Source organism: Sarcophilus harrisii, chromosome 3, assembly GCF_902635505.1.
Source record: "Sarcophilus harrisii chromosome 3, mSarHar1.11, whole genome shotgun sequence".
NCBI classification, from domain to species: Eukaryota; Metazoa; Chordata; class Mammalia; order Dasyuromorphia; family Dasyuridae; genus Sarcophilus; species Sarcophilus harrisii.
In genome coordinates this window covers 556,662,600-556,783,909 of record NC_045428.1, presented here as the reverse complement: position 1 = coordinate 556,783,909, position 121,310 = coordinate 556,662,600, and the positions used below count along the sequence as shown (strand labels likewise).

Below are 121,310 nucleotides of genomic sequence, written 5' to 3'. Positions count from 1 at the left end.
TTTACCATGAGGAAGCACCTCCTAACAAGTCAAATAATCTGAATGTAGAATGGGATCCATTGGGAAGTGGTGGGTTCCCCCCTCACCGGAAGTTTATAAATAGTGGCCAGATGACCACTTGTCAGGGGTGTTGTCTTGGGATTTTCTGCCAGGCTGCTGAAATCCCTTACAATTCTGAAATTCTGTGACATTGCTAAAGAAACTGAAAGCTCTGCAGTATCACAAGGACATATTGCCCTCGCCACATGTACTTTCTTTCTCATGGTATACTCCATAGGTACCCACAGAATGGCTCAATGTGGAAAAACTTTTCTGGGAAGTATGTGTGTAGTAGGCCCAAGTAATATCATTCTAATTGGTAAACCTATTCCCAGCTCCAGCAGTTTATGTTCTAAGGGCCCTCCCAGCTCTGACCTCCTGGGTTCTAAGAGCCCTCCCAGCTCTGACCTCCTGGGTTCTAAGGGACCTCCCAGCTCTGACATCCTGGGTTCTAAGGGCCCTCCCAGCTCTGACCTCCTGGGTTCTAAGGGCCCCTCCCTCCCAGCTTTGTACTCTAATGTCCTTCTCAGATTTGATATTCACTGTTACAAGGTTCTAATACTTTTTTTTCCTGAGTCATTTGGGGTTAAGTGACTTGCCCAGGGTCACACAGCCAGGAAGTGTTAAGTGTCTAAGGTCAGGTTTGAACTGGGTCCTCCTGACTTCAGGGCTGATGCTCTATCCACTGCGCCTCTAGCTGCCCCAGGGCTCTACTACCTTTAACATGTCATGAGTGATTACAGAACTTACAGCCTGTGACAGACTTACATTTCTTCTCACCTATATCAAGCCTCTTGCCTGCCCAAATGTAAGTAAGTAAGATAAAGGCAGTGAGTCAGTGAACATGGGGAGTTGTCCTTCTCCTTTGAGATCTGGAAGCAGTATTACTCTTTTCTCCCCTTTTATTCTTCCCTCATCCTCCAGGGATGTCATCTGAAATATCATTATCCTCAACATTTAGCAGTTGCTTCTTGTAATTTCTTGATAGAAAGGATTCTTGTAGACAGGGCTAGGTCTGCAAATCTCTAAGGCCAGGGTCAGCATGGTTTCCTGCTTGCACCTTCCTTGATGAGACAGAGAATATTAATGTATTGGAGGAAGGGGTTGATTTAAAGTAAAGAACTTTATTTTTTTTATTAAAACTTTTCATTCTCAAAATACATGCATAGATAATTTTCAGTATTTACCCTTGCAAAACCTTGTGTTTCAATTTTTTTCTCCCTTCTCCTCCCCCCACCCAAAAAGCAAGCAATCCAATATATGTTATTTCCAGAATTATCATGCTGCACAAGAAAAATCAGATCAAAAAGGAAAAAAATGAGAAAGAAAACAAAACGTAAGCAAACAACAACAAAAAAGAGTAAAATTACTAAATTGTGTTCCATACTCAGTTCCCACAAGCCTCTTTCTGGGTATAAGATGGCTCTCTTCATCACAAGATTATTGGAACTGATCTGAATCATCTCATTGTTGGAAAGAGCCACATCCATCAGAAATGATCATCACATAATCTTGTTGTTGCCATGTATGATGATCTCCTGATTCTGCTCATTTCACTCAGCATCAGTTCATGTGAGTCTCTCCAGACCTTTTTGAAATCATCCTGCTGATTGTTTCTTCGAGATCAATTATGTTCCATAATATTCATATACCATAACTTATTCAGCCATTCCCCAATTGATGGGCATCCACTAGTTTCCAGTTTCTGGCCACTACAAAGAGGGCTGCCACAAACATTTGTGCACATACAGGTCCCTTTCCCTTCTTTATAACCTCTTTGGGATACAGGCCCAGTAGTAACACTGCTGGATTAAAAGGTATGAACAATTTGATAGCACTTTGGGCGTAGTTCTAAATTGCTCTCCAGAATGATTGGATCAGTTCACAATTCTACCAACAATGTATTAGTATCCCAGTTTTCTCACATCCCCTCCAACATTCATCATTATCTTTTCCTGTCATTTTAGCCAGTTTGAGAATTATGTAGTGGTACCTTAGTGTTGTCAGAATGTGCATTTCTCTGATCAATAGAGATTTAGAGCCTCTTTTCATATTATTACAAATGGCTTCAGTTTTTTCATCTGAAAATTGTTTGTTCTTATCCTTTGACTATTTATCAATTGGAGAATGGCTTGAATTCTTATAAGTTTGAGTCAATTCTCTATATATTTCAGAAATGAGGCCTTTATCAGAAACCTTGCATGTAAAAAATTTTCCCCCAGTTTATTGCTTCCCTTTTAATCTTCTCTGCATTGATTTTGTTTGTATAAAACCTTTTTAACTTAATATAATCAAAATTATCCATTTTGTATTCAATAGTGTACTCCAGTTCTTTTTTGGCCATAAATAAAGAACTTTAAAACTCAGTTCTTTTCCAAGCATACAATAAGGGGAAAGGAACAAATTAAGTAAAATAAATAAGGGAATAAATTAAGTGCTTAGCAAATATTATCTCATTTGCTCCATCATCACTGGAAAAAACAAATAAACAAAACTCAAAACTATTGTAAGAAATGCACATCATTCTGCATTTTTAGCTCCTCACACGTCTGTTGGGAGGTAGATATCTTGATACCATGGAATCATCAGTGGATCATTGCATTGATCAGAATTCTTAAGTCTTTCAAATTGTTCATTTTAGCAATTTTTTAAAAATATAAATTGACCTACTTTTCGCATTTTCCTCAACATCAGTTCATAAAAGTCCTCACAGATTTTTCTGAAACTGTCCCCTTCATCTTTTCGTATGGCACAATAATACTCTATTATATACTATAATTTATTCAGCTCTTCCTCAATTGATGAACACCTTTGTTTATTGAAAATATTTTTTAAATTAAAAAACTAAATAACTGTTAAAACAAATTGCTTCCCTACACCTAAGAACACTCTCCCATAGATCCTCATCCCATTGGAGGTAGGCAGAACATGCATAAGGAACTAAAATGACCAGGGAGCAATTGAGGGATAGGACATGTATGTAAGCAGCATACTCTGTCAAGGCAACTTATGTTTTGAAAGTCATGTCCCAGATGGAACCTACCTCTTCACCTCTGCTTATTGCTGCTCAAACTACTGGCTGGAAGAGATACTGGAGCTGCCCAATAGGGGAAAAGGAGCTACTCTGCTCTCTGCTGGTTGCTCTTGATCTTCAGTGTTCTTTTTCCATGGCTGGAGGTGTCTAATAGATCTTTTTTGCCAATGGATCAAGTGGCTAATCTTAGCAATGTTCAGTATCACATAATAGGCCCTAATAAAAGGTTATTGATTAACTGACTTTTTATTATTCAGACTCAAGCTATAGTGAATCAGAGAAGCTCTTGGACAATAAGTCATTTTTGGAACGAGTGTTTTTATTTGACGTCAGTTTATTTTCTGATTTGGGATCAGAAAATTCCCTTCAATTCCAACAGGAATCCAAAGTCTTCCTGCTAAAATGGCCTCCTGGAGACGTGACAGACCAGCCGTCTCCCATATACCCACTTCATTAAAACTCTTAAGTTTGCACTAGACTGAATAACCATCAAGAAATCCAATGAGAAATTAGAGTGACTTCTTCTCCAGAACTGACCCAGCCAAAAGCTGACAGGCAATAAAAAGGGGACCCTTCCATCCACGAACAGCCATTGTGACCAAAGATGAGTCATGTGTGGTCTGTAAGTGGTCCGTCCAGAGGCCTCAAGAGTGGGGATTTTCCCCAAGAAAGCCCCAGAGTAATCAGAAAAGAAGCTGGAAGTGCTTTTGCAGTCAGGCCCAGTGCCACAAATAAGCCAGGCCCAGGGACCACTCTGTCCTAAGATGCCAGAGATAGCTCTGGAGATTCAGAGCAAGGATGTGAGCTAAAAGGGATAGGACCTAGAAAAAGGTCAAGAAAGACAGCAACCAGACCAATAGGGAACCAGCTTTTGAGATGGGGAGGAGGGGATAATTCGAAGAGGCAGGGCTGGGTTCAAGGGGTTATGGCCAAAACTGGTAATGGGACTAAGGAAACGAGAATCGTGGAATCTCAGCCTTGAGAAGGACCTCAGAAGCCATCGAGTCTGTCCAACACATTGCAAGAATCCCCTCAATGACATTTCTAACAAATGTACATCCCTGTCCTCTGCTTGGAGACTTCCAGCAGGGAGGGGGCAGAGGAGAAGAGGTTCCACCACCAGCAAATATAGCACTTTCCACTTTGAAATAGCTCCCATTGTTAGGAAGTTTTTCCTCCAAACCAACTTGCTTCTACACCCAGAATTCCTAGCTCTGGCCGTGGGGGCCAAGAAAACAGGGCCAGGCTCTCTCCCCCCTGACAGTCCTTCAGATGCTAAAAATATAGCTGGCAAGAGCTAATTCCCTAGTGCAGGAACTGTCCAGCTCCTTTCCTCCTCACCTTACCCCCTCTGCTTCTGCCCGCTCCCCCCCAGCCTCCTCCACTTCCCCCTTATGCAGACAGAGTTCCTCCACCAGCTCTCTCTCCCACTGGGCTCAAGGCACCTCCACAAAGAAGCACCAGAAAGACGTGTTTACTAACGAAAGCCCCAAGGCTCCTGGGGGAGGCTAAATCTAGCTGCTCTTGCTTTGGAAAACAGGCTTTTAATTACCTGTGGTTCACTACCCGCCAGCAGGGAAAACTTTTTATGGAGCCGACTTAACTGGTTAACCCTCTATCTCCCATGTCTTCCTAGGCAAGTGGAGAGCACCAATTGGTCCCTTTGTGTAATGTGCTTGAAGATCCCAGAAGTCCACAGGAGTCTCTGGGAGGGGAAAATGAGGTTTGGGAAAGGACTGGATTGTAAAATGCATCAGACCGGCTAAGAGTTGGGAAATTCGCTTTCTGGGAAGCAAATTCTGGCTTTTCTACTTACTACTTGGGTGATCTTGAGCAAATCAAACCCTCTCCCTGGGCCCTGTATAATGACGGGGTTGAAGTCCTTTCCAGCTCCAAATCCTATGGAATTTGTGTTCTATAAACCCTTCATAAGCATCAGTGGGTCATGGAAGCAGGAGACAAGGAGCCAGGAAATGCTGGCCAGAGTGCCTTCCTCCGGGAGGCCTCCTGGATGTCACTCATTCCCTCCCGCAGAACTGTGGGTCACACCGGGGGAGCTGGGCAGGGAGGAGCTGGGGCTAGGAGGGCCCATCCAGGCTTCCCAGGTTGGCTGCCCCATTTGTGAATGGGCTGCCTGTGTTCAGGAGCTGGCAAGAGACTCCAGCCTGTGGACTCAGACTCCAGCTACTGTGCTGAACCCAGCTCTCAGACTGCCTGGCACCTCTGGGTCTGCTTCTCCCCTGCTTCCAGGGAGCAGAAGGAGGCCCTAAAATGAGGGCAGTTGGATGGGATGGCCTTTGAGGTACTTTCCTGTTTTAGGGCTAGGATCTTAGGGACCCTCTGACTTAGAGATCCCCTGCCCCTGTCCCTCTCCAATCAGAGGTTTGAGATGCACTGAGACTGACCCCCCCAATACAGGCAGCACCCCCCCACCCACAACCAAGCGCTACCCCCCACACACATAAAACCAAGCATTGCCAAAGATCCAGGAGAGGGAGAGGGGATGGTGGGCCCCAGGGACCATACCAAAGGTGTGTCAACTGTGGCCACAACTGAATGATGTGGGAGGGAGATAAACTTTTGAAAACTGTAAAAAAAAAATTCTTCTAGATAGGATTTTCCTCCTCCTTCTCTGAAAGCGTCCATGAGGGAGGGAACAGTCATATTTATTTGTCTGGCATTTTAGAGCTCACAGAGTCCTTTGATCAGAGCAAAGCAATTCTATAAGGCTGGAAGACCAGTCTCTGGACAGGTACATTTAAAGAATCAATCCAGGAAAGAGGGAGGTGGAAACTCAGAGCTGGGAACTTTCGAATCGGGAGGAAATCAGTGGAATTTTAGATCCTAGAATGCCAGTTTTAGAAAAGGCCTGAAAACATAGAATAAAAGAGCTGGAAAGAATATTAAAACTTGGAATATCAGAGCTGGAAGATGCCTTAGAACTCATAGTTTAGAATTTGGAGGGACCTTAAGACACAGAATCTAGAACTCAAAAGGAACAAAGATTGTCAGAGATAGACGGGAAATTCAACGTAAAAGAGAATCTTAGTAGACAGAATGTCAAAGTTGGATGGACCTTAGTACACTAAAAGCACGAGCTGGAAGAAATTGCAGAATATAGAATACAGACTATCAGAGCATGAAAGTATAAGGAACGTTCGGACCATATTCCTGAAGAGTTGTTGAATTCCTGTAGAGAAGGATGTTTCTTTTCTAATGCTTTGGTCCATGAGCCCCGACTAGTGTGTTTCCCCTCATATCAAACTAGTCAGCCAGCTCTGATTGGATTTTACTAAAGTATTTGCTAAGATGGTATAAAGAGAATAGTTGTCAAAAGCATCTCTGGGAACATCTGTGACATAGTCTTTCATAAGTACATACAGAATCCAGAATAAATTGACTCAAGCTTAGAACAAATGTAGCAAAAAAGAGGTAACTCCTAAAAATTATTTTCTCAAAAATTTCCTATAGGTATAATGTAGTTGTTCCCCTAAACCCTCAAGCCATTCTCTGAAAATGTTGGTCTTTTAACCCTCAAAACTGCATTCAATATATCCCTAATTCCCTGTACAGACCCAGCTGCAGCTATTCCAGGAACAATGCTAGGATACCAGTGAGAAGATGTAAAGTTTAAAATCTTCTCAATATTCAGTCCTGCTCTGACCAAGGGAAGATGGGGAAGAGGCTGGGACTAAGCCTAAAGTACTCTTCTTTCCACTCCCCAGTGGTTCTTGCTTAGGGAGCTGGCTGGAACAATCTGTCCTGCCTCGATACCCACAATTGCCTCTTCCCATGAGCAGCCTAGTTTTAGGCCCAGCAGGGTGATGATCAAGTTCCCCAGTGGATCCAAATGGACTTTCTGTCATACCTGAGGAGATTTCCAGGTTTTTCTTCATATCTTGTGAAAGCCTGATATGTTTTTACCTGATAAATGTGTTAGGGTTAAGTGGAGTGAGCTGATTTTGACCTCACCTTTACAGATAAAATACCTGAGTTTTCTCTAAATAACCCTTTGGGCAGCCCAACAACCTGTGTATATAGACAAAGAACAAAATGGAGAGGACATCATGCATACTTGGTGCGGTAGAACGATCGCTGGAGCTTGGATCGGGACTGATAGAGGGTTGCTTTGTAAAACCAGGAAGGAACACAAAGAGAGGAAAAGAACTGCACAAGGTCAGAATAAGAGGAGAGAGAGAAAAAAAGAGGCTTCCATAACTCTGGCATCAGAAAGCAAGAGAACCAAATTTCCTTGTAGTGACCTTGGGACTGAAAGGAAAAGCATTGTGGTGTAGTAGAAAGGGAGCTAGATTTAGAATCAGAGGAACAGGGCTCAAAACTCAGCTCTGATTATTTATTACCTATGTGACTTTAGGGAAATAACTGGTTTTCTAGGCCTTGATTTTCTAATCTAGACTTGATATATTCAGTATGAACTATTTGCTGGGGATCCAAGATAAAAATGAAACATTACCTGGGCTTAAGGAACTTATGTTCTACTAGAAAATGGAAAATTGGACTGTATCTCTGAGCTCCTTCTAGATTTAAATCTATGATCCATGGCTTTCCGTTAGGTTCATCAGAGCCGAGTAAATGAATCCACTTATATGTTTGCTTCTTAGGATCAAATCTGTTACATTCTTTTCTCCTCTTTCCCCCATTTCCATGAGAAAAAGAATCAGAGAAGAAAGGAGAGAAGCACTGATGGATCTTTACAAGATAACCAAGCCTTTTTCTTAAACCTTGAAGCTATCAAAGGAAGAAAAAAGAAATTCAAAGTACAAAAATATGTATAGAAGCTATTTTTTGTGGCAAAGAAATGGAAGCTAAGGGGAATGGCTGACCAAATTATGACATAGGAATGTGATGGAATACTCTTATTCTATAAAAAGGAATGATTCCAATGAAACTTGAGAAGACTTGGATGCAGAGTGAAATTAGCCAAACCAGGAGAATAATATACACAACTATAATATAAAGAAAAACCCTTTTGAGAGATTTAGAGACTCTTTGATCAATGTAATGAACATCTCTGATTCTAGAGGACAGAAGGTGAAGCACACTACCCACCTGACAGAGAGGTCATGCTGAATGAGTTTTGGACACAGACAGTATAGAAATTTGCTTTGCTTGATTGTTCATATTTATTGCACAAATTTTATTTTTTAAATGGCAAGTAGCAGTTGAGAGGAAGAGGAGAAGCAGGGATGAAGTTAGGGAGAGAGAGAGACAAAGACAGAGACAGAGACACACAGAGAGAGACAAAGAGACAGAGAAAGAGAGAGAGACAGACAAAGAAAGAGAGAGACAGAGAGAGAGAGAATAGAAGGCCAAAAGGAAGCACAGACAAACAGGATAGCTTTGAAGGTTATGTGCTGAATATATTAAAATAAAAATCAATGAAGTAAAGTGAGAAGAGTAACTTGTATGAGAAGGAAGAAGATCTGAATTGGAAGATGGAGAGGAAGAAAAGAAATAAGCATTTATTAAATAACTAGAATGTGTCAGGCCTGATATTAAGTGTTTTATTTGTAATATCTCATTTATTTCTCACAGCTCCCTTATAGGTGGGTATTAGTTTGATCCCCATTTTGCAGGTAAGGAAGCTGAGACATACAACTAATAAGTATCTGAGGCTGGATTTGAATTCATATCTTCTTGACTTAAGGTCCAGTGCTCTCTGTACTATGGCATCACCTAACAGCCTTGGCAAAAATAAAAGAAGTACCCAGGAGAGGTTGAGCTGGTCTGTTAGCTCTTTTATTTCTACCACTCATTGATTGTGTGACTTTAATCAAGTCACTCAATCTCTTAGTGCCTTAGTTTCCTCATCTGTAAACTAAGGGAGTTGAAAGGAATATTTCTTCTAAATCTAAGCCTATGAGTGATCCATGATCAACAATAAAATCAAATTCTTGTAGAGATTTAAAGTCTATAAACTTTGTTTCTTACAATAGTCTTAGGAGGCAGAGATTAAGTGACTTGTCCAGGATCTCACAGGTATTGAGTCTCAAAAATAGGCTGTCTGAATTTGGGTGAGAGGTAATATTGAATAGTGCATGGAGTCCTGGACTCAGAACCCAGAAGACCTGGATTCAAATTTTACCATAAACAGCTATGTGCTCCTAGGCAAGTCACTTACCCTCTTCCCAAGCCTCAGCTTCCTCTTCTGTAGAATGGGGATAATTCCACCTGAATCACAGTGTTGTTCTGAAAGATCAAATGAAAATACACATAAAGTGCTTTATAAACCTTAAAGCACTATATAAATTCTAACCATAATTACTATAGAATACTGAAGCCAGTAAAATCTGAGTTCAAATCTTACTTTAGACTTTTCCTAGCTAAGTAACCTTGAACAAATCTCTGACCATCTTCCCTAGTCTCAATTTCCTCATCTATAAAATGGGGAAATAATATCACCTCACCACTTCCATCCCTAGGTTATTGCGAGGATTAAGTGAGATGAAATTTGTAATGTGTTTTGCAAAACTTTAAAGAACAATATAAATGGCTGGTTATGGTTATTATTATAGAGGTAGCCTGGCAGGGTAGATAGAATTCTAGACTTGGAGCTTGGAAAACCCACAGTCAAATTCTGCCACAGATGTTTACTAGGTATGTCACCCTGAGCAAAACATGTCACCTCTTTCAGTCTTAGTTTTATCATCTGTGGAATGGGGATAATAATATCAATTACCCCACAATGATTGTGATGAGGGTCAAATGAGTTATCATGTGTAAGCTGTCTTGAAAATCTTAAAAAGATATATTCAGATTCACAGCTTCCAATCTGTGCAAAGGATGTCAAAGATATGCTATCCAATTCCCTCATTTCATGGGTGAGGATGCTGAGGGCCACAGAGATTTGGTGATTTGCTTAGATAGTAAATGGCAGAGACCAGTTGAACTCAGGATCTTCCCTGAACTATATTTCCTCCACACTACATGTCAATTATTATTAATAAATTTTGGCTTCCTTCCCCTAAACATCAGTCACAGATGAGTTCAAGGAAGACAGATTCTTTTGAACATCAGCAGGAGCTAGATAGGATCAGAGAGGTAAATGTTGAATCTCTAAATTGAACTCAGGATCTCCCCTTCATTATACTTCCTCTGTACTACATGTCAACTATTATTAATCAATTTTGGCTTTCTTCCCCTGACACCACCCAGAGACAAATGAGTTCATGGAAGGCAGATTCTTTTGAATCAGCAGGAGCTAGATAGGATTAGAGAGGTAAGTGCTGAATCTATAAACAATGCCTTCCAAACCTAATGAGGAATGATTTCAATATTAGCCCACAAGAATAATTTGGAGATTAAAATGATCAGAGTTCTGGGATTATCCTTCCACAGAGTTCTTTGGGGCAGAAAATCGGGCACTGTCTATATTTCTGTCTGGAACTCCAAGGCTCTCTTTCTCCTGATGAAAAACTGTGTTTCCGCTGCTCCCTACATGTGTAAGTGTTTATTTTGTGGTGGAGGATGTGGGGAGACACCCAGACGCTCAGTGGTCAAAAGAGAAAACATCAACAGCCAAAGGGTGGCTTAACAGCCAGCCTGTGTATTTCCATGGTGATCATCTTTGGAACCCAAAGCACCTTCTCCCTTCCTCATGGTGGTGATCACATCACATCCTTTTCTTCCAACCCTCACCCCGAACCCAGATTATCAGGGTCTATTTCAAAACTTCTTTGATTTCATGTTGAGGAAGTTCTTTTTGTGCGTTAACCAGGATTCTTCTCGCTATAATAGAAATCTTGGGCATTTTGTTACATTTCCTACCACTGATCAATGTGTTTTAAAGTGGATAAAAAGCTATTCTAAGCACCGAACTTGTGGAAAAGGGATTAAATGTGTTCTGCCTTGTCCCAGAGGGAAGAATGAAGGAAGAAGAGCAGAGTTAGGTTTTGTGTCAGGAAAATTTCCTAACAGTTATAGCTAGAATAGATTATGTGTGAAGTTATAGGCTTTCTCCATACTAAGAGGTCTTCAAGCAGATGCTGGATGACCAGTAGTTAGGAATATTGTAAACACCACTCTTGTCCAGATAGGGGTTGGACTAGATAGTGTTTCACGTTCCTTCCACTTCTGAGGTCCCATGTTTTTCTTTTGGGTTTTTCTGGTCACACTATAGGAGTCTGAAAATTAACTATTTGTTATACTTGCATGCCATAGGAAAGGTTTTTTAAATTTGGCATTTATAAATTTTATATATATATGTATATATATTTCCATTGGTAGGAAGCTTTTTTACTGATACCAACCCTAAATTTGTCTTGATCTTAAGATTATTCTATTCATACAATGAACAGCAGCACAATTTTTCCATCTTCCTTATTATATCACCAAGTTTTCTATTAAAGAAGTTATGGATACAATTACAGAGTAGGAGTATAGCTTTCTTTTTATTTTTTTAAGATCTATTGGGCTTATTTAAAATTTTGAGTTCCAAATTCTATCCCTCTTTCCCCTCTCTCCTCACTGAGACAGCAATCAGATATAAGTTGTACATGTGCAATTATGTAAAACATTTTCGTATTAGTCATTTTGTACAAAAAGATGAATAAAAGAAAAGAGTGAAAAATAGCATAGTTCAGTTTGTATTAAATAAATATCAGTTCATTCTCTGTAGGCAGATAATATGTTTCATCCTTAGTCCTTGGGAGTTGACTTGAATCACTGTATTGCTGAGAATAGCGAAGTCATTTACAATTCCTCATCATAGAACGTTGCTGATATTGTATATGTTCTCTTGGTTCTGTTCACTTCACTATGCATCAATTCATGTAAATCTTTCCAGGTTTTTATGAAATTACCCTGCTTGTCATTTCTTATATACGATAATATCCCACTATGGGGTCTGTAATTATTTTTTAATTATTGAATTTTAATGTGATTTCCTTTGTAATCATATGCATTTGATTTTATGAAATTTAAAATCTTATTCTTAGAAGGGCTCCATAAGCTTTACCAGACTCCACACCACAACAAAAATTTAAGAATCTCTATCAGGGGTCCTCAAACTTTTTAAATAGGGGCCAGTTCACTGTCCCTCAGACTGTTGGAGGGCCGGACTATAGTAAAAACAAAAACTTTGTTTTGTGGGCCTTTAAATAAAGAAACTTCATAGCCCTGGGTGAGGGGGATAAACATCCTCAGCTGCTGCATCTGGCCCGCGGGCCGTAGTTTGAGGACCCCTGCTCCTAGATAGAGGAAAAGGTATGGAATGTAGAGTCAGAAGATCTGAGTCCCTACCTTGACAATACTTCCTACTAGCTGTGTGACTTTGTGTGAGACATTTCCTCTTATTTCCTCTATAAAATGAAAGACCTAGACTAGATGATTTTTAAAGACCCATCTCTAAATCAATCAATAAGCATTTATTAAATTCTGACTATATGCCAAGCACTGTGCTAAGATACTGAAGATATAGGGACAAAAATGAACCAAAGCCTACCTTCATGAAGTTTATATTCTATAAAAGGGAAATGTATATTATAAACACATATAAAATAAGGGGCTAGATCAGACTTGTGATTCCATTGGCATTGGGAACTTCAGGATAAGAAAATTCCCTCTACCAGTCCAATTCCCTGCATCCTGCTATTTAGCTCTCTTCCATCCAGAGGGTGCTAGTTACCTCCTCTCCAAGTACAATGGACCAATTATACAGAAGCTCAGTTGACAGGACTATAGTTTTTTCCTTTCTCTTGTTCCACGTGCTTATTTAAAAGCAATCAGATCCTTCTGCCCCACCCTCAATACAAAGCGCTTCTTCAGGTAACTGTGGGGATTCATCTTTCTAGGGATGTTCACCCAAGTTAGCTCAGGTCAAGCTCTTTACAGCTCACCTCCTTATCTCCCAGGAATTTGCATCAGACTTCCCAGGAGACTCTTGGTCCCATTATTTTATCTTTCCATCTCCTGCATTCCTCTGGGGCAGCTAGACCTGGTCATGCAAATCACTCCAAAGTGATTTTAGAGTCCAAAAGGGAGGGGCATAGCCAGCTATTTACTCTCAGAACAGACTCTTAGGGAAGGTAGCAACCTCTCACCACATCTCTAAAGAAGTTGCACTCTCATAATGTGTATGAAAGCTATCTGTGCCATTTCCCTAATTAGAGTATAAGTTCCACGAAGGTTCTAATTCTCTTCTGGAAAGAAGAAAATAAGCATTTATTAAGCGTTTACTATTGCCAGGCTTTTATAAAAATTACCTCATTTGCTCCTTACAACAATCTTGGGTGCTAATTATTAATCTAAATTAACAGTGGTTCAATGACATGCCCAGGGTTACACAGCTAAAAAATGTCTAAGGCAAGATTTAAACTCAAGTCTAAGTAGGTGCTTAATAAATGCTATTATATTATGTAGGAACTATGTCTCTTCCATCAAAACAAAGATTTGTCAAAGGTGGAAATATGCCTACTGCAATGTGTTGTAACAACACAAACACACACACACACACACACACACACACACACACACACACAGAGAGAGAGACAGAGAGAGAGAGAGAGAGAGAGAGAGAGAGAGAGACAGAGAGAGAGAGACAGAGAGACAGAGAGAGACAGAGAGACAGAGAGAAAACTGGGAATTGGAAGATCTGATTTTAATCCTGGCTTTATTATTTACTTATGATTGTGACTTTGGGCATCTTTTGATGCTTCTTTATAAATGAGAGAGTTGGATTAGACATAGTTCTGAGGCCCTTCCCAGATCAAACATTCTGGTCAAAAGGTCCTCCCAGTTCTAAGGACACTTTCTCCTCGAACATTTTTGGTTGTTGTTCTGGATTCCCTTTCAACTCTACTGCTCCAAGAACCTAAACTTCTCTCAGAAGTCCCCCATTTTTTTCTGGTCTCTAGAACTCTTGGGCCCCAGCCCAGTAGTAAAATTCTGAATGAATAGCTGAATACAAATGGATCAATAAAATGAGGGACATGAGTCACCCCCTCCAAGTTTGTCATTTATGAAATGGAAAGCTTGGAGCAGCTACATTTACACCTGAAAGAGCATCACCCTTTGATGTCATTGTCTCTGCTTTTTTCCTTTTATGACCTTCAACTTCGCTGAAGTCTAAATAGGGCACATCCTTACAAGGACAGGAGGTGGGAGGAAAGGATGGAGGTTCACTAGGTGAGCTCTAAGATCTCTTTGGCTCTAAATCTATATTTAAAAAAAAAAGAAATTTGCATTCTCTTTAAACATTTTTAAAAAGTGATCTTTTATTTTTAGGATATATTTTTCCAGATATACATTTTTGTTTCCATATATATCTTTGTACCTATACACACATATAAATGTATATAATATATACATTATATTTTTATTTACATATATTTAGATATGTATAAATATATATATGTTTAGTTATAGATAGATATCTAGGTGTATGTACCTATGTATAAATATAGGTATAAGTATATATTTCCATTCCAGTGGTCTGAAAGCTATCCCTTGCAAATAATAACCAAAAAAAAAAAAAAAAAAAAAGGAGGAAAAAGCATGCAATTCAGCAAAACTAACAAACACATCAACCAATTCTGACAGTATGTGCAAAGTAAGGAACTTTTCTCCTCCTGCGTAAGCTGGAGTGGAATCCCTAAAGTGCAACTGAGCTTATTTGAGGAGGAGCCTCTCAAAGCTGCTCCTTCTACTTTTCCAGTCTTCTCACACTTTTCTCCTCTTCACTCCCCTGCTTTCCAGTGACACTGACTGGCCTCTTGTCTCTTCCTGAGGCATCTCTTTACTCAGGTACTTTCACTAGTTACCTCCCACACCTGGAATTAGTTCTGACTTCTGGCTTTCTTTAAGTCTCAGCTCAAATCTCACCTTCCACAAGAAGCCTTTCCCACTCCCCCTTAATGGTAGTGTCTTTCCTCTGATGATTGTCTCCAATTTATCCTGCCAATTGCCAAAACATGGCTGTTTGCCCCTCATCTCTCCCTTTAAACTGTAAGTTCCCTGAGGACAGGGACTGCCTTTTGTCTTTCTTTGTCTCTCCAGAGTTTAGAACAGTGCTGGGCACACAATAGGTACCTAATAAATGTTTGCTGTTGTGTTACTGAAGGAGAGATCCCAAACAACCAGGAGGATAAGGAAAAGCTTCTGGGTGTGTATTCTGCGGACTCTAAAATGAGGCAAAGGTGCTCAGGCCTGGGAGGCAAGAGTATGGTAGAGAGGGTCCTGATGAAATCAGCCCATCAGCTGTCAACAGCTGTTTTTAGGAGGGGTCTGGGCGCTGCCCAAATCAGCACCATCTCCTGATGGCATCTCATATTCCCCATTCAGGCCCCAAGGGAAACACTTTCCAACTCAGTTCTAACAAGTCAAGGTATCAGCTAGACTGGGAGACACCCAGGCTCCTCATGGGAGTGGGGCCTGGAGGCAGGTGACGATGTGGAGTGAGATTAGACAGGAAGGCAGGACCGGACATAACCCAGAGAGAGAAAACGTTGTTGGGGAAGGGGAGAGGGACTGTTCCGGAACTGGCCAGGAGAGTGCAGGGAACTAGAATTTAGGATCATTTAGGGCTCTGGCTTCTCCAGTGACTATGGCATATATTGGATAGAGCATTGAACTTGAAGTCAGGAAAACTTTGGTTTGAATTTCACCTTGGGTATTTATTAGCAGTGTGACCCTGAGCAACCTCTCTGTATCTGTTTTCTATTCTGCAAAAAGGAAGTTGTGTCTTCTGGCTTTGAATCAGTAATCCTAAATCACTTAGTCTCTGAGTCTCAATTTACCCTTCTGCAAAACGAGGAAAATGCCTTCCTGTGGGATATTGTGAGGTTTTGCAAGCCTTAAATTGATGTGGAAATGGGAGGCCATCCAGGGTCTCTCTCATCTTTCTCTTCTTTTTTTGGTCCTTGACCACACTCCTTTTATAACTTTGACTAAGCTAGCCTACTCTTATCTCCCCACATTCCTGCAGTGTTAATGGATTTTCTTGGCCCTAAATTTATTCATGTTGGTTGAGACTTGCTTTTTATGAGAGTTCTTGGGTTTGACTCCTTTGTCCTGCCCATGTATCTCTTATCCCCCAGTAATACCTTGGGCTCCTGGAGGCCAGGAAATGTGTCTCCATATCCAAGATTCTTAACCTGAGCTTTGTGAAGTTATTGGGTCTTCTTTAGGGCTTTTCCCCCCTTAATTTTGTTAGTTGAATTTCCATATAATTAATTTCCTTTGTAATTCTATGTTTTGAATTTTATGCATTTTATAATATACAGTAATAAGGAGTCTGTTCCATTACATACACATTGAGGAGCAGGGGTTCCCTGAGAGCAAGGGTGCTGTCGCCCTCCTCAAAATCTGAGGTTTGAGAAAGAAGACCTAAAGAGAACTCTCGTATATTGATAGCAGACTGAGCAAAGACTAGAAACCAGGGTTTCTGACTCCCAGACCAGGGCCCCCACCACCAATACCATGATGCTTTCCTGTTCCCCAGCCAGCTGAATGATAAGGACCTACTTCCCTTTTAGCTGATCTGAGCATTGGGAAGTGAGAAGACCATCTTATGTGATGATCGGGCCAACCACTCAACCAGCCTTTATTTATTAAATACATTTCAGGCAATGGGTTTACAATGATAAAAATGAAAAAGTCCCTGCTCTCAAAGACAGAAGGGAAAAGGAAACATCAATAAACATTTATTAAGAGCTAACTCTGTGCCAGTGCTGTGGATTCAAAGAAGCAAAAGACAACCTCTCTCCCCAAGAAGCTCATAGTTTAATGGAAGAGATAATGTGCCCAAACAAGCTATATTCAGGAAAATAGGAAACAACAGAGGGAAGGCACCAGTATTTAGAGAAGTTGGGGAAAGCTTCCTACAGATAGTTGTGACTTAGAGGAAACCAGGGAATGTCAGTGGCCAGAGTGGAAGAGAGTGTTTCAGGCTGGGAGTCAGCCAGAGAAAATGCTCCAAGCTGAGGGATATGGCGTGTCTTTTGTTCTGGAACATCCAGGAGGCCAAAGTCACTGGAATGAAGAATATAGTAGGAAGTATAAGGTGTGAGAAGACTGGCAGTGTAGGAGTGGCTAGTGATGAAGAGCTTCGGAGGCTAAGTAGTTTTGTTTTGCAAGAAGGAGCCACGGGAGTTTAATTGGGGGTTGGAGGAAGGCGGGAATACCATAAAATGACAGGATCGACCCTGGGCGTTATCCCTGATGGAGGATGGATTGGAGTGGAGGAGGGAGATTCGAGGCAGGCAAATCTACCCGCAGTTTAGTGCAATAGTAACTTGGGTTTTGAGCCTGAGGAACTGGGAGGATGGTATTGCCCTTTAGTGTAATAGGGAAGGTGGGTTTAAGGGGAAGGTAATAATTTCCATTTTGGATATGTTTCTGCCCGGTGGGAGTGTGTGTGTGTGTGTGTGTGTGTGTGTGAAAACAGTGATTTGGAGGACACTAACAGCTGGCAAGAGGGGAAATCAGAGGAGAAACCTATTGGCCCTGAGCCTGAGCTCGGTATTTGAGAGACATAAGAATTCCAACCAGGGGCAGAGGGGATGGGCTGCGCGGGGTCTCGAGGAAGACGCGCGGCAAAGACTGTTAAACTCATTGAACCCCAGTTTCCTCCTTCACAAAATGAGCATCTGATGTCATCCCTAAAGTCTCTTCCACTCTGGGTTCTTTGCTCGTACGAGCAGGAAGGCTGAGACCGGGAGGATCGGGGGCGAGGACGAGGGCAGCGCAGGCCGTCTGTGGGCAGCGCGGGCAGTCCGTGGGGAGCACAGGCCGTCCGTGGGCAGCCCGGGCCGTCCGTGGGCATCCCGGGCCGTCTGTGGGCAGCGCAGGCCGTCCGTGGGCAGCCCGGGCCGTCCGTGGGCATCCCGGGCCGTCCGTGGGCAGCGCGGGCCGTCCGTGGGCAGCCCGGGGCGGACAGCGCTCTCCGCCGGGGGTCAGGGACTGGGTGGGAAGGGGTTACTCAGAGGCTCCGCCTCTCTGGATGCAGACCCAATCAGGGCAGCGCAGGAGGAGCTGGGTGGGCGCTCCGAGAGGGGTGCGTTTTAGACGGAAGCGCAGCTGCCCGGCGGTCGGAGGGGCTGGGAGCCGGAGCAGACGTCCGAGCAGCGGCCGGAGCCGGGGAGCAGCGGGCGGGCAGCTGGACGCGGGCAGGCGGCGGCAGCGGCTCCGGAGGGTTCTAGCGCGAGCATCTGGCGGCCCTGGGAGCCCGAGATTCCGGCAGCCTGCGGAGGGACAGCGGAGGTGGTGACCGACCTGCCGGGAGAGAACCGGGGCGGCGGAGGCGAACTCCGGCGGCGGGAGGCAGCCCGCTGCCGCGAGAGAAGGCGCTCCCTGTAGACAGGGAGAAGAAGAAGAAGGGCCCGGGCCCGGGCTGGAGGGCAGGGGTACGAGCAGTCGGGCGGAGGGGGCCACTGACACTCACCCTCCCCCCCGGGAGATAGTTTCTTTGTGGCGGGGCCGTGGCCAGAGGGTCATCCCTAAGCGGGGCATTCCCGGAATCGCGGGGAAGCGAGAGCATCGCTCCTGCTGGGGCAGGTCCCCGTGGACCCGACGGTCACGGAGGTGACAGGGCCTGCCTAGAGTGGAAGGAGAAAGTCAGAAACTTCCCCGATGGGAGTCCCGGGGCTCTTCCCCCCACTTAGAGCCCTGGACTTGGGAGTCCCGGGTAGAGCCTGTTCTGGAAGGGGGTTCTGCTCCCTGGTGCGGAGACTTCCAGTTCTCCACGGGATAGAAGGAAACCTCTCTAAGTGAAGGAAATCAAAGGGTTAAAGTCCCAGCTCAGTCAGGAAGTTACTGCTTGACCCTAGGCAAGCCGCTGAATCTCTCTCTTTGCCCCCTCGTCTTCACCTTGAGGAGGCTGGGTCAGATCGCTGAGTCTTTCGTTTATTTGGATTCTCTGAGAGTGGAGAACTGTGGCAGTTGCCCTTGTATACTCACTCATGAAGTGAAGACTTGTTGACCTGCTCTCTGCCCATCCCGGTAATTCTCCCCGGCACTGACCTGGTTCCTGCTAACAGTTGAGCTGCATCAGATGGAGCAGGAGCCCTGGGACCTGGGAGGTAGATGAGACAAAAGGCATTTGGCTCAATCCCTGTGACCAAGGCAGCAGAGTGCTGTGCCATAGGGACCAGGGAGAGAAAGATGGAGGACTGGATTGGAGCAGGCCCTTTCAGGTAGAGGAAGGGAACTAAATGGACATTGCTTTTTTTTTTTTTTTCTTTCCACCTTTTCGCCTCTGTGAAACCCCCTTACTGCACAGCGTCCCTCCCTCTTGCATACCTTCCCACCTGATCTCAGGTAATCTAATGGACATATGCAGTCCAGGAGGAGGAAATATCTTTGGCTGATACTTTCAGCCTCCTGGCTCCTCCTTCTCCTCTTAGGGGCTCCTCGATTCCGAAAGCTTGCCATCCTCCCTGGCCTCAGACCCAGGACGCTGACCAACTGGCCCCAGTGGCTAGATCAGGGACTTCTACCGAGTTTTGTGGGGCCTGAGGAGCTGAGCAAAGAACCCTGCCCACCTTCCTGTAGCACCCATCGATGGCGGAGCCAGAAGCTTGGCTGCCTAATGGAGACATGTTTTGATACTTCCAGGTGCCAGAGTCAAGACTTCAAGGTGTTTGTGTACCCCATTGGGCTGACCCAGCCCATCTCCGAACTTCATCATAAAGTTCTGGCTTCCATTGAGGGCTCCCACTACCACACAGCCAACCCTGAGGAAGCTTGCCTTTTTGTCCTCCCAGGGGATGCCCTGGATCCCCAGCTGCTCCCGCTGTGGAATGGAGGGCGGAATCATCTCATTTTTCAGCTCCACCCTGACTCTTGGCCTGGTCTGGACTTTGATCCCGGGCAGGCCATGGTGGCCAGAGCCAGCCCCACACCAGAGACCTTCAGGCTTGGCTTTGATGTCTCCCTCCCCTTCCTCCCCCAGAGCTACCCACAGAGGGGTGGGAGTCGAAGCCAACTGGTCCATCTTATTCCCCCTCCTGGAGAGGACCTTTTGGCCTTTGAAGGCCAGTTAGACATGTGGGGCACTGGCTTTTCCATCCAACAGGACCAGAATTCTATCTTGAACCCCAGTGATCACCATGGCGAGACCATCAAAAGCTACAGGGACGGGCCATGTAAGCAGGACCACACCATTGAGCAGTAAGTCCTGCCTCTCCTTTTATCTCCCACATACTTCTTGAAGACGCTGAGTAGCCAGACAAAAAAGGGAAGATTGAAGGGAGGCAGGGAGATGGGACTAGGAGAAGAGGATCTTAGAAGAGAAACTAATCCGAACACAGTACTGAAGGATATAAGGGAGTAATGGGGGGGGGGGTAGAGGGGAACACCAAAATCTGTATTTGTCAAGGAACCAGTGGTGGAATCCCAAATTGGTAACTTTTTAGGTGTGTGACTTTGGGCAAATCAGTTTCCTCTCTGGGCTTAAATTTTCTCAGCTATAAAATAACTGAATTAGGGGTTCTTCAAAATCTTTTTCCCATTCTCAATTCTATGATCTTATGATTTGTAGAGTTTAGGGAAAATTTCAGTCCAGGCAGTGAGACCTCAAAAGGTGTGGCCAAAAGAACAGATTGTAGACTCTCCGTCAATTCGATTCAACAAATATTTAATAAGGCACCACTGTTTATGGCCCGCAGGGCTAAAAACTAGGGGAGATACAAAGATGAATAGTTCTCTCAGAGAGAACTTATAAAGCTTACAGTTTTTCCTCCCTGAACTTTAAAAACAAGGGAAATGATTGCTTTATTCCTACTTTAGATTCCTACTCCTCTTCTCTGCCGCCAATACCTCAATTCCTCATGATTCACATATAAAATAGGCAAAGGAATGTGTGGGGTGGCCTCTGAAAACTCAGATTAAAATGTTTAGTCTTGAACTCTTTTAGGCATCAAAAGCTGTGACATTCAGATCCTGTCCCCACTCCTCCCTACTGAGGAATGGGGGACTGCAAGCAGACCTCTTCCTCCTCCAAGGGGTATAAGAATGACCACAGGGATCATCTTCCTTCACCAGAGGAAAGTGAAGTATGAAAAGCAAAAGTAACATGCTTGGGAATGAAAATATCCCCAAGCATTTTAAGGAAGGAATAGTGTTTCCTTCTAACTGGAAAGAATATTAATCTAAATTAAGTTCTCTCATTTTATATATTAGGAAACTAAGGCCCAGATGTGGCAGAGTAAGAATTTGAACCCAAGGCCTTTGGAATTCTTTCATCCCAAGCCTAGTGTCCTTTCCTTCATCAAATTCTCCACTAGAACTGACCCTTAGTCCAACTTTGGGGGTAGATAAGGATGAGGGGAGGGAAAGGTCTTCCCAATCCAGTCCATTCCTGTCCCAGCTGTCAGAGAAGGACCTGAATAACTCTCCAGAGAGGATTCTTTGATTTCACTGATCTCCACGTGCCAATTGGAAGATGTTCTCATTGAAGGAATGAATGAATGGCTTTGGAAAGTGCTAAAGTAGTCTTTCCTTCCATTGGAGGTCTCCAAGCAGTGACTGGATGATGACTTATTATAGACAGTATTCTTTTTTTTTCAGGTATAGATTGGACCAGAGGGTCACTTCCAATTCCTAAAGTTTTTTTTTTAATTCTATGAGCCTCAGAATCACTTGGCAACCAGTCAGAAATCAACAACTGGTCAACAAGTGTGGACTGGTGTCATGGGAAGAGTAGAAAATTTGGAATCAGGAGATCTAGGCTTGAATTTCTGTCCTAACACTTTCTAGCTGTGTGATCCTGGACAAGAAACTTTACTTTCAGTTGTCTCATTTGTAAAATGGGCATGATAATAATATTTGTGTTATTCGATAGGATCACCGATAGGAAGGTGAGAAAAAATGTTTTGTAAGTTACAGATGGCTATAAAAATGTGGAGTTGTTGATTTGACCTAGCACATATTATGTACCGGGCTCTTTGCCAGCCTCTAGGGGATGCAGAAAAGTATAAGACATGAAAAATTAAATAGATCTGGGAGTTTTAATGGAGTGCAAGCTCTATACTAGTCAGCAGTATGATGAGGTGTCAAAAAAAAAAGTTATTTGAATTTTGGACTTTGTAAGGAGAAGTAGGGTTTCCAGGAATAGGAAGATGATGGTCTCTCTGTTCTCTGTCCTCATCAAACAACATCTGGAGTACTGTGTTCAGTTTTTGACACAGTTTAAGAAGGACAATGATAACCTAAAGAGTGTTCAAAGCAAGGCAACTTTGATGGTGAGAGGCTGTGAGTTCAGGCGATTTAAAGATCAGTTTAATGAATTGGGAATGCTTAGTTTGGAGAAGGGAAGATTCAGATAAGGGCTGAAGAGGAAGCAAAAGCGATCAAAGATGACAGGGTGAGAGCCTGGGAGAATGGCCAGAGTAGCAAAGCTAGGAGGAGGAAGTTATTTTGGGGAATGAAAGATAATTTAGTCCAGTTTAGGACATATTGAATTTAATGTGCCCAAGGGATATCTAGGTGGAGCTGTCCAGTAGGCAGCTGAACATGAGGATCTGGAATAATAGTAATGATAATAATTTGCCCTTTTATAGCTAAATGAGAGAGGTCAGGGCTGGAAGTCAGCTTTATTCATGGTGGAGCTCAATTAAAATGAAAATAATCTGTGTTGGAAAAACTATTGAGTAGGACCATCATATGGGGGATTGGATTTGTTCAAGGGCAGAACTAGAACTAAGGAAAAGAAATTATAGAAAGGCAGATTTTGATCTTAATGTGTGGAAGAAAACTTTTTTTATAAAGATTTTTATTTTCAAAATATACATATAAATAGTTTTCAACATTTACCCTTGCAACACCGTGTGTTCCAAAATTTTTTTTCTCCCTCTATTTCCCTCACCACCTCCCCTAAACACTAAGTAGTTCAATAGATGTTAAGTTCTAGAAGAAAACTTTCTAACAATTAAAACTTTCTCAGAGGGGTATGGCCTGCCTCAAGAAGGCAATTAGGCTCCAAGGAGAAGTTGAAGGAGCATTTTTCTGAATGTGTTTTAAATAGGGACTCCTGTTGGGGTGCTTTCTAAAGGGGCACCATCCAGCTCTGAGGTTGTATGAGATCGAAAGACAGAGAGTTCAAGGACAGACAGATTCTTAGGAATATTCACATTTATGATGTTCCTCCCAGTGAAAGGCCAAGAAGGGATGGTCAGAAAAGTTGGAGGAAAACAAAATGGTTTGTTATTAGAGAAGTCAAGAAAAGAGCGAAATCAGGCCTCAAGTATTAGATAAAATGCTCTATTTAAAGTCAGGAAGGGATTCAGATTCTACTTCTGACTCCTAAGTGTGAAATGATGGGTGAATCACTTAATTTCCCTGGAACTCTGCTATAAAATGAAAAGTTTGGATTGGAATTCAGGAGTTCTCAATTTGGAATGTAAACTTTAAAAATGGTTTTGGGATTTCAAAATAATTCTTGTCATCCCATGCATCTTATTTATTGGAGGCAATCCGGATCACACCACTAGTGTCTGAAGTCAGATTTGAACTCAGAATTTCCTGACTCAGCTTGGTGCTCCATCTGATATGCTTTCTAGTTCCTCAACAACATTCTTGTTTAGTCCTTTGCATTGTATCCAACTCTTTGTGACCCCATTTGGGGGTTTTCTTGGCAGAAATACTGGAGTGGTTTGCCATTTCTTTTTCCAGCTCATTTTACAGATGGGGAAACTGAGGCAAACAGGGTGAAGTGACTTGTTCAGGGCCATCCATCTGGTAAATGTCTGAGGCTGGATTTGAAATCAGGCCCTCCTGACCCTAGCTCTGTTCTCTATTCACTGTGCCACCTAGATGTTCCTTGTATTTTATTTTAAACATTTAAACATTTAAAAGCATCATGCTGAGAAGGAGTCTATAACCTTCACTGGATTGCTGAAAGGGGTCTGTGAAACACAAAGAGTTAAGACCCTCAGGGTTAGACTTGAAAGAATTCCTTCCTTGAGGAGCTTTGCAGACTGGTAATTTTTGCAGAAAAGAGAGAAGCCTCCACTTTACTTGGGAGGAGAGAGATGACCATTCCTGGCTGGGGCAGGAGGAGGCTGACTGGTCAGTCCTTGGAGCTTCCTAAAGGCTGACTTGTAAGGGAAGGGTTAAATTCATGCCTCCCTGGGGTCACTCAAGGACTCTGGGGATAGTGGCTTTCCCCCAGGACTAGGCCAGCTGGAACCTGGCAAACCTCAAGTACTCCCTCTCTCCTCCCTCCCTTGTCCTCCCTACCCCTCTCTCTGTCAAAGTAATGGAGCCTAGCTATTCTGGGCTCCCCATCTCTCTCCCAGGAATTCGCCATGGGGCCAAGTACCCACAGGGCTCTGGGGCTATTTAGGATCAGATTCTGTTAAAGGGCCCTGATCCCCTCTAGATGGAGGAAAGGGGAGTTCGTGGTTCCTGAAATCCCACCTCCTCCAGAAAGTCTGCCCAACTCATTCCAAAGAACAGTCAGGGTCATTGTCCTGGGGCACGTATCTGCCTGTCTCAGATGGGGTTATGGGGGAGAGTTCAGGTACAAAATGTGGTTATCATGTTTAGTGGTTAGGACACTCCCAAAGAGCTTCAGCTGTGTTTACTAACCTGTTATAGTTCTGTCCACAAATTTAACTTAGCTGTTATTGAAGTGTCCGTGGGTAAGAAGTTAGATCAGTTTGTTCCCCTCTGGGTAAAGTCAACAACATAGGCTTAGGACATAGAATGTTAGAGTTGAGAAGGAAATAAGCATTTACTAGTCACCTACCATGTGGCAAGCACTAAGTGCTTTATAAGTTTTATTTCATTTGATCCCCACAACCTTGGGGGTAAGGGCTATTATTATTCCTTTTTTCACAGTTGAGGAAACTGAGGCAGACAGTGGTTGGGTGCCTTGGCCAACTCCTGAATTCCTGAAGCTGGATTTGAACTCAGATTTTCTTGACTCCAAGCCCAGATCTCTATTAATTTTGCCACCTAGTGGGCCCCTAGAAGTCACAATGTCAGAACTGAAAGGTATCCCAGAATCTAGAGTCCAGAACTGGGAGGGGCTTCAGAACATAGAACCATAGGTCTAGAGCTGACAAGGATATTCAAGGCCATTTAGTCTCCTCCTTTCCTTTTAGAGATCAGGAAACTGAGACCCAGGGAGGTTAAATGACCTCCCAAACAAGTAGAAACTGTTTAAAAATGGGATTTGAACTCGGATCTTTTAATGCCAAAGGCATCAAGCAGTATATCCTGCTTACAAGAATATCAAAGGGAAAGATGTCAGAGCTGGGAGGGCCCTTAGAACCCAGGAGGTCAGAGCTGGGAGGGCCCTTAGAACCCAGGAGGTCAGAGCTGGGAGGGCTCTTAGAACACAGAATATCAGAGTTGGGAGGGCCCTTAGAACACAATATCAGAGCTGGGAGGGTCCTTAGAACCCGGGAGATCAGACCTGGGAAGGTTATAGATTTATTTCAAGTATGACACTATAATAGAGTAATTGAAGGCCAGCATTGGAATGAGGTAGAATTGAATTCAAGATCCATCTCTTACATATTGACTGTATGATCTTAGACAGGTCCCCTTTCAATGCCCCAGATAATTCTCTCAAACTCAAAGTGACAGAGGAGTTGTTCTCTACTAGGAATTCAGTGATGCAGCCTTTGGCCAGGACCCTTTTATTTCCCTCCAAATTTCAAGTGAAACCTCCCAGTTTAGTTTTGCTTTGGATTAGCTTTATGATGACATGGGTGGTCTTTGCCTCAGTTTCCCTCAAGCCAGAGGCAACAGAGATCAACAGAGAAGATCATATACTCTGAACGGAACTCTTCTGAGCTCCAGGTAAATAAGCTTAGGCAGAGAAAGAGCCAATTCCCAGTCCCCTTCTCCTTCCTCTTCCCCCAGCCCAGCCCAAGCACTCAGCCGTAGGCTTAGTGGGTCATAGAGCTCTTGGGAGGAGCTGGTAGCAAGCTCCCGTTCCTGTTACCCAGCCTCCGAAGGGACCGAGTCAAGGCTGCCAAAACAGGTTTTTCTCCAGAGGGTGGGGCTGGAAGACCAGATTCTTTCCCTGAGGCCCCCCACTCCCCTCACAAATCTCCTTCCCCTCCCCTCCCCTGCTCATTGCTGGTTGGGCTAGAACTGTTGGTAGCCATGGGGCCAGAAGTTGGGTGACCCATTTTTTCCACCTCTCACACGCCCTGTTCTCTTTGATGTGAGGGCTCTGTACCGTCCCTCTCTCTTCCTGCTGTAGCATAAGAACACTGGCTTTAGTTAGAGAATCTGGGTTCAAATCCTAGGCAATGTGCCAGCAAGTGAACCTCTGGTACTGCATCTACTTCCCTATAAGATGAAAAATATATAAATATAGTTATATAATATATATATAAATATAAATAAATAAAAATATGCTTTAAAAAAGTGAAAAAAGAAGATAATCTCCAAGATCCCTCCCAACCCCCAATTCTCTGATCTGGCATTTACCAGCTGTGTGATTTTGAACTACTTCTCTCTGAACCTCAGTTTCCTCATCTATAAAACGAGAATAACGGTTCTTGAAATACCAGCTTCACAGTGGTATTGAGAAAATATCATGCTCTAGGCCTTAAAGAGCTGTATAAAAACAGTCACTTTCTATCATTATTGGAAAATTGGGAGAGAAGGTAGAAGCTTGGAGTTCATGGTTGATTTCCACCCTCAGCTGTGCAGGGGAAGGTTGGAGAACGCGACTCTCCCAAAGGAATTCAGTCGGCAGGACCCGGGTCTTTGGGGACGGCTGAACCCAAGGCGGGCCCCTCCATTCTGAGGTTCCCATGGCCAGAGGGGGTCCGGTGCCTCTGGGACTTTCCTGTGTCCTTATCGAAGTGCTCATCTCAGACGTCCTAGGTTGGGGATGCTGAGCCCAGGGGAGAGCAGGCTCTGGGTGGGGCTGCTTGCCCCTTAACAGACGCACGAGCCCCCCTCACACACACATGTACCTTGTGGCCCAGGGAACAGAGTGGGCCTGTGTAGGCAACACAGGCTTCCTGTGTGGTTGCTGAGCCGGGGGAGGGGGGAGTTAGGGATAGTCGAGGGCTGAGGGGAGTGTGTCCTCCACCTGCACACAGAAAGGCCTTTCATAGTGTGGGCCCCTGAGGAGTGAGGGAGTCTCAGGCTGGACTTGGGGATCACGACTGATTACTCAGGTGGGGGGCCTGTGTGAGGAGGGGGGTGAGGAGTAGAGTTCAGAGGTCAAGTCAACAAGCTCTTTCCCAAGCTTCAGGGAGACAGAGGGTCCTCTGTGTGTGGCTCTGCTGGGGTCTCCCCAGGGCTGGGGAGAGGGGGAGGAGAAGGATCACCTCAGCAAGGCCCAATGTCTGTCCCTTAGGTCTGAGATGCAAAACGGCCTGCACAACTCTACCTTCTGTTTCATCCCCTCGAGCTGCCACGCGGGCTCCTTCCGTCTCCTGCAGGCCCTGAAGGTACCACAGTGTTCCCTTTGCCCAGCTTGGCTGCTTCTCTTCCCATCCCTGGCCCCAGCCAGAGATGGAGGCTTTAGTGCATCACGTGCTCAGTAGGAACTAGCGTGTGACCGGTATCTCCCAAAGCTGTGGTGCTATGGGCTAAAAAAGCGGCGTCCGGTCTCAGGGACTCGATCCCGCTTCGGCCAGAGCACGTCCAGAGCGCTGGGTTCCGAGGGGAGGGTTTCAGGCTGCACAGAGGAGAGGATGGCAAATATGCTGTGTGAGGGTAGCACGAGGGGACTTGGGAAGTTCAGCCAAAGAAAGGCCTCAAGGAGTTGAAGGGGAAGGGGAGGAGGGCTGTTTTGTCCAGCCCCGGTGGGCCAGAGACAGGGAGGGGATGCTGGGGTGGAAGATTCCGAGCTCACTCCATCAACAGAAAAAGATGGCTGACAGCTAGGGCTGCCTTCGCCGGGGCATCGAGTTCCCCGTCATCTGAGATCTCCAAGCACGGACTAGGTCATGACTTAGAGATATACAGGCCAACCCGGGCCTTTAACAAATGGGGAACGGAGACCCCAGACTTAGTGGCCAGGCTAGAATACAGATGCCAGACTCTCTGTTCTTTCCCCTTCCCTAGACTGTGTAGAGTAGTCTTATTCCTAGAAGGGGGCCCACTAAGTGCCTCTTAATCTGTATTTTGCATGTCTGGCTGAGGCTATACCTGGGAAGAACTGGCCTCCTGTAGGCACTGACCACCCTCCCTCTTGTCTCGGGGCATTAGAACTACAGGAGACCACAGGAATCTCAGTACCCACTTGTCCTCCAATCAATGAACTCTGCATGAGCTGCCCCATCCCACCCACAGTGACAGAAGGAGAGTCTGGTGCAAGAATCGGGGGCCTCCTCTGATGACCTCCCCCTTTCCTGCTCTCCTTTCCAGGCAGGATGTGTCCCTGTGCTGCTGAGTAGGGGCTGGGAGCTCCCCTTCGCTGAGGTCATTGACTGGGGTACCGCAGCCGTCATCATTGATGAGAGGCACCTGCTTCAGGTAAGGACGGACTAGGGCTAGGAGAGGCTGCTTTCCCAGAGACACGGGAGACCGATGACCCATAATTACCTTTTAAGGACAGCAGTTATTGGAGTTCCCTCCTTTTCACAGAGCACCGCTGGGATCAAACGCTTGGACATGAAAGGACAGAGACAGAGTCAGTTAGCCCAGGGGCGAAGCCAAATAAAAATGGGGTCAATCTGCCTGCTGCAGATTGATTTAGAAAATCAATGTTCTATTGTGTTTTATTAATTACTTCATTCAATATTTATTAGACAAGTTAAATCTTTTACTTAACATTATTCAATATTGTATTAAATTATTATTTTATTGAATATTTCTCAGTTACAGTTTAATCTGGCCCAGGCTGCTTAGGAGTGCTACTTGTGGGATATCTTGAATCCTGAGGGCATAAAGAAGCCAAAAGGAGGCCTGACCTGGAATCAGAACACCTGGGTTCTTGTACTGACTCTGCCTCTACTTAAGAATTAGAGGGAATGTGCTAGATGACAGAGACAGGCTAAAATATGGGGTCAGATATGATACGATTAAATTTAATTAGGATAATAGCTAGCATTTATATGGTATTTTAAGGTTTCCAAAGAACCTTACAAATAGTATCTCATTTTATCCTCACAATAACCCTGGGAGGTAGTAGGTGCTATTACTATCCTCACTTTACAGTTTCGGTGGAAACTGAGGCTGAAAGCATCTAAGTGATTTGCCCAGTGACTGAAGCTGCATTTGAACTTAGGAGCTCCTGATTCCAGTTCTATTCACCTAGCTGGGATAAACGTGAAACAAAACAAAATTCGTAAATGTTAATTAAATGGCAGATGTATAACTAGGGAGCAATTAAAAAAGATCTAGGGGGCTGAGTGGGTGGTAGGGTTAATATAAATCAGCTGCTGAGGGATATAGCAGCCAATAAAAGCTAATGTGAGGTTGGACTTTGTTGTTGTTCAGTCCTGTCCGACTCTTTGTGACCTCATTTGGGGTTTTCTTGGCAGAGATACTAGAATGGTTGCCATTTCCTTCTCCACTTCATTTTACAGATGAGAAAACTGAGGCAAACAAGATAAAGTGACTTGACCAAACTCATACAGTTAATAAATGTGAGAGGCTGGAGTTGAATTCAGGTATTCCTAACTCCAGTTCTTCAGTTCGACTGCCCCCCAAGACTTCATGAGAGAGACATAAAGTGCAGAGCTACAGTGGCCCTGGTCCAATGGCCCATTGCATCAGGCTGTGCTGTGTTTAGTTCTGGGCAATACATTTTAGGAAGGGTGATGATCAGCTAGAGAATTTCTAGAAAAGGAAAGAGCCACAAGATCAAGCCAGTTGAGGATGGGTGGAAGGACTAGATCATGCTCAGCCCAGACTTACAGATTAGAGAAACCTTAGCAGGAGACATGAGATTTAAAGGGTCATGATATGGAAAAGGAGCCCCGAGCAAGGGGCAGAAGGGACAGAGAGGTAATCTGAAACATTTCTCAAATTCAGAGCAGCCCCAAAGTAGGATGGAGGTCTTTCCAAGGCAGTCCCTTCTCTCCTCACTGACAGTCTTCATGCCAAAGTGGAAGGGCATCCATAAGGGATGTTGTAGGAGGGATTCTCTGGTTAGACTGGCCACCTGTTAGGGACTGGGAATGTGTTTGACTCTGGACAGGTCATTTTCCTTCCCCTTATCGACAGTTTCCTCATCTCTGAAGTGAGACAATTGGAGTAAATGAGAGCCAAGGTTCCAAGTCTAAGCTAATGTGGTAAGTTACTTCTCAGTGGTGTGTGCCAGAGGAAGAACATGAAGGAATGGATAAGAGGGAATCCTAGATGATCATTATTTTGAAGATTGAATTGGAAATGGAACCATTTAGATAGCAGATCATTCCTACTAATTCTGTCTAGACCTGAGTGTCATAGAACACAGTATTAGAGCTAGGAGAGACCTTAGAACCCGGGTTGTCAGAGCTGGGAGGGCCCTTAGAACCCAGGAGGTCAGAGCCGGGAGGGCCCTTAGAACCCAGGAGGTCAGAGCCGGGAGGGCCCTTAGAACCCAGGAGGTCAGAGCCGGGAGGGCCCTTAGAACTCAGGAGGTCAGAGCCGGGAGGGCCCTTAGAACCCGGGAGGTCAGAGCCGGGAGGGCCCTTAGAACCCGGGAGGTCAGAGCTGGGAGGGCCCTTAGAATAAGAATGTCAGAGCTGGGAGGACCTTTAGAACACAGCTTGTCTGAACTAGAGAATACAGACCTGGAATCAGGAACTTTGGGGTTCTACTTCTGACATTCACTAGCTGTGTGATCTTAGGAAAATCACTTAGCTCTTTGGCTCTCAGTTTTCTCATTTGTAAAATGGGAATAATAATATTTGTCTTCCCTATGTCCAGAGGCATTTTAAGGAAACTACTTTACATACCTTAAGCTTATATAGAAAAGGGAACCATTGTTATTGTTTATAATATTACAGATTTTTACAGCTGGAAAGAACCTTTAAAATTATTAGTAAATTTCGTGCTTATGGAAACTGAAGGCCATTTATATAATGTGCTGGTTTTTCCCAGTTCTGGCTGAGACGATGCACAGGAGTCGGAAGGAATCTAAGAATGGGCTGGAGAAAGTTGGGAGGGCAGAGTCTCGGAGTTGGCCCATGGGGTGTGGAGACAAGTGAGCACTAGTCCCCAGATGCTTCATTCCCCCTACCAGAGAGCAGGGAACTGTGACAATGTGCCATTGATGGAGCTGGGCCTAGATTCCAACCTAGATCACGGCCTGTCCTTCCTTGAATTTATCTGTGTGATCCCTCAGATCAAGTCAGTCCTCCAGGGGCTGCCCCCGGCCCGGGTCCTTGCCCTCCGCCAGCAGACCCAGTTCTTGTGGGATGCCTACTTCTCTTCGGTGGAGAAGATTGTCCACAGCACACTCGAGGTGAGGCCGGGCCCCTGAAGGGGATGGAGCAGACTGGGGGAGATTCCTGTCCTGTAGCCCTCCCTGTTTTAGCCTGACAGTGGTTTGGGGGAACGCAGATTTCACCCCCTTCTTAGGCTGCAGGGGCACCAATGGGATTATTCAAAAATGTTCAGCTTTAGGTTATTATAAGAAGTTATCATTTAAACATGATCATAACAAATGAATGACCTGTTCTTTTAGATCAATTTTTTTCCTCTGATGTCTCTCCTTTTTAAAAAAAATAATAGTAGCTTTTTATTTTTCAAAATACATGCAAAGATAATTTTCAGCATTCACCCTTGCAAAACCTTTTGTTCCAAAATTTTCTCCCTCCTTTCCCTCTCCCCTCTCCCCTAGAAGGAAATAATCAATATATTAAATGTATAATTTTTCTAAACATTTCCACATTTATCATGCTGCATAAGAAAAATCAGATCAAAAGGGGAAAAAATGAGAAAAAAAGAAAGCAAATAAAAGCAATAACAACAACAACAAAAAAAAAAAGGTGAAAATAAGATGTTGCGATCCACATTCAGTCTTCTGGATGCAGATGGCTCTCTCCATCAGAAGTCTATTAGAATTGCCTTGAATCTGTTATCTCTTCTTAGGGAAAAGAGCAATGGGACTCTGACACGTGGCAAGTCTTATAGCTTCTTGGTGCCCTGAGATTATCCAGCCTATGTAGCGTTCATCTGTACTGGGCCTGAGAGTTTTCTCACTAGCCAATTCCTTTACTGATAAAATCACAGATCTAGTTAAAAATAAAAAATGGAACCCAAAACCCCATGGGTGGTCAGCAGCAAAGCCAGAATTTAAAATCCTTTCTCAGGCAGACTCTGACAATTGCTAGCTGCATTACTTTGGGAAAATTACTCAAGCTTTCTGAAGTTCCAGTTTCTTGTGTTTAAAAGGAGGGGTCTGGTGCTCACCACCTGCCTCTCAGAGGGTGGTCTAGAAGGGGGCACTTTGGAAGCTTAATGGTTCTAAAGAGATGAACGTACTCATGATTTCCTCCACAGATCATCAGAGACCGGATCTTTAGAGCAGCCTCCCGGCCCTGGCTGTTATGGAACGCTCCTCCTGGGGGGCTCCTGGCCCTGCCTACCTTCTCCACACATTTGGGAGACTTCCCCTTCTACTATTTACAACATGGTATGTTGCCCCTGGCACTAGACCCTTGTCAACCCTCCCTGCCCCAATCAGAAACTTAGACCCAAATGTAAGGACTCCACAGTTCCCCTGTCCCAACAACTTTCACAAACCCCAAAACCATGGTGGGAAAAGGGAAAGCATAGAGGCTAATGAGTCAGATTACTTACATCAAAATCCCGACTCTTCCAATTACTCTATAGGGGATCTTGGCCAAGACACTTTTCTGTAGCTCAGTTTTCTCATCTAAAATTTTTTTGGGGGAGGTTGGACTAGATCAGGGCTTCTTAAGCTTTTTTCTACTCTTAACCCCTTTTCTTCCAGGAAATTTTTCTGTGATCCAGGGAATATAGATATATAAAATAGGTAAACAAATCAAACATTTATGGATAATAAATTATAATTTCCTCAATCCCCATATTCAGTTATAAGATCCCATAGCGGGTTGCAAACTATAGTTAAAGAAGCTGGGGACCAGACGATCTCTAAAATGATTTCCAATTCTAATTCTAAAATTCCATGATTCTTTCTACCTCAGGAATCACCTTCCTAGAAATAGCAATAATAATAATAATAATAAAGATTTCTATCTAAATGAATATACTTGGAGTCAGGGATACCTTAGTTTGGATCCTGCTTCAGACACTTACTAGCACTTACAGATCAGTCCCCTCCCTGAACTGGTTTCCTCATCTATCAAATGAGGTTAATCCTGGCTCTCACCTCACAGGCTGGTTATGAAACTCAAATACCATGATTTTACAAAAACCTTAGAGTGCTGTGTAAATGTGGAATATTTATTATTATTCTATAGGACCCCGAGATTATAGAAAATGCTTTCCTCACCAAGACAGACCTCATATGATTATTATTTTTATGCTGATCTGTATGTTATAGAGGAAACCTTGTAGAAACCCAGAATCCCAGAAAAACCATTCCTGTGGGGACAGCCAGTCACCTGGTGTCAAATCCCCAGGACTCACACACACACACACACACACACACACACACACACAATCACACTTACAATCACACTCACAATCACATACACATTCCATCACCCCCCCCCCACAAAGACCATCTAATCTGGGTGACCTTATACAAGTCATTTCATAATAATAATAGCTGACATTTATGAAATTTAAGACTTTCAAAATGCTTACATTCTATCTACTTGATTCTCATAACCCCATCAGTAGTTACAGCTCATTTCACTGATAAAGAGGCTGAGGAGCAGAGAAGGGAAGCAGTTAGTTCATGACGATAGCCAGTAAGTTTCTGGAGCAGGATTTAGCCCTGGTCTCTCCCTCTGTTCTCCCAGGGCTTTTTAGAGTATGTTATGGGGTTAGATTTGACTTTTTCTGAGCTCTGAACCCTTTCTTCCCTCCCCCCTCTCCACATCGAGACTGAGGACTCTGCCTCCAAATTAATCTACTGATTCAATGCCCCAATGTTTCCTTAGGGAGCTGCCTCCCAAATCCCTCTGAGACTTTTTCAGCTGATCAGAGACATCAGCTTCTCTGCTCATTGCCATGAAAACCGCCTCTGCCTTTCTGGTCCCTCATCTGCTCCCCGCCAGCCCTGCCATCCCTTCCCCTAACAACATGTCTCCATCTCCATTCCACTCCACAGGCTCCCGGCCCTCTGGCAGATTCAGTGCCCTGATCTGGGTGGGGCCCCTAGACCAGCCCCCCCTGAAGCTGATCCAGGAGGTGGCAGGCTCCCAGCGTTGTGCTCAGGTCTGCCTCTGCCCTAGCCGGGCCCTTGGAGGGGAGAGGGAGGCTGGAAGGAGGCAGGTGGTTTCCTCAGCTTAGAGGAGCCCAGACGTAACCCCCAAGGAGGTCCTGACTCCTTCTGGGTGGGGGAGGAAGGTGAAACTTTAAAGCTCCAAGCAGCCCTTGCCCCTGAGTATTTCACCCACTCCTAACTTCCAGAATGTCAGAGTTGGAAAGGACTTGGAGGGCATCTTGCCTTCACCTGGACCCGAGCAGGAGTTCCTTCTTTGTCATCCCCCACAATTGGTCTTCAGTTGCCATTCCCAGAGGGCAGTGACAGGGAACTCACTTCCTCTCATCCTTCCCAGAGACAACTCTAAGTGTCAGGAAGTGTTTCTTTTTTAAAGAAACAACCTCTCTTTCTTCTAAGTATTCCAGTTTGTCAACTTCTAAAACGTGTCACAACTTAATCTAACAAAATACAGTGGAGTCATTGGGGTATCTCGATATCTCATCATGCTTCTCACTAAAGGAGAAAAGATAGGGAATTAATTTAGACTAAATGGTTCCTTCTAGCCCTGAAAAGGGATGTTCTTTGTTGTAAGATCCCTCTCAGCTCTCATTCTTATTAATATTTCATTGGCTATCATGTCACCTTGTTTGGTCATTAATCATGAAGTCCACTAAGAACCCAAGATCTTTTTTAATAATTACAAAAAAACCTTGTCACCAAGTTCTTCCCCTTATGCAGGAATTAGCTTGGCAACTTTGGAAAGGGATATCCCACTCAGGAGTTTTAGGAGGGAAAGGACAGATGAGACTGGAATGACTGGAGTAAGAAACCTGATGGAGAGAAGGCAATTATAGAGACCCACCTTCCCCAATGGCTATGGAGCAAATACTATGTCTGGTTTAGGAATATAGATTCAGGTTTTGGCACATACATATTATGTCCAGGGCCAGAGATGAATCAGGTACTTTTCTCCTAGAGCTCATGATCTATTAGAAAGAATACATGTTTATAAAACAGTATAAATGCAAAATTGTTTCTTAATTTATTTACTATGTGCTAATCACTGGAGAAACAAATAGAAAAAAAAAAGAATCTTTCTTCTCTAGAGACTTAGGTTTTAATTAGGAGAGAGGGCTCTTTAGGATGCGAAATACAGTTGATCAGACAAGGGTCCAGAGGATATGGCAACAGGGCAGATGATAAAGCCTGAAAGGATTATTGTTGGTAACTCCCCATAGAATCAGTGTGATTGGCCATACCTGCATTAAAGCCAGTGGGCTAAATGGGGGCTGAGACCTACTATCTGGGGAAGCAGGGAATAAACTCAAGAGTAAGAGTAGAATGGGGACTCTGGGGTATCCCAAGGCTTGGGTAGGTACAGTAAAGGCATTCAGAAGAAGGAGGGATCACATGACTGGTGAGAAAGGCTCCAGAGATATGTCTTCTTGGAAGACATATTTGAATTGGGCCTTGAAGGCCAAGTAGGATTTGTCTGTTTTTGAGGCAGTTTGGGGTAAATGATTTGCCCAGGGTCACACAGTGTTTGAGATCAGATTTGAATCAGATCCTCTTGACTCCAGAACCAGTGTTTTATTCACAGCACCACCTCGCTAACCCACTAAAATTGGATTTTAATAAGTAAAAGCAGCGTGGCTACTTTGTGATGCTAAGATTCAGGATATCCCAGTTCTGTTCTCAATTTCAACTCTTATTCAGTGGAGTAGGGCCTCTCCTTTCCTCCACCCTTCCTTCTGGGGAAAAAGAAAAAACCTCTGCTTTTCATCATGGGAGAAGAGATAGGGAAACAATTTGGATTAAATGGTTCCTTCCACTCTGAAAATCAATGTCCTTTGTTGTAAATTCCCTCTCAACTCCACTATTATCTAATTTCGGTCCTTATCAGTGCCAATAATCCATAGTCTAGATCTGTTATAGCATCAGAATTTTATCATTGAGGTCCTCTCATCCCCAACAGTCCATGTCCTAGATGCATTCTCACAAAGGTGTTTCATGATCTAAGGTCCTCTTTGATGACAGTATTCCATGTCCTAGATCTGTTCTAGTACTAGTGTTTTATTGTTGAGGTTCTGCTAACCCCAATATTCCATGTTCTAGATTTAGTCTAGCTATAGTGTTTTATAGCCTAAAGCCTTCTCAGTGCCATGTTTTAGATCTGTTATAGAGTCAGAATATTATCGATGAGATCCTTCCAGCTCCAGCACTCCAGTGTTCCAGGTCTTTAGCACTAATACTTTATCTAGGTCCCTCTCAACTCCAACATTTCATGTTCTGGGATTTCTTCTGGAAATTAATATTTTGCATTCCAAGATCCCTCCAGCTCTGACATCCGTGTTTCTGCAACTGTGGAAGAAAATGATGATGTAAAAAGTTAAATTGTTAATAGCAAGTGGGGGAAATAAGGTTGAAAACAGAAATGGGGCAACTGGTGGAAATAAGAGTAGTTTATTCGTATCAGTTGCTTCCAGATATCATATCATCAAATTTCAAATCCATTTCTAGTTAGCTGCAGACTTGGCCAGTGGGCAAAGAACTGCTCTTGTGAGTCAACTAACCAGCAAGCTCACTCATTCTATAATAATAATAATAATAATGATGATTATTATTATAATTCAATAATAATAATAATAACAGATGGGAACATCTGCCTTCCGTATCTCTTAGAGGCTCCAAACTCCTCCTGCCCCACTCTCAGTTCCTTTTCTCCCCCTCACCATCCTTCTTTCTCTCATAGATTCTGGTCCTCTGGAACAATGACAGTCCTCCTCCAGCCCAGGGGAAGTGGCCTCAGACTACAGTGCCCTTGATGGTCATTGAAGGGAGGACGAAGGTAAAAGGGGGATAGAAGACAAAGGAATTAGAAGGGGGACTCTCCTTCTAACTCCTGCCTTTTATCAGTTTGTTTATTTATTGATTCAATACCTATTAATGCCCAGGGAAGGGAAAAAGCATTTAGATAGCACCTACTGTGTGCCAAGTAATAATTATGCTAAGTGCTTTGCAAATATCTCATTTGATTCGCACAACAACCCTGGGAAGGAGGTGCTCCTATTATCCCTCATTTTATACTTTAGGAAAGTGAGGCAACAGAGGAAGTAAATTACCCAGGATCACCCAACTAATAAGTGTCTGAGGCTGGATTTGAATTCAGGTCTTCCTGACTCTGGTCTGGGGTTCTGTTCCATGACACCTAGATGCCTACTTTTGTAGTTTAGTCGTTACAGTCATGTTTGACTCTTCCTGACCCCATTTGGAGTTTTTCTGGCAGAGATACTGGAACAGTTTGTCATTTCCTTTTCCATTCCATTTTATAGGTGGGGAAATTGAGACAAACAGGGTGAAATGACTTGCCCAGTGTCACACAGCTAGTAAGTGTCTGAGGCTGCATTAGAACTCAGGAAGATGAGTCTCCCTGACTGCAGGCTGGACATCCATTATGTCAACTAGCTGTCTAGGTACCTACTAAGTATATTCATTCATTCAGCATCTCTTAAGCATCAGGGGCTTAGTGGGCCTGTAACTAGCCCTTAAGGGAATAAATAAATAAGAAAGTTTCCCTGCCTTATTGGAGCTCAGTCTCCATACAACATACAAACAACTATAGCATAAATGGGGAGGGGGCATTTGCAGAGGGAAGGCACCAGCACTGAGAGGCACTAGGAGAACTTCCTGTAGAAGGCGGCATTTGAGTTGAAACTTGAAAGAAGTATGGAATCCAGGAGGCTAAAATGAGGAGGGAAAGCGTTTCAGGCAAGGAAACAGTGAAGTTAAAAGATCCAGTCAGGAGATAGGTTTGCCAAGAGCCACCAGAAGCTGCCAGGAGCCCCCAGAAGTCATCAAGAGCCACCAGGAACCCTTAGAAGTTATCAGGAGTCACCAGGACCCATCAGAAGTTTCCAGGAACTATTAGGAACCATAAGGAGTCACCAGTACTCATCAGAAGATGGTTCCACCAGGAGTTACCAGGAGCTGTTGGGAACCATAGGAGCCACCAAGAGCTAGATGGAAATATCAGGAGCTAACAGGAGCTAATAGGGCCCATCAGGAGTCACCAGGAGCCCTCAGAAGCCATCAGGACCCATCAGAAGCCACCAGAAGCTTTCAGGAACCATCAGGAGCCACCAGGAGCCATTGGGAACCATAGGAGCCACAAGGAGCCATTAGGCACCATCAGAAGCCACCAGGAGCTCAGTATCCCCGGATCACAGAGGCCATGAAGGAGAGGAAGGTGTAGGAAGACTGGAAAGGCAGGGAGGAGCCAGGTTGGCTAAAAGCCAAACCAAAAGGACTTTGTATTGATCTTGGAGGCAATGTTTACTTTGAGCGCCCAGCTCAAGTTTACCGTTAGGAGTGGGCGGTCAGATCTTTGATCGAGACCTTTGACAGTTGAGTGAAGGATGGGCTGGAGTGGGGAGAAGCACGAGGCAGGGAGTGTCACTAGCAGGAGATTATTTGTAGGGCCCACCTGGTGTTCCCTGGCACCTGAACGGAGCACACTTGGGCCTAAAGAAATCTAGGGTGGAGGAGTTAGTGAAGTCCAAGGTGTTGGGAATAACAGATTGTATGAATTCTGGGAAGAGAGATGGCAAAGCATTCTGGGAGATATGTACAGCACGGCCTCATGGGAAAAGCGCTGCTCTGGCAGGGGATACCTGGGGTCCGGGACCAGCTCTGATATTAGTTGTGTGACTTCAAGCAAGTCCTTAGCCAGCCTGGGCATTTTCTACGTGAAAAATGGAGGAGATGGCCTATGTATGAGGCATTATGGTACCGTGAAAAGAATACTGGATTTGGAATCAGAAGAATTCCACCTCTGAGGCTTACTTCCTATTCCATCTTGGGAAAATCTATTAACTTCCCCAGGCCTCAGTTTCCCTAGCTGTCAAATGAGGGGATTGGAGTTGATGACCCCTGAGGTCCCTCCCAGCTCTGAATCCATAATCTATTGCTCTGTGATCCCATAAAGTATCTTTCAGAAATTGTTCAAATCACGTTGGAGGGAAGGAAGGGGATCAGAAAGGGGCTGGGACAGAGAGGAATCAGTTTTGCTAAGGGAGCTTCCCACTCCTGCCTCTACTCACAGGGTAGTAACTGCTGTTCTCTTCCTGCTGCAGAAGAGTGACCGCTTCTTCCCTTATGGCACCATCAGCACTGATGCCGTCCTCAGTCTGGATGCCCACAGCAGCCTTTCAACCAGTGAGGTAATGTCCAGGAGAGGCTGGTGGGCCCCAGGTCATACTTACCAACCCCATCGTGCTCAGTGGCCCTGGGGAGCAAGGGGATGCTAGAGAGGGGAGGCAGTGGGATGGAGAAGGGAAAACATTGGACAGGAAATCTGGGGATCTGCTCCTAGTCTTAGCTCAGTCCCTGGTCACTGAGAGATTGGATTTACTTCTCTGCTCCTCAGCTTGTTATCTGTGTAAGAGGGACTGGATTGGGGGAGGTGGATGAAGGGGAGAGACTAGATGAGGAGCTCCTAAGTCCCTTCAAGATCCAGTGTTCTGATATTCCATATTCTAAGGACCCTCCCAGCTCTGACCTCCTGGATTCTAAGGGCCCTCCCAGCTCTGACCTCCTGGGTTCTAAGGGCTCTCCTGGCTCTGACAGTCTCAGTTGTAAGAATCCTTCTGCTTTGCAGTTCTGTGTTTAAGATCCCTTCTAGGTCTCACAAACAGCACCTAGTTCTAAAGGACCTGAAGAAGTCATATAATCTACTCCCTTGCCTCCAACACTGTTTCTGATTTATCAGCTTCTTCAGTTTAAAATTGCGAGAAAAGGAGACGTTGGACTCTCTATAAAACATTCTGCTTCTAGATTGCACATAATTGCCTGGGTGCTGGCTCCTCCATTAGACTGTGAGCTCCTTGAGAGAAGAGATTATTTGGGCGTTTTGTTTGTTTTTTGCCTTTCTTTCTTTTTGCCTGATCCCCAGAGCTTAGCATAGTGCCAGGCATATAATAGTCGCTTTAATAAATATTTGATGACTTGACTTGATATTAACGGCTCTGAAAGTTCTTTGGGAATTTACTTTTCTTGCTGCCTGCCTTGGTACCTCCCAGGGAGCTCCCGTTGGGGAAGTCCTTCCGAGAGTCTCACTGTAATTCCTCCCCTAGGTGGACTTTGCCTTTGTGGTGTGGAAGAGCTTCCCAGAGCGAATTGTGGGTTTCCAGACCTGGAGCCACTTCTGGGATGAAACCAAGGGCTCCTGGGGCTACACAGACCAGAGGCCCAATGAGTTCTCGGTGGTCCTCACCACGGCTGCTTTCTACCACAGGTACTGCCCCAGGAGGCACCAGGGCTCTGGAGCTGCCTCCCAGGAGGCACCAGGGCGTCCACGTGAGACCTGATAAAGTCTAAGGGATCCCAGGCTCATGGCATTTGGAGCCACAAAGGACCGTGGAGTATTGGGTGCAACAGAATGGCAGAACTGAAAGGGAGAGGTCATTTTATAGATGAGCAAACTGAGGCTAGTGAGATTAAGGAATTTGTCCAAGATCCCAGGGGTTGGAAGGGGCAGTGCTTGTATTTGAAGCCAGAAGCTCTGACCTGAGAGGCAAAACTAATGGAGATGAAAATCTCTTGGTGAATGGGGGAAAAAAAGAGAGAGAGAGGAGAGAGAAATAGAGAGATAAAGACAAAGACAGAGGCAGACAAGGAGAGAGAAAAAGGAAGAGAGGGAAGTAGGGAGAGAGAGACAGAGAGAGACAGAGAGACAGAGAGAGACAGAGACAGAGACAGAGAGAGACAGAGACAGAGACAGAGAAACAGAGGCAGAGAGAGATACAAAGAGAGAGAGACAGAGAGACACAGAGAGAGAGAGAGACAGACAGAGATAGAGAAACAGAGGCAGAGAAAGAAAAGGAGGAGGAGAAAGAGGGAGCAAGAGAGACAATTCTGTTCTTATGATAAATATAGAGTGTTGGCTTTGGCTCCAGTGCTGATGGATTCGAATCCTGTCACTGATATTTACTAAATTGTGACCTTGGACAAATAGCTCTCCATTCTGGGCCTCAGTTTCCTCCTCTGCACAATGAGCGGGTTGGGCTGCTTGCTCTAAGGTGGCTTCCAGCTCTCATTCTTTCGACCTGTTTTTCAGAGGATTCAGACTGTCTGCTGCCTCAGTTGCTATGGAGACACTCAGCTAGGAAGGTTTTGTTTTTTGGACTATTGGGTTTTTCTCAGGAATGGATTACGAAGGAATGGGGAGGAGGAGGAAGAGGACGGTGCAGAGGGCACGACTAGTGTGACCCCAGCCCCAGGCTAAGTGACCGACCGAAAGGGTGCCAGAGGTGAACCCGGGAGAGTTCTTTGGGGCTCTTTTAGGGGGCAGAAAGATATTTCCAGCAGCTGCAGCTGCTCCCCGTAGGCCACAGTTATTTGATGCAGGAGGGAGTGCTCAGAGAGCTCTGTGTGCAAACTGAACGCTGTTTTCAATGTCTAAGTGAGTTCTGTGGTGAATCACAGAGGGAAGAGGTGCCCCCAGTTTCCCTTTTGTATAAATCTGGAGTTTTACATACCAGGTTTGCATAGAGTGAGGCACTCCCTGAGAGTCACATCCCATTAGCTTACCTAATGAAGCAGCGAGCTGGAAGGCTTCCAGGCCCTGCCCCAGCTACAGCCCAGTTATGTGGCTGCAGAGATGGTCCTCAGAGGCGACATCTTCTGGAGACTGCTGGGGAAGCACTGGGAACGATGCTCAAAGGGCTGGGGCTTCAGAATCCAGAAATTCGGCTTATAGCCCACTTGGGAAGTTTAGGAGGATGGACTGAGAATCTCTAAGGGCCTCTAAGGTTCTCTAAGAACCAGAGCCGAGTTCTAAGGGCCCTCCCAGCTCTGACATCCCGGGTTCTAAGGGCCCTCCCAGCTCTGACCTCCTGGGTTCTAAGGGCCCTCCCAGCTCTGACCTCCTGGGTTCTAAGGGCCCTCCCAGCTCTGACCTCCTGGGTTCTAAGGTCCCTCCCAGCTCTGACCTCCTGGCTCCTAAGGGGCCCTCCCAGCTCTGACCTCCTGGGTCCTAAGGGCCCTCCCAGCTCTGACCTCCTGGGTTCTAAGGGCCTCCCAGCTCTGACCTCCCTGGTTCTAAGGGCCCTCCCAGCTCTGACCTCCTGGTTCTAAGGGCCCTCCCAGCTCTGACATCCCGGGTTCTAAGGGCCCTCCCAGCTCTGACCTCCTGGGTTCTAAGGGCCCTCCCAGCTCTGACCTCCTGGGTTCTAAGGGCCCTCCCAGCTCTGACCTCCTGGGTTCTAAGGTCCCTCCCAGCTCTGACCTCCTGGGCTCTAAGGGCCCTCCCAGTTATAACATCCTATATTCCATCCTTCCTTTCAGCTTTGACATCCCATGTTCTAAGAATCCTCATGGTTCTGAAACTATGGCTTTGGTCTCTTCTTCTCAGGTATTACCATAACCTCTTCACCCACTCTCTGCCTGCCCCACTAAGGGACCTTGTGGATGAGCTCTCAGCCTGTGAAGACATCTTGATGAATTTCCTTGTGGCTGAAGTCACCAAGCTTCCCCCCATCAAAGTACCACAGAGGAAGCAGCTCCAGGAGGTCCCCTCTCCAAAGGTGGGGAACAGAGGAGGATACTGTTGAGGGCCCTGATGGTGGGAGAGAAAACTGTGGAAGGGGAAAAATTGGGGAAACCTAAAAAAGGGAATTAGAGATTAGACCAGGGGTCCTCAAATTTTTAAAATAGGGGCCAGTTCACTGTCCCTCAGACTGTTGGAGGGCCGGACTATAGTAAAAACAAAAACTTTGTTTTGTGGGTCTTTAAATAAACTTCATAGCCCTGGGGGAGGGGGATAAATGCCTCAGCTGCCATATCTGGCCCGTGGGCCGTAGTTTGAGGATCCTTAGACTAGACTATAAAAGGAATATCCTAGCTTAAAAGTCAGGAAACCCAAGTAAGAGAGGGTAATTATGGCCTTCCCTTTAGAAAGGTTTGGAAAAGCAGGAGAGGTACACATTCATTAAAAGAAGCTGTACAGGAGGGGCAGCTGGGGGTCTTGCTTCACCAGAATTCTCTGGACTTGGGAAGATTATCTCCTGTTTCTAGGCACTGGAATATGTGTGAATCAGCCTTTTGCTCTGATAACATTTTAATCAATGACTTGGTATGTTTACTAAATTTAGGGGTGACACAAAGCTGGATGGCTAGCTAAAGCACTAGATGATACCATTCAGGTTAGAGTATTAGCTTGAATTTAATTAGATGAAGTGTAATAACAATACATGGAAAGGCTTATGAGGCTCCAAAAAAATCAATTTCCCAAGTACAGAATGGAGGGAGACATGGTTAAAGGAGACTGTTGGATTTTGGTAATCCATAAACTCCATGTGAGCCAGGGGCAAGATTGTAAGAGCATAGATTTGTAGGTCAAATAGTGAAAGTCACTAATTATATAGCTAGGGATAATTTTAATTAAATTAATTAATTATACAGAGGCTCGATTAAGTGACTTGCCAAGGCCACACAAGCAATTCGATCCCGGGTCTTCTGGCTCCACATGTCATTGAGCTGCATTAAGAGAAGACCAAAAAATGGATAGTCCAACTGCATCCCACAATGATTGGCCACTCCTGGAGTATTATGTTCAGTTCCCAGACAAACTGGGAAGGCCCAAGAACAATACAATGGGGGAAAGTCATAAACTTATTAAATTAAGTTAATTAATCAAATTAAACTTTCTAATGATGAGAGCTACCCATAGGGGAAATGGGCTGCCTATGGATGGGAGTAGAATCCCCCCCGTGGGAGGCAGGGGTTTCAGACAGAGCTAGGAGACCCCTTGTCCTGCATGTTATGGTAAACCTTCACTTTTTTGATGAGAGTTGGACTAGAGATCTCTTCCAACTATGAAATTGTGTGATTCTGTTTAAACGGCCCCCCCTCAGGAAGACATCTCTACCCCCTGCCACCTGTCTACCTTTTTCCAAGAAAAGTTTGATATTCAGTAGAAATCCCTTCTGTTAAAGGGTTGGTTGGGAGGAAAGTGTGGGAGACAGGGACCCCATTATTGTGTTTTAACCCTGCCCTTTCCCTAGTCGTTCCAGAGTCCCCAAGCTGAGCAGCGATCCAGGGGCTGCGTCAACAGGTTTGCCTCCTGGTTTGGCCACATGCCTCTGGTGCATTCACAGCTCCGCCTGGACCCCGTGCTCTTCAAAGACCAGGTGTCTGTGCTCCGGAAGAAGTACCGACAGTTGGAGCGGCTTTAGGACCTGGGACAGCACCCAAAGCAGGGTGGAAAACCGGCCGCTTCTGACAGGGCTGCCAAGGTCATGGTATGGATGAGACGCTGGCGTTTAAAGCTATTCCTCTTCTGCTTGCTGCCGGGCAAATCGCTGACCCTCTCTGGGTCCGTTTCTGGACAGGAAAATAAAATAAGGGGGGCGGACTAGAAACGATTTAAGACCTTTGTGCTTCCAGGACAGCTGCTTATATTGTTTAGCCTGTGCCGGCTGAGCTCCCAGCTCCAGAGACACCTGACCCTTGCTTGGGGAGACTCCCAGGGTCTCCTGCGCCGATACCCGGCTCACAGAGGCTGATCTCTGGCTCAGAGGACCCTCATCGGAGCAGGAGCTCCCCAGGCTAACACCCTCCCTACAGTCCTTCCTGGAACCATTAGAGGGCAGCACCAAGCCAGCTGTGAACAGCCTCTTTCTGTGGCCCGGGCTCCTGGTTTAGTTGGGATAGCTGGAGTGGGAGACAATCAGGAGGGTGGGGTTTTCCCCCCTTCCCCACCAGGAATGGGACCAGCTAAATCAGAGCTGGGAGAGGATTCGGGACACACGAGCAGTCTGCCCGGGCCAGAGAGTATCAGGGTGCCCCTTAAGAAACTCAGTCTGTATTATTTATATGCTCAAACTTCCTGGGGCAAATTCAGAGGGGTGTGGGGATGTGTATATGGGTGAGAGAGAGAGAGACAGAGAGAGAGCGAGAGAGAGATGGAGGTAGGTATGGAGGGAATACCCAGAAGCACTGAGGACAGCCCCAATGGGGTCTTGGTCTCTTTGGGAGATGAGCCCTGGGCGGGGGGGCTCCTTAGAGATGGTTGTTGAGAACCTTTGCACCCCATGCCATTGGAGTATTATGAAGCAGATTGTGGGAAAATGGTCACTCTGAGGCAAAGTCCCATTTGCCTTGATGGTGACCACTCGGCATTCCTGTCTCCAGTTTGCAAAACCCTTCCCTTACGACTCTAAGGCAGATAGTGGGTGAATTCTCCCATTTTGCATGGTAGAACCTGAAGCTTCGAGAGGTGTAGTGACTTCGACCTATAGCTGAAGACCTTCCTATTTCTTCTATTACAGACCTGCTCTCCCCCAGATCTGGGAAAAACTTTGGATCATCTGACTCAATCCTCTCATTTTAATTTATGAGGAAACTGAGTCCAGGGAAGGAGAGAGGTAGCAAAGTCAGAAGAAGTGGATTCGAATTCAGACCCACTAATTGCCTCCAAGACACAACCCTTTACTTCCTGGGCTTACATTTCCTCATCTGTTAAACACGAGTGGGGAAGGGGAGTGCAGAGGGAAGACAGACTCATGTGTCTCTGAGTCCTAAACAGTTCTAGATCCTAAGATGCTAAAAGTGATCTCATAAAGGAGCCACAGAAGTCTTCCCGTTCAGGACTCCCATCTTCCTGTCTGGTGACATTTAAGCGAGCTAGAAGGACGCTCTTGTTTGGGTCAGCCATCGGCGTCCGATTAATGTCTCCCTGACCCCAATCAGCTGCTGGTCCCCAAGGCCTGAGCCCCGGCCTATTCGGTCTAGCCTTGACCTAGTCCAGGGAGGGATGAGTTTAAACTTCCTCCTCGAATTTCACATCCTGGGACACCTCATCACAGCAGGGGTGGGGCTGCTGCAGTCGCTTTGGAAATCCAGGCTCTGCCTCTTCTTGCCCAGCTATAAATATCTGCCTCTAGCAGCTGCACTTGCTACCAGAAGCCCAAGAACTCAGAGGAGGGGGTTGCAGGGGGGCAAGCCTGGCCAGTCCTCTGGGGGTGCTGGGGGGGAAACGGAGGAAGAGAGCAGCCCTTTCTCAAAGCCCAGGGCACCAGGTGTTTGGATGGAATCGGGGCTTTGGAAACCCCCATGACCCACTCTAGAAGAACGCGCTGTCCCCTCAGCTGCCTCCTGATTCACTTGGGACAGGATGACTGGTGTCTCTCCCCAGAGCGGGGGAGTTAGCAGCCGCTGGGGACACTCAGGCAGGAATCCCTCCCCCCACCCAGAAAAAGGTCCCAAGCTCGAGAGCTCTGGCTCAGGTAGCCTGGATGAAAGTCAAGGACAATTCTGAGCTGGCGAGTGTAACCCAGGAAAAGGTTTACTTGGCAATTCTACAGGACCACTTTGGGCAAAAAGCACCTGGCCAGCGAGAGGGAACAGGGGGATAGAAGCAGAGGTAGAACATTACAGGGCAGAGAAGCTTCAAGATCTGAATTCGAATCCTGCCTCTGCCACGCTGGGAAAGTCACTCAGCCTATTTCCTCATCTGTAAAATGGAGTAAATAATAATAATGTCTATCTCACAGAGCACTGTTATGATGATCACATGAAATTATATATATAAAGCATCTTGCAAACCGCTTTCTAAACATTGGCTTTTATCTAGAGGCAGCTAGGGAAAAGTGATGGAGAGCTAGACCTGGAGTTGGGAAAACAAATTCAAATCTGGCTTTGGACACATTAGCTATGTGTCCCTGAATAAATGTTTTAATCCCTGCCTCAGTTTCCTCATGTATAAAATGGGACAATAATAATATCTACCACCGAGGGTAGTTCCAAGGCTCAATTTAATAGTAACAATAATAACAATAGGATGAGCAGCAATAGTAGTAGTAACAGTAACTGTGGTGGTACTAGTGGTACAGGTGATTGTGGCTGTAGTAACAATGTTAGTAGTTACCTAAATGAAAGATCAGCCTAGAAGGGTTCTTGGACATTATTCATTCCCAGCCTTTTACTTTATGAGTAAGGAAACTAAGGTTTAGAAATAAGTGTCTTTAACACTTCCCAGCTGGGTGACCCTGGGCAAGTCTTAACCCCAACTGCCTCAGCAAAATAAGTGTCTTGGTCAAGGTCACAAGGCTAGAGTGTGATAGAAAGCTCTCCAGAGTTAGGCTCCTCCAAACTACAATTTCCTGCCCTGCTTCCTTCCACCATCATACCAAGAACCTGTATAACATATCTGGATTTATCGTTTCTCAGCCTGCTTCCTGACTCCATCTGGGGTTTTCTTGGCAGAGACACTGGAACAGTCTGGCCATTTCCTTCTCCAGTTCATTTTGCAGATGAGGAAACTGAGGCAACCAAGTTTAAGTGACTTTAAGCCCCTCCTATGGCCAGCTTTGGATTCAGGCCTTTGACTCCGGGCCTAGAGCTCTATCCACTTTGGGCTCACAAACCATTACGTGTTCTAGAACAACAGGGGCTAGTGTCCTATGGCCACTTTAGGGACATCACATGTCCACACTGAAATAGAATCTAGCACGAGAGCCGCCTGGCAGGTGGCCCCAGTTGGCCCAGAACACAAGGGTTGATCTCCCTCTCTGTGCTTTCCCTGCTCCATGGCTGTCGGGAGCATGGCACGGTGGGGAGAACACCACATTCAGGGCCTGATATCCTGAGTCTGGACACCAACCTTACCCACCTTCCCATGCGACCTTAAAAAATCAAATTATAACCGTACTCCCAAGTGCCAAGCCCTCCACAAATAACAGCTGACCCTCATGACAATCCTGAGAGTAAGGGCCATTATTACCCTCCCCTTTCACAACTGGGGAAACTGAGGCAAACAGCAGTGTCCGAAGCCGGATTTACGCTCGACTTCCTTGACTTGGGCCTGGCAGGAGTGATGCAGCTGACCCCAAAGTCTCCAAAGGAAGGCAATGGTGGCTGTAAAAGGGTTGGGCCACATCCTGGGCAGAGCTGTTGGAAGAGCTGGGCCGGCTGAGCTTCTGGACACTCTCCCCTCCAGGACTGGACGGGTCTCGGGTGCCCCAGGCCTTGCCCTCCCTCTGGGGAGGTAGAGTTCTCCTGGCAGGGGCGAGCGGGCACACAGTCCCTCGGGGTGGGCCTGCAGGAGCTGGGTCTGTGTCCCACCGCAAGCTTGATCCCATGCCTTGTTTATGAAATGCTCTGGGACTGTTTACAGAGTTCTCCTTGGCCGATGTCTGTGGACAACAACTGACCACACAGGACAGTGGTACTGCTGGGGGAGGGTCTGGCTTGGGCGGCTCCAAAGCCTGGGAGCCTCCATGCTTTGATTTGGGGGGTTTTGTGGGGGTTTTTTTGGAGGGCACGTGTTGCATGGGCTTGCAGCATTAGACAAGAAGTTCCAAAAACGTGGGTTCAAAGCCCACTTTGGAGACCAGCCATGTGACTGTGAGCAAATCACAACTTCCCTGAGTCTCAGTTTTCTCATCTGTAAAATGGAGAGATGCTCTTTGGCTACAATGAGATAATGTAAGGAAGGTGCTTTGCAAAATTTAAAACGCTTCCTTGATGCCAATTGTGTGTAAAGAACATTAGCCTAGGAGTCAGAGCCCTGAAAAATGCTCTGGTCCTAGGCTGGGTCCCCCTCAACTGTTCTTCACTCTAGGACCACTCCACTGGGGCTGTTGTCAAGGGGGACTTCCTAGTTATTGACACAAATACTAAGGTTAATTAATAATAATAATTTGTTATTCAGTCGTTCTAGTTATAGCCTATTCTTTATGACCCCATTGGGTTTTTCTTGGCAAAAATACTGGAGCGGTTTGTCATTTCCTGCTCTGACTCATTTTACAGATGAGGAAACCAAGGCAAACAAGGTAAAGGGACTTTCCCAGAGTCACCCAGGTTAGGAATCATCTGAGGTTGAATTTGAAATCAGGTCTTCCTAACCCAGGCCTAGAGCTCTCTATCTGCTGTGCTACTTAGCTGCCCTTAATGACTAGCATTTCAAGGTTCACAAAATACTTTAGAAATACATCTCCCTTGATCCTTACAAATAACCCTGGGAAGGAGGTGCCATTATTATCCTACTTTACAGATGAGTTCCCTGAGGCAGAGGTTAGATGACCTGTCCAAGGAGGGGCGGGGGAAGTTTAGTGACTGGGGGAGGGGGGGGAGGCCTGGTGCGCTATTCAGGGCCACCTGCATACTTTCCTAAAGAGGGAAGTGTGCAGAAAGGGAGGAAGGAGGAAAACCCCAGGAGACTTCCCTTCTCAGAAGTGACCCCCCCCCTCACCAAAAGAAGTGCCCAGAAATGGCCTCAGTCGGAGCCCCAGTTCTGCCCCTGGAGGCAGCTTATGTGTTCTGGGCAGGTCCCTGCTCTGGCCTGTGGCTCCCCTGCCTGTAACTGGGTCTGGACCAGATGGCCCCTGAGGGCCTTACAACTCACATATATGGGTGACTCTGAGAGTGTCTCTTCTGAGCTCTGGGCTTCCTGTCAGGTGAAAGGGTTGGATTACTTAGTCTCTTAGGTGGTCTTCAGTTCTAAAAGTCTAATTCAATGAATAGGTCTACAGCTGGGGAAACTGAGGCACAGGAAGGCTCCTTGAGCTGCCCTCAGAGGCTCAAAAATCTGAAGGCTCGGACCTAAATAAGCTTCTTTGGCTGTCCCTCCAGGTTCTGTGGATGGGTGGATTGCCCAAGTTCATCATTCCCCATTGAAAGTGAAATAAAGAAAAGGAAAAAACAAGAAATTGAGGAAAATCATGACAGGAATGGCTTCAGACAGAAAATTATGAGATACCCCTGGGACTCGGCAGCAGGTGGGTGAGAGAAGCTGGGGGCAAGCTCCTTCCCTCCCCTCCCCTTTCCTCACTTCAGCCTCAGCCCTAACAGCCAAGTCAGACTGTTAGTACAGAGCCTCAGCTCTATTCTAGGAACATCTGACTAATTCCTTCCACCTGAGAGAAGAGAAGGGACCCTCCCCCTCATGCCAGTCTGGGGGCACAAACAGATCTGCAGCCCGTCTCGGTCACAGGGTCATCAGCACATATATGGGGCCCAGGTATATTCACCCTGCCCTACTTGGCAACATGAAGAATCTGAAGCATCATGGGTGGAAGAAAGAAGTCATCATATATTATAAATTAACCAGAGTCCCACGCCGGTACTTAGAGTGAGCCAAGGGGAGCCAACTGGGAGCACTGTTGGCAGAGGGGGTCCTGAGGGAGGAGCTGGGTTGGCTCAGCTTGGACAATCAATCCAATATGGTCCAAAGGCCCAAAAAGGGGTCCAGGATGGTGAATTTATATATAAAAAGGGAAGGTGGGAAGGTGGGAGTGGGCCAAGTCTTGATGGGGGACCCTGGGAGGTCTGAAAAAGCACAAGACATGTTCCCCTCCTCCTCCCCATCCCCAGTCCCACACACTTCTCATCACTGAGTCCCAGGGACGGGCAGCAGCAGCTCAGGGGAGGGAGGAGCTCAGTCAGAGGGGCCTTGGCACTCCTGGCAGTCTCTCATATCCTCCGAATAATCCTCTATCTGGATGGTGGTGGTGTGGAAATGGAACATCCCCTGCAGCCGGGACCTGGCCTCCTTCAGCACAGCCTGGGCATCTGCCTCCTGGGCTACGGAGCCATGGAGAGAAGATGGGTCATTTACTAGCCTTTAATACCATCCCTACCCCCAAGGCCTCACATTAGTGAGGGAGCTATCCTTTCATCTGAACTCCCACCCCCACTGTGCCCCTTTCTAGCCACGGCCCCCAGCCCCCAGCTCGAGCCCTGCCTCCACCTCCAGGACTACTCAGCTGGACCCCAGACTCTGTCCCTACAGCCATGCCATGCCCGTTTCCCCTCACCCCTACCCGGGTTACAGGATGAAAAGTCCCATTTCTCGCTAAGGTGGCTTCTCACCAATGGCGATGTGGACGGAGAGCACCGGCTGGGCTACCGTCAGAGCCCAGATGTGCAGGCTGTGTAGGCTGGCCACTCCTTCCACGGAGAGCAGCAGGTCTCGGACGGCAGTGAAATCCACTCCCTTGGGGGTTGCTGAGGACATAGGGCAAAGAGGTGGAGAAAAGACTTATTTCTCTCCTATCCCACCCCAGCCTTCTGGAAAGGGGAGCATGATTCAAGAGAGGAGGACCTGACAGGTCTGAGAATTCACTTCCCACTGGGCCATCTGGGAGAGGGTCCATGTCTGGGTGACTAGGAAGGAGGGTCCAGTGGTTAAAGCACAACATGCCTGGGGCCAGGGCTCAAGGCTGCTTCCAGACTAGGGCACATGGATTGTCTCTGAGTCCCTGGGGCTCTCCTTCCACCATGTCAAGTATGCAGAATCTAGGGGCACCTGGGTCTGGAAGCGGGTAGTTTGTCAGTAAGGACTCAGGAAGATTCAGAGTTCAAATCTGGCCACAGATCCTTCCTTCCATCTGCTTGCCTCAGTTTCTGCATATGTAAAATGAGCTGGAGGAGGAAATGGCCAACACCCTCCCCAAGTATCTCTGCCAAGAAAACTCCAAATGGGGTCATAAAAGTCAGACAGAACTGAAAACAAGTGAACAGGGCCCAGAAGGAGGAAGTCATTTGTTCAAAGTACTCTTTGGTCCTCTGCCCGTTCATTGCTTCAGTCAGTTAACTTCGTTCAAACAAAAATGCTTTACAGGCAATCACTTCTCATCTCTGGAAAAACAGCTCAGTGTCAGTGACCCACTGACAGGGAGCGAGGCTGGCATGTCACCTGTAACGCGGGAGGAAGGGCACGGGGCAGGGAGAGACGCCCAGATTCGTCCCCTGAATTTTGCCCAACTTGCTGTGTGGTCTCTGCCCATTTATACAATGGGAACTATAACACTTGCCCTTCTCTCTCCCAGGAGGGGAGGTGAAAGCGGGGGAGGGAGTTTCTGAAGCCAGCCTGACCCTCCCCCAGCTCAGAATAAGGGAGGAACTCTTCCTCTGGAAGGGAAGAGAACAGCACAGTGAGAGTGGAGGGTGGGGGGGTGGCGGGCAGACACCAGTTCCAGGAACTCCCCTTGCTGGCTGGTACTCAGCAGGGCTGGGGCTTGGGGATTAGAAAAAGGACAGAGCCAGGGCCTCCAAGGTCAGCCCAACCAGGGCCCTGGGCACTCCACCCCCACCCCAACTCTGGCCACCAGCACAAGTTGGCATGAAGTCCAATCTCCCCTGGCTCTTAGCCGAAGACCCCTCCTCTTTGGGTGAACACAAGCGACCCATAGAGGTGTTAAAAGGGACCTTAACACAATTATCAGCTGGAAGAAACTTTTTATCTCACAAAATCCAGTTTCTTCAAAGTGCAGATAAGGCATCTGAGGCTCAAAACCCAGGGCACAAAGTGAATTTGTGGCCGAGCTAAGCCTCCATGTGGTAGCTGGGTAGCTCAAAGGATATAGCAATGAGCCTGAAGTCAGGAAAATCTGAGTTCAAATGAGTCCTCAGATACTTATTTGCCTTAATCCACAAGAGAAGAAAATGGTAAGCCAATATCTTTGCCAAGAAAACTCCATGGAAAATAATAGCCCGGGATGGCCTGCAGGGTCACAAAGAGCCAGACCTGACTGAGTGATGAGTCCCCTTATAGAATGGGGAGTCTCCAGCCTGCTTAAACAAGGGCTCCTACCAGGCCATGGGCCCTGACGCTGGCTTCTTGTTCAGAGCCATCATGGCAGCTCCTTCCCTGCTCTCACTTCCCCGTGACCTCAGGTTGTGACGCAAGGGGCCCCGCTCTCCGGGTTAGGGAAAAGGACTTTACCTTCCATCAGCACGAGAATCACATCCCTCAAGATGGTCAGAGTGGTACCCAGCACTAAGATGGAGAAGAGGAAGGTACAGATGGGATCCACATACTTGTACTCGGGCTGGTAGAGAAAAAAGATCATAGATTTAAAGGGACTTCAGTGGCCATCTAATCAATCTTCTCCTGTGATAGGCAACTGAAGTCTATGGAGGGTCACAGAGAATAGATCTGAACTTAGCTCTTGTGGCTCCTGAGCCAGCATCTTATCTTTAGGGGAGCTGAGGCTAGCTAAGGCGTCACCTTCAACTAGCCTTGTAAATACATATTCTGGCTATCTGCCCCACTTGCTCCAATCCTTGCAGCCCTCCCTGTGGCCAAGGGACAGACAAAAAGGACTATTTTGAAGAGCCTTTCCCCCTGGCTAGCCCAAGGTCCGGCTCACCTCAGCTTAGGACTATTTTTGGCCTAGAAGAGAAAGGTCTCAGGCCCCTCCTACCTCCACCTGTTTCCAAGCATTTGGAAAGGATGTCACCCGGAAGACACTCCTGCTCTGTTCTATCTCCCTCACCCCAGGGCTGAGCTAGCTATTAGAAAAATACTCCAGTAGTTTTATAGCACTTTAAGGCAGTCAAAATACTTTTATGGCAATTGGCCTAGAAAACAGGTCCTTGATGAACAGAACCAGCTACACCCAGTGAAAGAACATTGGGAAATGAGTGTTGACCACAACATAGCATTTACACTCTGTTGTTGTTTGCTAGCATTTTTGTTTTTCTTCCCAGGTTATTTTTACCTTTCTAAATCCGATTTTTCTTGTGCAACAAGAGAACTCTGTAAATATGTACACATATATTGTATTTAACATATACTTTAACATGTTTAACATGTATAAGACTGTCTGCCATCTAGGGGAAGGGGTGGAGGGAAGGAGGGGAAAAGTTGGAACAGAAGTTTTTGCAAGAGTCAATGTTGAAAAATTACCTGTGCATATGTTCTGTCAATAAAAAGCTATAATAATAAAAAAGGAAAGAGAGAAAGAAAGAAGAAAGAGAGAGAAAGAAAGAAAGAGAGAGAGAGAGACAAAGAGAGAGAGAGAGAGAGAGAGAGAGAGAGAGAGAGAAAGAGAGAAAGAGAGAAAGAGAGAAAGAGAGAAAGAGAGAAAGAAAGAAAGAAAGAAAGAAAGAAAGAAAGAAAGAAAGAAAGAAAGAAAGAGAGAGAGAAAGAGAGAAAGAAAGAGAGAAAGAAAGAGAGAAAGAAAGAGAGAAAGAAAGAGAGAAAGAAATCAGGTCCTTCCTGGAGTAAGGTCTGGTTAAAGCTGATACTAATCTAGGCCAAGATTGAGACTTCCAGGCTCTTTTGGATAGAGCCTGAGGCCTGGAGTCAAGAAGATAGGGATTCAGATCCAGTCTCAAACTCAAACTGGCTGTGTGACCCTGGCAAGTCCCTGAACCTTTACCTGCCTCATGGAGATAACGGCTGTGTGATAAAATCAATCAACCTTTACCTGCCTCATGGAGATAACGGCTGTGTGATAAAATCAATCAACCTTTACCTGCCTCAGTTTCCTCAGCTGTAAAATAGGGATAATAGCTGTGTGATTGTGGGTAAACCAACCAATCTTTACCTGCCTCAATTTCCTCAGCTGTAAAGTGGGGATAATAACAGCAGCGACCTCTCAGGATTGTTGTTAAGATCAAATAAGACCGTGTTTTTAAAGCACTGGCACTTGACACATGCTTCTTTCTTTCCTTCTTTCATTTGAAGAAATTTCATTTTGCTTTGACATAGAAACCAGATTCTTTTGAGGATGCAGACTAGGAAATAGACTCCAAATCTGGTACAAGGGTCCCAGCGAAATAATAAGATACCAGAGGTGAAGTCACTCAATCAAGAGACATTTATTAAGTGCCTACTTTGTGCTGGCAATAACTTAAGTGTGGGAATACCAAGAAAGAACAAAATGAGGTCCCGCCCTCAAGGAAGTTACATTTTATTGGGAGAGACAACATGGACACCTCTATATAAATTACATACCAAGTTACCTTAGAGCAAGGATTCAGCCTTTTGGGGAGTGTCAGGGGCCCTTTGGGTTGAATAGTGGAGTCTATGAACTCCTCCTCTAAGTAATTTTTTAAAATATACAAAATAAACCGTGTAGGATTAGCAAAAAAAAAAAATTATATTGAAATACAGCTATCTAAATTTAAAAAAAAAAGTTCATGGACACGATTAGGAGGAAAGGTTCAAGGAACTGGTGGGAGGGAGACTAGGAAAGTTAAGCCAAGTAAAGAAGCATTTTTTAAGCGCTGGTTATGTGCCAGACACTGTACCAAACATTAAAAAGAGACAAAGGCAGTCCCTGCTCTCCTGAAGCTCACCATCCAATAGAGGAAATAATGTGCAAATAACTCTGCACAGTCAACTGTGGACAAAACCAACTGGAGACCCCCAAGCTGGAGGGTCTCTAGTATTAGGAGGGACTGATAAAGGTTCTTGTAAGAGGGATTTTAGCAGGGATTTGGAGGAAGCCAGGAGATGGAGATGAGGATTGAGGGAATTTCAGAGATAAAGGATAGCCAATGTAAAGAGAGACAGGATGTGAGGCATCATGCGCAAGATACAGTGACTGGATCAGTGTGATTGGATGACAGAGTTGGAGAGAGGAATAAGGGGTAAGAAGGCGAAAAAGGTAGAAAAGTTAAATAATGTAAACACCAAACGGGATTTATATATTTGATACCAGAGGTAACAGGAAGCCACTAGAGTTTATTGTGGGGAAGAGAGCGAGATTGACATAGATCTACACTTGGGAACCATTTTGGCAGCACCATAGAAAAGGGGTTGGAGTGGGGAGAGACCTGAGGAGATCAATCAGGACACTAGTTCAGTAGTCCAGGCGTGAGGAGATACAGGTAAAATCAATCAACCTTTACCTGCCTCATTTTCCTCAGGGATAACAGGTGTGTGATTGTGGGTAGTTATAGCACCAGGCCTGAAGTCAGAAAGTCTCATCTTACCAAGTTCAAATCCGCCATCAGACCCTGGGCAAGCCCCTTAACCCTTTTTGCCTCAATTTTCTCATCCGTAAAATGAGCTGGAGAAGAAAATGCTAGTTCTCAGCCAAGAAAACTTTAAATAGGGCCATGAAGAATCAGACGTGATTAAACAACTACAGCAATATTACCTCCCAGAGTGGTTGTGATAATAATTGTAACTATTTGTAATATAATTATAATGTCAAGATTATAATTGTAAGGTATTTAACTTAATGACTGGCACATGGTAAATACTATTTAAATGTTATAAATCATTATCATGGGACTGCACTGGGGTGATAGTAGTGTGATTTCAGTGGGAGGGACTTATCTAAGAGATGTTGAAGGGATAGAAATGTCAAGATTTGGCAACTGATTAACTTTGTGGGCTGACTGAAAAGGAGGATGCGTCCATGGCTATGGACATGGGTAACTATTGGCAGGAGGATGGGATGATTGAAAGGGGGTTCGGGGGGGGGGCAGCTAGAGCACCAGCCCTGATCAAAAGGACCTCAGTTCAAATCTGACCTCAGACACTTAACAAACATTTCCTAGCTGTGTGACCCTGGGCAAGTCACAACCCCAATTGCCTCAGGGGAAAAAAAGAAAAGGAAAAAAAGAGAGAGAGGTTTGGGGGACAGAAGAGATAACCAAATTCTACTAAAGATGTTCTGAATGTGAAATGCCATTTAGACATTTTAGAAGGACCAGAGCTTAGGGCTGGGTAAATAGATCTAGGAATCAGTTACATAAGAGATGATTATTGAACCTGAAGAGCTAATATGATCACCAAGATCATATAGAGAGAAAAGACAAAGAGGCCTGGGAAAGAATTCAGGCATATCCCACATATTGGGGGTATGACAGGATGATCCAGTGGTCAGAGAGGAGCCCAGAGTCAGAGAACCACTTTTTTTTTTTTTGCTGCTATTTGACACCTACCTATGTGACCATGGACAAGAGGAAAGACAATGGAAGAGTATAAGCATTTATCTAACATTACTATGTGCCAGGCATTGTGTGAAGTGCTTTTTTAAAAGGCCAAATATAATCGAGTCATTTAATTTGGAACAAATGGCTTCTGAGGCCCTTTCAACTCTAAATCTATGCTCTTAATCGAGTAAGGACATTACAATTCAAAGAAATCAAGTGAATTGTCCATACTACAAGCTAATAACTGTTTAAAGTAGAATTTGAACCAGTTTCTGAGCCAATCTAGGTCACTTAACCCTAGGACCAGCATTCTTTCTACCATAGTAGCTGCAGTCTAAGAGAGTTAGGAGTGGAGTTACCTCTAGAATAGAGGCAAGAAATCTTTTTTCTACCAAGGGCCACTTGGATGTTTATAACATCACTTGCAAACCGTACAAAATTACCAACTTATAGAATTCAAACAGTGGGAAATTATTGTACCTAGCTTTTAACTCACCATTGCCTGCTATTGTCTTAGCAAAAGATTTCACAGGCCTTATTTAGCTTGCAGGCCAGATGTTCCTCACCCTTGTTCTACAGAAATAGATTTCAGCTTCTGATAAAGGGGAAACTTTCTGTGAATTTGATCTTCTCCAAAATGAAAAGGGCTGCCTCAGGAAATATTCTTTATCACTGGAAGAAGGGAATGGGTAATCGCTTGTCTATTATATGAGTAAGAGCTCTGATGTGGGTTGTCTAAGGTGATCCCTGGGGTCCCTCTCAAGTTTGAGATCCCAGAGTTCTATTAGGAGCTCATTCCCAACTTCAATTCCCAAACACTGGCCCTCCTCACTGAACCAGCATATGAATGAACGAATTTTGAATAAGCAGACATAATCAGTCACTATTGATCAGGGCCAGAGTCAATGAGTCCAAACTTTGGAAGAGCAATCTTATACATATAACAGTAATTATGGAGCCATTCATATCTTCTTCTACTCTGGGATGTGTCTATAGGAATATCTAAAGAATCCATGACTTCATTAGTATTAGAAAGTAGAGGTGGACATGTCTTGAACCCAAGTCCCATCAGTCCTAATTCAGGGCTCTTCACCCTCTTCCACATAGGTCATGAACACATCTGTGCCAAATATGCCTTAGTTTCCTTAAGATCACTTTCTCAGACTGCAGCCGTAAAGGGAGGCCATGGAGGCGGAGGAAACAAGAATATTGGGATTTGTCAGGAAGATTCAAGTTCTAATTTCATCTCTGGCATTTGATGAGCTAAGTGTCCCTGGACACCACCAAACCTTCCTGATCTCCTACAGCTGCTAGACCCTCTCTACTCCCATCTTCTCACTAATTCATCACACACATATGTATATATAATATATTGCATACACTTCCACACATTATATGTATATATATATACATATATATAATGTGTTATATGTGTATGTGTGTATACTTACATGTGTTGTTCCCCTCCTATAGAATGAAAGCTGCTTGAGAGCAGAGACTGTTTTATTTTTGTCTATCAACAGTACCACAGATAGTGCCTGACATACAACAATTTTAAAAACTGCTTATTGAATCAAATGACTGCTACTTTTCTAGCTTTATAAAATATTTTTTTTGGCCAATAAAAACTGGCACTGAACTGAACAAGTAGACCAATTTAGGCAGAATTGTCATTTTTATTAAGTTCAACCTCCCCATGAGCAATTGATATTCTTCCAGTTGTTTAGATCTGATTTTATTTGTGTGAGAAGTGTTTCGTAAAATGATTGCTAATTTTCAAGCAATTTCCTAGGACTTATTTATTGAGTCAGAGATGGGTTATGAACTGCAGACCTATCATCATACCACATGGACTCTATTTTGGGCCATATACCCTGAGGAAGTGATTTTAAGGAGAATAAAAAGTTACTTGGCACAGAAATGTCAGGAACAATGGGACGGGGGTGGGGAGGAGGGGAGGAAAAGACCTCTGGATTAGAAGGTAGGAAATCAGGGTTCAAATGCTGGTTCTATTATTTACTAGACCTTAGATAGGTCACTTCCGCCCCTGCTTTTCTCAATTCAGCTCACAATGTATTCAATTCTTCCTCTGTGTAAGGCGCAGTGCTGAGTCCCTGCCCTCAAATCGCTTACCTTCTACTGGATGATACAGAATATGCCCTATTCCCAGGTAAATAAAACAAAAGAGAGTCATGCACGGAATAAAAAGATCCCAAGTTCTTTTGGGGCAGCTAGGGGGCACCATCGGGTACAGAGCACAGAGCCTGGAGTCTGAAAAACTTGCTCTGACTTCTAATGTGGTCATCACTTATTACTGTTAGCTAGTTGTGTGATCCTGGACAAATCACCTAACCCTGTCTGCCTCAGTTTCCTCATCTGTAAAATAAGCTGCAGAAGAAAATAGCAAACCACTTCAGTATCTCTGCTAAAAACAAACAAAAAAACTCAGATGGGGTCATGAAGAGTCAGACGTGACTGAAAACCTGGGGGGGGGGGGGGGGGGGGAATGGAGGAAAATTATTTATAGTAATTGCCACTTACAGTCTTCAAAGTCAGCAAAGCATTTTATAAATATCATCTAAGACTCACCCACACTCCTGTGCACTTAGTGCAGACACTGTGCCCAGCTAATAAGTATCCAAGACAGGATACTTAGAATACAGGTCTTGTTCTGTTCAAGTTCAGTATGCTGTTTAATACTGAGAAACAGAGAAGGCTTCATGAAGGAGGTGGCAACTGAAATAAGCCTTAAAGAAAGATTAGGATTTTGTAAGGCACCAACAGGTGAAATCCTTCCCAGTCTTGAAACTCTGCAAACTTACAGACATGGATTACATGGCTTGTAAGGACCTCTCTTGCCCTGGTATTTTATGGGTACATTCATAATTTGAAAATCATTTGACCTTGGACAAGTCACTTTCCTCTCTCTGGGCATAGTATGCCCATTTTGTGTATCACCTATGATATTTTTTTTCACTCCTCTCCAGAAGTTAATGGGTGCCTTAATTCGGGGCAGGGTCTTAATTCTAACTTTCTGGAGCTGAGAAATAGCAGTATATTGGGAAATCCAGTCAACACCTCTTCTCAAAGCTTTATTCCTGAAGAATAATCTTTTCACAGAGACAGCTCTTTAAAGAACTTTCCCTGCCTGTGATCTCCCTTGGCCTGGCCTGCCCATATCCCTAAGAGGAAGATAGGGTAATTATTGTTGTGCCCATTTTACAGAAGAGGAAACTAAGTGCAGAGAAGTTAAGGAACTTGGTTAGGCTCACAGCTAGTTAAACAGTAGAGCTGGAGCTTCTACCCCCATCTTCTATTTTCAGCTCAGACAAGGCATCCCTTCCCATCATGGGCTACCTTACCTTGTAGTAGAGGACATAGGCAGCCACTAAGACCCCAAGGCTCTGCAACAGATCCCCAACCACATGGATAAAAGCTGCTCGGACACTGGGGTTCTGCTCCTCCTTTTTCACATTGGTCCCATGGCTGTGTCCATGGCTGTGCCCGTGACCATGGTCAGACTGGTGAAGAGTAAATCCCATTCTAGCAAAGAGAAGAGAGAATCAGGCAGAGCCCTGGGAACCAGCATTAGCATCCTTATCTTCAGAATTGTCTTAGACCTCTACACTCTGTAGAAACCTCTGAGAAAGGTAGAGTGGGAACTTGAGGTGATTGTGGCTCAAAAGCCCAGGAGAAATGATTTCTCAAGCACAACCTGTATCAAATTAGACCTGGAGAACTAATTCAATAGTTTGGTAGAACAAAGAAGATACCAGGTTCATTGCCCTCGCCTGCTCTACCACCGGGATTTCCCTTTCAGGGAACCGAGAATCAAAGAATTCTAGAATCTAATGAATATAAACAAAATAGGAAAAATGGATTTTGAAGGGGCAAAGGGAAAATGCCTGTGTTTTTTCTTTATCATTAGATCTGTGAATTGATTTAAGCATCATAGAAAATAATGTGAAATTATTGAATTGTTCTTATTCTTTGACCCAGAAATACCTCTCCTGGGATGGATTCCACCCCTACCCCCCTCCAAAAGAGGTAATGAGCGAGAAAAGGATTATTTTGGATAACAAAAAACTACAAACAAAATATGGTTCTATCACCTGAGGAACAGTTACAACAGACTAGATTGGTAGATGAGGATTATAATTCAGAAAAATATAAGAAAACTTGATTGAAGTGATGCAGAAGGAAGAGTCAAAAAACTAATACATACACACACACACACACATATATATATATATATATATATATATATATATATGCTACAGCAATGTCAATAAAGATGGCTTTGAAACACAATTGACCTCAGGTCAGCTACAAAGAGCAATGTTGTCATAATATCATTAAAGTTAAAAGACACATGACTTCCTTTCTGTTAAATCAGTAAACCATAAAAGTGAAAAGTGACACTTATTAGCAGTTCCAATCAGGATGTATTGCTTAACTCTTTGGAGGAGGGTACTGTATTGGGGAATGTGATGAGCATGGTGTTTGGAGACTAGTTAGAAAATAGAAAAATGTATCTATTTTTAAAAGAATAGAGAAAGGGAAAAGGGAGGGAGGAGAGAGGGAGGAAAAAAGAAGAAAAAAAAGAAGGGGAGAAGGAAAAAAGACTAGAGAAGGAAGAAGGGGGAAAAAAGAGTAGAAAGGATGAAAAGGGAGAGGGAGAGACAAAGAGAACCAGACCCTGTTCCAGGGCAGGTAATATTCTTTTTCCTCTTTGTATTTTTAGCATCTAGTGCCGTGTGGCTATTCAGTCAACACTGAATTGTTGAATCATAGTTTTCATTGAATCAGTCATTAAGCTTTAGAATTGGAATAATAATAAATAGCTAGCATTTATCCAGAGCTTTAATATTTACAAAACCCTTTCCATAGATTATCTCCTTCCATCTTCACAACTACCCAGGTATTAGGGGGTCACGGTCCCAACTCCCCAGTGGGACAGGCTTTATGTGACCAGCACTATCTGTACATCTGAAATGGGGGCAATGAGGGGCGAGAGCCAGGGTGGTGTGAGACTCCGTTTATTACAAAGACTGCAGGTCCTTTTATCATCTTGGTGCTTGTTTCTAGTTACTACTTCCTACACAATCACATTCTAGCCTATAGTAGGTACATGATTCTCTACAGGAAGCTACACATAGATATGTTGTGTGCATTCCTTTCCTAATAAGGATATTCAAGGTATTCCCCTCTAAGGTCTGGCACAGCTCCCCTGGGAGCTGCCATGTTGCTCCTTTGGGTGGGACTCCCTTCCTCCCAGCGCCATCTTGTTCACCCTTACAAGGCTACCCTCAGATTACCTGACACATGCCCTGTGTGATATGCAAGGTGGGAAGGAGGTTGGTAGGCCCTCTTACAGCCAGGGAGCAGGGTGCTATTGTGGTCTTCATCAATTCCCCACTGAATAAGTGTCTGAGGCAGGATTTGTATTCAGTTTCCTAATTCCAAGTCTGGCATTTGATTCCCTAGGCTACCCATCTGGAAGAGGTCCTAGAGATTTACCTAGACCAACTGGCTCATTTTACAGAAGAGGAAACTGAGACAAGATAGGGGGAAATTATTTGAGAAGGTCACCATTGAGTTAATGGCAGAGCTGCATCTGGAATCTAGATCTTTTGAATCTTGGTCTTTATTTCTGCCTGCTTTCTATTAACTATGGGAGAACCAGAATCACTCCTTATGAAAGCTGTATGTTCTCCCTTAGAAGAGCAGGTATTAATGTTTGTTGAAGGAATGAAACCAGTGTTATGCATCCCAGATCAAAGCAAGTAAGGTATATATGAAGAGCTTTGTAAACCTTAAAGCTCTAAATAAATGTGAGCTATTATCATTATGATTATTATTAAAATTGGGGATTAGATTCTTTTTTATAGGCAATTGGGATTAAGTGATTTAGCGGAGGTCACATAACTAGTAAGTGTCTGAGGCTGGATTTGAACTCAGATTCTCTTGATTTCAGGGCCAGTGCTCTAAACCATGCCATCTGCCAGGGACTAACAAAAATCAATTCTTGTCCCATAGCCTGAAAAATAGAGTAGATCTAGAACTCAAAGGAGGCTCAAAGACTACCTAATTCAATTATATAAATTAAGGCAACTGAGGCTCAGGGAAGTGAAATGACATGGCCAAAATCACTCCGGCAATTAGAAGTTCAGGCTTCTGCCTTCAGATTCTGGACTTTTTTCATCATAATACACTGTTCTCCTCAGATAGAATGCTCTCTTCTCCACAGAGCTAAGACCACTACTCATCCAGGCAATCCTTTGTGAAAAGGCTGCTGGCTAGAAGTATAGGAGGGAGCCTAGAGAAGGTAAATCCTACCTGAAATGTATCCCCTGTATTTTAACAAAGGGTGGACTTGTCCAGTGGCCCCAAGTTATGAATGGGGTCTATAAGAAAGAAATTTCCAGGAATGGAAAGGTTCATGGACAGATGCAGAGGAGTATGGAGCTGAAAAATCACTACTAGACAGAAAGTCCAGAGTTCACAGATAAAGCTTGGCCACTTTTTTTTTTAGGTTAAACATGTGCAATTCTTATAAACATATTTCCACATTTATCATGCTGCACAAGAAAAATCAGATCAAAAAGGAAAAAAATGAAAGAAAAAAAAATCAAGCAAGCAAACAACAACAAAAAAATGAAAACACTATGTTGTGATCCACATTTAGTCCCCTGAATACAGACGGCTCTCTCCATTACAAGTCCATTGGAATTGCTGGCCCATTTTTTTTATGAAGCTTTTTATTTTCAAAACATATGCGAGGATAATTTTTCACCACTGACCCTTGCAAAACCTTGTGTTCCAATTTCTCCCCCTTCCCCCATGCCCTCCCCTAGATGGCAAATAATCTAATATATGTTAAACATGGTAAAAAATATATGCAAATCCAATATATAGCCCATTTTTTCCCTAGAAAGATCCAGCACACAAAGTGAGAGAAATTTATCTCTTCAATATGTAATCCAGTTCCCCCTCTTCCATTCCTTCTTCCCAGGGAAGCAAGTCCAAATGACTAATTGGATGGGGGGGGGGGGGGGCTGTGGAGTGGCAGGCCCCAGACTTACATGATATTCACTGCTACTGCACAGCCTGAAGTGATCAGCATAGCCCCTCCTTCAATCTCATAGTCTCCAGAGATTAGTCGCTGAACGGCCAGGTAGACTAGGACTCCTGTCACCACCCAGATGGACAGCACGGACAGCAGAGCTCCCAAGATCTCTGAAAAGCAAACCCCATCCCAAACACTAACATTTAATGAACAATTCCACAGATGTTTGTTAGAGGTAGGGAATGGGTTACTTTAAGACAATATAGTTTAAAACAGGGCTCTACTGGCAGAGATTGCCCACCAGGAAAAAAAAAAAGCCCCTATTGCCTTATACTGCTTATAGAGGATATATCAAATTCTTAGTGATAGGAGGGACTTTCAAACTTTACTATTCATCTTAGACTAGAACATAGACTCTCAAAGTTGAAAGGGACTTTTGGGATCTAGAATGTTAGAACATGAATATAAGGAACATTAGAACACAGAATGCTGGAGCTGGAAGGGGAACTCCATGATTTTGTAGATGGAGAAACAGATACTTTGTTAAATCTGAGCCACCGTGGGAGCTGGTGAAATAATTCATTGAATGAGGAAGAATACCTAGAGCCAAAGAGAGAAACAGCAGCTCCCCAAGAGATCAAATCTAAGACATGTTAATAAGTCTCTGAGCAAATTCCCTACCTGGCTTTGAACTCTGATACTTCCCCTTAAATATGCAGAAACACAGTTAATCACATATTCATCTGGTCTTGTTGGTCACTGTGTTTCCTGATGGAGGAGTTCATCTTCCTTGTCAGATTAGACTCCCTGAGGGTAAAGGTCAAGTCTGCTATTTGACTGTGGGTGATTCACTCCCCCTTAACAAGCCTCTGCTCTTAACATCCTCTTTTTAAAAGGTGACTTCCAGCTTTGATCTTACAGTCTGTGTTCTAAGGCTCCTTATTCAAACTAGACTGTTCTATGCTTCTATGATTCCTTCCTTCCTCTGGATCTCATTCCTACCCACCCTGGTCTCCCCTGGACTCAGCACAAAGCTCTGCCCACAGGAATGCCCTGGGAGTGAATAGGCTAACCAGTGCTAAAGCCCCAACATGATGGAACTTCACCTGCTCGATGCCAGCCAAAATTCATGGTCTTGGTTGCCGGCCGGGAGGACATCCAGAGAGAGAAGAGGCTGATGAGCATGCTGGCAAAGTCGGTAAGCAGGTGAGCCGCGTCCGTCATGACGGCCAAGCTGTGAGCTAGGTAACCCCCTGCAGGACCAGAGGAGTGGGGGTTGAGGGGACCCTTAGTTGGGCCTGAATGCCTAGAACCTTTAGTAGTAACTCCCTTCCTGCTATTTGTGAGTGATTTGTTACACAGTTCCTGTTAAAATGGGGCTCCGGTGAAGTCCAGTGTAATGGACTGTCTGCCCATCAGGCTTATTCTGCTCCCACCCCATGGCTCTCTTCCATTATTAGCACAGATGACAAAACCTATCCAAGAAGCCCACTTTGTTCCTTACCCACAACTTCTCCGATTATGAAGACAAAGCAGATGGTGGCTGCTACATACAACTGGCGCTGGGCTCTTTCCTTCTGACATTTATAAGGGTCACTGGGGCCCTGCTGGGCATGGCAATGCTGATTGCTCTGAGAGTCTATTCCAATGACCTGCAGGTCCAACCCGGGCTCAGGCAAGGGCATTGGATTGGTCCCATTCTGCCAAGGAGATCCTGAGTATGACCTGGGTAGAGAAGAAGACCTCCATCCTTTTCCATCCCAAGGGTTAGGCCCAAGGATGGAGTGGGGAGACTACAGGTAAGGGTGGCTTTGTGCTGGGAAGGAGAGAGGCTTAGAAACATAAATCGACAATGGTGGAAGGAACTTTAAGGGTCGATTGTCTAGATCAAAGAAGGAAGTCAAGACAGAGGGAAAGAAACAGAATTCAGGTTTCTGTTACACTCTATTCTGTTACACATCTGGATGATGATCCAGATGGTCCTGTGAAACCAAGTCTAGTCCCCTGTCTTGGACCTCAGTTTACTCCTTTGTAAAATAAGATAGGGGGAAAGAGAGAGACAGAAAAACAGAGAGATTGTTAGGTAATATCTAAAATTTCTTCCGACATTCTGCATTTTCAAGGGTTAGTTAGTCCAGGGCTGAAATTTATGGTTCTGGGATTCTGGGATTGGAGACATGGGGGGAAAACAGGGGAGGACTAATTGGCTGGGCTTCCTCCATTACCGTGGAAGTAAGAGTGCCCTGCCCTTTCTCCCCAGTAGTAACAGAGTTCTGCCCCCAAAGTCAGAGCTCTCTGGGGAGCTGCTTTCTCCCGCCCAGCTGCCCGCCCCCACCTGGAAAGGTATGGGCCTGCCGGGTAGGGTGGTTCTCCCCCAACCGCCTTTCCCCACCCTACCCCCCACTCCAGACATCTGCTGACTTGAAGGCAAAGCAGACAGAGGCACTGAAGCGGGAAGGCCAGAGTGCAGATGGGGGTGGGGCTCCTACAACCTCCCCCTCATCCTTAGGTGGGGGAGTGAAGGGAAGGGTGCAGCATCTACATCCTGTCTCTCCCCTCCCTCCACACCGTCTGCCCCTTCCTCGTTCTCTCTTCCTCTTGCTCTCTCGTTCTCGCTCTCCAACCTCTTTCCGAACCCGCCCCACTCGCTCTTCCCAGTCCTTCTGGAAGTTTTTGGTCGCTTTCTCTCTTAATGAGCTGCCCGCGCTTCTCCCACTGGGGGAAAAAGAACCCGGGGCGCGTGCGGATGGTGCAGCGCAGATCTCCCCTAATCCGTGACACCTGACACCAGCTGAAAAACCTCGGCTGTAGGTCAGCTGAGGTCCAAGAGGCGGGCCCGGGCAGGATGAGATGCAGCCGGAGGAGAGGTGGGGAGACCGCGTCTTCCCCCCACCCCTCCCACCCCGGGCGCGCCTCTGCTCCTGATTTACCGGGCTCCAGTTTTGACGTCCAACAGGTACCGCTTCTCCGTGGGTTCCATGCGCCCTTGGAGCCCCGCTCGTGCCCCCTCGGAGCCCCGCTCGTGCGCCCTAGAAGCCCCACAGGGAAAGTTCGCCGCGTGCGTGTGTGCGTGCCCCTGGCCCCCCGGGCCGGATCCCGAGTGGGCCAGTTCGCTCAGGACGCTCCCGGCGTCTCAACAGCTGCCTCCCGCGTCCCGCGCCCGCTGCGCTTTATCCCCAGCGGGCTACTACTCGCGAAACCTCTGCAGCCGGCGCGTCGTGTGCAAAGACCCGCGGGGAGGAGTGGTGTGTGGGGTGGGGTGGGGGACGTGAGGTGTAGGGGGACTGGCTGCAAAGAGCGCCCTGACCGCCCCTGGACCGCCGTGTGCACTCCTCCAGGGCCGGTACCTGCAGCCCCGGACACAACGGGGAAAGGCGGTGGGGGGAAGAGGGGAACGCGCAGAGGGGGAAGAGTTATCGGGTGGAGAAGGGACTGAGCGTCGCCCAACTTCACTTAGCCGAGAACTGAGCTGCAATGAGCGAGAGACAGCTAGAACCGCAGCTTTAGGGAAGGTTGTCCCAGGTGCCTGGAGGGTGGCGGTAGGGAAAGTCTCTGGTGGGGGATAAGAGAGGGATTAGGAAGTTTGCGCGCCCTAGGACTCTTGGGACATCCTAGAGGAAGGCCTGGGAAAGGAATGGCACAATTCTGCCGAGTCCTGCCCAAGACAAGTCCTATTCAACGGATGCTGCCCTCCCCTTACTCTAGATGGATCCACCAAAAAAGTACATTGAGTTTTTTGTTGCTGCTGCTGTTGTTTTTTGGTTTTGATTTTTTTTTTTTTTTTTTTTTTTTGGTAGAACTCAAACTGGCAATTCTTCGAAAGGCTCAGACTCGGGGGGTAGAGGAGCCTAAGTCACCCGGATCAGATAAGAACAGAAGCTGGATTTCCCTGCTTAGATCAGTTGCTCCCACCCTTCCTAAATCCTACCGCAAACAGTCTCTTCTGCCCTCCGTACCTAGCTACCTCCACCTCCTAGGATAGAATCTTGTTCCCCGGGGGCATTAAATACGAGAAGAGCAGGACTGACTTAGCAGCCCAGGCATCCGCTTTCAGGTTGGGAGCTCCTTCCTTTTAGTGCCCCATGTGGGAATTTAAGATCGCAGATATGATCTCCTACCTCTTAGTAAGTTCATCAGGCACAGCACCTAAAGAAGGGACCACATCAGGTCCTCCGCTGCAGTCCATGAGTTCCGATGAAGTGAATTTATGGGGGAGTTAGGTGTAGGAGAGGCGGGCTGGACAAAAAACACTGCAAGGACGTGCGGAACTGGGAGTGTCGGGACCCAGCTGGGGAGCTCAGCCAGCTTGTCCACAAACACTTGAGGGCCAAGCCCTGGGAGTCAAATGCTCTGGAGAGCAGGAAAGAAAAAAGTTACAGTCTTGGTCCTCTAGGAGCTTCCCATCTAATGGACTGAGCTCCTAGCTGCAATCTTCTGAGCAAATGTTCCAGAGGAGATGAGACTGGAAGATAAGAAAGTGTCGACAGTCTAAGTGGTTAGGGGATAGTACCCTCCTGCTCAGCATGGAAAGGGCCCCGGGCCCCTGACCTACTTTACTGTGGTACACCTGGGCATTCAGCATCAGTACTCCTGCCTTTTTTCTGTCTTCCACCAGTTGAGACCACCAAAAGACAGAGCAGCAGGGGGTTAGGGGAAGAGGTTCGGGCCTGAATACAACTACTTGGGACAGTAAGAGGAGGTCTCCTTGGACCATTTTATTCCCTCCATTTTTTCATACTTCTCTCCCAACTTTTCTTCTCTCTCCTCCAAAGACATAATGGAAGTTTGAAGGATTCCATATTCTCAGGGTTTCTCACTGATACTAAGTGATGTGTGATTATTTGGAGGATCCTTTTAAATCCAATATCTTGAATCTATACCAAGCCATTCAGTGTGACCGAGTGTTGGGATGGGGAGTCAAAAAGGACCCTAGGTTCAAATTCTGCCCCTTACACTTATAAAAAGGCAAGTCCCTTAAGGTTCAGGTGCTAGGTAGCAGTGTGAATAGAAGGCTGGGTTTGGAGAAAGATCTGAGTTCAAATTTAGCCTCAGAACTAGCCATGTGACCCTGGGCAAGTCACTTAACACTTTTTTGCCTCAGTTTCCTCATCTGTGAAATGAGCTGGAAAAGGAAATGGCAAACCGCTTCAGTATCTGCCAAGAAAATCCCAAATGGGGGCATGAAGACTGGGACACAACTGAACAACAGCAAAAGGAGAATTATGATACCTGTGGTACCTAAACATAAACATTGTTCTCGTAATAGCATGGGGTTCTATTTATTAGTACTGTTTTGAGGGAAAACTTTTGCAAACAGTAAAAGAGATACGGACAGTTATCCTCATTGATCAGAGATAGTTTTGTTTAATAAGCAGTATATTGTAGGAATTTCTTGCCTTTTTTTTTTTTTTTTTTTTTTTTTTTTTTTTTTTTTCTGATTTATACAAAGTTCATTTTTTATCCTGATTAATGATGGTTCTTTTTTTGTTTTTGGTTTTTTCTGAGGCAATTGGGGTTGTGACTTGCCCAGGGTCACACAGATAGGAAGTGTTAAGTGTCTGAGATCAAATTAGAACTTGGGTCCTCTTAACTTCAGAGCCAGTGCTCTATCCACCTCACCACCTACCTGCCCCAATTTCTTAAATTTTTAAGATGTTGAAGTTTGTCTAATTCTATATTTGTATGGGATAGCTCTTTGAGAGTGGGGAGGAATACTATGAAAGTACGATGGTGCAAAAAACCCTCAAAGATATCAGTAGCATTTATTTTAAAAATCAAATGCTTTATTCACAACAATGTGGGAGGAAGAGATAGTACAATTATCATTATTCCCATTTCAAAAATGAGAAAGCTCAGCTCAGCTGAGTGACTCATCCATGATAACATAGCTAGGAAGGAATTTGACCCAGGTCTCCTTAACTCCAGGGACTAGACCCCATGCTGGCTCCAGGAGAAAAAGTGCTAGAGTCTGAAGACTTGGGAACACAATGTGGTTCTAGTGGAAAAGTTGCTGAATTGCTTCTGAGGATCTGGGTTCAAATCCACTGGTGTGACCTTCTCAGTTAAAACTTCAATCTTCTGCAATCTGCAAATTGAAGAGTTTGCAATTTTTGACCTCTAAAGTTCCTTTTATTTATTCATTTATGATCCTTTAATTCCTGGATTTGAATTGGCTCTGATTTGCAGGAGCTGTTAGGAACGTGATGGATAAATCCTTAATCTCCCTGGCCTCAATTTCCTCCTGTAAAATGGGAGATGATGATAGTAGTATTGCCTATCTCGATTATTGTGAAAATTTGCAAATCTTAAAATGGAAATATAAATTATTATCTACAGAGCTGTCGTGTGGAAGAAAGATTAAATTTGTTCTTCCTGGCCCCAGAGAGGCCTGAAAATTGCTGAGAGGCAGAGTTCAGGTCAATCCATATAAGGGGGGGGGGGAGTGGAGTAGTAGTTAAGAGCATTGAACTTGAGGGGCAGCTTAGTGGTGCTGTGGATGGAGTCAGAAGGATGGGAGTCAAATAGGACCTTAGATACTGACTGAATGTGTGACTCTGGGTAAGTCATTTAACCTGGTTGCCAAGAGACAAAGACAATGACAAAGACAAGGACACACATAGACAAAGGGACAGAGAGGGAGGAGACAGACAGAGGGAGAGAGGGAAATCAGGTCCTATATCTGATTGTGTGTCCTTGAACGAGTCTCTTAACTTCTCAATGTCAATTTCCTGTAAAATGGGTATAATAATAATAGTGTTTATCTCATAAGATGGTTGTAAGGATCAAAAGAAATATAATCTATAAAATAGGTTGTAAACCTTAGCTATTATTCCTACCATCAGGCTGTCAAAACATGGAATGAGTCACTAGGTAAATTCTGTCAAACATAAACAAAATACCACTTGAAAGGGATGTTGTCACAGGAACTTTTGTTTGTAGGATCTGGAAGAAGAAGCCACAAGTGACCTAAGAGACCTCATTTTATAAAGGAGGAAACCAAGTCCCATAAAAGTTTAGTGACTTGCCAAAGTTGCCCAGGTAATAAACATCAAAGGCAAGCCAAAGTTTAGGTCCCTGCCAGTGTGGACAATTCTTTTTCTATAGCGATGACGTTCCTCTGTGTTAGTTGAGTGAAGATCAATGGAAGCATAAATACAATGGATATTAGAAACCTGCATGGAGACGCCAGAAATTAAAGCTGCTCTAAGTCTGATCTCCCTGAAGATCCAGAAGCTGGAGGCTTCAAATGACAGACCTGGATTCAAGTTCTGCCCTCTGACATTTACTAGGTGTATGACCCTGAGCAAGTCGCCTTCTCTTTCCCAGCACCAGTTTCCCCAGTCAGTCAAAGGGAAATGAAAATAGCATCTTTACACACTCTCCTTCACAGAATTGTCATGAGGAAAACATTCTGTAAATCTTATAGTGTTGTAGACAAGGGAGCTGGGCTTCAGTTGAGAGCCAGGGCTGTGGCTACACTGCCCTCCTTTGCATCAGGTGCCCAGTGAATTGATGAGCCGGATTTCCTTTCATTGAGGACAGGTGTGACAAAATGCAGGCCTGGGGATTTACTCTAAGGAAAATCAGCTACTCGGTCAGAGTCCATAGCTGGGACATCTGCTGTACAAAGCACTGTCGTGATTCCCCATCTCGGCGGTAGCAACTACCTCAGTTTTGTCTTTGTATCTGCAGGACCGGGTACAGTGCTCAGAGACTTCATACATGCTTGTGGCTCTTGTCTGTCCACCCAGGCTTATGGTGAGCAGACAGTTAAGTCAACAAGCATTTATTAAGTATGCACTATGGGATGTGGATCACTAGGGATACCCAAAAAAAGGCAAGAAAGGGGGTATACTGTTCTAAGGGTGCTCAAAGTCTAATGGAGAAGACAACATGTAAGTAACTATGTACTCTCTGTCTGTCTCTCTATCCCCCTCTCCCTCTCTCCCTTTGTTTCTTTTATTCTCTATTTCTCATTCTCTCTCCTAGTTTCTTTTATCTTCTCTCTTTCTGCTTCCTCCTCTTCTTTCTCCTTTTCCTTTTCCTCTTCCTCCTTCTCCTTTTCCTTTTTCTTCTCTTCTTTCTCCTTCATGTCTTTTTCTCCTCCTCTCTCTCTCTTTCTTCCTCTCTTCCTCTTTCTGTTTCTTTCATTCTCTATTTCTCATTCTCTCTCTTGGTTTCTTTTATCCTCGCTGCTTCCTCCTTTTCCTTCTCTTCCTGCTCCTCTTCCTCCTCTTTCCCCTCCTTCTCCTTTTTCTTCTCTTCTACCTCCTTCTTCATACCTTTTTCTCCTTCTCCTCTCCCCCCGTCTTCTTCTTGTTTCCCCTCTTCCCTCTCTCCCTCTTTCTGTTTCTTTCATCTCTATTTCTTATTCTCTTGGTTTCTTTTATCTTCTCTCTTTGCTTCTTTCTTTTTTTCCTCCATTTCTTTTTCATCCTCTTCCTCCTCCTTTTCTTTTTTCTTCTCTTCCTCCTCTTCTCTCTCTTTTCTTCTCTTCCTCCTTCTCTCTCCCTCTCTCTCTCTCCCTTTCCTTCTCTCTCTCTCTCTCCCTCTCTCTCTCCCTCTCCCTTTTTCTCTCCCTCTCCCTTTCCCTCTCTTCCTGTTTCTTTTATTCTCTATTTCTCATTCTCTTTTGGTTTCTTTTATCTTCTGTATCTCTGCTTCCTCTTCTTCTTCCTTCTTTTTCTTCTCCTCTTCTTCCTTCTTTTTCTTCTCCTCCTCTTTCATACCTTTTTTCCTCACTTTGCCCCCTCCCTCTCACCATATAAACATATTATATACATATACATGGACATACAAGGTAAATTGGAGACAGTAAAAGAGAAAAGGCAACAAGATTGGGGAAAGCCAGGAAAAGCTTCTTGCAGAAAATAGGTTTTTAGGTAAGATTTAAAGGAAAGTGGGAGGTAGAGGTGAGGAGAGAAAGAATTCCAGGCATGGGGGTTTGGCCCAAGAATATGCTAAGATTCAGGAGATTAAGAGAAAGGAGCCCAGTGGCATGGAGTCTTGGAGTATGTGGAGATGTAGGGTATAAGAAATTAGAAATATAGAAAGGGATCAGGTTAAAAATGGCTTTAAACACCAAATGGAGGATTTTATGAACATTTTTTGAAGATTTTAATCATCTCGGAACACAAAAGAGAATACAGATATACAGTGACTCAGTGCGGTTTTATCACAAAGGTACATTCCTTTCTCCTTTTAATCTAGATTTTCTTTTTCCTATTTGCATTTAATTTAATTTGTATTTTGTATTTGTATTTAATTTAAACCCAATTCTTGCTGTGTTCAGACTTTCATCTAAAGTGTTATGAAGATCATGATTATTATGAAGATCAAAGATTATTTGGGGGTAGCATATTCAGTGATATAGAAATGTTATTAAGGATCAAAATCTTTGAATGTTTAAGGAAAATTAGAGCAAAGACTATTTTTTGTCTTTCCTTTCTCTGACTAGACTTAAGTCAAGGAGAAAAGAATGATCATCTAGTTTGTGTTCAGGCTCTGCCTGGCTCACAGTTCTTAGATTAAGAAATTTTATTGTGAGACTTGAGATATGATTTGGAAAATTTCCTTAGTTTCTTCTGGATTTGAAGCTCATGACTTTCTAGAAAAGTGAAGGCTAATAAAAGCAAATGAATTGGTCTTGGATATGGGATCTGATAATATAATCCTGTTTCGATTCTTTCTGTGCATTCACCTATACATTGTTTAATTAGTTCTGAATGCATAAGTTTTAGTACAACATTCTGGCTTTCTTTAAAATGTACTGCTTGTTTCTGATAGCATGTAGCATTGGAGCATTTCCTTGTCAGCCTGAAAATCCTGTGGTACAGGCTGAATTTCTCATCATGTTGATGTTGTCATGCTGTGTTCATGATACCTGCCTGCCCTTCCATCCTTTGGGAGTAAATCAAATGGGAAGATTTTATCGTTAATTCTGGTGTTGATAAGGAGCCACTGGAGTTTATTGAATAGGGGTACAGTGAGGTCAGATTTGCAATCTGGGAAGATTCATTTGACAGATGGAGTGGAAGATGGATTGGTGTGGAGAGAAATTTGAGTCATGAAAACTGATCAAAAGGCTAACGAATTATCCACATATGAGGTGAGGAGGGCCCTTACCAGGCTAGCAAAAGTGTTAGGAGAGAAGGAAAAATATATGAGAGATGTTAGGAAGGCAGAATGAGCAGGATTTGGCTTGGATTATGGGGATGAAAAAGTAAGGATTTGAGGATGACTTCTCAAAACCAAGGAGTTGATGATGCTAAGTGAAATGAGCAGAACCAGGAGATCATTATACCCAGCAACAAGAAGACTATACAATGATCAATTCTGATGAACGTGGCTCTCTTCAACAATGAGATGATTCAAATCAGTTCCAATTGTTCAGTAACGAAGAGAGCAATCTACACCCAGAGAGAGAACCGTGGCAGCTGAGTGTGGGACCACAACATAGCATTTTCACTCTTTCTGTTGTTGTTTGCTTGCATTTTGTTTTCTCTCAGTTTTTTTTCCCTTTTTGATCCGATTTTCCTTTTCTTTTCTTTCTTTTTTTTGAACTTATTTATTTATTTTTTTATTATAGCTTTTTATTTCCAAGATATATGCATGGGTAATTTTTCAGCACTGACCCTTGCAAAAACCTTCTGTTCCAACTTCTCCCTTTCTTCTCCCCACCTCTTCCCCCAGATGGCAGGTTGATCAATACATGTTAAATATGTTAAAGTATAAGTTAAATACAATATATGTATACATGTCCATGCAGTTATTTTGCTGTGCAAAAAGAATCGGACTTTGAAATAATGTACAATTAGCCTGTGAAGGAAATCAAAAATGCAGGTGGACAAAAATAGAGGGATTGGGAATTCTATGTAGTGGTTCATAGTCATCTCCCAGAATTCTTTTTCTGGGTATAGCTGGTTCAATTCATTACATTGGAACTGATTTGGTTCATCTCATTGTTGAAGAGGATCACGTCCATCAGAATTTTGATCTGATTTTTCTTGTGCAGAAAGATAACTGCATAACTATGTATGCATATATTGGATTTAATATATATAACATGTATTGGACTACCTGCCATCTAGGAGAGGGAGTGGGGGGAAGGAAGGGAAAAGTTGGAACAGAAGGTTTTGCAAGGGTCAATGATGAAAAATTACCCATGCATATGTTTTGTAAATAAAAAGCTTTAATTTAAAAAAAATTGCGTATGTTTAATCTATATTGCATTACTTGCTATCTAGGAGAAGGAGAAGGTGAGAATGGAGGGAGAAAAATGGAACAGAAGGTTTGGCAAGGATAAATGTTAAACTATCTTTGTATGTATTTTGAAAAATATAAAGCTATTGTAAAAAAAATTAAAGCTTGTCCAAAAAACAAACAAACAAACAAAAAACCTAAGGAGTTGAATGACTTGGAGAATGGTAATGCCCTGGAAGGGAAAAAGATAATGAGATCAATTATGGATAGGTTGAGTTTAAGGCATTTCCAGAAAATCCCGTTGGAAATTTCTATTAGGCAGTTGGAGATGCAAAACTGGACGTAAGGAGACAGGTTAAGGCTGGACATATAGACCTGAGAATCGGTTGAGTAAAGATGATAATTAATAATTCTTTTCTACTAACATCTTGAAGATATCAACACAAGCAACTCAGCTTTTTCTATAATAGCATTCCTTTCTGTGCCCAAAGAGTTATAAAACCATGCATATCCTTTGATCCAGCAATACCATTACTAGATCTGTATCCCAAAGAGATCATAAAAGAGGGAAAAGGACCCACAAGTGCAAAAGTGTTTGTAGCAGCTCTTTTTGTAGTGGCAAATAATTGGAAATTGTGGGAATGCCCATCAGTTGGGGAATGGCTAAACAAACTGTGGCAATATGAATGTAATGGAATACTACTATGTAATAAAAAATCATGAGCAGAAAAACCTGCAAAGATTTTTATATGCACTAATGCTGAGTTAAGTGAGAATTAGGAGGACGTTGTGTAAGATCTAGAATGAACAGCAAGATTATATGATGATTAACTATGATAGATTTAATTCTTCTCAGCAGTGTAATGATCCAAGACAATTCCAAGGAATCCCTGAAGATCACATCCAGACAAAGAACTATAGAATCAGGATGCAGATGAACGCATACTATTTTCACTTCTTGTTTTTTTTTTTTTCTTTCTTGTGGTTTTCTCTTTTGTTCTGATTGTTTCATAACATTACTGATGTAGAAATACGTAACATGATTGTACATATGAAACAAATATCAGATTGTTTGCTCTCTTGGGAAAGGGGAAGGAAAGAACAAAAATTTGGAACTTAAAATCTGACAAAAATGAATATTGAAAACTGTCTTTACATGTAATTAGAAAAAAAATACTATTAAGTACATCATAGGATTCCTTCATAATATCCTTTAGCCCCCTTCTCATATGTAATCTCTTGTTTATGATGTATTACATACAGCGTGTTCTCGCCACTACTGTACTCCCACTCTATGACCTCTGGGTGATTTCCAAATTCATATCTTTGGAGACTATTTCATGATACATTTAATTACAATGCTTGCTGGATTGGATTATGAAAAGTAAAGCTCTATATTAACCTTAAAGCACCATATAATTTCATCTATTGTTAATAACATTATTATTAGCCCTGTTCTGTTTCCTAAACTTCTGATCTTGACAGGTGACCCCCTTTGTCTTTTGTCTTGGAGCCTGAGTTACATCAGCTGTGAATGAGGTAATGATATGAGTGCTACCAATTTCAAAGAAATGTGTGTAAGGATGGAGCGAGATGACAATTTTTTCCCAGCCTCTAGATTTCATAGATTTTAGATCCCCCTTTAATAAATAAAATCCTAGATAGTTGGCTGAAGCACATAGATATTAAGTGACTTCCCTGGGATCATACAAGCTAGGATAAGAATCTGGATTTGAATGCAGGTTTTCCTGATGTCAAAGCCAACACTCACTCTGTTCACTACATCAAAGAAATGTGTAATATGCAAAATGCTATATGAACAGGCCCTCTTATCTCTCCCCCACACCTTCACTCCCCCATCTTCTATCATGGGTTTGTTCCCATAGGCTCCCGTCTATTTACACTAAACCATTCAGGGATACAAAGTGAACACCTCTACCCCATCTCCATTTTAGGAACATCTAATAGAATTGTGCCTTTATTTGAACAATGTGCAACATAAATTCAGTCAGTAAGTACCCTGTGTGACAGGAATATGCATTAAATACAGTACACTCTTTCTAGGCCCAGAAAGTGGTGTGGAGAGGGGCCCGGCCAGCTGCCAAGTACCCAATCCCTCAGCATCTCTGACCACTTCTACCCATTCCACACAATGATTTCCCTCCCCTGCACAATGTGCAAAGTCTTTTTCTGGAAAGCACCAGATCCATAGACATTTACAGTTATATACAAAAAGAAAAAGAACATTAAAAAAAATTGTACAAAACATTTCATTTTGCACCAACGTAGAAAAGTGTCCTGTGTTTTTTGTTTCAACAAGTCTCTAAGCCTGGTTGAGTGGCCACTTGTTAGGCCATGGGGTGTATCCAGTCTCTGCAACCTGGCAGAGACAGATCTTCCATCCCTTTAAGCCTGGGGTTTGTCACAGAGACTCCTCCTGGAGAGGCCTCTTTTCTTCCCTGTTGCTCTCTTGGGAGTTTTCTCATTGTAGGGCTTCTTCTTCTTCCTGCCTCCTTCCTGTACTCCTAGAAGAAAAAAAAAACAAGCAAGAGACTCGTGAATGGGGTGGGGAATGGTAAGAAATCTCTATAGAGATTATTCTAGATACAAAAGAGATCTTAGAAATCATCAGATCCACAAATCTGATGATCAGAGATCATCATTTACAGTGGAAGAAACAGAGGACCTTCTCATAGGTGGAAAGTTCTCTGACTTCATATTCCTCAGCCTTCTTACCATGGTGCTTTGTGCCTTAAATTCTTTCTTTTCCCTGTGTCCTTTTTAAAATATGATATAATATAGTTCCAAATATATGGGTTACATTCTATTACAACAAACTCTCAAAATCTTTTTAGGTGTCTTCTTGGGTTCAAATAGTAAGAGAGAAAAGCAAACCACCTGGGTTTGGATCCTGGCTCTGACAATATAGCAAATCACATCCTAATTCTGGGCTTCAGTTTCCTTACCTGAAAAATGGGGACAACATTTGTACTACCCATCTCATAGGGCATGGGGAATCAAACATGACGTTCTTTGTAACCATGTAATGCTACATAAATGTCAGCAATAATGATAATAATAAATTATTATTAGACTTTCCCAGAATAAGACTAGAATAGAGATGTGGATGTTACAAAGAAACAGATTTTGGCTTAGTGTTAGAAATGTAACAGATAAAAGTTTATAACAATAAAACAAGTGACCTCAAGAGGTATAAACATAGGACTGTTACAGCATAGAATGTCAGAAGTGAGAGAAACTTAGAATACAGAATAATAGATGTGGAAGGTACCTTAGATTATAGAGTATCGGAAGGAAAGGGCTCTTAGAATACAGACTGTCAGAGCTGAAAGGGGTCTTAAAGATCATTTTTGTTTTTGTTAAGTTGTATTTCAATTGTTTCCAACTCTTTGTGATGGACCCCATTTGGGGGTTTTCTTGGTTGAGATACTGGAGTGGTTTGCCATTTCCAACTTCCAGTTCATTTTACAGATGAGGAAACTGAGGCAGGCAGGGTAAAGTGGTTTGCCAGAGTCACACAGCTAATCAGAGGCCAGATTTGGATTCATGAAGATGAGTCTTCCTGATTCCAAGCCCAGTATTCTGCCCACTATGGCCCGCAACTGCCCAAAGATCATGCAGTAACATCCAGCAAAGAAATTCTCCCTAAAAACATCCCTGACTGTCAGTCATCAGCATCTTCAGAAACACCTTCTTGCCTCATGAAACAGCCATTCCATACTAGGCTGTGGAAAAAGAAGTTTTTCTTTTCTCTTTTCTTTTCTTCCAGTATATTGAGTTGAAACTTTCCTCTCTGCAACTTTCACCCATTGTAATTCCAGACCTGCATAACGGAGGGCTATGCTGGGCAGTGGGCTAACTCCATTAAAGCATAACCTTTTGGGGAGGAACGACAGCAGACAAAACATTCTGCCTGTTGAAAATAAGGGACTTCCATTGGGCAGTCCTCTGATAGACCTTTTTCTATGAGACAACTTTCAAATATTTGAAGAAAGTGATGAAAATAAACCCTCCTTTTATTCTTCTCTTCTCCAGGCTAAATCTAACTATTCAACAAACAGTGTGATGTATTGGAAAGCTTGCCTGAGTTGAAATCACAGGACCTGGGTGCAAATCTTGGCCTTGTGGGACCTTGGCCAAACCATCTTAACCCACCAGTCCTCAATTTCCTCATCTGTAAAATGAAAGGGTTCAATTTATGGATCACTGATGTCCCTTCCAACCCAAAATCTACGTTCCTATTAGGCATCTGGTTCCTTTGACTGCTGTTCCCATAGGACAATGTTCTGAGTTCTTCTCATCCATCCATCCCATCATCTTCCTTTTAATTTTGCTTCAGTTTGTTGGGCTGTCCAGCTGCCTGTTTCAGGATTCCTGGCCAATTCTACATGATGAGGTATTCTTTACTGAATGAAAAGTTGTCTGGAGTGGTCTTTAACTTTTCTTGAACTCTTAAATCCTGGCTTTAAGTTTTCTTGAGCTCTTAAATCCTATGCTTTCCTTTGGGAGCACTGGATTACTTTCAGAGTTTCTCCCAGTCTTTTTTCATTTACTTTTTTGTTTTGACCTAAGCAAGTTTCTGAGGTCACATCTGAACTCAGATCCTCCTGACCCTCAGGCCAATGTTCTATCCAGTGTATCACCTAGCTTGTCTCTTGCTTTGCATTTTTCAATCTGATCCTCACAGATCCAAAAGAAGGAATAGGCTTCCTCACCTGCCACCTTCCCCTCCAGAGGGATCTTCTTCCTCTTCATCCTCCTCATTCCCCTCTGCCTCAATGAACTCTTCTTCTTCCTCATCTGTAGATGAAAAGCAAACAACCTTTAGAGTGAGCTGGAGCTTCTTGCTCCATCCATCCTCACCTCCACATGTACCCAAGCAGAGACAGTCCACCCTTGTTCATCCATCCGAGAGGAGGCCGAAGCATAGAGAGGCTGCTCCCAGCCTCTTGTTTGCTGAGTAGGGCCCAAAGGGAACAGCAAGTGTTAGCTCCCCCGGAGAATGAATGACTCTTCCCTTTTCCCCCTTTGTCCCTTTCCTTTTTTCTCCCTTCCCCCTCTCCCCAACCTGGCTGACACAGTGACATTCCTTTGTTTCAGAGCCACCGGCTGCCCTATCACCTGATCTTGCTGTGGCCTCGAGGAGGGACTCTGGGTAAGACACAATTTGTCTGCATCTCCCTGAAAGCACAGGAGAGATAACTGTGGTCTGGCAAGAGCAAGCAGAATGCTCTCTGGGCTCAGAGGTCAAGGTCCTCCCTGGAAACTCAACTGTGTGTCTCGGCTCTGCCCTGGAAGCCAAGCCTTTGAGGCCTCTCCCTGCCTGGCACGCCTTGTGCTGCTCACCCTGTTCCTCCAACCTTCTGTACTCTATCTTCTCAGTAACTCCTTTGAAGCTAGGTGGGGGACTTTTGCACCAGCTTCTCAGCTCTCCCAGGCTCAAAGCCTGGGTGGGCTAGCTTAGAAGTAACTAGGAAATCCCTTCCCCTCTCTCAGCCTCCATTTTCTCATCTGTAAAAGGTGGAGGGTAGGGGGAGTGGAACTAGATGCCTTCCAAGATCAGCTTCCACTCTGGTTTCCATGATCACATAATTTGTTTCACCTCCTCAGTTTCTTTCCTTTGATGGGAGTTTGTTTCCTGGGATCTGAAGACAGGGAACAAATCCCCTAATCTCCATAATCATCTTCCTTGACTTTAACTGGACCCTGTTTATTAATCAGATTGAATGTTTGGGAAAATGTTAACCCCCGGGACAGGCCTGAATTCACTTATACCAATTCAAGGAAACAAACATGAATTTTATTTACTTACACACACACACACACACACACACACACACACACACACACACGGCCTCTATAACCTGAGGGTAATTTTATCAATGTAAATATATATGTATATACATATATATATGTGTATATATATATATATATATATTTACAGTAGATTATTTTATAATATATATAGATATATATTTTATAAAATAATCTACTGAGTTATAGGTTCAATCCTAGCTCTATTGCTTATTACCTGTATGAGCCTGACAATCCACTTAATATTTTAAGGCCTCCTTTTCCTCATTTGTGAAAGATTGAATGAAAAAAAAGTTTAATAAGGGCTTACTGTGTGTCCAGCCCAGTGCAACATAAAATGAATAGCTTGGATTTAATAACATCTGAGGTCCCTTCTAACATAAATCTGAGTCATCCAAGATCTTACTAAAAGGGACTTTGGGGAACCCAAGGTGAATAAGGCACCTGACCTCCTAACAGAAGTTTATTATTCAGTAAGGAAGTTAGCACATTTCCAAATTAAAGGATAAAGACTTTCCCCTAAATAGTGGATTGGAGAGATGAATTAAAGTAATTGAGGTCTTTTGAATGCCTTCAAGTTACAGATTACCTAGGATAACTAAAGGAAAGGAATCGCAGAAAGTTAGAACTAGAAGGAGCCTTTGACTATAGACTGACTATTGGAGCTGAAGGGACTTCAGAATGAAGAATGTCTGAGCTGAGAGAGACTGTAGAGCAGAGACTGTCAGAGCTGGGGAGGCGGAAGGGGGAGGGGAGGAAACCTTAGAATTCAGGATTTTAGAGTTGGGAGGGACCTTAGAACACAGGATGTCAGAATTGGGATAGATCTTAACCATAGTGTGTCAGATCTTGAGTGGCTTCAGGGCATAAAAGTTAGAATAGAATTTTACAACTGGGGAATATAGATACAGATTATAGATATAGATTACCAACTAACAGAGATCTTAGAAAATCGAATAGACATGGGGGAAAGTGGAGAAAGATAGGGTGATAGTAAACAGAGCCTTAGATCCTGTCAGGAGATTCCAACTTTAATTTCAGCTCTAACATTTGTACTCTGTAGCCATGGTCATTTAATTTTGCTAAACATCAGACACATTTGAATATTTCAAAATCCAAAACCACCTTTCTTAAGCTGGCCAATAGAATAGCTCTTTTCTTACTGTTAAAATCATATTCTAATTCATTTAGATACAAATATTGATAATGCTTTTTAAAAGACACTTTAACAAAACTCAGTTTCCTCTCTACAAAATGGGAATAATCCATGTCATAGGATCATTGTGAGGCAATCTATTTGTTTATGTTAAAGCCCTTTGGAAATGTGAGATGTTATTATTAAACTGGAATGTTAAAGCTGAAAGAGACGTTAGAGACCATTTAGTTTCAACTCCTTCATATTATAGCAGAAGAGGCGGTTATTTGTTCTTCATTCTTAAAGAGCCGTGACGTCAGGAGGTGATACCATGACATGAAAGTGAGGGTCAGAGAGGGGAAGTGACTTGTTTATTCACATGGCTTGTTAAGCAGATGAGCCTGAACTAGAACAGAGGCCTTCTGACTCCCCATCCAGACCTTTTTTCCATTCTGCTTTAGACAAAGTCTGAATATCGGTCAGCAAAGGTTGAACCAGATTAATTCTAAAGTCTCTTCCATTTTTAAGATTCCCTGATTCTTGAATAAAAGTGTATCTTTGTAATGGAAAGTCTCTCCCTCTTCTCTCATAGTTTCCTATTGGTATAGTGGATAGGAAAATAGAGCCAGTCCTTCCCAACCATCTTACCTGACACGAAGTCAATTGCTTTCAAGGTGTCTGCTATGTGTTCCAGGTCCAAGGTGAAATAATCCATGTTCTCAAACCCTTGTTCTGTCTTGCCCAGGTGGCAGCCCTTGGATGCTTCCACGATGCTGAAGAGAAGAAGACAGGGTGGGCTGAGATCTCATCTCTTGCCATTCCAAAGCCCAATGAAAGGAGCTCCCTTTGAATTCTCTCAACTTGGAGAGTTGTTTATCCCCCTGTTTCTCACTGGTTCCTCTATATTTAGCCACACTCCACTTCCAGATGAGGGTACTGTTCCATGCCACAGAGGATCTGGCATAAGGATGCATACAGTAAGGGAGTGAGGCAGTCCTGAAAATAGTCAACCAAGGGCTGAAAATCAGGAGCCCCCGGGTTCTAATCTTGACTCTGTTTACTTGCTGGGGATCTTAAATAAATGACTTTATCTTTGTTAACCTCAATTCTCTTTTATTTATTTCTTTGCTTGCTTGCTCAATTATTCATTTACTCATTTATTCATTCATTTGTTTGTTTATTTGTGGGGAAGGCTGTTGGAGTTAAGTAACTTTCCCAAGGTCACATACCTAGGAAGTATTAAATATCTGAGGCTAGACTTGAAGGGCTTTAGTTTTCTTAACTGAAAAATGGGAGAGTTGGATTTGGTATTCATGAGGGTCCCTTCAATTTTTGACATTCAGAACCATAATATTAGAATGTAAGCCCCTTAAGCTAAATATACAGTCACTAGAACTTGGTCTGTATGACAATCCTTTGAGATAAGTGCCATTATTATCCCCATTTTATAATTAGAGAAACTGAGGTTGAAAGGTTAAATGATTGCCCAGTATTAAACTGCTAGTAAGAATCTGTGGCAGCATTCAAGACCTCATGCTTGTTGAAGAATGGATTGATTCCCCTCTCTGCCTTAACAGTCTAAATTCTAAGGTGCTATGAATCTCTGACATTCTGTTTTCCAGAGGCTTTTTTTTCCTTCCCAGCTCTGCACATTCCATTATAGAAAGTACCTTCCCCCTTCATTGCACAGAGATTATAATGGAGATAAAGCAGGAAGTTAGAGATAGGGGGAGAGGGGAAAAAAGCAAAGTATTTCCGGGCCTTAGAGTTACAGAAACTTTCCCAAGGACAGAATTCATCAGGAAAGGTCAGGATAAAGAAAATGGGAATTCCCTTTAGGTTGGTGGGGTATTGGAGCATCAAACCCCCTGAGCTTCTACCTCCCTCAGGGATTACTTACGCTTTGATCAGTGGCTTGGCATTCTGTGGGGAAAAAAAGAGAAGGCAGAGATTCAGCCATTGGACTGGGCACTCAGATGCTCTAAGGATGGGTACCCATGAGCCAAAGACTTCCTAGCCACTTAGGTTTCCATGGACCAGCTATGGCATTATTGCCCAACAACGTCTCCAGTCTCTTAGTTGTGGTCAAAAATCATTTCCCTGGCACCCTCCTCAACCCTGTTACAAAGTCTCAAATCTCACCAAATCCTGGAGGAATAGGTTGGGAACTCCTGAAGTTTGACCCCCCCTCTCCTGCCTCCATGATTCCCTCAAGAGCATAAGGAAGTGGCTTGTAGTAGAGAGCCCCAGACAGAGACTTGGCAGACAGGATTTTGCATACTGGTTCTTATCCTTATCCATGGTGTGACTTTAAGCTAGTCATTTTATTCCTCTGACTTACAGTGGGTAAAGGAGGAATGGATCAACACAATCTCTAAAGGCATTGCTAGTTCCAACATTCTGTATTTAAGTCCCTTCCCACCCTTGACATTCTATGTCCTAAGCTTCCCTGGATTTCTGGTATTCTGTATTCTTAGGCATCTTCCAGCTCCAGAATTCTATATTCTAAGATTCCTCCTCTCTCTGCCATTCTACATGCTAAGATTGCATTGAGGTCCTGTGATTCTTTGGAGGGTTGGCTGGGGATACTGAAAAGTCTAGCAGCTCACCATGAGGAAGGCGGCTCCTCCTGGCTCATCCATGGATTGGATGGCTGTCTCCACCAGTTTGGTGGCCTTTTCCAGCTGCTCCCGGTATTGCTGTATCAGGGCCTCAATGAAACTGATCTTCTCCTCTTGCTCCCGGGTGATTCTCTGTAGCAACTCACTCTTCTTCTCATCTAAGATGGCATACAGAACATCAAACTTTTGGCTCAGTTCCTCCTTTACTTGGTGGCTATTCTCCTGGAGAAAGAGAGAGAGATTCGGGGTTACCTCCTCTGGAGGACTGGATTCCCTTATTCCAGAATCCCTTGCTAGATAATCTTTGTCTCTTTTTAGCTCACATTTCTATAGTCTTTTCATACTAGATTTATAGCCAGAAAGAACCTTTCTTACCCCAGTGGACTTTCAGAAAGTGTTCTGAAAACTATTAATTAATTATTATTATTAACTATCAACTAACTCAGGGCTCTTGCTATCCAGGGTGGGAACTCTAGGATGTGTCAAAATCTGACTAACTCCCTCTCCAATATGGATTCCTACTCTTGTGGATTTCAGAAAAACAAGCATTAGAGTAATTTCAAAAATAAATTATGCTAATAATTTCTCTGATTTTGAACCATTCTTGCATCTATGATATAATTTTTTTGAGGCAATTGGGCAATTAAGTGACTTGCCCAGAGTCACACCACTAGGAAGTGTAAAGTGCCAGAGACCAGATTTGAACTGAGGTCCTCCTGACTTCAGGGCTGGTGCTCTATCCACAGAGCCACATAGCTGCCTTTTATGAGATAAATTTAACCTGATCTCATAGGTCTTCTAGTTTTTTGGTAAACCACAATGCTTCCTCTTATTGGATAATTTAAAAAATATATATTGCTGTGGTGATTTTGCAAAGATTTCATTAAACTTTTTTTCAAAAATCAATATTCATTAGTGATATTGCTCTATGGTTCTCTTTCTTTGCCTTATTCTTCCCTAGTATTACTATTAGTACTACATTGAATCTCATAAAAGGAATTTGTTGGTTTTTTTTAATTTTGAGAATAATCTATGTACTAGAAATATTAATTGTTTTTTAATCATTTATAAATTCTTTCTGACCAATGTTTTGTTTTGTTTTCCCTTTGGTTAGCTAGTTTAATTTCATTTAGAAAAACCATTGCTAGAATGGATTAAACCCAAGGAAGCAGTAGACAGAGAGAAAGGAATCACAAAATCATAGAATATTAGACTGGAAAGAAGATCTAGATTTCAATCTGAAATTTGAATTACTACCTATGTAATCTTGAACAAATCACTGAACCATTTTGGGTTTCAATTCTTGCGTCTGGAAAATAAGGACTTCTTTTCCAACTTTAAGTCTCATGGTCTCTTTCAAAACTCCCATCCATCACATCTGCCCCACCAGTCCTGGGCATTGGGCCTCTAATCATGACATCTGGAGGAGCCATTAGGGGCCATTTAGAGTTGGAGGGAGGAGGGTTGGGTTACAGTGGGTGGTTCTAATTTCCCCAGGCTGGGCCCTTTCTCCCATTCCTCACCTTGGTAACTCTACAGGAGTCTTCCAGCTGGGTGATGATCGTCTGTACTCTGTCGTTCCCAGCTACCAGCATGGAGATGCAGTTGCTCAGCTCGGTCTGGACAAGAACGATAGAGGAGGACCAAAATAGATTTAACCTCTACTGACCCATGAGAAAAGAGAAACAGAGACATTTCTGTTCCAGATCACCAACCCTTTCCTTTAAAGTTTTCCCTGGAGGGTTGGGGAACCTCTCTATTTCTAGGGACCAGTGGCAGGTTTTAGCTTGAAAAAGGAATCAAAGAATCATCAAATATTCAATTAGAGCCATTTAGTTCTTGGGAGTATATGATGTTTTTATTTTTAAATTTTGCTTTTTATATCACCTTCATTCTTAGCTATATCCCTCCCACTTTGCCAAAGAGTTGTTTCTTAAAACTAAGAATTTAAAAAGGAGGAAAAATAATATGAAATATTAAAGTTCAAAGGGACCTTAGAACACAGAATCTTAGAGTTAAACGGGACCTCAAAAACCAACCAGTTCATACTCTCTATTTTTACAGATGAGGAAACCAAGGCCCAGGGAGGTCTCCTCCAGCTCTGAAATTCTGTGACAATGATTTCCTGACTAGTTAGTAGCATAGCCAGGACTAGAATTGGGGGGAAAATAGAAAAGAGAAAAAGATTGATAACAAGGTAAGATGTAAGGAGCCGAGGGAGGTTGTGTAAGAGAGGAAGAGAAAAAGAAGGTATCACTGGCGGAAAGTGGGTAGAGGCTCCCTTCTCAGCACCCCCCTCACTGCACCTAGCTTGTCCCAGGAATAAGAAAATGGGATTTTCTTAAATCCTGGGGAATGTAGGAAAGGTTTGGAGGGGGAATTTGTAGATAATTTAGAAGGCAAACAGCCTCTCTACCCCTCTACTGTAGGAATAGCCCTGTGACCTGAGATGGCCTATGGGGAGAGAGGCAAAGCAGGAGGCACCATCCCTTGGGGTCTGGCTTTTCCCTAGAGCCACACCCTGAATCTCTCAAGTGACAGTAAATATAACAAGTGACCTCAGGCCTCCTTCCTCAGATTTGGGGGTGGGGGGAGATAGCTTCTCCCAGCGTCCCGGGAAGTCCATTCAAGGCTATTCATGAAAGGTCCAGCTCAGCACATCCCCTGAGCTCCAATCAGCAACATGAAGCATGAATTGTAAAGCCAGCCTTTCCCAGGTCCCCGCCAAGGCTCTCCCTTACCTTCTGGCCTTGGAAGACATTCTGCAGGGGGGCCACCTCGCAGGCCTTGTGGGCCCCAAACACCTTGCACATTGAGCAGGTGGGCACCTCGCAGGTCAGGCAATAAATGTTGATCTTCTCATCCTCGTGCTCCTTACACATGGGGTGGGTACCCTTCTGCAGGGGCCGGCTGAGGAGGGATCCAGCATGGGTCATTGGAGCACTCCCTGGGTCCTGCCCCTCCCTGAAAGAGCTAACAGTCTCACCCCTCTCTCTTCCCCCCTCTGGCCCTCAGGGCAGCAAATGGAAACTTCAGAGATTCCCCCCCAATCCCCACCCCCTCCCCAAAGCTCTGCCCCAGGAACAAACATGTTCTCCATATGGCTGGTAACAGAACTCTGATCCCAAATAAGCCAATGCCTGCTCCTGTTCCCAGGAAAAAGGGCAGCTAGCCCAGTTTGTGTTTTTGTTAGATGTAGGAGGCTCAAAATAGGGTTCTAGAGTCAGAGCTGGAATTAGAGGCCATCAAGTCCAATCTCTTCATTTTATGGATGATGAAAATGAGAAACAGAAAGATTAAGTTATTTACCCTGGGTCACACAGCTAGCAAAGGTGTGGTATTCTGAATGAGCAGAGGAAGTGGGGAAAGGGTCTTCCCTTCCCCTTCCCTACTTCTTAACTCTTAATTTTCGCCTGTATTTTCCTCCACTAATTCATACCTCTCCTCTCCTTCAAAACCTGCTTCAGATACTCCCTCCAGGAGGCCCTCTTTGACCATTCCAACTGGCTTTCATGGGGTTGTTGGAGCTTCTTATTTTACAGATTTGGAAACTGAGGCAGAGAAAGGTGACTTACCAAAGCTCACACAGGCAGTAAATAATAGAACTAAAATTTGAACCCAGATCCTCCAAAATTCTTTCCCGCCTTCTTTCATCCTTTCCTGGATCTCCTTAGTGTTTGTCATATACCCCTTCCTCCAATTTTCCTCCTGAGTTTGTATAATGCAGCAAAAGAAGCCAGCTCCGAGGGGCAGACTTGAGCTGTAATCCTGGTGCTAGTCTCAGCTTGCTGAGCTACCTGGGATCTGAGACAACTCATTTCACCTCTCTGGGCCTCTGCATGACTTCTAACATTCTTTCCAGGGCTGATGCCATGATTCCTCAACCAAGAGATGCTTCCCACTGCCTTTCTTTTCCCACCTTATTTATTTTCTTCTGGTCAGACTCAATGTCACCATCAGCTCAAATGGAAATGGGATCAACAGACCTGAAATAAGCATGTCTGCCAGCTGCACGTTGACTAAAAAACCCATACCCAGCTTTCTAATTTTTTAAAATTAATTAATTAATTGTGTTATGCATTTCATAATTACATTTTAACTTGGTGTGGGCCACATGCTGGAGTGTTGTGGGCCGTGTGTGGCTGTTGAAACATATATCTGACACCTCTCCTCCCTTCAGGTCTTATCAGCAGGCTGATTTTTGATCGTTGCAGTATGACAGTATTATTACTGATAATTAACAAGAAGGGGTATGGCTGAGTGGAAAGAGAGAGCCAGGAGACTCGGCTTCCTACTCGGACCACTGGCTTGTGCTGTGGTTTGAGATCAGCCTCTGGATCTTAATTGCTAGTTCTGATTGTGTGTGTGTGTGTGTGTGTGTGTGTGTGTGTGTGTGTGTCTGTGTGTGTCTGTGTGTCTGTGTCTGTGTCTGTGTCTGTATCTGAGTGTGTTTGTGCAGGCGCCTGTGCTGATGACAGCAGGGGATATTTACACGGCATTTTAAGGTTTGCAGAGCTCTTTGCAAACATTATCTCATTTAAGCCCCAGAATAGCTCTGTAAGGGAGAGACCGGAGGTATTATCTTCATTTTATGGATGAGGAAGCAGGCCCAGAGACGTCACCCCACTGGTAAAGGGCAGGATTTGAAGCTGGTTCTCCAGCTTTCAAGTATAGCACTCTGTGACCCCTCCCAGCCCTGACATCCCGGGTTCTAAGGGCCCTCCCAGCTCTGACCTCCTGGGTTCTAAGGGCCCTCCCAGCTCTGACCTCCTGGGTTCTAAGGGCCCTCCCAGCTCTGACCTCCCGGGTTCTAAGGGCCCTCCCAGCTCTGACCTCCTGGGTTCTAAGGGCCCTCCCAGCTCTGACCTCCCGGGTTCTAAGGCCATTCTTAGTTGTGACATTCTGGGTTCTAAGGTCTTTCTCAGACATTCTGATTTTCCCAGTTCTGACATTCTCTGTTCTAAAGGTTCTCCCAGTTCTGATATTCTCTGTTGTAAGGTTTCTCCAAGCTCTGAAATTCTGTGTTCTAAGGCCCCTCCCAGTTCTGAAGGCCCCTTCTACCTCTCATAATCTAAAAAATTGGGGCAGTATTTTTTCTTAAAATGCCTTTCCCTATCTCCTTTTGTCCTTTGTCTCCTTATCTCTACTTTACATCAGAAAACAGAGGTCCTACTAGAAAGCTCCCTGAATCAGCTCCCCGGACCTGATGGCGCTTGGTAAAGAGGTTAGATAAGAAGCTGGAGGGGAAGGGGCACTTGGGAAAATGTGCCACCACAGCTACTTCCCTGACAGCTTCTGGACCCCAGCATTGGAGTGAGTGCCACACAATTCTGCCTGAGGATCAGTGAGCTGCCAATTAGCTGAGTAGCCTCCAGCAGACCATTTCCCTTCTCTGAACCTCAGTTTTCTAATCCACAAAATGGATCCTATAATACTTATACTGCTTCCTTCACAGGTTGTTCTGGAGGATCAAAAAAGCCAATATGTGTAAAGCAGTAAATTAATGATAAAGCCATAAATTAATGTTAATCATTATTCTGTCACTAACTTGATATTATGGCTCTTCTTACTTTTTTCCGTTGAGGAAGAAGATTCCCAAAATTGGTTTCACCATCCTAAAGTTCTAGTTTTTAAAATTTCTTTTCCCCTTTTTAATCTTTTTTCCCTTTTCCCTCTTCAGCACTGGCAGCTGTGGCATGCAATGGATGGCATGTTGGACCTGGTGTCTCTAAGGTCTGAGTTCAAATCCAGCCTAGTTGTGTGATCCTTAAGCCTGTCTACCTCAGTTTTCTCATCTATAAAATGGAGATAATAATAGCATTGATTTCGTAGGTTTGTCACAAGAATAAAAATGAGAATATTTGTAAAGGATTTTGAAGTAAATTTAATGAAATATTACTAATATTACTAATAAAATAAGTATTATTATCACCACCCTAAAAGGTGGTTCAATCATCTGTCCATCTCTCCCATCTTAGCTCTAATACCTAGGGCCTGAGTACAAGGTAATCAGTGTCCATTCCTTGGACTCCTGGCAAGGGAAGCCTTACTAGATCAGCCCCATCAAGGCTTTGAAGCTACGGACAGTGGGCTCTGGAGGTGGTTAGCCAGACACAGAATCTGGCTCTGGCTTTGTGGGGAGGATGGGAGGGTAAGAAGGAAGGATGGAGTCTAGCATCCAAACCTTCTTCCAAGAGCTTGGCCAGAGAGAAGAGAGACCTCTCCCCCTCCTCTCCAGGGACTCCCACTGTGCCTCCACTCAGCAGCCCGGAGGACGTGCAGGAGGAACTGACCTTGAACACTCCTGTTTATAGATGTCAATGATATTCTCCACCAGCAGGTTCCTCTGAAGCCCATATACCCCGTGCCTGTCCATGATCACCTCATGGCGGCAGGAAGGACATCGGAAACGGCCTCCTGAGATGGAGCCACCCCGGTTGGACCAGTAGGGGTTGGCTGCCTGTGGACACCATGAATAAAGGAGAAATCGAGTCAGAGAAGTACCCTTCCTCTGCTACTCCCCAACCAAGATTCACTGTTTCCTAGTCTCCTTCTTCCATGGAATCAACCAATAGAAACTTTATACTCCCACTTCTGAAGCTTACAACTTATATGACCTTGATTTCCCTGGGCCTCAGTTTACTCATTTGTAAATTTTCAAAGAGATGTTTGGACTTTAACAAGGTCCTTCCTAATTCTAGATGGTGAAATCTATGATCCTGAGTTCTAATGAGGATGAACCCATTTCACAGATGGTGCAACTGTACCCCTCTCACCAACCAAAATTGCTTTGATGTTGTGGAGAGTCAGGTTGAATCCCATCTAAGAGACTTTTTTGTTGTATGGCCCTGAGCAAGCTCTTTCTCAGGCTTAGACTCCTATTTCCTAGTGTGTTTTGAAGCTCAAATGAGATAATATATTTGTGTGTTTGAATTTAATAACTGTCAGCTACTGAATATTACCTTCTTCTAATTTGGAGGTTTCTCCCCCAGACTAGACCTGATCCATCCACTCCAAGACCCCGTCCCTCTCTTGAGAAAGGCCCCCCTCCACTTCAGGAACAGCTGTGCTCCCTTAGCTGGGGGAGACGCTGCCTTCCTGATCACCTGCCTCCTGGCCCACCCCTCCCCCTTCTCCGCTGCCACCCCAGGGCTCTGGGCCCCCTGCCACCCTGGCTCCAGTCACAGGGGTCTGGTTTCTCTCTCCTCTCTCCTCACCTCCCTTTTATTACTAAGATAGTTGCCTCTTGGAACTCATTGGTCAACAACAACCTTATCAAAAGAGCGAGGAGGATGAGAGGATTAGGGGCAGCACTAGTGGGAAAAAACCTTGCGTCATGGAGAAGGGCAGGGGCAGCCAACTGTCTCCCCACCCCCTTCCAGGCCCCACAGGAGGCTTTGGGGAGGGAGCCGCGGTGGAGAAGGTGGCAGGGACAGGGGAGGTCATGGGGTGGAGACAGAATTGTCGAGATGATCCAGTCCAACTCCTTCGGTTTCCAGAGGGGGAAACTGAGTCCCAGAGAAGTTGTGACTGGCCTGAGCCGAGGCTCTAATCCTGGGCCCTTTGACTCTGTCTGGTGTCCCAGGCTGCCCCTGAGAAGAGAATACACTGACCCAGAGCCGAGCACAAGTCAGGCCAGCTCTGTGAGGGGACCAGGGCAGGTGGGCCGTTCGGGCCCCTCCGGACACTGACCTGAAAGATATCGTTGGCACATTTTCGGCACAGGTTGTGCTGGCAGGGCAGGATGACCACGGGCTTGGTGAACATCTCCAGGCAGATGGGGCAGATCAGCTGCTTCTCCAGGTTTTCCATGGGGTTCGAGTCATGGATCAGACCTGACTTATAATCCATTCTGCTTCTGGCTTCCAGATCACTCGCTGGCCCAAAGAGCTGAAGACCCTTGTCTTGCCGAACACCGACCTCCTTTCCTCTGAGCTCTTCTCAGACTCTGGGATTCTGTCTTTGTCCACGGTTCCTTGGCTATTTATAGCCAGCCCTGGGTCACATGAGCTGGTTTGAGAGGGGACTGACCAGGCACGCCGATGCCCAAATTGGCCAAGGGGCTGGGGGGGGGGAGGGAGAGGAGGGAAGGGAGGAGGGGTGGATTTCGGGAGAGTTGAGTTTCCTCCCCGCAAAGCAACGACCTTATCACATGCCAGAGTGAGCAATCGCTGTTCTCAGGGGATGGGGGTTATAAACAAGGACAGGCTGTCCGAGGACCATTCAGCGGCAGGATTTTACTTGGAAATCAGATGCCCTGCTCACCTGGACCATGAACTGGCAGCGTGACCCACCTCCTTGGCAGCTCGACTTAGTGGGTTAATTCCATCCATGACCTCGAGAACATGAGTCTGGGGACCAGCCATGGCATTCTGGATAAAATATTAAGAATCAAGAAGACCTGGATGCAAATTCCACCTTGAATACTTCCTAACCAGATGAATCAGGACAAATCACTTAACTGCTCTGTGCCTCAGTTTTCTTATCTGTAAAGTAAGAGCGAGCTTGATCAGATTCCAAATCTTTTGTATGTGTATCCTAGACCCCTTTGGCAACCAATGGAGCTTATGGTACCTGTCTTTCAAATGAATGAATACATAGGATTACAAAGGAACCCAATTATATTAAAATAAAGATGTGCTTCACATATATGTATGTATGTATATACACATATTTACATGTATCCAATTTCATGAATGAGAACTTGCATGTATCTTTACTTCAGTCTTTGAGGGGCCACGTTAAGAACTGTTGGTACAGACGGGCTCTGTAGTTACTTTTGGCTCTAGGCCTAGGATCATGCGACATCAACCAGCCCATATTCATAGAATGCTATGAATTTCAAAGTTGAGATTTCAGAGTGTCTCATGAAAAGTGTAGCTGAGCTACGCCCAGAGAAAGAACTCTGGGAGATGACTAGAAACCATTACACTGAATTCCCAATCCCTATATTTATGCCCACCTGCATTTTTGATTTCCTTCACAAGCTAATTGTAACAATATTTCAGAGTCTGATTCTTTTTGTACAGCAAAATAACAGTTTGGTCATGTATACTTATTGTGTATCTAATTTATATTTTAATATATTTAACATCTACTGGTCATCCTGCCATCTGGGGGAGGGGGTGGGGGGGGGGGTAAGAGGTGAAAAATTGGAACAAGAGGTTTGGCAATTGTTAATGCTGTAAAGTTACCCATGCATATAACCTGTAAATAAAAGGCTATTAAATTTAAAAAAAGAAAGAAAGAAAGAAAGAAAAGTGTAGCTGAGGAGAATTCCCCTATGTATCACTTGTAACAGAGACTCATCTAATCTCATCTGGAAGGCCTCCATGGAAGGTTAGGGAGATTAGGATCATCTGAGGCAGCCTCTTCCAGGCCATGTTGATTCATCCCTTAACTTCCTTGATCCAAAATCCCATACAAGTAGCAGCACAGTGTAGGCTAGAGAACATGGAGCAAGGGACTTGTCTTTAAGCACTAACTCACTTGGGTCCTTAGAACATGGAATGTCAGAGAGAGGAAGGCCTTTAGAACCTAGGATGTCAGCTCTGGGAGGGCCTTTAGAACCCAGGAGGTCAGAGCTGGGAGGATCTTACTGACCATCTCATATCTTCTCTTCCTTTTATAGATAAAGAACTTGGAAGCCCAGAGAAATGAAATAAGTTTGCAAGGCAAGTCAGTAGCAGTGATGCAACCAAATCAGGGATCTGATCACATGATGAAACAGAATAAGTGTTAAGACTTGCAGTCAAGAGACCCAGGTTCAAACCCAGACATTGACCAGCAGTGTGGTCCTAGACAAGCCATTTAGCCTTTTTTCTGCTTCAGTCTCATCATCTTTAAAATGGGAACAATGCTGCTGATATTATTCCCCTCCAGAGTGGCTATGGGTTTGGGAGCTTTCTTGCTCTCTAGAATTAGAGGTTATTAAGATCCTGTCTCCTGATCTGGGACTCTTCCCCCTTCTATCCATTTTAAACAGCAGGCCTGAGATGGAGTCCCCATCTTTTGGGCTCCACCAAACTGCAGAGCTGACACCAGTTTTCTCAGCCAAGACACATCTTTGACCTTATTCCTATGTACATGTCTGGTTCCTCTTCTTCCATCAAACTGAGGTCTTCTAATGGGAAGTCAGGGACTGTTTCTTCTTCTTCATAAGGCTCTCCCCCTCCATCTTACTCTACCCTTCCCTGCCCCCACCAAAGGATGTCTACAAGGAGGGTCACAGTTTCTCCCACATTTGGGGGGTATTAGTCACTGCTTCTGTGTCCTGCTCTTTGGAACATCCATCTTGATCAGAGAAGATCAAATGTATGGGTCACTGGATCCATTTTCTGGCATTCCTGTGGCCAGGGCAGCTGATACTGGGTAGGGCCCATGTGACCTGGATGTGAACCCCATGTGCTGGGTCAGAAATCCACTGGCGAGAGGAGTGGACCTTCTGCCTGTGGCTGATAGGGATCACTCGCTTAGAGATCATATATTTTGCTTTTTTTTTTTGGATTGGATGTGTGACTTTATTGTTTAAGGATTTCCTAGTGAAAGATTTCTCATGATTTGCCATTGTCTTGAGAGTTTCCTGGAGAACAGTGGGATCTGAACCTAGGACATTTGGATGGCAAGGCCAGGTGTGGATCTACTGTATTGTAAGAAAATAGGCAAAGAGACTGAACCTATGATTTCTTTTTTTTTCTTTTCTTTTTTGATAATAGCTTTTTATTTTCAAAATACAGGCAAAGGTAATTTTCAACATTCACCTTTGCAAAATTTTGTGTTCTAAAATTTTCTCCCTTCCTCTTTCCCCCTCCCATAGGCAGCAAGTAATCCAATATAGATTAAACATGTACAATTCTTCTAAACAGATTTCCACATTTTTCGTGCTACACAAGAAAAATCAGATTTAAAAAAGAGAAAGAAAAAACAAACAACAACAAAAAAGTGAAAATAATATGTTGTGATCCAAAATTCAGTCCCCTCAGTCCTTCTTCTGGATCCAGATGGCTCTCTCCATCTCAAGTCTATTGGAATTAGCCTGAATCACCTCATTATTAAAAAGAGCCAAGTCCATCACAGTTGATCATCACATAATCTTGGTGTTGCCGTGTACAATATTCTCTTGTGAATTTGTGATTTCATTGATATATAGGAACATCCCAGGGGAAGAGACTTCTTCTACCTATGCAGATTAGCATCTTCTCTGAAGAGAGGTGAAGGGACTAGTCCAGTCACAACTAGGATGTGTCAGAAATAGGACTTGTTTACCTGTGTCTTCCAGCTTTAAGGCATCTCTTTACCCATTTGGCCACATTGCTTCCCAAGAAATTTAATGCGCTTTAGAGTACTACTACAAAATATGTGCAGAGAAGTACCCATATCTAAAAAATGTGATATATGTCATGTGTTATATATTTTGTAAACATTTATTTTATGTTTATAGAATGTAAACTCCTTGAGGGCAGTTACTGTTTTATTTTTGGTTTTGTATACCAAGTATCTACCACAGTCATCTATTAGCTTTATTGGGAAATGCTATGTTGTGATCCACACTCAGTTCCCACAGTCCTCTCTCTGGATGTAAATGGCTCTCCTCATCACTGAACAAGAGGAACTAGTTTGAATCATCTCATTGTTGAAGAGAGCCACGTCCGTCAGAAGTGATCATTGTATAATCTTCTTGTTGCCCTAGTTGGTCTTTCAAATAAACATTTATGAAGAGCCTACGACATGGCTGGAACTATGCTAAGTAGGGATGTGAAAGACAATCCCTATTCTCAGGGAGTTTACAATCTAATGAAGAGTGTGTGCCAATGTGCAAACAAAACTGTGCAAAGCAAGCTATATATATAGGATAAATAGGAATTTATTAACAGAGGGAAGGCATTGGAATTGAAGGATTAGGAAAGGCTTCCCATTAAAAAAAAATGGGATTTATGGAAGCCAGGAAGATGATAGTCAGAGTGAAGGAGGGAAAGCATTCTAGGCATGGGACACACCCAGAGAAATTACTTGGAACTGAAAGGTGGAACAGCCAGGAGGTCAGTGACTCTGGGTTAAGGAGTGCCCATTGAGAAGAAAGGCATACATTCTCCAATTGATAAATGGTCAAAAGATATGAACAGACAATTCTCAGATGAAGAAATTGAAACTATTTCTAGCCATATGAAAAGATGCTCCAAGTCATTATTAATCAGAGAAATGCAAATTAAGACAACTTTGAGATACTTCTACACACCTGTCAGATTGGCTAGAATGACAGGGAAAGATAATGTGGAATGTTGGAAGGGATATGGGAAAACAGGGCCACTAATACATTGTTGGTGGAACTGTGAATACATCCAACCATTCTGGAGAGCAATTTGGAACTATGCTCAAAAAGTTATCAAACTGTGCATACCCTTTGATCCAGCAGTGTTTACTACTGGGCTTATATCCCAAAGAAATCATAAAGAAGGGAAAGGGACCCATGTGTGCATAAATGTTTGTGGCAGCCCTGTTTGTAGTGGCTAGAAACTGGAAACTGAGTGGATGCCCGTCAGTTGGAGAATGGCTGAATAAATTGTGGTATATGAATGTTATGGAATATTATTGTTCTGTAAGAAATAACCAACAGGATGATTTCAGAAAGGCCTGGAGAGACTTACACGAACTGATGCTGAGTGAAACGAGCAGAGCCAAGAAGAGATCATTATATACTTCAACAACAATACTATATGATGACCAATTCTGATGGACTTGGCCATCCTCAGCAATGAGAGCAACCAAATCATTTCCAATGGAGCAGTAATGAACTGAACCAGCTACGCCCAGCGAAAGAACTCTGGGAGATGACTAAAAACCATTACATTGAATTCCCAATCCCTATATTTTGCCCACCTGCATATTTGATTTCCTTCACAGGCTAATTGTACAATATTTCAGAGTCCGATTCTTTTTGTACAGCAAAATAACGGTTTGGTCATGTATACTTATTGTGTATCTAATTTATATTTTAATATATTTAACATCTACTGGTCATCCTGCCATCTAGGGGAGGGGGTGGGGGGAAAGAGGGGAAAAATTGGAACAAGAGGTTTGGCAATTGTCAATGCTGTAAAGTTACCCATACATATAACCTGTAAATAAAAGGCTATTAAATAAATTAAAAAGAGAGAGAGAGAAGAAGAAAGGCATAAGAAGGCTCAAAGGCAGGAGGGGCTAGGTTAAGAAGGGCTTAGGATGCCAAACAGAACATTTTGTATTTGATTCTGGAATCAATATGGAGCCACTAATGTTCTCCATTCTGAAGCCTTTTCCAGCTTTAACATTCTATATTCTAAGATCCCATTACTGGACTAAGATCAAAGGTTCCTTTCATTCTAATATTCTAAGTTCTAGCAACTTTCTTTTTTTATTTTATTTTTATTTTTTATTATAGCTTTTTATTTACAAGTTATATGCATAATTTTTCAGCATTGATCCTTGAAAAACCTTCTGTTCCAACTTTTCCCCTCCTTCTCCTCACCTCCTCCCCCAGATAGCAGGTTGACCAATACATGTTAAATATGTTAAAGTAGAAGTCAAATACAATATATGTCCAATAATATGTCCAAACAGTTATTTTCTAGCAACTTTCTTAATGCTTTTAATTATAAGATCTTTTCCAGCTCCAATGTTTGATAATCGGAGATGTTTCTCAGATCTTACATTATGGCCTAAAAGAGCTAATATTTATACAGCACTTTTAGATTTGCAAAACTTTATATTTATCTGATCTGATTCTTACAATAATCCTGGGGAGTAGATGCTCTTATTATCTCCATTTTACAGACAAGAAAACTGAGATAGGTTACTTATGCAGAGTAATATAGTTAAAAAGCACCTGAGGCAGGATGTAAACAGGATGTCTTTCTTATTCCAGGTCTAGCGCTCTATCCTTTGTATCACCTAGTTGCTCCATAAGATTGTTTCTTAGTTCTTTCTTTCTGATCTAAAGCCTCTTCCAGTTCTGACCTTCTATTCTTTTTTTTAATTGAAGTTTTTTTTTTATTTTTTCAAAACATATGCATGCATAATTCTTTGACATTAATCTTGGCAAAACCTTGTGTTCCAATTTCCTCCCCTTCTCTCACCTCCTCTCCTAGATGGCAAGTAGTCCAATATTTGTTAAACATGGTAGAAGTGTATGTTAAATCCAATATATGCATACATACTTATACAATTATCTTGTTACACAAGAAAAATCAAATCAAACTGGAAAAATATGAGAAAGAAAATAAGATGCAAACAAACAACAAAAAGAGTGAAAATTCTATGAACCACACAGTTCCCACAGTCCTCTCTCTGGGTGTAGATGGCTTTCTCCATCACAAGATCATTGGAACTGGGTTAAATCATTTCATTGTTGAAGAGAGCCACGTCCATCAGAATTGATCCTCATATAATCTTGTTGCCGTGTATAATGTTCTCTTGGTTCTGCTCACTTCCCTCAGCATCAGTTCGTGTAAGTCTCTCCAGGACTTTCTGAGATCATCCTGCTGATCATTTCTTACAGAACAATAATATCCCATAACATTTATATACCACAATTTATTCAGCCATTCTCCAATTAATGGGCATCCACTCAGCTTCCAGTTTCTGGCCACTACAAACAGGGCTGCCACCAACACTTTTGCACATGTGGGTCCCTTTCCCTTCTTTAAGATCTCTTTGGGATACAGGTCCAGTAGAAACACTGCTGGGTCAAAGGGTGTGCACAGTTTGATAACTCTTTGAGCATAGTTCCAAATTGTTCTCCAGAATGGATCCATTCACAACTCCACCAACAATGTATCAGTGTCCCAGTTTTCCCACATGCCCTCCAACATTCCTGACCTTCCATTCTAAGCTCCCTTCTATCTGTGACATTCTGTTCTGAGCTGACCTTCTATGTTCTGAGTTCTCCTTTAGCTTTGAGACTCCATTTTCTAAGCCCTGTCCTAGCTCTGACCTTCTATGTTTTAAGTCCCCTTCCATCTGTGATGTTCTGTTTTGAGTTGACCTTCCATACTCTAAGTTCCCTTTTAGCTCTGAGACTCCATGTGCTAAGCCCCCTTCTACTTCTGACCTTCTGTGTTCTAAATTCTCCATTAGCTCCGGGACTCCATGTTTTTAAGTCCCTTTCTAGCTCTGATCTTCCATGTTCTAAAGCTCCTTTCAACTGTGACATTCTGTTCAGAGTTGACCTTCCATGTTCTAGGTTCCCTCTTAGCTCTGACCTTTCATGTTTTAAGCCCCCTTCCATCTATGACACTCTGTTCTGAGCCCTTTCTAGCTCTGACCTTCTGTGTTCTAAGTTCCCCTTTAGCGCTGAGATTCCTTATTCTAAGCCCCTTTCCAGATCTGACATTCTACGTGCTAAGCCACCTTCCAGCTTTCATATTTTCTGTTCTAAGCTTCGATCTGACATTCCATGTTCTAAGTTCACTCTTTGCTCTCATATTCTAGGTTCTAAGAGCTTTCCTATCAATGACAATATGTTGTTTTGATTTATTTGGTATTTTGTTCCTTCTATTGTAGTAATTTACTTTCTACTGAAAGTCTGTGCAGTGGAGATTATAGGGGACATAAAATTATGGCAGGTTGAATTGGAAGAAGGCCCACAGGAAGACACCATGGGGAATCCCACAGCCCAGAGGAAAGGTTTTGACCCAGGTTGGTCTTCCTGTTTCTCCCCTGGTGGGGCTCTGGATGGCATCCCAGCTGCCCTGCCTGGCTCCCTGCCTCTCTCGCCCGAGCTTGGGGGGTTGCCATCCCTCCCCATAGGGATGAAGGAATGAAAACAAGTGGATGGAAAGAAAACAAACTATATTTAACCTGACAGCCCGCGTTAGCAGAGAGGAGGCCAAGGCAGCCTGAAATGCCTCCCTTGACCTGTCTGTAGCTCTGGGCTACATGTCCCTTGCTGCTCTGCCACAATGTACACTCTCATGGAAAGCATTCAATGTTCCTTCTGCCTTTTGGCATCTGGAAATCCTTCAGCCTTCCTCTGACTAGGAAAACTTATCTAGAAAAGCCTAGAGCAGTGTGGAAAGAGCTCTAGCTCTGGACACATATCCCCTGGGTTCAAATCTTGATGCTATCTGTGTGGCTTTGGGAAAAGCATTTCACGATCCTGGCCCGCCCTCAGTTTCCCCGTGTATAAAGCAGAGTTGTATTAAATGGCTAAGTCCCTTCCAGATCTAAATCTATAATCCTTGGCAGTTTGGAAAGGGAGGAACCCAGAGTGAAACTTTCCCTAGTAGCAGATCCTTGCTAAGACCTCCAGCCATGAGCAGGAGAGGAAGTTCAAGCTTGCCAGGAAGGAATCCAATGATAGCCTTCCATCTAGGCCAGGGCTATGTTAGAGAAGGAGCTAGCTAGGTGGGTGCCTACAGAGTGCCATGTCTGTAGTTAGTAAAATTCATTTTCCTGAATTGCACATGTGTAACCTATATTGGATTACTTTCTATCTGAGGAAGGGGAGAGAGGGAGAAAGAGAGACAAATTTGGAACACAAGGTATTGCAAAGTTGTAAATGTTGAAAACTATCTTTGTATGCATTTTGAGAAATAAAAAGCCATTATTATTTTATTTTATTTAAACTTCCTTTTTACTTTTTATTTTCAAACTATATGCAAAGATAGTTTTTAACATTCACTCTTGCAAAACCTTGTATTCCAAATTTTTCTCCTCCCTTTCCCTGATCCCTCCCCTAGAAAGCAAGTAAACCAATAGAGGTTAAACATGTGCAGTTCTTCTATATATGTTTCCATATTTATTATGCGGCACAAGAAAAGTCAGATCAAAAAGGAAAAAATGAGAAAAAAAAACAAAAAGCAGGCAAGCAAACAACAACAAAAAAGTGAATTACTATGTTGTGATCTTCATTCAGTCCTGACAAGCTATTATTATTTTAAAATAAAATAAAAACCTCTTGAACTCTTCCTGAGTTCTGACCTCTTACTAGGTGGGTGACCTTGGGCAAATCACTTAATCCTTTTTGCCTCGGTTTCCTCTTCTGTAAAATGAGCCAGAGAAGGACATGACAATCCACTCCAGCGTCTCTGCCAAGAAAACCCCAAGAGGGGTAAGGAAGAGTTGTATGTACATGGCTGAAATGAGTGATAACAACAACAACAACAACTGCAGAGATAAACAGAACAGGGACATGCGGGTTCAGAAAGAAAGACTTATTTACCTCTGTTTCCTCATCTGTAAAATGGAGACAAAATAGCACCTACTTCCCAGGATTATTGTCAAGATTAAATGAGATAATATTAAAGTTCTTTGCTTGTCTTAAAAAGACACTATATAAATGAAAACTAATAAACTGTTGAAAGGAAAGAAGAACAGACATCTAGACAGAGTTGAGGCAGTAATGGTTTTGAAATCAGGGAGACTTGGGATCAAACTTTGTGATTCTGCCAAGTCAAAAAACATTTTAAAACACTTAGGCTGAAAAATAGTAGGTGCTTAATAAACATTTATTCCTTTTCCCTTCCTTAATTCACTTACCATTTCATCATCAGTTTCCTCATCTATAAAATGGAGATAATACTGGCTTGTACTCCCTCCCTAGGTAGTGGTGGTGGTTGTTGTTTGTTGTTGTTTGTCCTTCCTTCTCCAAGAGGACCCTGATATCAGGGAGAGAATGCCATGACAGACAAGTAAAATTGGATTGAAGTGAGGGAGGGCTGAGCAAGAGCACCTGCCTCACTTTCCCCTCCAGAGCCATTGGGGTCCAGTGGCCAGAGAGAGATCAGGAGATCAGGAGATGGTCCTGGATGCAGTGGGAGAACTGGGCCTTTTTAAGCTAAGATCTTCAACAGCTCTCAGTTTGCCTGAGGCAACACCCATTCAGTGGTTAAGACTAGGTAGCGGTGGAGGCAAAGAATCTCCTTTTTGACCTCAGTTTCCTTATTTATAAAATGGGGATAATACTGGCTTGTAATACCTACCCCATTAGGTGGGGTGAGAAACAAATACCTCAGTTTCTTTATCTATAAAATGGGGATAAGATGACTGGTAAGACCTATCCCACTAGGTGAGGTGAAGAACAAATATCTGTTTCCTCATGTATAAAATGGGGATAATACTAGTTAAGATCTCGCTCACTGGATGAGGTGAAGAAAAGAACATACATAAAGACCTCTGAAAAACTTAAGAAAATTATCCATATATCAATGTCAATTATTGTTCTCAGTAGCTAGCCAGAGAGATACGGTGAGAGAGAGCGTGGGCAGAGCTGTCTCCTGCCTGCTGAAGACAGCTGAACTTCAAGCCCTCTTCCCTCTTGTGAATGCAGGATCATTCTTGGAGGAAGTCTGGAACCTTGGAAGGGCCGGGCACTAGCCGGTTACCAGGTGGTGAAGGCAGGGGAATGAGAGCTGCCTGGGTGACATATGATTCAGGAGCTGCTGGAAATACAGTAGGAGGGGGAGGGAATTACATGGGGGCAGAATTTGTTCCCCAGGGACAAGTGGTAGGAAAGTCTCCTTGTATTCGGTGTCTAGTCCTGGATGCTACTGGGATCCGAAGGGAAGGGAGAAGTCAGGGACTGGAGGAGCTAGCTATGATATAGTGGAATACAGGCTGGAATCAAGTCTGGACCTCAGGTCAAATCCTTGCTCTTCCACTTACCAGCCGTGTGATCTTGGGGAAATTGTCTATCTCCTCTGAGCCTCAGTTTCCTCATCTGTAAGGTGAGTGAGTTGATCTCTAAAGTTCCTTACAACTCTAAGTCTTAGACTTAGCTCTTAGACTGCCCTCAGGGGACCCTTATCTGATGGAACCAGACACAACTCGGCCTTCAGAGACCTCATTTATGTCACAATACAGGCCCCCAAGGATCCTGCAAGCAAATGTTGGGAAAATTAGACCTAAACAGAGATACATGCACATCAGTATAATGTCAACCAAGTCCATAAATTCTAGAGCAACCAGGAAGGACTTCCTGGAAGAGGGAAATTTTGCATTGGGGTAGACTTGACATTAAGGTGCCTTAAGGTAGAACAGAAAGGGGCCTCCATAAGGTTCTAAAACCTGGAAGGAAGGGAGGTAGTTTGGTACAGTGAAGAGAGCGTAGGATCCAGGAATAAAATTCAAATCTTGCCTCTGATCCCCCAATGCAGGCGTGCCTCGAATTACACAATGAACCTCCTCCCTTGTAATGACCCCTTTTTACACTCCTCTACCCCCAAAGTTGTTAGTACAGTGAGTTTTTGTCCAGCTAGCTGGACACAGAGATGTAGACCAGGTTGGGGTGGGGGGAGCTTTCCTTTTGTATCAGGCCTGGATTCCTGGGCTAAATTGGAATTTTTGAGTGTTGGGGAAGTTCCTTCTAGTGGGGTACACCCTTCCCGGCTGATCCCCAGCTCTGACTGATTTCACCTACCCTAGTGATCTTGAGCAAGTCACTACCTCCCTGGGTCTCAGTTTCTTTTTTTATGAAAACTTTTTATTTTCAAAACATATGCATGGATAATTTTTCAGTTTCTCATCAAAAAGGAAGACTAAGCAGTTTCTGAAGTCCCTTCCAGCTGCAGATAAATGATTCTGTATTAAAGTTAGTCTTGGGAGTTCATGGCCAGACCAAGGGTGTTAATAAAAGCAACTACTGCCCAGTAACTGAAGCTGCCTCAGGATCTGGACCCATAGCAAGGGGAACAGCTGCTTAGCTCTACCCTAAGGCCCCAATTCTTCTGTAAGCTCAACACCAAGAGGTGCCACCCCGGACTGGTAACTGGGGGCTGGATGTGTCCAAAATAGCATTGTAGAATGTTAAGCTGGAAGAGGTCTTAGAACATGGGGAATATCAGAGTCAGAAGGAAGCTTAAAAGGACAGAGGATGTTAGAGATGAAAGTACCCTTACTATTCACACACACACACACACACACACACACACACACACACACACTTCATATACCTTTATCCAGAATTTCCTCTTGGAAATCTCCAAGTATGCTAAAACTTAGGTTTTCACAAAGGTAAACAAGGACCATTGATCCCTTATAAGTATTCATGGTAGCAAATGCATTCTGAGTGGAGGTTTTATTTCACCCCACAGAAGACACACATGACTTACAGGAGTTCATAAAGAGAAAACACAAAAAGCACTCACAGGAACCTAGAAGCAATCAACACAATTATCCCCTCTGAAGGGAACTAAACCTTAGGGTTGCAAGCAGGGAAATACCCCGATATTCTGGTGAAATCCCTCTGTCCTACAGGGTCCCACACAGTTTCTCTCTGAACCATAGTTCAGACTCTTCCAGAAAGCAAACAAAATTGGATCTTCAGGACCTTCCTTTTTCTCCTCCCACTTTTTTTTTTAAATCAGATCTGTACTATTTAAATAACTCATAAAAGAGCATAGTACGGGCATCTGGGTAGCACAGTAAAGTGACAGATTTGGAGTCAGGAAGACATCATTCTTAGTATAAATCTGGCTTCAGATATATACTAGCCGTGTGACTGTCCAAGTCATTTAACCCTACTTTCCTCATCAGTAAAATGAGTTGAAGAAGGAAATGGCAAACCAATCCAGTACCTTTGCCCAAAAAAACTCCAAATGTAGTCATGAACAGGATATAATTGAAAACAACTGAACAGAACAGAGAGTAAAGTAACAGAGAGCCCCATCCCTATATCATAACTTACCCGATCCTCCCAATTATTAGCAATTCTACCCTCTTGAAATTATCGTGTATTTCCTTGTGCACACGTTGAATTCCTTCCAGGAGAATGGAAGCTCCTTGTGGATAAAGATTATTGTGTTTTTCTCTTTGAGTCCCCATGATTAGCACAATGTCTTGCACAAAGTAATCACTTAATAAATCTTTATTGAGGTAAAGATGCTAGAAATAGAACCATCTAGTACAAGTCCCCTTATTTTACAAGGGAGGAAACTGAAGCCCAGAGAAAGGAAGGGACTCGTCCAAAGTCACAAAGTTACTAAGTCATAGATAGATCTGGAACTCAGGTCTTCCAGCTTCTAAGTCCAATGTTCTTTTATCCACACTGGCTCTCCATGAGAGCAAGAGCTCCCTCTCCTCAGCCTCTGAAGCCCCCTTTCTTTTAATTTGGGAAGCACCCGTACCACAGTATATTGAGAAAATACAGGATTCGAAGTCAAAGGACCTGGATTTGAGTCCACAGGGGTCCAGGGAAACCTGAGTGGATTGGGCTCTGGGGCCATCATAGCCAACACCAGAGTGTGAAAAGTTATCAATTGGCAGACTGAGATCCCAGATCCCAGCATCTCAGATCCCAGTCCCTGGGCTAGAAGGGGCTGATTCACTACTCATGGAAGGTGGAAGGGAGAAGTGCAAAGTGGAGGGGAAGTGGAGAATGGGAAGAGCAGCTTGGAAGTGGGAACTTCAGCCTCCTTTGGGCCCAAGACAGAAGGGAGTGTTAAAGGATGCTAAAGGGACAGCTGTGATAGATAATGAAAGCTGCCTCGACCAGGGAAGGGAGGGGATCGCTGGGCAGCCCTCCAGAGTCCTCTGAAGATGTCCCAACAACTTGCTTATGTGGCTGGGAGCAGTTGCATGATAAACTGTTTGTCACCCGCCATGAGCCAGCAGTAAACCTGGTAAATACTGGCAAAGTAGGTGAGAGGAGAGGAGGGTGGCCTATAAATAGCCCCTGACTCAGTATCAGCATCCCGTTGAAAGATTAACATGTGTTTATGGGGCTGCTGCTTGAAGAGAAGGGGGAGGAGCAGGGAGGAGGAGGGGAAGCATTCCAAGAGCAGACAAGAGAATTATCAAGGCTTGGCCCCCTGCCCCCAGCACTACACCCACTCACCCAACTCCTCAGCTGTTGGGGGAGTATCCCACTTCTGATCTCATGGGGGAGCTTGCTTTTTCTGGGCATTCCAGTACTTCCCAACAGGCTCTGCCCATCTCCTGAGGCATTCTGCAGAATACTTGCTCCTTCAGGTCTTTGCAATCCTGTCCCCGTCCCCCTCCCCACTGGAACACCCAACTTTCTTCCACCCTTCCAGATCCTTCTCATTATTCAAGCCTTCACTTAGATCCTTTCTCCTCTTCCAGGAAGCCTTCCCTGAAGATAGAGATGATGATCTCAACCACGACTACGACCATCACTGCCCAATTCTACTACTATTACCAACTACTACTATTCTTTCTACTACCTACTACTACTACTACTATTACTTTTCCCATTTTACAAATGGGGAAACAGAGGAAAACAAGGGTTGAGTACTACTACCACTACTCAGATGCAAGGCAATAATGGAAAGGGTTCTCCTGCTGTAGAAGTCCAGAAGACCTGAATTTGAATCCCGCCCAGACCTAGAGGATGGAGAGTTTCAAGTCCCTTCTCCACGACATGGGACCTGATAATACTCTCTCTGACACAAGGCAATTCAATAAGCATTTCTCAATCGCCTTCTCTGGGTTAATTACTGTGCTAAGTAAGCCCTGGGTTTATAAAGGCAAAAATAAAATAATCTACCCTCAAAACATTTCTACTAGCAAGGTTAGGGTCTGACTCCAAAGTGTTTTTGAAATCTGTGAGCTGATTTTAAGTACTGCTCTAGCCAGTAGGAGGATCTCATGAAGAGTTGTGGCAGTCCCCAGTTGTAGTCCCACCTATATCAGGTTGTAACTTCCTTCCTTAGTTTTCTGATCTGTAAGACAGATAAAATATTAGTCATTCCCACCTCTAGAGAACGTGTACTTCCTTTTCACCTGTAGCTCTTAGAATCCTTAAATTATCAGAGAAGACTTCTTGGAGGAGACAGGACATTGTATCAACACTTTACATTTCTATTGTAGTTTCTCATTCAGTCCTTCATCCACGTTCTCTCTAGGTAACAGGAGATGCTGTGAATGTAGTGTTGGGCCTAGAGTCTGGGAAAGTAGGAGTTGAAATATGATCTCAGACACTTTCTAGCATGTGACCCTAGGCAAGTCACTTAATCCCTGTTTCTTTCAGTTCACTCATCTGAAAAATGGGAATAATAATACTCTTTACATCACAAGATTGTTATGAAGATCAAATGAGATAATACTTGTAAAGTGTTCAGCAAAGTCCCTGGCACATAGTAAGTATTACATAAATATTAGCTATTCTTATTATTACTAGCTATGTGAACCTGGGTAAGTCATTTATTCTTTGTTTGCCTCAGTTCTTCATCTGTAAAAACTGGGGATGATAATAACACTTACCTACCTGTTATGAAGATAAAGTGAGATAATATTTGCAACTCTTAATGCGCTCCTTGCTAAGGCTTGGTTTGATCTCTTGGAGAACCCCTCCCTTCTGTTGTTAATATTCTTTCCTTCCTCAAATTAAGTAGGGTGTTCCAAAAATCTTAGTGCAGTCTTAACTTTCTATAGCTGAATCAGAGTGTTTCCAAAGTGGAACATTCTCTGTTGTAAACTCCAGGAAAATGGAAGCTCCTCATTTTCCCCCCCATATCCCAGATGTCTGATTCAATCCCTGGCCTATAGTAGGCACTAGATAAATGCTGGTTGAATGAATGGATAAATATATGTAAAATGGCTATAGAAATGTAAAGTATTGTTATTACAGGTCCCACTTCCTCCAAGAAGATTTTTCTGATAACTGGAGTTGGGGCTGATTTTTCCCCTTTCTGACTGAACATGGCCTATTGCTTATATACTAGAAACCTCTCTGGGATCATTGTAATAATAAGCTCACAGGATTTAGTGCTTTATAATATACTGTCTTATAGTCCTAGTACAAATTACCTCTGATCCCCAGTACAACTAGGGGGCCCTACACCTTCTAGGTTCAACATGCTCCTTTTGCCCTCTCTGGCTTAAGCCCACATCCAATGTGTTGGAATGCATATCAAACCATTATGACAAATGAAATCATCAACAAAAACTATTTAATGAAAATAGAGTAGCAAGGTAAATCAAGGATATATATATATATATATATATATATATATATATCATCATTCATAGAAGGGTGCTGGCATGGGAACCAGGAGCATTATGAAGAGCATGGATGCTTCCCCGTGGCATGGAACTTAGGAGTAATAGAGTCATGGCTTCTCCTTGGCCCAGTAACTGGATGACCACCAGACCTCTGAAAATTGAAATCACCTTTTCTTCTTCTCTTTCCCTGGCTCACTACTCATCTTCTCTAATACTATGTCATAACGCTGTGAGTTTTTACTTATAGTCCTCAAAGCTTTCTGGGGGAATATAAGTTCCAGAAGAGAGGGTGAGATTTGTAAAACAGATATAATGATATCAACCACATCTGCTTCACAGCTGGATTAGAAGGATGTCTGGACCATTCCCTCCTTACCTACAGATCTTTAGCTTTGAGGGAGTGGGAAAAAGCTGATCAATTAAGACCTGGGTTCAAATGCTACCTTTGACACTTACTAACTATATGGCATTGAACAACTCATTTATTCTCTGCAGGCCTTATCTGTAAAATAAGCTCAATAATCCCTGTAGTTTCTACTTCATTGGGTTATTGTGAGTTTCAAATAAAATAATCCATAAGAAAGCATTTTCAAGACTTTAAAATGATTATATGCATATATTTACATACATTCATATGTGCATATATATGTATATACATATATTGTTTGCTCAGATTTTTTTTCTTGATGATTTCAGTCATGTGACTCTGTGATCCCATTTTGGGTTTTCTTGACAAAAATACATGATTCATTATTTCCTTTTCCAGCTTTTACAGATGGTGAAACTGAGGCAAAAAAGACTAAGTGACTTACCCAGGGTCACACAGCCAGTGTAAATAAATAGGCAAATAAATGAATAAACAAATAAGTACAAATGTGTATAGTGGGTTGCTAAGAATCAAGGATCTGGGTATTGTCGGTGTGGATATTTCCTTTATGCTGATCAAAAGATCAGCTCCATCAGGAGCAGATACAGCCTTACAATTTGCTCCCTGGCTGACCTGGTGGTGATGAGCCTCTCTGATTTTAACCTGGTCCTCAGAATGTAAAGTATCCAGCCTGTCCTTGGGCTATACTGAAATCCTTTCCAGGCTTGCAGAAACTGCTAGACCTTTCTTCTCCTGGAATACTGAGTTAAATCATATGTAAGGTCCTGAAGGAGAATTTTAGTAGCTAAAAGATTTTGATTACCTTCTAATTGCTCCATAATAAGCTTTTTGAGGGTAGACACTTCAATTCCATGAACCAAATTGTATGTGCAGAAGTGATGCTGGGATATAAAGAAAAAAAATAAAGCCGGTCCTTGCCCTCAAAGAGATTACAGTCTACTGGGAGGATACAATGTGTACAGGGAGAAGTGAATGCAAAATCATTGATTTAGAGTTGAGAGAGACCTTAGAAGTCACATTTTACAGAGGGAGAAACTGAGGCCAACAGAGACAAAGTGATTTGCTCAAGATCTAGATGATAGTGACAGAGCTCCCATTTCTAGTTGTTGTGGGCAAAGGACCTTGTAAACCTCGAAGTATAATGGGATTGAGGACTGTTAATTAAAATGATTGGGGGGATTTACATATAACTTTGTGAACTTTGCTTGTTCCAAGATTTATATTTAGTCTTTCTCCTTTTAATGAAGGTGGGCAATGTGTCACTGTGGAGAGAGGGCCAGCCTTGGAGTTGGAGACTCTTGGGTTCCCTGATATTTACTCGCTGTGTGACCAATTCAGCAAAGATGAAGATAAAAGGAAAATGACAAATGTTGGTGGGATTGTGGGATAAAAGACACACATGCTCTGTTGGTAGAGCTGTGAATTAGTTGAGCCAGTATGGAACAATGATCTTCAAATTACTAACTTGTGAATGAATACCTTTTGACCCAGCCATACCAAAAAGATTTTTAAAAGAGGTGATGAGGAAGAATCTGCATATTAAAAAATATTTCTAGCAGCTCTTTTTATAGAGGCAAAGAACTGGAAATTTAAGGGGGTACCCATTAACTAGGGAATGGATGAAGAAATCATGATGTATGGATATAAATCAAATACAATTGCATCTTGACAAATGATAAAATCAGTGATTTCAGAGATACCTGAAAAAAACTTATATGGACTGATGCATAATGAAGTGAGTAGAATTAGGAAAATAATTTATACAATAACAACTTTATAAAGACAAACTTTTTGTCTTTAAAATACTCAAGAGTTCTAATCAATTGCGCCAATGATGATTCCAGAGGACTGATGTCCTGATTCAAAGATGAAGGATTCAATGTACATTTTAAAATATGGCCAATGTAGGAATTTGTTTTGCCAGCCCATGTATACCTGTTATAAAGGTTTTGTTTTTCCTTTCCTTTTCAGTGGGAGCAGGGAAGGAGAAAATAGGAGGAGAAATTTTAATTGACAAAATAAAATAAAATAAAAGCTGTTAGAGATCAGTTGCTGAACTGCATTGGTAAAGAGAGTTTCCATATAGAGGACTTTCCCACACTGAGAAATCCTTATTCTAAAGCTCCTTGAAATAATGTACTATAAAATAATTTTTTAACCTCTTTTTAACTTTATTTTTTATTTTAATAGCCTTTTATTTACAGGTTATATGTATGGGTAACTTTACAACCTTGATAACTGCCAAACCTCTTGTTCCAATTTTTCACTTCTTACCCTCCAACCCCTCCCCCAGATGGCAGGATGACCAGTAGATGTTAAATATATTAAAATATAAATTAGATCCACAATAAGTATACATGACCAAACTGTTATTTTGCTGTACAAAAAGAATCAGACGCTGAAATATTGTACAATTAGCCTGTGAAGGAAATAAAAAATGCAGGTGTGCAAAAATATAGATATTGGGAATTCAATGTAATGGTTCTTAGTCATCTCCAGAGTTCTTTTGCTGGGCGTAGCTGGTTCAGTTCATTACTGCTCCATTGGAACTGATTTGGTTCATCTCATTGCTAAGGATGGCCAAGTCCATCAGAATTGATCGTCATATAGTATTCTTGTAGAAGTATAGAATGATCTCCTGGTCCTGCTCGTTTCACTCGGCATCAGTTCGTGTAAGTCTCTCCAGGCCTTTCTGAAATCATCCTGCTGGTCATTTCTTACTGAACAATAATATTCCATAATATTCATATACCACAATTTATAAAATAATTTAAAAAAAAAATACCCATCTAGGTATCCTGGCTTAGTGGATGGTGAGCTGGTGTGAGACTCATGGAGATCTGTATTCAAGACTTCTCTCTGACACACATTGGCTATGTGACTAATATGAGCTAATGTGTCCATTGGCTATGGAACAAATCACAACTTTTAAGTGGCCCAGGCATTTCTCTGACTATGGGAAAGAAAGTTGATCTGCTTTGGGAGGGAAAGCTCCTTTCAAGGGCTTCCCTATCCAGATGAAATTATGGAAAGGTTCAAAAAAATGTCTGACATGTTGTCAATTCAATTAATACTTTGTGAACTGAACTGACAAACTTTATGATATAGTGTTTCCATTGATCTGAACTGGAAGTAGGAGAACTAAAGTTTGGTCCCAGACCTGTCATAAACTCACTTTATGAGCCTGGACAGATCACTTCTTAGGATTCAGTTTCCTCTCCCTATAGGTTGGATGGCCTCCAGAATCCCCTAGTTCTAAAATTTTGTGAACTTATGAGAACATTCATCTTCTCAAGAAGGTCAAAGGGGACCAAGTACTAGATCCTTAAAGAATCTCAAGCAAGTTGGGTGAGGAATAGAGCTAACTAGACCATGGCTTCTAGGAGGAATTTCACACTGTACCCAGGCCCAGGGCTTCAAGGGCATCTGGCTTGGTGAGGGGCCAAGGTTACAGACCTCCTGCTGCTGGGAAATGGCACATATACCCTGCTTGGCTGGGGAGAGAGAGACAGAGACAGAAGCAGAGACAGAGACAGAGAGACAGAGGCAGAAACAGAGAGTCACAGACACTGGGGTCTTGAACCCACAAGTACTTTTCCCCAGGATTCATTGTGATTTTAAACAGAGAATCCTACTCTGCTTTGTTCTCTTTTGGAAATGTTCAATCCAAGGCAAGGGGTCTGTCTACTCAGGAAAATTGGGGCCACTGAGTATTAATAGCTACTCTCTGCGGCCCCTGTTGATAAGAAAGGAATTCTGTCCTAACAGCCAGGAATCTTGGAGGTGTCATTATAGTTCCAAATCTCCAATCCCCAGTGGAAGGCCTCTAGCAGTTTTGAAGAGGAAGAGGAAAGGGGCAAAGTCTTGAGGGAAAATTCCCAGTTGGGAAAAAAACAAAGAAAAACTAGAAACTCTGCACTGACCTGCCAGATGAGTGATCTGTTCCAGTTTTTTGAGCTTCCAAGAACGGTGTTAAGGTCAATGGGTGGGGGCTTCCTGGAAGCATTGAACCCAGTTGCTGCTGCAGAGAGACTCTAGCTTGCTTGTTGGCTCCCTGGGGCCTTGTGATGGCCCCTGAGGGTGCAGGGCTAGAGGCCAACATTGCTGGGGGGTCCTGGCTCAGTCTTTGGCTCTCCCATGGTTCCTAGGGCTGAGGGAATCAAATGACAGTAACATCTGCTCCTGCCTGGGAAAAACACAGCTGCTGTTTAAGAGGAGGACCTGTAGCTCCCTTCTCCAATGACATGGTGGCCCTGCCCCTATCTCCTAAAAAAAGTGACATCATTTCAGAATTAGAATCTTAAAACATAGACTATCAGAGCTAGAAGGGATTTTAGAACCCAGAATATCAGAGCTAGAAAAGGACTTTGAATCCAGAATATCAGAGCTGAGAAAGGCCTTAAAATGGAGAATGTCAGTGCTGGGAGGGCCCTTAGAACCCAGGATGTCAGAGCTGGGAGGGCCCTTAGAGCACAGGATGTCAGAGCTGGAAGAGAACTTAAAAGATCATTCACTCCAAACTTTTTATTTTGTAGATAAGGAAACCAAATCAGATAAGGTGAGTAGCTTGTCTAAGGCTCTGGCAGCAGATCTGCTAAGTGTCTGCATATTGCACCCCATTATCGCCACCAGTTGACCCCCACAAGTCATTTTGTAGTCTGATCCAGCTAATTGCTCTGTCCTATCTCTTTGTTTCCAACCTGGCTGCATTCTTTAGGACTTCTTCATGTCCTAGGAACCTTTTCATTCTGTATATACTTGAGGCCTGGAACTCATAGCTGGAACCTCTGCTCCTGAAGGCCCTCCATCACTCAGATTAGAGATAGAAAATTTCCTTCCAAAATTCCATTTAAAACACCTTCATTTCCCATATACTTCTCTGGACTTCTTTATCATGGCCCAATCTGAGTAGCTCCCAACTCCCCAGCTTTTTAGCTTCCTTCTATGTGTTCTCTTTTCCCCATTAGATTGTAAGCTATTTCAGGGAAGACAGTTTTTCGACTTTTTTTGTATCCCCAGATCTTAACCCAATACCTAACACAAAGTAGGTACTTGATAAATCTGATTAACTGACTGTCATATCATCCCAACTCTTCTCAAAGCCCAGACTTCTAGATTCAAATCTAGTCCTTTTCTCTAGTTTTTTCCCTTTCCCTTCCTTTCTCCCAAATGATTCCTCAGTAGATGTAGAAAGAATATTGTTGCCTAAGGACATCTTCACCTTCAACTTTGACAGGCATTTATTAGGTATCTACTGTGTAGAGAGTCCTGTGTTTTGGGGTAGAGGAGAGCAGGTTGGGTAGACAAAAAGTTTAGGTAAGATATATTCCCTTCCCTTTGGGTACATTTAATCTAGCTAGGGGTGTTCCAAGCAACAAGGTAATTGCAGTACCCAGTGATGCATGGGATAGTAGAACCAACCCTGCTTGGAGTAAGCAGAGACTTGAGTGTATTCTGCCTCTGATATTAAGTAGGGGTGTGATTTTAGGGAGTGACAATTATAATACCTACTTCAGAGGATTGGTGTTAAAGTGTTTTGCAGACCTTAAAATTCTTTTTTAAAAATATAAAAAATAATAAAAAATAAATATTTTATTTATTTAATATTTTCCCTAGTTACATTCAATACATGAATTTTTTTTTTGTTTTTAAAATTTTTAAGTTCTAGGTTCTCTCCCTTATCTCCACCCCCAATTAAGAAATCACACAATGAAGAACATTTCCTTAAAAGTCAAGTTGATCTCCCACCCAAAAACCCTCAAGAAAAATTAAGTTTAAGAGAGAGAGAGAGACAGAGAGAGACAGAGAGACAGAGAGACAGAGAGAGACAGAGAGACAGAGAGAAACAGAGAGACAGAGACAGAGACAGAGAGACAGAAAGAGACAGAGACAGAGACACAAAGAGACAGAGACAGAGAGACAGAGACAGAGACAGAGAGAGGGGGAGAAACAGAAAATGCTTCAATCCATATTCAGACACAATCAGTTCCTTCTCTGGGTATTGATAGGATTTCTCATCACAAGTCCTTGTCCCTAGCAAGAACATTGCTATTACTTTGCATACAGTACATTTCATTTTGCTTGAGTTCATGGAGAACTTTCCAGATTGTTATATTTTTTTTTTTGAGAGCATTTCCTATAAAACAATAGTGTCCCATCACAAACATATATCACAGTTTATTGAGCCATTCTCTAATTGATGGTCATCCTGCATCCTCTCAATTTCCAATATTTTTGCCCTGAGAAGAGAGCTGCTGTGAATATTTTTGTACATATAGATCATTTTCCTTTTCTTTTGAATTTCTTTTAGTATTCATGCCTAATAGTGGTATTGTTAGGTCAAAGAATATGCATGAATTTATAGTCTTTTGGGTACAGATTGTATCTTTTGATCACATCATTTAGGGCATCAGACCTTAAAATTCTAAAGAAATGCATTTACTTGCATCTTTGTGGATTTTACAAAGTGGACAAGAGAAGGGTAGTATAGATCTTGAGGAAGTGATCCTCCCTAGGCAAGGCTGGTTTGGGGGAATTAGAGAAAGCTGTCTAAATGAGACGGTTTTGATGATAAGCTTCTAAGGATACATAGAATTTTTGCATCAGGAGGTGAAGCGAGCAGTGGGATCCAGTCATGGGCAATCATTGTGAACAAAGTCACTAAGGTGGAGTTGGGAAAGAGTGGGCATGTGCTGGAAAGTGGATGCCTCCAGTTTGGCTAGACTTCCTCTCCTTGGATTCAAAACCTCAAGCTGCATGAGGAGAGGATGTAGAAGGCAAGACCAGGTCACAATTCAAGTGAAAAGAGTCTGGGTATTTAGTGATTCCACATGAGTGGACAGTGTGATCCAGCATCTGGGAAGGGTAATTTGATTTTTGGCTGTACTGAGAGGCACTGTGTGCAGGGTAAAGGAAGGTTCTGTTGTACATTGTCCATATCTGGAGGGCTGTGCTCAGTCTTTTAGGAAAAGACATTTATTTATAAGTATGTAGAATAGAATAGAATAGAAACTCCTAGAGAACAAGGACCATTTATTTGTTTTTGCCTTTATAGGCCCATTGCCTGACCCTTAATTGCTGCTTAATAAACGCTTGTTGATTGATTGATTAAGCATCCAGAGGAGAACAACCAGAATGGTGAAAGGCCTAGAGCTCATGAGGATCATTTATAGGAATCAGGAAGTTTAATTTAGAAGGGAGAAGGACTGGGGAAATATGACTGGTTGTCTTCACAGATTTATAAGAGTAGCTTGTGAAAAAGAATTAGGCTTGCTCTGCTTGACCCCAGGGTTTAGTCCTAGGAGCAAAGGAAGGGAGTTACAGATTGGCAGATTTAAGCTTGATATGAAAACAAACAAATAAACTACTTCTAGCAACAATTAGAGTTGTCCTAGAAAGGAACAGGTTGCTTTAAAAGGGAGGTAGTGATCTTCCCGTGGAGGCTGTATGTTCACCAGAAATAGAAAGGATTTCTGCTCAGACACAGGCCTCTGAGAACCCTTCTGACCCTGAATTTCTGTGAATCTGGCTCCTGGGTCAGGGCCCTTTCCACTGGACAACTCATTCTTTTTGAAGGAAACAACAGTGGCTTGAGTGTCTGGACACTCTGTCCCATCTCCTGGAACTAGGACAGAATAAAAGCAAGAAGATGGGCACCTTTCCCACACTGCCTCTGCCTGGTCTTTTACACAACAGCTTGTTACATTTCCTGACTTTAGTTTCCAGGAATACTGTAAACATCTTGCTGTGACCTCCACCAAAGCCCTGTTTCTAGGGTTTATTGATGGCCCACTGTGGTAAGCATTTCTCATGCCATTCCCCCCTCCTCTTTTTTTTGGCTATTTTAGTATTTGCAGCATAATAAATATTGTGTTATTTAGACTAGGATTCCTCTGTATGTGCTCTCCTATTGACACATGATCTCTCTTTTCTAGTAGCTATAAAGTGTGCAGTGGATAAAGTCCTGGTCTTGAAGTCAAAAAGACCGGAATTCAAATCCTGCCTTACCCTGGCAAGTCACTTCTATTTCCTCAGTTTCCTCATTTGTAAAATGAGGTTAATAATAAACTCTACTTTAAAGGATTTTTGTGAGAATAAAATGGTGATGTGGGACTGAAGCTCAGAAGACAGATTAGTTGGGTTCATAGGTTTGGAAGTCATCTCCACAAAGATGAGACTGAACCTATGAGTGCTAATGAGATCATCAAAAGAGAAGCTGTGGAGAAAAAAAGAGGGCCCAAGAAAGCATTTTGGGGATTTCCATACAAGTGGAGGAGGACATGAGTGATAATTCAGCAAAAAAAAAAAAAATTGAGAAGAACAAGTCGGACAGGTGAGAGGACACCCAGCTTTTCTTGTCAGAAAAGCTAAGGGAGAAGGAAGTACAGGGAGGCTGGGGATGTCAATAGTGTTAGAAATTATATGCTGAGCAAAACAAGCAGACCCAGGAATACATTATACACAATAACAACAAGAATGTGTGATAATTAACTATGAAGGACTTGGTTCTTTTCTCAGTGGTTCAGTGATCTAAAGCAATCTCAATAGACTTTGAACAGAAAATACCATCTGCATCCAGAAAAAGAGCTAAAGAGATTGAATGTAAATCAACACATGCTATATTATATTCTTATTTCTGGTTTTTTAATCTGTCCCATGGTTTTTCTGTTTTACTCTGATTTTTCTCTCCCAACTTAATTCATAAAGCAATGCGTGTTTTAAAAAAAAAATTAAATAAATAAATAAAAAGTATTAGAAATTACAAAGCTGTTAAGGCTGAGCACTGAGAAAAGGCCATCAGATTTGGGCCCCCAAAATGGCTTGGCAACCTCAAAGAGAGTCATTCAGTCAAGTGGTGGGACTCAGAAGCCAAATCGCAAGTGATTAGAAAATGAGGGAGAGGTGAGAAATTGTAGGCAATGAATGTAAATTGCTTTTTTCCTGGAGTATAGGTTTGTAGGCACAGGAGCTGGTAGTTATAGAGAAATTGGCTCATTGCTACAAAGGATCAGAGATTTAGAATTGGGTTTAAAATAAGTCTAAACAACCCTTAATTCAATCTCCTCATTTTTATAGATGAGGAAACTGAGTCCATAGGGGTGAAGTTATTAGTCCAAGGTCACTTACTGGTAGGGATGGGATTTGAACTCAGTCCTCCAATTCCAAAGCTTTCCATTCTATCAGGTTACAGATGTGTGTAAGAAAGAGACTGAAGCAGGAGATAAGAGTGTTGGACCTAAAGTCAGAAAGACTCATCTTCCTGAGTTCAAATCTGGCCTCAGATTCTTGTTAGCCATATGATCCTGGACAAGTCACTTTCCTGTTTGTCTCAGTTTCCTGTTCTGTAAAATGAGCTGGAGAAGGATGGGATAAATCCAATAACTCTTCCAAGAAAATCCCGAATGCAGTCATAGAATCCGACACAACTTGGAAAAAATGACTAATTGATGAGATATAGAGAGAGAGAGAACAAAGAAAAGAGAAGACAAAGACAAAAAAATAGAGACAGATACCTATAGAGAATGACCAAAAGGGACAAGCTCCTGGAGGAGATAGGAGAAAATAGTGCTTGAGGCTTTATGGCATTCATCCTAGACAGCCAATAGATTGGGTATTGGTCTTGAAATCAGGAGGACCTGGATTCAAATTCTGCTTCAGACATTTCCTAGTTTTGTGACCTTGAGCAAACCATTTAAGCTTCCTGGGCCTCCATTCTCTCCCCCTATTAAATGAGTAAGTAGGATTTGAAAGCCTTTAAATATCCTTTAAATAGGCCCATCCCTATTTTAACTCTATAATCGTATAACTTCTCTGCAAAACAAGCAGAACCAGGAATACATTGTACACATAACAATAAGAATGTGTGATAATTAACTATGAAGGACTTGGTTCTTTCGTCATCCAAGAACTAGGTGAACTCAATGTATTAAGGTTCATCTATCATCAGAGGATGGTCATTAACAGCCATTCATGAAAACCACTTGCTAAGGCTCAGAGGGATGGAGAGCAGATGCAGAAGTGTTTGTAGTGGTTGAAAATTCATTTGAGGAGTATCTGGAGCAGGAAGAGTTGGAAAGGGTCCTAACTTGGGAAGCTTTCTGGGTTTGACTCCCAGCTGTGTAATCTCGGGTTAGCTTCTTGTCTTTTCTGGGTTTAAACATCAGCCTCCTCTCTTTTTCCATCCCTTATTCCCACTTTTCACTTCTTGTTGGAGAAATTAAACCAAAATTAACATTCTTTTTGAAAGTGGGTGACAATTGAGTTCCCCATATCTCCATTTATAATCCCAGTAGATACCATTAAACATTCTTAACTGGAAATTTGCAAATGGCTGGGTTTTTATTCCTAATGTTTTGATGACAATTTCAATATAATCAGTTTTGTTTGTAATCCTACATAATTCATTTTATTCATTTTAAAACATTCTGAGATGTCCACAGGTTTCATCGGACTGACTACCAAAGGGGGTTCAGGATATAAAGAACCCTACCCTAGGCCAAAGCTGCTTTCCCAAGCCACCACTGCCAAATACTCCTTGTGTTTCCCTGCTACAATGTAAGCTTCATGAGGGCAGAGATCGTCTCCTTTTTATGAGGGTGAAGACCCTAGCATTGTGCCTAGTGAATAGTAGATGCTCATAAATGCTTGCCTAATGATGGATTGACACGAAAAATATTAAAATATGCCGCATTCTGCTCAGAGTCTCACACCACATCTGGACTTTCTTCAGATCCCTCAAATTCATAGTAACTTCCAGGATTGGGGAAGTTAGAGACTGTTTGACTAGCCTGGAAGGGCAGCAGTTTAGAAGGAAAGGTGTTAAGCTGGACAAAGCTGGCCTTTCCGTTTGGGATGCCTATGTGATCTGCCTGCCATTGTGATAAAGTAGGACTAGTATCCTAAATAGCTCCCGGAGGGCTTGCCATTTTGTGTGACTCACCACAGAGAAGGAGCTCGAGGGCAGGTCCATGGGAGACCTTGTTTTTTGGTGTTTTGGAGGTAGGGGTGGGAGTGGGGGAAAGAAATGTGGTGGCTCATTGGCCAAGTCCGAGAGCCTTCATCTGAGAAGCTCTGAGATGGTTTTGTCTCGTTGACCTAAAGGAGCCCCTGGAGCAAGGGTAGCCCCTCTTAGGGACATACAAGGGTGTCTTGAAACAGTTGCTGAATCTATTCTCAGCCCTTCCTAGGGAGACACCATCATCCCCTGACATAATGGCCAAGATTGTCCAAGGCACACGAGAACAGCTCCAGGCCATGAGCAGACTTGTTCCTCTCAGAATCACCAATAAGTCAACTATCAGTTGTTTGAGTCCTGAATAAACATCATTGTCTCCTTAGTACTCTGGGGAAATAAAAGAGGGAGCAGAGTCCAGGACCTGAAATCTGAGCTCTCTTCTCTAGGAATGGGTACTCTAGCTAACCCAAGGGTTAATGGTGATGGAAGCACTTTGTAAACCTTAACAAGGGAGGAGGATAGAGGAGGAGGAGGAAAACAAGAGCAAGAACAAGAATGAGAACAAGAAAGAAGAGGATGATGGTGAAGATGAAGAAGAAAGAGAAATCAATAAATATTTATTAAATCTCTACTGTATGCAGGGAACTGTCCAAGTCCTGAGGACGCAAAGAGGTCAAAGACTTCCCTTCCCTCAAGAAGCTCAAATCTGACAGGGGGAGAAAACAGCAAACAAAAATATACAAATAATCTACATAAAAGATAAAGAGAGGGAATAATTTAAAAAGAGAAGGTACTAGAATGATGAAAGGCTAGGGAAGGCTTTCAGTACAAGAAGAAAATTTAGTTGGGACTTAAAGGGAGCCAAGTAGGTCAATATTGGAGCAGGGGAGGGAAGGTGTTCCAGGCATGGGGGACTGCCAAAGAGAAGACCTGGAGTAGAGAGATGGAGGATCTTGTCAGTCATTCAAACAATCTGCGATCATTTATAAAGTACCTACTATGTGCTAGATGTTAATTTATAGAGCTTGTCCCCAAAGTCTTAATGCAGTTTGACATTTTAATAACTTAGTTATTATAATTTAAACTTAATAAATTTAAAAGTCGTCAAGATTTAATACCTCCAAACTGCACTAAGACTTTTGGGACAGCTTGTATCATGCTGATAATATATGGTAAATGTTTCACATC

The 121,310-nt window shown here is 43.6% G+C and overlaps 3 protein-coding genes and 1 long non-coding RNA gene across 8 annotated transcripts; 2 read left to right on the top strand and 2 right to left on the bottom strand.

The window, feature by feature from the left end:
* The first annotated feature begins 18,086 nt into the window (after nt 1-18,086).
* On the top strand, nt 18,087-47,121 carry EXTL1 (exostosin like glycosyltransferase 1). Of its 2 annotated transcripts, none has more exons than XM_023499844.2 (11): nt 18,087-20,200; nt 27,363-27,456; nt 28,379-28,486; nt 31,287-31,406; nt 32,447-32,579; nt 34,209-34,315; nt 37,057-37,152; nt 39,437-39,523; nt 40,436-40,596; nt 42,715-42,886; nt 44,459-47,121. In XM_023499844.2, exons 1-11 carry the CDS (start codon nt 19,365-19,367, stop codon nt 44,534-44,536), a joined length of 1,992 nt encoding a protein of 663 aa, XP_023355612.1. In that variant the 5' UTR covers nt 18,087-19,364; the 3' UTR covers nt 44,537-47,121. The 2 variants fall into 2 exon arrangements, with proteins under 2 accessions (XP_023355612.1, XP_003765009.1); XM_003764961.3 differs by having other exon boundaries at nt 44,366-47,121.
* A 3,253-nt stretch (nt 47,122-50,374) lies between these two features.
* Nucleotides 50,375-68,442, bottom strand: SLC30A2 (solute carrier family 30 member 2). 2 transcript variants are annotated; one of them, XM_031962540.1, is made up of 8 exons: nt 68,169-68,442; nt 65,555-65,775; nt 65,157-65,303; nt 64,067-64,220; nt 60,344-60,524; nt 53,029-53,134; nt 51,174-51,308; nt 50,375-50,885 (listed from the first exon to the last, which is right to left on the bottom strand). In XM_031962540.1, exons 1-8 carry the CDS (start codon nt 68,234-68,236, stop codon nt 50,740-50,742), a joined length of 1,158 nt encoding a protein of 385 aa, XP_031818400.1. In that variant the 5' UTR covers nt 68,237-68,442; the 3' UTR covers nt 50,375-50,739. The 2 variants fall into 2 exon arrangements, with proteins under 2 accessions (XP_031818400.1, XP_031818401.1); XM_031962541.1 differs by lacking the exon at nt 68,169-68,442 and adding an exon at nt 66,981-67,287 and having other exon boundaries at nt 50,740-50,885.
* Nucleotides 65,172-83,322, top strand: LOC105749920. Of its 3 annotated transcripts, XR_004233350.1 has the most exons (5): nt 65,172-65,256; nt 65,709-65,849; nt 76,738-76,791; nt 80,374-80,428; nt 82,968-83,322. It is a non-coding gene; the product is annotated as an uncharacterized LOC105749920 (long non-coding RNA). The 3 variants fall into 3 exon arrangements; XR_001120783.2 differs by lacking the exon at nt 65,709-65,849; XR_004233349.1 differs by lacking the exons at nt 65,172-65,256; nt 65,709-65,849 and adding an exon at nt 66,881-67,006.
* On the bottom strand, nt 77,198-92,975 carry TRIM63 (tripartite motif containing 63). The gene is made up of 9 exons (XM_012545545.3): nt 92,536-92,975; nt 91,137-91,303; nt 87,585-87,753; nt 86,367-86,462; nt 84,832-85,065; nt 84,123-84,145; nt 82,871-82,995; nt 79,989-80,073; nt 77,198-77,777 (listed from the first exon to the last, which is right to left on the bottom strand). The coding sequence occupies exons 1-9, from the start codon at nt 92,692-92,694 to the stop codon at nt 77,735-77,737; spliced, it is 1,101 nt and encodes a 366-aa protein (XP_012400999.2). The 5' UTR covers nt 92,695-92,975; the 3' UTR covers nt 77,198-77,734.
* Between the last annotated feature and the right edge of the window lie 28,335 nt (nt 92,976-121,310).

Bases quoted from the DNA above. Each gene is read 5' to 3' on its own strand.
- EXTL1 (XM_003764961.3), top strand. From the start codon at position 19,365: ATGCAGTCCAGGAGGAGGAAATATCTTTGGCTGATACTTTCAGCCTCC. The intron at 20,201-27,362 runs GTAAGTCCTGCC...TCTGTCCCTTAG, and splicing joins CAGGACCACACCATTGAGCA to GTCTGAGATGCAAAACGGCC. The intron at 27,457-28,378 runs GTACCACAGTGT...TCTCCTTTCCAG, and splicing joins GTCTCCTGCAGGCCCTGAAG to GCAGGATGTGTCCCTGTGCT.
- SLC30A2 (XM_031962540.1), bottom strand. From the start codon at position 68,236: ATGGACTGCAGCGGAGGACCTGATGTGGTCCCTTCTTTAGGTGCTGTG. The intron at 65,304-65,554 runs GTAAGGAACAAA...CTGGTCCTGCAG, and splicing joins CATAATCGGAGAAGTTGTGG to GGGGTTACCTAGCTCACAGC. The intron at 51,309-53,028 runs GTAAAGTCCTTT...CTATGTCCTCAG, and splicing joins GATTCTCGTGCTGATGGAAG to CAACCCCCAAGGGAGTGGAT.
- TRIM63 (XM_012545545.3), bottom strand. From the start codon at position 92,694: ATGGATTATAAGTCAGGTCTGATCCATGACTCGAACCCCATGGAAAAC. The intron at 86,463-87,584 runs GTAAGGGAGAGC...GTTCTTGTCCAG, and splicing joins ATGTCTTCCAAGGCCAGAAG to ACCGAGCTGAGCAACTGCAT. The intron at 77,778-79,988 runs GTGAGGAAGCCT...TTTTTCTTCTAG, and splicing joins TCTGGAGGGGAAGGTGGCAG to GAGTACAGGAAGGAGGCAGG.